We start from the raw sequence: 144,179 nt of genomic DNA on the forward strand, positions 1-144,179 counted from the left end.
AACCCCTTCTCAGCACTCAGAAAAAATTAGTAACCACTTCTAGAGAAGTGGTGAGAACTGGTTGGATCCCACCTCTGCCAGAGGGTAATACCGCCTCTGGTTCTTTTGGTTCATCTTCTTGCAACAATAGAAGCATGTATAAGTGAGTTCCTAATTTACGGAGATCAACAGTGCAATCACAGGCCGAGTTACACCTTTCTAAATCCATTGAAGTCCCTGGAAGGGTGTTGACTGCTTAAGTGTGGATTTCAAGACCTGGTTCACCTATGCGGGACGAGAAGGTGGTAGCAGAATGCTCATTTTAATTGAACAGGCCTCTGACTGTGTGGGCACGACGGGATTTTGGGATGCTCCGCTGTGGAATAATTCCAGCAAAGAGAAAAACTAGCATAGCGGGCAAAAAAAGAGGAGACAGACTCTTTTCCTTTTGTCGTCCTGGTTTTCTGTTAGCTTGGCCTTTTTTATTTTTTAAACCTGAAAGCGCATTCAGAGCTGAAATCTGCAGTGTGATCTACCGACGCATTCTCCTTTCTGACGAAGCTGGCATTCACAGTCCCCTTTATCCCCTGTTGAAAGCCTCCTTCCCGTTTTCCCAAGAGGTTGTGAAAAAATAGCCTCTGGAGCTGAGGCGCCCCAAGGTCGGCGGCAGATAGCAAGAGAGAGCCACCTGGCTTCCTGCCCTACGAGATAACAGATGTAATACAGTTCTCATGGGACAGAGGTACCAGGGGAAGCCTAGTTGTCTACAAAGCATTTGAAGCCATAAAGTAGAGATCAAGGAAAGAATGCATAGATGGCAGTGGGTACATATAGCACAGTGGTTATATATATCTTTCTAGCAGCATCAATTTATTATCTGAAGCAGTTACATTGGTTTGGGAATGTATCCCAATCACCTAGATAGCATCCCCCTGACACCAGTTTATTTTAGAGGGGTAAAATTATAATGCATGGAGAGTGCATGGAAGACCAACATTACCAAAACACTAAGCACTTTTATTTGATGCAATTTATAGTGCATTCTGTGAAGTGCCATAGTTTCTATGTAAAGTACCAAACCGGGCAGCAAAGTTGCATTGTCAGAGTCATTCCTGTGATTTTTATTTATTTTCTGCTACAGGTTTCAAACTGCCCTTTGTAAACTTGCCTTTCAGAATGCCAGATTTCAGAATACAAGAAAGTGCTGAACTCGGAAGTTCTGAGTTTAGTGCAGGTTGTGAATGGCTCGAGAAGTTGCAAAATCCATTTGCTACTGATACAACTTTTCATTTAAAGGTTTGGGATGAAGTGGGGTTTGCACTCGACTAATCTTCCGGGTAAACCCCCTCCCCCCTCCCCAATTGATCCCATTGCAAATATAGGCCCAGATTTTCATTTTGGCTCTGGATTCACTGATTGCTCTTTTTCAACATTTCAGATAGATGATCCTAAGCATGACTCGGACAGCATGATGCCGGAAGCTGAGGTCACAGGCTCAGTGGAAAATCTGGGGGGAAACCAGGCGCTCACTGCCGACTATGTGGATTCCGGCTTCAAGCGAGAACATCTCAACCCCAGCGCTCTCCATAAGGGGGATCACCAGGCAGCTACTTATACGTTGACGAATTCTGTCCCCGTGCCTTCAACCGTCCAGGAAAGCTGGAATTGGGAAGTCAGCAATGTGGTCAGCCGTGGTTTGGCTCCTCACTGTGAAAACGGGAAACACCTCTATCTCCTTTCAGGAGCGGTTCCTTCCTCCGTCAAAGTCAAAGGCAAGGTGTCTGTCCCCGAATTCCTCTGGCTGGCGGTCTGCTGCGACGATGGCTCCAAGGCCTGGTCAATGGCGTTTGAGAAACCGGTGGCTGCTGGGAGCCCCCTGAAAGACCTGACCTTGAAAGAGCTAGAAAAGAAGCTTCCGAAGGGGGCCCAGTTGTTCAAGGACCACTGCAGCCACGACAGGAATGATGAGAAGGCACTGGAGGCGGTACAGCAGTCTGTCAAGGAGATCGAGCACCAGGAGCCGGAAGCGAAAAAATGCCCTTCGCCTCACCAGACCACCGAAAAGAAGGAGGAGCCTGGCTTTCTGAAAAAGATGTTTAATTTCTTCATCATGCCCATCTGGAAGCTGGTGCAATACATCTTCAGCTTTTTCAGTCAGCTGGTCAAGCTGATCTGCAGTCTCTTGTGCCAGGCCGTCCAGAACCTCGTCCAGGCCGTGTGCACTTTCCTCAAAGGAATCGGCGGGGTGCTGGTGAGCGTCTTCGTCAACCTGGTGCAAGCCATCCTCTGCATCCTGAACGCTATCGCAACTAACATTTACAACATCCTGATGCTCGTGTACCGCCTGGTCAGCATCCCGCTCAACCTGATCGTGGATATCGTGTGCTTCCCTTTCTACACCTTGGGGGCGGTCCCCTGTGTCCTCCACGACATCGCCTCGGGCGTCGGCGGGATGTTTTTACTGATCATCGACCTCATCACCAACTTTGCCAAGGGCCTCAGCTACATCGCTTCTTCTTTACTCGGATGCTGCTTGCCTAAAACGTCGTCCTAACTCTAAAACAGCCGCCAAAACTGAATCGCAAAGAACAACAATACCAAAGCAATATGTGTCATTAGTCTTCGGCTGCTCCTGTAGATATTTATTGTGGTAACACTGGACGGTGATGAACCGGTGTTCTGGCAACACGGGTGAGCGACTTGACCCTGGAAAGGAAATTTTATGGAAATTAAAGGTCTACTTATTGTTAAGCACTCAGCTTTCAGTGGATGATATTTTTTTGTGAGATTCCAATGCTTTTGAGAGTTATCTTCCCTAAAACCTACGAAAATGTTGATAGAGGATTCTCAGCAGTAACTGAGCCCCCCCCCCCCCCCCCCCAAAAAAAAAAAACAAAACAAAACTCTGGCCATAATTTTTGGAATAAGGCAGTAATCTTACTTGGAGTGTGGAAGCAAGTTTTCCAAAATTTTTGAAGAAATCCTTATTGAAGAATGAGCCATTGGCTGGAAAATTCCTGTACAAATCTGTATTTATGGGAGGGGCTATCTCAGTAGCTAAAAACATATTCAATTAGCACAGGGGCCTGCAACCTGTGGCTCTCCAGATGTTCATGGACTACAATTCCCATCAGCCCCTGCCACCATGGCCAATTGGGCTGATGGGGATTGTAGCCCATGAACATCTGGAGAGCCGCAGCAGAATCAATCTCCAGCATTTCTATGTAGGCAGCAGATACTATTAAAACAAAATTCAAGCCTGCTGTCACTTTAAGGACTGATGTCCTTTATTCTGGCATGAGCTTCCGTGAGAGAGAGAGCTCCAAGTGAGCTCTGACTCACAAAAGCTCATGCTGGAATAGACGTCGTTTGTCTTCAAGGTGCCACTAGAGTGTGTTGTGGTTTGCTACATTAGACTGACAAGACTACCTCTGTGGAACTAAACAGATGTTAGGAAGGGCTTTCACCTGCCTGAGACCCTGGAGACCTGACAGTGCCAAACTAGATAGATGGATGGATTGATTCAGTATTAGGCATCTTCCTATGGGAATCCTGCATAACTTTTGGACAGGTGGTAGCTCAGCAAATGTGTCCTGCATGTAGATTGTCTGAGGTACCATCCCCAATATCTCTTGTTGCGTTACGAAGGTCTTTGTTGCTGCCAGTGAGTGTAGGCAGACCAACCGTTGTTGTCCGAGTGCAATAAAACAAGCGAATAAATATGCATGGTGGTCTTACATGAAATCAGATCATTGGCCGATCTAACCCAGCTGTCTGCTGTTTTCCTGCTTGTTTCTCCACCCACCATGCGCAGGAGAGCGGAGTTATGAAAAAGCTGTGGCAAAAATTCCACCCCCGCCCCCACCGAGCCGCGCTACACCTTTTATTTCAACCAGTCAAAAACATCACAACATAGCATGTAATCTTCTGAGTTCTCCAGAATTCTTTGTTGCGTGGGAAGATCAGTCAGGAAAAACAAAACAGAGGGGGCGGGGCACGTGAGAGAGGAAATAAGTTTCTTCAGGGTCCCATATTTGCAGCTGGTGTTCGTGACGGAACGCTGCTGCAGCCGACTCGGTTGAATTAGATCAACAGCCCTGAATCTTTATGAGCCTGCAGCAACCTCTCCAATTCTGACCCGGGCACACCGTAAAGTTGCTGCTGGAGGAGGTGGAGCCAACTGCAGAATGACAAGGGTTGAAGTTGTGCATCTCTCTGCTAGTAGGACTTCAGCATTTCAGGTAGATATTCTGTTCAACAGGACGCCTTTTAGAATGAACTAAAGTTTAAAAATATTTTCTTGCACACAATACTATACCTGTTGAGCTACTTAGAAACCCTCATCCACCAGTTTGTCTTCATTTTTCAGGCATCTGACCTGGCTAGCATGGTGCAGTGGTTAAGAGCAGGTGGATTCTAATCTGGAGAACCGGGTTTGATTCCCCACTCCTCTACCTAAGTGGCAGAGGCTTATCTGGTGAACCAGATGTGTTTCCGCATTCCTGCTGGGTGACCTTCGGCTAGTCACAGTTCTTTGGAACTCTCTCAGCCCCACCTACCTCACAAGGTGTCTGTTGTGGGGAGAGGAAGGGAAAGGAGCTTGTAAGCCACCTTGAGTCTCCTTACAGGAGAGAAAGGTGGGGTAGAAATCCAGACTCTTCTTCTTCTATCCCATTTACATGAGCTGGATAAAAGCCACATCCGGCTTTTCCCACTTTCTAAAAGCACTTGGTGGGCCCATGGGCACTATGTTGGGGACCCCATGATTAGATAGTGCTGAGTGAAAAATACCTTTTCAAATTATTCTGAAGACGGCTAGGACAGATGGACAGAGAATGGAGTTCTCCCAGTTGTGAAATTGATATGTTTTATACCAGCACAGTCCCATGGACAGAGGCGTAGCTCCAAGGGGGCGGGGGACATGCTCCTGTGGGGGTGTGGTGAGGGTCTTCTGGGGGCGTGGTGAGGACGGGGGCAGAGGACACACCAATGCTCCGGGCGCCTCTGCTCATGGAGAATGTGAAGCTGAAGATGGAAGGGTTAGGCCCACTTTCCACCAACATAACAGCAGCCTCTCATAAATCTTTCCTGCCACCTTTCATGTATTTTGAGGAAGTCGGTGGGGCCAAGTAGAGCTTTTGCCCAGCAAGGCTTCTGATTGGCTGCTGGAGATTTGTTTGACTGTGCAGCCTTTTTAAGTTAACGCTGCTTTGGCAACAGCTGCCAGCCCTCTGTTACTAAAGTTACATTGTGGCAAACATTTTATTGCTGGCTCCACTTCCTGTGGCAGCCATTTTGTTCCTGTGCTCACCATGCCATGTCAGAATTTCAAATTTCAAAAGGCTCAAAAAGGTCGGGGACCCCTGTGCTAGCCCTTCATTTATGTATTTGGAGTACATAAGGCCAAAGTGGAGAGTTTGTGAGCTCCCCTTTCCCGGCAGACTGAAGTGGCACAGCGTAGATAGAGGTTCATGGCATCCGCTGTTTGTAAGAATAAAGCCTTTAGTGATGCCGGCTAGTTTGAGCCTGAAGTCTGAAGAACCAGAACTTCAAAGTGTCTTATTGGGTACTTGAATTCCTTACCAAATGTATACCCCACCTTTCTGCCCTCCAAGAGATGGTGCATCCATGTTGCTGGCTTTGGCATCCCTTCTGTCCTCAGTGCAGACTCCAGGACCTTTCAAAAGCCCAGCCATGTATGCAATGTTCGGGTCCTCCGTCTGCTAAAATGTGCAGATTTGTTGATTCGAGCTAGAAACTAGTCTGGAAATGGGGACTGAGAGGAATGAAGCGTGCCTCCGGAGCAGTCTAGCATTGTTTCAAATGGTGGTCAACTAGAGAATACAGTAAGCTGGACATTGGTTTGATTCCAGCAAAGCTTCTTTCTCTTCCCCTCACCAGGCATGCTAACACATTAACAAACATATCAGCTACCTGCACAGGCCAGATCAAGTGCTGTCTGCAGAAAGGGACACTCGGATAACCCTGGAACGCTCAGAAGTAGCCAGTTTATATGTGAGACCTGGAAATCCATGAGAGACGAGCTAAGAAAATGGAGCTTAAGACACGGAGGTCAGCTGTGCTGGGTGATGATTTAGGGCGATTCCACACACGAGTAAAATAGGTTCGACCCAGTTCCCTGAGAAGGGTACTAACCTAGGTCGAAGCCATTGTTGTTCCCCACTGCAACCAGCTTGATCCCAGCTCGGAGGGCGGAATCATCCTGTGCCTCTTCGCCGCTCCGTTCCGCTTGGCTACTGTTCTATGGCCATGCTCCTGCCTTCTATCCCCACACATTAATATTATCGCTATTAAAAAAACTGCTATGGAATGGAGTGACGAATTGGCATGGCATTTTTTAATTGGCCAGCTGTACGCATGCCCGAAACACTTTGTAGCTTTCGTGATTGACTGAATGGGGGACTCCTGGCAACAGAGATTCCGCACTTTACTGGAATCGAGCTGAGTTCGAGCGTGGTTCCCTGAAAAAGTAGTAGTTCACTACTGGAATTGGAAATTTGACCGTTACATGGGGCGAAGCTGGTACAAAACCACATCGATCCCAAATGGTCGTGGTAGAGCAATTTAGGCTTCCACGTATTCTAACTTAGGTCGACAACCTAAGTATGAATTGACTCCACGCCTCCTTTTTTTTTGAGGAAAACTAAGCAATGTTGCCTCTGGCTTCCCCAAATCTGCAGCATGAGCTGTCATTCAATATGCACACCCGGTTACGTGGATTGCTGGTCGTCTTCAGCTTGGGCGCTAGTGCTGCTCTTTCAATAGTTTCCATCTTACAACAGCAGCTGGCTGGAAGACAGGCCTTTCCCTTCCTGGGCAGGTCACTGTAATTGCTGTGCTGGATCACAGCATAAGTTCTCCCGGGCTAGCACTCCATCTGAGCAGTTTCTGAGCAGATAAAACGAAAGGCATTACGGAGACAGCCAGCGCCACTCGTTCCCAGGATCTTATTTATTTGTTCGTCATTTGTTTGCTAGGCTGTCCTTCCCCATAGGGGCTCAGGGTGGCTTAAAACAGAACAATTCAACAATCGAAACAATTCATTTCGTAACTCGCAGCACCCCAAGTAGAACTTGTTAAGGATGAAATTAGCAACACTGATGTTGATAAACCATCAACAGCAAAAAAATAAAAGGACTGCAACCAAACAGCTGAAAAAAAGAAAAGGGAAGGCCAGCCAGATTGGATGCCGATGTTGCTGTCAACCAAAGACCTGGTGAAACAGCTCTGTCTTACAGGTCCTGCAGAGCTGTGATAGATCCTGCAGGGCCTGGGTCTCATTTAATAGTGTTCTACCAGGCCAGAGCCGAAAAAGCTCTCTGGTTGACAGCCAGATAGTTTTGGAACCAGAGGATAGTTTGGGGACCAGAGATTATCTGTTATTTGCAGAGTGCAATGCTCTTGGAGGCGGGGTGGGGGGGTGGGGGGCGGCATACACAGAGAGGCGTTCCTGAAGGTATTATGATAAACTGCTACTACACATGGATGCTACCCCAAGTGGCAGGGCTAACTGCCATTGATAGAACTATCTTTCATGAATGTGTCTGTAAAACGTTTAAGAGGGTCTATCGATTAGTGATAGCCCTTGCTGTGCACACAGGCTCTCAGGTTCCATCTTTGGCATCTCCAGTTAAAAGAGGTGACTCAAAAGTCAAAACCCCTACCCGAGAGTTGCTGCTGGTCAGAGTAGGCAGACTATACTGACCCTGATAGATCAATGGTCCAGTTCAATATAACGTTGCTTCATGTACTTGTATATGTTAACTGGTGTCAATCAATTCCAGCAGAAGCCTGGATGGGAAACCAGCATTATCTGAGAGAAACCCACATAACCCTTGATGTATCACAGCACTGAACTGATCATAGTGTATGTGTCCCAAGCAGAACAAAGCAGGCATGGGGCGCGGGGGAGGTGGGGGATCAGGAACAGAAGACGGTAGGGCAGCTGCAAGGCATGTTGTGGAAACATTTCAACAGCCTTTTGTACATTGATCAATGTTTCTGTGGCACCAAGCAAGACTCTGCAAGGGATGTACGTCTAGTGTTCAGAGTCTTTAGATTGCTTCACAAGGGACGCCAGGTTTTGGAGGTAGTCAGGGCACCTGCTGAGTAAACGGAGCTTCAAAAAACCTTTAATGTTATAGTTTCTGAGCACCCATCGCAGATCATTATGTAAACACTGGCTTACGCATGCTGCAGTAACATATCCCTAGATCAAAAACACAGGGAAGGAGTTTTAGCAGTCCAGCGCCCTCTAATGTTCAAATGAGGAAAAGCATTCTGTAATGTTCAACTTTGGTTGGCAAATGCCTTTGGTAGCTACTGCCTCTGAGAGGAATGATCTGCACAGTCCAGCCAAAAGTCATGCCCTGAAATGCCCATCAATTACAGCAGGAAGGGTGCGCTCAATCATAGGTCTGGCCTAATTGTAACAATCTCATCGTAGTGTCAACAACTGCTACTGGGCAGAATAGAAAAGTCGAATAACTGACCGCAGCTGCCTTTTAGGAAAAGAATTCTGTAATCCCAGGTGCCTGGATGACAGTGTGAGAGAGAGGCTCAAGGATAAGAGGAAATATCTCTTGCCTGCCACATAAGGAATATGTGGAATTCACTCCGAAGACGTGTGGTGATGGGTCACTCACACAGTTTTAATCAGACAAATTAGGCATCTCCATGGAAGAAAAGACCTTTGCAGCTGCCATTGTACTTAGGTCAAACAAAACCTCCATGATTAGAGGCACTTTACCTCTATAGGGTGGGGGCAGACAACAATTTTTACATCACCCTGACAACTCTCCATTTTTTTCTAGCCGGTTATTGCTCAAGAGAGAAGGCTGGATGGGATGGAATTAGAAGTGCCCCTTCTATGAGAAATGCTCACCGAACACAAGAAATTAAAAACAAACAAATCACAGGATGGGGTTTTTTGCCAGTTTTATTGAACCAATAACATTCCTACTGATAACAATGAAAGAAATTTCAGCAAGTATAAATGCTATACAGTTTTAACAAACCCCATTGTTCCGTACCTATAAATAGATTTTTTTTCCAAAACCTCATAAAAAGTGCAGATCTTATGAATTGCTGTTAACAGGTTAATATGCACACATAAATTCCTTTATTGAAAAATATTTGTCCCCACCCCACCCCGTCTCAGCTCAATAAAAAGTTCCTTCAGCGTCTGCTCAGATACAATTCAAGTTGAGTAACTAGAGAAGGAGGAGAGAATCACACAAACGGAGCCAGCTAGATTGGCTTATCTCAAAATCCGCCCATGCGAGGGAACTGCTTGTGCTAGTTCAAGTCTCTGTTCTGTCTGCACCAGGGCTCGAGGGCTGATTCTAAAATGGGATGGTGGTTGAGTCAGAAGATCTCACCTCCTGGATTTTGCACTCACCATCTTGTTCAAACATGGCACCTGCTTTGTACAGCCAGATAGCCCAGTTTAAACGAGTCTCTGAGTGTGGCGTGGGAGATCTTCTCTTTTGCCTCAGCCACCATGAAAAGCTAAAGCCTGGCCCAATTCAGACACTAGCAAAAGTGTGAAATGTGTGTGTGTGTGTGTGGCGGGGGAGATTAGAACCTCTAGGATTCACACAAGCACCTAAGGCACACTCCTGTGGCGAAACGCCCTCCTGTGGGTGCAGGAAAATGAGCTTCCTCCACAACAGTTCTCGTGTTGCTCCAGCCTGCATTTGTCCCAATGCGAAAGAGAACAAGTTATCACATTAGACAAGTTCTGCGTGGGCATGTACATTTCTGCCACCTTTCCGCTTTCATAGCGAAGAATACAGTAGACAGAGACAGAGGCAGTAAGCAAGCTGTGAATAAAACCTGCCCTACGAAGGCAGCCTCTCATTGGAGAATTCAGCGTATATGCACCCGGCAGGCAAAACAAAAGAGATTTCGCTTCAGCCTGCTTCCTCGCAGTTCATTCTAGGAAGGAGGGGAGCATGAATACATATAGGATAGGTTGGCCACAAGTTGCTGACACTCGCTTACAGACTCTGGACAGAACGCAGTTCACCAACAAGGAAAGAGGCCACCTCCCTTATGGACCACTGGACTAGACTAGCCAACTTAGTCTTACACCATGATTGTGGTCTTCCTGCAAGTCAGCGGGAACCCACACTTCATTTGCTTTCACACTTGCTTCTGCATCCCCGAAACCCATCTGACCAAGTGGTAGTATTTGTTTCTTGTGGGTTCAAGAGCTACATTTACGCTTCCATGTCAACCTTCCCCCTTCTGAACCCTGGTGTGCTAAAAAAGGCGTTCTTCTCATGTATGGTGAATCCCGTTAGTAGGGATAGTTCTAAGCGGCTATGGATTTATTGAGTCAGTTACTTTACTAAAAACAAAACAAAAATCAACATTTTGAAGCCTATAAACACATCACTTCTCTCGCCCCCCCCCCACTCGATACACGCACACAAACATACAGACCCCTGACATTATAAAGGGGTATGAATCCTAAACTGCATCGTTGATAAGCTTATTCTACTTACAGCCACAATGTAATACGTGCAACAGAGAGTGGGAGATCTTGAAGGATCTAACAGCCCACCTCTGTTTGGGACACAGCCCGAAGCTTCATAAATCTTTTTTTTTTATTTTTCAAGTTACAGTAACAAAGTACAGGACCACAAAGGCCTATCACAGCTTCTAAAAAGTACACTAGATTTGAAAAGGGGGGGGGGGAGTCGACAGAATAGAAGTGACGTCAATACTGATGAATTTTGGAGTAACTGAGGAGACCAGACAGACGTTGACAGCAGGCTACATGTACTGCTTTCGACCCTTGGGATCAATTCACGTGGCCCTTCGGCCTATGCGCAACAGGCCATTTGGGTTTCAGAACGGACTGTGCTGCGAAAGCAAGAGCCTTCTGTATTCTTGAGCGTTATTCTATTCCCCAGGAACTGGCAGAGGGATACAATCACCGAACCCCCTCTTGGGTGGTCAGGCTTTACAATGATGTCATTTCCCCCTAACAGTCAGGGCTATTTCAAATATAGCCCACGTGTGCTTGTGGGGATGGGGGGCACTGAAAAATAAATGGGCTTCCTGAAAGCTCCCGCTCAGCAAGCCAATTAAAAAGCTCTGCTGCCTTTCTTTAATGTACACAAGATAGCATGGGATAATAACACAGGAGCAGCCTTCAGGCTCCTTTTCTTAAATGGTGAGAGGGAGAGCCGGTGAGAAGGAAGAGGGCCAAACAAAAGTGCCCAGCCAGATTTTGGGCTCGTGACCATCTGGGTCACCTCCTTGCCATCTTCACGTGGAGCAGCCTAGGAATGGCTGCGTACCATGATGAGAGACGGTGTGTTATAGTGGGTAGAGTGCTGGCCTAGGTCCAAGCAGACCCAGATGCATAACGCCAGTCTTCTCCAAAGATGGCTGGGTAACCTTGGGGCCAGTCAAAAGCATCCCATCTCTCTCTCTCAGCCTAGCATACCTCAAAGGGCTGTGAGGATAAAACTGGGAGGAAAAGGAAAACCATCTACGCTGTCCTGAGCTCTACGGAGGAAAGGCAGGATAAAAATCCAATAAACCACGTGGAACGGACAACCGAAGGGGAGCACGGGAGGAAACAGACAACCTGCCTGACACATTCAAAATATTTAAAAGGCCACATATGTCTCCTACACAGCTACCTACAACTCACAGATCCCTGGGTTAGAAGTTAAAATTTTTGGCGTTCCTGTATGATGGATGACACGTGACACTGCCAGTTGCTGAGTCAGATCCTTAGCCTGTCAAGGTCAGCGTTGTCTACTTGGACCGGCAGCCGCTCTCTGGGGCCTCAGGCCGAGCTCTTTCACATCACCTCTACCTGATCTTTTCAGCTGGAGACTGAACCTGGGAATTCCCGCACACCAAGCGGATGCTCCATCACCGAGTCAGAGCCAAAACGGAACTGCAGATCTCCCCAACAGCGATCCTCAGCACTCTTCACAAGCTACAACATCCAGGATTCTTTGGGGGAAGCCACAACACTTAAGCTAGAACATAAGACCAACATATGCTTGTAGTGTAGAAATGCTCTGAGAACCAGAGCTTTAGTGAACGAGTGACAATGGTGACTACCTCTAATTGGAAGCGCGTTCCCACTGGTCTACTTAGAAGTCGCAGGAAAAGGGGTCTGAGGTTTGAGACAATAGTATGAAATAAGACACTAGTAAAATTGGGGGTTTCTACTACCCACACAAATCTAAGGTAAATAAACTCCGGCCTCTGTACAAAATATACCTGTTTGTAACTGACTGATACAGCAGGTCATTGTTTAGATAAAACGACAACAAAAAAGGCTGTAATCCATAACTCTGAATAGCCCCTAACATTTCAGCTAGAAGGGAACAGAGACTGCTTGGCTTGTAACTAAAAGGACTGCCTGCCTTGACCTTTTTTTTGTGCCTTGTAGCAAACATTTGTGGTTGGTGGCACCGTACATCCACCTCTCCAGCTGTCTTCTCTTGATGTAAGTCCAGTGGAAAATGGAGAGCCCCCGCTGATCTTCTGAGATGGAAGATCTACTAAGATCCCCACCTGGCAAGCCTGCCTTCACGTGAACCCTCACAGCACAAAATGTATCTGTCTTATGTGCTCCGCCATGTAACACAAAAGCACAGGTGTAAATATACCAGACCCTTTGAGAAGGAAAGTGAAGAGAACATAACCATTTTGCTGTAATCTGTTTGGTGAAGGGGAGAGCGGGTGGCATTCAGCCAGCAAAGAGGCTTTCGTCCAAATTTGCCCGCCACTCTGGGAATGGCTAAGAAGAAGAGGGGCGTGTAAAAAAAGAGAGAGAGATCTCCCCTGCGCCATCAGTCCTGCGACTGCTCTTTCAAACCCACAGTTCCCTTTCCTGCTTTGTACCTGCATCAAGCTCCTTCAGAGACCTCTTTTTAGAAAGCAGTACTTTCTTTTAAAGAAGGTTTTTTTGGGGGGGGGGGGAGTGGATTAAAAATATTGAAAGTTCTACGGCCTGTTTGGAAAAAAAAGTTCAGAATGACCCGGAAGCACAAAGTGTCACTTAACCTGCCCAAACCACACTGGTTGTAAAAGAAACTTAAGAACAGTTTCCAGTGACAGTGGACCAACAAATCTGTCAGATTTGGCTCCTTCCTTAACACTTGAAATCCTGCTCTTTTATGCCTCCAGACGTCCAAGGCTGGAAGAGTCTGGATGGGATGTCTTAACCACTCAAGACTTAACCACTCAAGACATCAATATTTCCTGCAGTAACTACAAATTAAACTTCCCTGGATGGATGGGAAGGCGGTATGGAGACCTGCACGGTTACTGTTAGACCAGAAAATGTTTTCTTTCAAGGTGCAACACAGCAGCTCCAGCAAAGGGTAAGGCTCCACCTAACGAAGAACTATTTGAACTACAAAGCTGGAAGAACACAAGACTTCCACAGCAGGTCATGCTTTATTCCAGTTGCAGGATTTGGGCTTTCAGGATGGACTGGCCAGCTACTTTAAAGAGCTCCAGAAGGCTGGATCCACAAACGTCACTGCAGACCAGAGAGCAACTTCATTCTAAACACCAACAGCAACGAAGGACAGCTGTGATTGGCTGCTCTGGCAGAGGTTCTCTCTGTGCTTCCCCCCTAGTCCTTCCTTTCCTGTATCGATATCCCACTGCACGCCTCTGAAGGGCCCTCAGTGTATCTACAAGTCAAAGTCCTGGACCCACAGATGTCACTAGCCAACAAGTTTCTCTTTTCCCTTGGATGGCAACTGACCACTGAGATGAGACTGAGCCCTGCAGGTCGCTTGCTGCCGACCCATCCTCTAAAACCGCACAAGGAAAGCGAAGAAAATACTCATGCTTACAGAAGAGCGACATGTCTCCAATGGCCCGTAGGCAATAAACGTTGATGCTTCACATTCACACGTGCTATTCTGTTTCCAAAAAACACATTTCTGCACATTTAAAACTTGGCACACTTAAGAGCTGAAAGGGGTACATTGAGCATAAGGTACAATCACATTTGCTTAGATGCCTACTCTGAATGTCAACATTTTCTAATAAAAAAATCACATTCTGCGTACATAAAGCTATATGCTAGATCAAGACAGTGTAGATGCTATACTCTGAATCACATGCCTCCTCACACACACACACAAACGGCTTTGGAACGTTCAAGTTTGCCGCTGTATTTCTAAGGACAACGTGAGCTGGTTCTCTAATGGCAGGTCCCAACCTAGAATGCCACGCGTGGATCTGGCACCATTTGAAATCAAGTTTCTGTTCATGGATTCTTTTTACAGATATATATATATGTCACAAAGAAATAAATATACTACGGTCTTTGAGATTTAAAGTCTAATTGTTCCTCACCAGATGATAACTCAGTTCAAATAAGGAATACAAGGACAACCAAAGGCACTAATGTTTCCACCGTTGGAACACCAACTTCTCTTAGAAAGAAAACCTTTTCAAAGCAAAGTTAAAGCAGTTCACAGTTGACTGACTGCAGCCAGCTAGATAAATAGATGAAGGGAGGCGTTTAGGTGCTTAAGGCCTCTCCTGCTTGCTGCACCCCTGCCCAAGACCCAACATGACCTGGCCGCTTCTCTACCCAGTGTTCAAACACACATCTAGAAGCTGGCTGGGAAAAGGGGTTCAAGGAGAAGGATCAAACACTCGTCTTTGCCCAACAATGACCTTCTCTCCTTCATCTCCTTCTGCCACTTTGCAGAGATGTAATGGGGTCCTGGATTTCTTGATCTGGATGTCTTGTCTTCCTCCCCAAATCCCAACTCCTCTGTAAAGCCACAATCCAGTCAAAGTCCCAGGATTTCCACGCAAGGGTTCCACTGCAACCAATGTGACTTATCAAGTGGCAGAAGGCAGGAGGATCCTAACACAGACAGCCAAACAGTATTGCTCTTTTCTAACTAGAACTTGCACAAATTACTTGTGTGGACAGCAGCTGCACACTGTCTCCCAAATGTGGAGGACGAAAAGGAGGAGGAGGAAGAGGAGGAAGGGCAAATGCATGTGCAGCAGGGTAAATGGAACTGCTACATCCCAAACCATTCTTCAAAGCAGTCAGCTTTGGCTGGATTGTGCGCAAAGCTTCTACAAATTCCACCCCCATTAAGTTAGCAACCATTTATGTTCTGCAAGGACATACTGATAATTCATTCACATGGTTTCTTCTACTGATATTTATTTATTTATTTATTTACTGATATAGCTTCACTGAAGGCTTAAAGTTGCTCTTTCCCTGGGAATTGGAGATTCGTGAGGCTAGGGGTCTCTTAAACAGAGAAAACTCTCAGGGCTCTTCAAGTTACAGTTCCTAGAATTCTTTAGGAGGTGGCCGCGGCTGTCCAACTGGTATAAGCCAACAGCACAGACATATCTTTAGAAGTTTCCATGCAAAAATTTTTACAATTTCAATTGCAGCAGGAAACACTGAACAATGATTTCAACACTTAAAAACAACCATCACACTGTCGCAATTATTAGACAAAAGAAGAGAGTAGTAAAAAGAAATCCAAATTCATCTCCCCAAACCCTTGGCCATAGTTTTAATTCGGAAGGACTTTCTCATAAAACACAACCATTATGGTAAAAAAATTTGCCTTCTGTAGCTCATTGGAACAAGGGTGGGGGGGAACCCCGTTCTATTAATTTCAGACATGTATCAAAGCACTGACCTGGATGATCAAGGCTAGCCTGATCTCAACAGGTCTTGGAAGCTAAGCAGGGTCGGCCCCTGGTTAGTAATTGGATGGGAGACCACCCAAAAAGTTCAGAGTCATTGTGCAGAGGCAGGCAAAGGCTCACTGTTGATCTCTCGCCTTGAAAACCCCGAAGGGGGTTGGTCGCCATAAGTTGGCTGTGACTTGACAGCACTTTACTCACACACACAAAATCAAACTGATGTCAATCTCGGGGGGGAGGGCGGGAACCCCAAACCATTCATTTGGCACAATCCAACAGAAGTTATTTACAACTACGTTTGATTGAAAACTGCATTATTTAGGTTTGGGTTTATGTTTAGAGCGAGTAACAAAAGCCCTTCAGAAAAGAAGGCTAAAATGTCCCCAGCTGGCTATTTCCTCATGCCCTGCTTGTGGGCTTTGGACACGCCGTTATTGGCAGTGTAATGCAGGACTGGAGGGACATTTGGTCCAACCCAGCAGGGCTCTTCTTCTGGATTTCAGAGTTATAACTATACGCAAGGTTTGCTGGGCTGAAGTCATTCTGACCCCAAAGGAATGCAGCTGCCACTACCAAGTCTTGGAGCGAACCTCTCACATAATAGCAGTTACCAAGTCCTAGCAGTTTTTCAGCATCTCTTCAGGCACTTTGCTGAATCATTTTACGCAACATAAAGCTATGAAAACTCTGGCATTTTGTGCTCGGGGTAAGGGGGGGGCGCAGCGTAATCAAGCAACACAAAGCAGTTTAAAAATGTGCCCTGTCGGCAGCTCATTTTCCAGCCCCCTGCCCAAATCCAAAATATCAGTAGTCAACAGGAACAATCTATCTTCCCCTGCAGTTGCACATCGAGTTCAATTTTTATGGAGCTTGCATGGAACTCCTCTACTGGAGGAAATTGAGCATGCGCATACAAGACATTATCTGAGCGGATACTTAAGACAGACTAGCCACGTCAGAAGTGTTCAAAGCAAGATTTAAAAATGGCAGACAAGTCACAGGCAGTAACAACATTTAGGAATAGAAAGCCATTTCTTCGCTGCTGTTTCAAACGGGACCCTTCCACAGTTACTCAGGAAGGGAAAAGCCAGCCTGCTGTTCCTTATTTCACTTCCTTTGCTCACTCACATCAGAGACGCATGATTCACGGCTTTTAGATCATTAACAAACGTTCAGAAGCAGGAGAAAATTGCAGGGAAGAAAACAGCTAAAAGCTTAAATGCCGATGAAATTTATCCTTGAATTAAACTAAAAACAATCACACAAAGAAACCAGTGATCGAGAAAGAAGTGGCCACGATTCAGCGAAAAAGCGCGTGCTTCGTACGGAAAAAAGGTTCCAGTTTCAAACATTTGTCACCTGCAGTTCAGAAGTTCTCAACACGCAGGGTTCCAAAAAATACTTGTTCAAGACCTTGGAGCCATACAGCCAAACCACAGCAGACAGCCCTGGGCAACAGAGATTGATGGTCCAGATTAGTATAAGGTCTTGTATGTTCAATTGACCTCATTGTTTATGTTTCACATGCACAAGGTGCTGGGTTCAGTCTCTGCCACCTCCATTTTCAAGGATCTCAGGCAGCAGGGAGAGAGGAAAGCCTCTGGAGATACCCTCTCAAAGTTAGAATGGATCCCAGTGGACTACATGGAACAATGATCCAACAGTACTGGAACTCTTTAATCTATGATCATGTCTGGTTCATTTTTTGTTTGATCAGTTGACAAGTGTTGAATTTGCAAATGCCACACAACCACCTGTTTTGGGCAGCGGGTTGGACTTTATGACCTTGCAGGCCCCTTTGAGCAATACGTTTCTATAATTCTAATCTCCAAAGCCAGTGAAGTTTGATCTACATTTTCGGGGAAGTTTTTTTAAAGGTTTTCAACAAAAAAGGAAAATATATCCAGGCTAAGCTGGTTTGCAGATGGGGAAGCAAGTTCCCTTCAAAGGTCGTCCAGGAAAACAAAATTCAGGCAAGAGAGAAGGCCACTGCTGAACCAGCGTGTTCAGTTGAAATGGATGCGGTTAAAAAACCTCTCGTACATTCAGACAAGCAAGTATTTGAATGCTGGGTGCCAGCGGCACCTTATGAATTTGCAGCAGACCCTTTCACATTACAAAAGCTGCAGAGGGCAGTGGTGTCCGCTTGCACACAACCTCCGAACGGCAGCAATACAAAGTGTCATAGGAAACTTGAAGAATAAACCAGTTGAAAATAAAGTCCATACCAGATCAGGAAAACTGCATTAAAACAGGCTGAAAAGAATATCATGGGGGAGGGGAAGAGTGCGGCAATTCTTTGCTGGATTCAATTCACATGAAATGAAGATAGTCGGGGATGAGGGAGAAAGATAAACTGCCAAAGAGAATCCAAGGCAAGAGAGGACACTGCATGAATTAAACATTTTTTTTAAAGTATAGGGTTTGTGAGCAATACTCCAGCTGGAAACAACTTAAGAACTGGTGTTCCTCACTATTATCTTTGCTACCATTAGTAATGTTAAGCATCAAGGGGGGAAAAAAAAGAAAGATATAGAATATCATTGCACGTTTACAGCTGCTGGAAACGCAGCTTCAGCTTTGACACTAGAGAATCAAATAACCCGATGCTACACCACAAGTAGCTTTCGCTACGCATCTGTTTGGAAGCTTTATTCACACGCTTGCAACGATGCTTCAGGTCAAGTGACGTGTTATGGCACGGAGAGCATAGAGGAGCTCGGCTTGCATGCGAGCCTCCATGAGAAGCAGGTTGACGTGGACCTGTCGGACAAACAAAGCAAAGGTTAACGTTCTGAGCCACCTATTCACTGCTTGCGGGCATCAGCCATCAAGGGGTGACTTGCCTGCATGGACAGATCTTTGGAGCACTGTGGAGCACAGAAGTTCCGTATTGCCCCCTGTCACTCACATGCAATGGCATTCAGGAACATCTGTCGGCAATCTTTTTTTAAAAAGACCCAGCAGCTCCACATTTTGTGGAAGTGAGATGCAGCAACCCAGAATTTTCTCTCTCAATAGCTCTGTTGTACAGGACTTTAAGACGTTCTATGAATGTCTGCTTTGCTTATGGATATGGAAGCTTTCCTCCACAACAATGGAATTAGGTTGGTTGTTTGCACAGATAAGAGTATGCAGCTGTGCGTCTGATGATCAGACACTTACCTTCTCTGAGTGCTTGAACTGGCGCCAGTAACTGTCATACATGCGCTTGGTAGCTCTTTCTGGGTAGCAGGTCACCGTCTTAATGTAAACCTTCAAGTTCCGTTCCAGTAACTGATTAACTTCTCCATAATCATAGTCATCATACCTAAGCAAAATTAAGACAGCCTCAATCTAATTTTCGGGAGCACACTTGGCCTCAAAGGGATTTTTCTTCACAGCGCAAGCTGTAAGAAGTTGTTGCCTACATAAATCTGAATTACAAATCTCATGAAACAGACACAGGTGTGCTCTATTAAACTTTTTCAATAGAATATCAAACCAGTTTGAAAATTGCTGACTTTCACGTTGCTCTTGGGGTTGAAAATACATGACTGCCAGGGCCCTTGCATCATGGGAGTGAGGGGCGGGAATGAATCCCAGATGCCATGTCCCTTTGAACAGCAGCTCATAGGAGTGCTGAAGAAAATTGTGCAGATGAGCTGGTGAAGAAACACACTGACGTGTTCACTTACATTCAAAAATTGCCTAGGAGTAGGATATTATTCACACTGAAAATACTGTTAAGGTTTTATCGTGGGGTGAGGGGGGTGGGGAGAGTAGTATAGCACTACCCAACTAGCCCTTCTTCTCCACCTGCAAGAAGAGCTACTGGAAATGTTCAGCAGGCATGGAGATCCTATCTGGCATTAAGCCTGGCTCCCAATACCATGATCCCTCGCTCCATTCTCCCATGTTTGGCAAGGCATGAGCACAGGACTCCAAAGTCGCATCCAGACGCTCCTTTAAACATTTAGATTAACATGTGCATGAACCTGGCTTCCGTCAGGGCTGAAGTACAAGCCCGGCTCTTTTCAGCTGGTGCGAAGCACAATGAAGCCCTCGTGCTTTAAGACTAAGGCTCATTCCGCACATGCAGAATAATGCACTTTCAAACTGCTTTCAGTGCTCTTTGAAGCTGTGCAGAATAGCAAAATCCACTTGCAAACAGTTGTGAAAGTGGTTTGAAAATGCATTATTTTGCATGGGCGGAAGGGGCCTCAGTGCAGCTTATCCAAGATACACATACGCAAGCATTCATGTCAACCACAGTTACTCTGTTACCGACCCCCTCCCCGCCCAGCCTGGATTCTTGACCGGGACTGCTTTGGATCCCAATGAGTGGAAAACAGATCAAGTTTGGTTGAGACAGGTGCCTGCATTTGCATGTCACAGATACCTGGAGTTTGTTTTCAGACCACCATTCTACATGGTGTTTTTACATTAATACTCTTCGTTACTCTCCATCGGCCCTTGCTTCAGGTAGTTCATATTAGGAGTATAGGCTACTAGGAGTTGTTAGCAAGTAGCTAATTGTTGTTAATTTTGTACTTGTGAATTAGTCAGTTTCCCCTGTGTAGTTATTCTTTTGTACACTGCTAGGTGTAGAGGTAGGAGTAGTCAAATCCTTTAACTAGGTAGTTTTGTTAGGTTTTTGCAGCAGTATAGTTTAATGTGGGGTAGTCTCAGTTATTGCTAACAATTTCATTACACTGTTTAATATATTGCTTGTTGCTGCATTAGTTGATTGTTATGTATTATTTGTGGAGTTAACGTATTGATGCATTGGAAACATATGGTTGTAAATGTATCAATATATTTTGATTTAATTGTTATACTGTTATTCTGATGTTTTTGATTATTGCTATGTAGTTATGCATTACTGCCAATGTATTGACTTATGATTAATGTCGTGGATATCATGGATTTAGTGGTATACATTAATGTGTTGCAAATTCTGCTGTTACTGAATGTGTTATCGAAGGTGCTGCTGTTATCGAATGTGCTGCAAATGCTGCTGTTACCGAAATTGTTTAGTTCGAAATGTTAAGTCGCCATCTGTAATCTGGTTCTATTTTAGTTCTATGTAATTTATCATTGTTATATTGGTATCATGTATCTGTTTATTATGTTGTTAGCCGCCCTGAGCCCTTCGGGGATAGGGCAGGGTATAAATATAACGTGAAATGAAATGTAAGTGAAATCGTGTTCTGTGTGAGAGAGCAGGGGGGAGAGGAGGGACCAAACACGGGTGAGCAGGTTTTTCATTAATGGTGGTTAAAAGGGGTTGCTTCAGTGCAGCCTAACAGTTAAGCTAAATGTTCAGGAGCAGACCAAGAACCTGTGCTGTTGAACAGCCGGGTACTGTTATACAGTACAGCCGGGTACAGTCAGGTACAGTGTTGTAGTGGTCAAGCAGGGCCCAATATGTGCAACAGACAATCACTCAGCTGAGTTTTGTTTCCCCCTCAAATCCTTTTCTCTGGTATGAGGCAAGAATTGGCATACAGCGCCACCATGCCTAGCTTGGCCCTGAGTCAAGCAGGCTCGCCCAGTCTTACTGGCTCTTCGACCCCTGCTCTGTTCAACATGCAGTCATTTAATTAACCAATGGGGGAGTGGAAATAGTCTGCAAAGTACTCCATCTTGCTGATCTGTGCTGACTTCTGGTTTTAAAATAGACCAAAGATGCTCAATCGTTAACATGGAAATGACATTCACACTAGTTCTCTTACTTCAGGGCTGGATTTCTAATTTTACTGGGTACAGTAAAGTCAAGCTACTCGGGTTATTTTGATGTTGTGTCTCTCTGCCCACTCATACTTCCAATGCTGTGAGAGCAGCTTATTCTGTTCGATATATGCAGCAGGCCAAAAGGGACCCCTAAATACATACATCAGCTAGCTCAGTTTGGTCACGTACCTGATTCCAAACATACAGTGAACATAATTAAATAAAGCTCTTCTCAGCATGGTTGTGTCAACATCTTCATGTGTAGCCATAGTGTTGTAGGTGAGGTTGTAGACCATGCGAAACTTCTCATCCAAGAGATGCCCAATGTCAGAATAAAGTCTGTTCACAAGGGAAAAGCCATGATTTTCCCAGGTATAGTCCTAAAAAAGAAAAGACCATGGGTATGTTTGCCTGGGCATTGTCTGGGCTCTCCTACAGAATGATTTTTGAAGGCATATAACTCAGTTCTGTACTCCTGGGTTCCTACAAGTACTCTGTTTGGTTTCTCCACCTAAGGTCAATGTCAGTAAACATACCTGGGCCCGGAATGTTGGTAGATGTTCTTCTCCCCGCCTGGCAAAGTCTTTGTACCCAAAATTAGGATCTTCAATGTAGCGGGAAACGTCGGCTATGGAAAGTATTTCATCATCAAATGCTAGGAAAGAAAAGTATGTAGGGTACTGAGTGCGTGCTTTTCATTATTAATGGAGGCTATTAAGGGGCTTCATCTGTTTTCAGGTGCTCACATTTCACTTTTCAGTTGCAAACAAAAATATAGCTGAGGGCTCGTCTCTGCTTCTCCCTTCTTTCAAAGGCAGATAGGCCATTCTTGAACTACCATCCTTAGCACTACGGTGGGGAGGTCAAATGCACTAATTAAAAAAATACAGCCATTCCTCATCCTTTAAATTAGAGCCATCTGGATTTCAGCAAGACAAATGAGGGCAAAGAGCCATAATGCAGCCAACAAAACCATTACTAAGCAAAGGCCAACTGCTCTGTTTCCTCACCTCCCACCTGGCTCCCAAAATTATCAGCTAGCTAAACTGCTGTAAAGTTGGCAATAGGTGGCCTCAGAGTTCCATCTTGGCTTGCTTCGAGGTGCCCTGACAAGGGTGGGTTGGGAAACCTGCAATGTCTCTGCCACTAACACCTTTAAAAACCCTCTGCTAATCCAAGAATCACAAGGGATGCTTTTGTCTTTCTTTCTTTTTTGGCTCATTAGCCAATCAAAACACAATTCTGCATGGGAAGAAACCTGCTTGTCAACTGTCTAAACAGGGGTTCACTGCAGTTTTTTTAAAAAATTCAAATTGTTGAGCCTAGACTTGAATCTTAGTTTTTTTTAAATTGATCCCTGTAACCTTTTATGGTTCACTTAGAGGGAGATCAGCGCCAGTGTTTTAAAACAAAACTGGGCTCTGATTCCAGTGCTGAGGGGCGAAATATTTCACTTGAAGCATCTTGGAATCTTTTAACCAAGTTCTGCCACTTAAGGACCCTTTAGTCGTATAGATGCTGGCACTTTTCTTCTTGAAAGTATGTAAAAGTGAGCTATGCGAGGGATGAGGCATGGCCTGCTGCCTTTGGGAGGGCTGCTTTCGAAAAGCATTCCCAATCCCCGTTCAAACCCAGCAGAATGTTGCTGCTTGCTTTTCAAGTTAGCTATTGTGGCCTGGCTCTGCCGCAGCTCATAAGTATTTGTGACTGAGGAGACACCCATAAGAACATAAGAGCATAAGAACAAGCCAACTGGATCAGACCAGAGTCCATCTAGTCCAGCTCTCTGCTACTCGCAGTGGGTCACCAGGTGCCTTTGGGAGCTCACATGCAGGATGTGAAAGCAATGGCCTTCTGCGGCTGTTGCTCCCGAGCACCTGGACTATTAAGGCATTTGCAATCTCAGATCAAAGAGGATCAAGATTGGTAGCCATAAATCGACTTCTCCTCCATAAATCTGTCCAAGCCCCTTTTAAAGCTAAAACAGTTTTAAAACAAAACTGGGCTCTGATTCCAGTGCTGATGGGCGAAATATTTCACTTGAAGCATCTTTGAATCTTTTAACCAAGTTCTGCCACTTAAGGACCCTTTAGTCCTTAAAGGGCAGTTCAGAAATCGATGGTTTAACATGGCTCAATTAATAATTAGAAATCAGTCCAGAGACTGGCTTTCTACTGGACTGCCTTCCTCCTCTGAAACTACTGAAATTAATGGGTTTCACACAACTGACCTTGTATCAAGAATGAATGGGGAATATATGAAAAGGCAACTTTAAAAGAACACAGGACTCTACTGAGGAAATGCTCGAAATCAGGAGTGTCAAATCCAAATCTCCAAATAAAGCAGATGCCTCAAATCCCAACCAACAATATTTTACTCGACAGTCTCCCTGAATTAGATGCTAAATTCTACTGCATACAGCATCATTTGAAATGCCACATTCCACCCGCAACATTTGCTTCACCACCCCCTGAAACCCAGAGGAGTAGACATTCCCACAGTGGAAAAGCCAACTATAAAAACAACTGGATGGCTACTCACCCTACCATGCACCTGCCTTGAAAACAGTTCAGTCACCTGTATCAAATATGGCAGAGATGCCACAGGCCACACTGAAGACACCTGAAAAGGGACTTCTGTTTGGCCGCCCTGCTCCAAGAGCTGATTAACACACCCAATAAATCCCTGGGGGGAGCCTTGTGACTCAGTCACATCAGGCTACAGAAGAACACCTGAATGTTCTCTAATACCCAAACGTGCAGCTTTTAAAAATCCGCACATCACAGAAACCTAGGTGAATCTTTCTCCCTAAGGGTTATCCCCCTGCCTTATGTTTTTTTTTAATTCAGGAGGATATTCAAACAAGCAGGCTCCATCAACAACCTGAAGCAGGACCATCCCAGGAAGGCTGAACCATGGAGATGCCTTACATCTCATCTCTGCAAACAAAGAGCACAGAGGGAGAACTACTTTGTTTTCTTTTAATCCTTTTTCATTCAATTCAGCTCTGGCTCTTGAGAGATGCTTCTGAATGCTGAACAGAAAAGGACCCACAAGAAAACAGACTGGGAGGAGTACCTTCACTGAAGACTAGGAGGCTCTCTGTCTTCTCCTTTTCAAAGCGAGTGTCCATTTCCTCCTGGGAGGCCTCCTCGTCCTCCTTCTCCTCCTGCAGCCTTCTCATCCTATTCATCAGAGCCTCCAGTTCACTTAAAGAATCCGAGATCTGCAACAGAGTGCAAGTTACGAGGAGTGCAATAGGTTGGAAGAGTGAACACTTCTGAAGTTGCTGATTTTGATCAAACTAAAGAAAGCCTTGCTCTTTCTTACATTCCATATGTTGCATATGTATGTCTGTGTGGTGCTACTTTGATTACGAACTTAAAATAATACAGACAAGTGTGGACAAAAGAGGCAGAGAAAGATAGAAACACACCAACAAGAAAGCCTTTCCCTGTTTCCCCAGGGAAAATTCATACCAAAGTTTATGCCATATACCCAGCTCTGGGCTAAAATGTGGAGTTGTTCAAAGAAAAGTCTGCAGCCTGCTTCTTATGCACAATACGATATATTTTTCATTAATTTTCAAAATGGTTTTCCATTTTGTATTTTCCATTTTCATATTATTTGTTCTACTGATGCCAAAGAGGGAAGAAGATCCTGCAGGGGGCAGCAAACTCTAGCTAGACAGGCCTGTAGGGCCTGTATTTTTTTCCCCAAAGGGGCTTCTCTCCTTGTTTGTCTGCAGAATGGTTCTCTTAGGCTTTTTGTCTAGGACAGCCCAGGACTTTCTTTCAGCCGTTCAGGCAGCGTGGTTTATCTCTTCTCTTTCCTGTGCAGTTGTTAGTTCCCAAATACAGTTTTCTGATTCTTTAATGAGTTCAGTGACCCGAGTGCTGCACAGGCATCCTACCAACACGATACACTCGCAGGTTGTTGCTTTTTCTTTTTTTAAAGGAAAGCAAAGATTCTTGGGAGGCAAAGCAGTATTCAGTGTAGAACATATGTGCCTTTGTGTATTTCTCAACAACTGGCTAAACTCACTAACCTGTTGAGATCCCAAATCACATGTTTCTATCACCCTTCCATCATGGAGTTCACACAGTTCTCCCCATGTGAGGATTGGTTGGGCCAAGAAAGCATGGCTGACTCAGTTACCCAGCATGTTTCATGCCCACATGAAGATTTTGAGCCAAAGGTGCCCTTGAGCTTAGACTAATACCCTTGACTAACAGTTGTCCAGTACCACTCTCAAGTTCTGTCCTTACAAGTACAAATTCCTGCAGGCTCCCCCCCCCCCACCCCCGCCATACTGCATGATTTCTAAAGGAATGGACAATTAAAGGCAACAGGGACACATACCCTTCAAATGTGAGTGGTCCCAAATGGGCCTCCGTCAAACAGCATTCCACCCAAAGGCATGTGTTGAAAACTTGCACAAATTTAAGGGTGTACCTTGTGTCTGCTGCAGGATTCCTAGCAACTTCAAAGTTGCCTTTGAAAGAAAGTTACTTCTAGGTTTTTAAAAGAATTCAACTCCTGAGAACTTTTTTGCGGGGAGCGGGACTTTAACAGCACAAATGGGCACGTACGCAAAATGATGTTACCCACCGCAAATCTCTGAAGTTAGAAGAGTTTCTTAAAATTGTTGGCTTTCACGGCCGGGATCAACCAGCTGTTCTGGGTCTTCCAGGATGCATGGCTGTCTCTGGTCATTTTAGTTCGCAACATTTCGTCCCCATCTATAGCTGGCATTTTCAGAGGCATGTCATCTTACCATGACACGCCTCTGAAGATGCCAGCCATAGATGTGGACGAAGCATTAGGAGGCAAACTACCAGACCACGGCCACGCAGCCCAGAAAACTCACAATAGCCAGTTTTTGAAATATTGATAGGATCAGAAAAAACTTCAACAGGGAGCTTCCACCCTGTTCACTGTGCTGAGTCACTCAATATCATGGAGCAAAAGAGAGCTCAGCAAGAAACTCCTACATCCCAGAATGCCCCTGTGCCCAGTGGGCCACCTGAGCAAGCTAGGCTATAAATGCTTCGAGTAGAGTCATTGCCTGGGAAATACACAAAGGCACATATTTTAGGTTGAACTTGCTTGTGCCGCTCCCTATTCTAGTTCCTTATGTATCTGATTTATACACTCCCTCCCTCCCCAGTGGGTGCCCAACATGGCTTACAGCATTTCTCTATCCTCCATTTTGTTTTGGCCACATTGTAGCCCTGCCTCTCCTTCTACAATACCACTGGCTTCTCAGCTTAGTCCCAGTTCTACAACTGATTTGCCTTGGGATGGACTTTTCTTTAGATCTGCCCCAGCACTTCAGAGTTCAATCCCATGACTAATGAACACACTGGAAACTAATATTTGAACTACAAAGAGGATTTTAAAAAAAAAATAGGCCTGAAAACTGTAGTGGACAAGAACAGAAAAAGCAAGCCTGGCTGCACTAACCCCAAAGTTGTTGCTGGTGAGGGACGCATTTTCGATGTTGTTGTCATTGGCAAGATCACAGACACAGAAGCTGTTAACTGATACGAGCCTGTACCCGTTCGAAGTATTGAGATCCCGCTCTGGATTGATGCCGCTACCAAAGACAAAACTTGCCAAGGCGTGATAGTGTGCCAAGAGGACCACAGCGTGCACCAGTTCAGGAAGAGACCAATTATTTTCCCCCGTCTTGACAAGTTTCTGAAACGAAAACAAGAAAAGGCGCACACACACACGTATTTCCACATCAGATGCAAACACTGGAAGGAGAGACTGCTACAGGGGGGGGGGGAGGGGGAGGATGGGGGCCACAGCTGCTGTCTCTTTAGAATTTCTGATAGGGATAGCTGGGAAGATCGGAGCTGAACTGTACTAGGAAGGAAGCGTGATACAGTTTTTGCTGATTAAGTTGTACATTACTGCCCTTTGTTTAAAGACAAAAGCAGAGGGCCTTCATGCTTCCCCCGAGTTTTTCAGAGTTCTTGCCCCAGGAAAATTTGCCTGGCATCATTATTATTTATGTGACAGGCTAAGACCATCACACTCACCCGAGTTTTCACAGAGATTCATGTTTCATGGGTTCTGTATCGCTGACACAAAGAATGTACCCCACACTCCTCTTTCTCTGTAGTCTCCCTAGCTTCCTTTAGCAATATGTCGTCCAGTCACTTCCCCCAACCCCCGTCTGATTTCCTGCTTCTTATTTAAGGGAATTCTAACTATTTTTCTTCATCTTTTAACAGTGCATTCTTCATTCTTTTTTCACCTATCTTAACCCTATTTCCCGGAACCTTGTTCACCTCATTTGGGCAATATTTCTACTTGTTTAAAATAATGGCTGTTACTGGTTTCTCTGGTTTTGCACATTAACCACAAGGGATGGGTCTAAGGGCCTCACTTTGATTCACAGGAGTCAAGGGCAGAACTACACATTACACACAAATGCATATAAGCAGTACCACCCTGTCTCTTTTTTAAAAAAAATGAAAATCTACCTCAAAGAGGATGGCTGGAATCTGTGGAGTGTGGGGTACATCTGAGAGCAACATTCTTGATTCTCCTTGATCTGAGGTTACAAATGCCTTAGCAGACCAGGTGCTCAGGAGCAGCAGCAGCAGCAGAAGGCCACTGCTTTCACATCCTGCACGTGAGCTCCCAAAGGCACCTGGTGGGCCACTGCGAGTAGCAGAGTGCTGGACTAGATGGACTCTGGTCTGATCCAGCAGGCTTGTTCTTATGTTCTCCTCTGACAGCTGCCTTATCTCTGGATTCACCATGAACAGATAGTGACAAAAAGGAGGTATCCAGTCATGAGATCCTTGACTTGAACCCCCCAGTTTAACTCTCCAAAAGCAATGTTTACACATAATCAAGCATTTCAGCTTCGTTTCCAGATACTCCCAATAAAATACCTGGATGTGCTCTTTTGTAACTAGCCAGGGTCGATGTGCAAGAAGCTTGTTGATTTCATTCAGATTCTTCAGTCTTTGGGGAACGTATTCCAAGCCATTCAGCCACTCAGGTATCCCTCCGGTCTTCAAAAACTCATCCACATGCATGTTTATTAGGTAGAAACACTGATGCCGGGCAGCAGCCTGGAGTTGGAAACACAGAAGCAGGTAAGATGTAGGCAGCAAATTTAAAGTCGCACATGTTTCTTGCTATAGAGAAAGTGGGGGTGGGGGCAACAGGCCTAAGGAGTAAGAAGGTGTTGGATCATGCATGCAGACCAAAACATGTCCGGCTGGCCTCCACTAGGGCCAGGGCCTTTACAGTCCTGCCCCCCCTCTGGTGGAACAGGCTCCTTAGAGAGACCAGGGCCCTGCAAAACGGACCTGTTCCACCAGGCCAGTCGGGCTGCAAGTGGTTACATCGTCTTGGCCTCCGGTGAGCTTGGGGTGAGTGTGGGATTTTATCGCCATCCAAACTGTTCTGGATCTTACTCTGGTTTTAGATTATTTCGTTCTGATTTTAATAATAATTATTCTAGGGAACTGACTTATAGTTTTATTATGTTGTAAGCTGCCCTGAGCCCTTTGGGGGAGGGCGGCCAATAAGTCGAAAATATAAACACACACACACACACACACACACACACACACACACACAAGCAAGTCTACAACAATTCTAGTTTTTTTCTTCTCTGACAGGAAGATAAACTGCATACGGACAATTCATGTGCATACAAAATTACAAAAAAAATGGCATTATATAGATTGGCAAGCACAGTACAGAAGCAACAACCGCTGACATAGCATGGATGGCAGCTATGTCACAGAGTGGTGATTAGTCAGTCCCTGCTGCAAATCTCACCTCGATAGTTTTAGGCAAGTCACCATAATCTATTGTTGTATCAACCCCCACCACCCCCCACCTCACCCCACCCCCAAGAGTCTCCACTTGATTTTTACAGTGTGGACAAACCCAATCCTGGAGAGGGATGGATAAGTAACGACCCTTAGTAATGGCCGATGGGAAGGTATTGGATCTGGCCCTTGTGATAATCCATCTCTGTTGGGGTTCAGTTAATAATTCAAGATATTTGGCTATGTGCCCCTGTTGCGGTATTATTCCGACAGAGAGGGGTGAGCATGATTTATTTGCTTGCCCCAACAAGATATGATATTCCTGTTCTAGAAGTCTACTTTTTACGGTTCGGAAAATCTCTCTGGGTGTCAGCATACAGAGATCTTCAAGTAATAAACCTATTGAGTAAATTTTTGATTTGAGAAGTTGATACCATTCGGAGACAAATAGGTCTGGGCGCGCAGTGTATAATAAACTGTGCACATCAGAGTTAAAACATAATTTGATCCAATACTTGAATGTACTCAGCCATGCTCTTGTTTCAAGTAGGTTCTGACCAGTTTCTAAGCATAATACAGCATATGGTACAGAGTGTGGTAATCCGAGTATTTTATAGAGGAAACCAGATTGTATTCTTTCAATGGACTTGTTCCATGCAGTTATCCATAAGGGAACTCCATAGAGAAGTTGCTGAACTACCTTGGAGTTGAAAACCTCCAAGGTATAATCAATTGTGCCAAACACCAGACTCTGGCCTAAGTCCTTTAATAATCTGGACCCAAATCCATTATTTGGCTCTTGCTTGTCTCAAGCCCAGCTGCTGGGATTTCAAAGATACTGCATATTGTCAAAGGCTTTCACTGTTGGAAACAACAGGCTTGTTGTGGGTACTCCAGGCTGTGTGGCTGAGGTCTGGTAGAAAACCCACGACAGCCAGTTCAAAGATCCTCTCTCGGAGAACTAGAGTTCTGGGCCGGCACTTTTTCTTGGCCTCACAGGGGAAGCAAATGAGGTTGGGCTTAATTTGCATTGAAGCACTAGTTAAAAGGGGCACTGGGAAAAACACAAAGGGAAAGAGAGATGGGAAAAGAAACAGCAGAATGCTCCAGGTCGTACCATGATTGCAATGTAGTGTCGGTAGGGCAAAGGAAGAGGCCCATCCATACGCAACATGTAAAACTGACTGCGGAGAAAGGACTCCAGGTACTGGGTGTGTAAACTCATGACCTGGGTGATGTTGTCGAGGCGACCAGATATAGAATATTCTTCCACAAGCAGGTGCATTCGTTCATTCAAACTGTTTGCTTGCATAACCTTCAGGAAATAAAAGCAGGCAAAGAGAAGGAGGTTATTTCTCTATTTGCTTGTATATTTTATTAACCATCTTGCTGTGAGCAGCTCAAGGTGATGCACGTCAATTGATTATTTTCAATTGCAAAGTTCTAAAAGTGTAACAATAATGATACAGATTGCTCAACAAACAGCGAAATAACAAAACATCAGAAGCTATAATGGGAGTGTCCAACACACCCAAGGCCATCTTGAGAACTTCAAAAGGTGAGAGAAAACTAAAAAGCAAGGTAGCCCACTTTTCACAAAGGGTATTCCGCTACTGAGAATGTTCTGCCATGTACCCTCCCTTTTCACAGGACTCAGTAGAGCATCTTTGTTTTTTTGCTACAGACTAACTGTGAAATCCAAAATGGTGGGGGTGGGGGGAGAAGATGCATTCGAAGAGTATGACCCCCGTGCCAGCGCCATTCCTACCAGCGCTACGTAAAGTGGCATGGATGCCAGCATAGAAACACTTACCTCGGTGGTGGGGCACTTTGCCGCTACGCGGTGCCCGAATAAGGAAGTTTGTCCCCATGCCATTGCTTCTGCGTTGTTGGACCTGCAACAGTGTGGAGGAGCTCCCAGTGCAGTTTTGGCTCGGGAATTGTGGCGCCACCAAAAGGGGTAGCCTAAGCCACGCCCAAAATGGGCTTCCCTGGCGGAGGAAAGAGTTTTATCCTTCTCTCCTGACACCCATGCTGCCAATTGCCTCTTTGGAGGCAGCGCTGCATGCTCTATCACCCTACCTATTTGGGTTGGGCTGCAAGTTACCATCAATTCTGGGATTCTCTCCTGAGATATTTAGTTGGAATGTCAACTGCCCAATATAAATCTAGACCAAACTGTCAGGGTTAGATGTCCAGAAAAAACATTTGCCAGATATATCCGACCCTATTTGCATTACATTGTTGCCTTACTTGGGAATATGTGATTTTTAAAAAACAGACTTACTTCTTTCTCTGGTATAAAGGCACTTGGTCCTCTTGTTAAAGGCAGAGAGACTCTGATTTTCTTTTCCTGCAGAAGAAAGATTATAAAAGCTAGAGTTACCGTTCTTTGCTACAATCTTGGGAATCTTTATGTTGGAGAGATGATACAATAGTGCCTTCAAAACATGTCAGCAGTCTCTACAATTCCAGCAAGATATCTTTTTTCATACTTTATCATCTGAATTGAGAAGACAGGGATTAGGAGATTTATATGCCCGCCCACTTAAGGCCACTTCTGTGGTCTTGTATGACATGAGCTGCAGTCTACAAAAAGGGCAACCATACGTCTTCTCCTATAGCTCTAACGCCAGAATGTAGGAATGCCGGCCCAGGTAGAGATCATGGTGTTAAAAGGGAAGAAGCAGTTGGTCTGCTATAGTTAAGGTAATGGAAGTGAGTCCAGCCTACCAATCAGCCCACCCCAACATCATACTCTCCAAGGCAACAAAAACCTACATCTACAATTTCCCATTTTTATACTGCTCTTCTCAAGTGCAGTTCACACAAAGGTAAGGCAACCACAGAACATTAACATCAGACTATAAAAAGAGACAAGATGACCCTGGGAGTTCAGTAACACTGGGATAAGAGCTGGTATAGTGAAATGGCAGTCAGTACACATTAGACAACCACTTATATGTGTAAGAAAATCCACATGGCCTTCTGGGCAAGACAACTTTGGGAGGAGGTCATTATCCATGAGGAATTACCAGGGGACCCTTAACTCTTCCCCTGCTGCTGCTTTCTCTCTAGCTCCCTTCCCTCCAAGTGCTCTGTGCACTGTGAGTTTCCAACTTATCATCCTTTTCTGCCCTTGCCCATTTCCTTTTCCAGTTTTATTATTCTAACCCCTTCCTCTCTTCCTTCCTGCCCTCTATACCTGGAACTCCCAACCCACAATATTTACTGCACATCCAACCTGCATCAGACCCTGCCTCAAAACCCATCTTTCATGCAAAACCTCTGGTTTGAACCCTACAGCCTCCAAATGCAACGAAACCCAGAAGTGAGTAACTGCATGTCTCTGTTCCTCTAATTACTTTGGATTCGGCAATCTCCTCTGCTGTCTGTGAGCAGTGCTTAACTATAAAATAATGTATACGGAAATGGTACCATAGCAACGTTTTGGAAAGGCCCTACAGGCAGGTTGTTTTTTTAAACCACAAACACATGCCTACTTGGCAGGGGCATGACGAAGCAGTACAGCACATCAATATGGAAGATCTTGGGTTCAGTACCTGCAATCTCCAGTTAAAAGCTCTTTGTTAGCAGGACTCGGGGGGGGGGGGGGGGGCCTCCTGGCCTTAGGACCCCAAAGAGACACTGAATAACTCAGATGGTCAATGGTCTGACATTAAGAAAGGCAGCTTCACACTCCCAATTATTCTAAGATAAGCCACCAGAAGCAAGAGCCTCAGGCAAGAGGCACAGCCTATGTGGTTCTATTCACTGCTTTCTTCTTGGTGTGTTGAATTAATGAACTCCAAAATGTCCTGTTGTTAACGACCAAGGCCTTGACTTCCTTGATTCAGCCAATCTATCTCATGTTAGGTTTTCCTCTTTTCCTCCTGCCTTCTACTTTTTCTAGCATTACTTTCTTTTCCAGTGACTCTTGTCTTCTCATAATGTGACCAAAGTATGGTAGCTTCAGTTTAACTTCTAGGGAGAGTTCCTAGCTTCTTTCATTTAGAGGCAGGAGCCTCAAACAGCCATGGACTGATGTCATGTAGTTTCTGTTGCTGCCACCAGTTGACACTAGTTTAAAGGCAACTGCTCTGGACAAGCAGCTAATTCCAATGCTGTTCTTGCATGTTTGTGTGGCCCTTTAGTATCATAGGCTGAAACATTCCGTCTTAAACATTGGGATGTTTTAAGTGGCAAACGAGGCTACAAAAATTGTGCTATGCCCATTAGGCATACACAGTTACATTAATCACTTGTGGCCAAAAAAAAAAAAACAGAGAGAAAAGAAAAGCAGAACTAATGTTCATCAAGCTTCCATGACCGATCACCCAGAAACACACATTCTTACTTGAAGACGATCAGACAAGAGCGCTATTTGCAGGCCTGTTGGAAAAGAAAACGATACTGCAATTGCTAAGTGCTTTGTTAACTGCGGGTGCATGAAAACAAATTGTGCAAGAGCTGTAACACAAACAATGTCACAGTTCTTGGAAGGTTATCAGAAAAATAAGTTGCAGCTAGCTTATCCCTCCCTGCTCCAAAGGAGGTAAAACACTGCCAAGTCAACAAGAAACGTGTGTCAAGCTTGGGAGGACAGGAAAAACAGACACAAAGAACGCCCACAAATTGTTTCCAACTGGTGAAAATGTTGGGTTAGACTTGAAAAATACAGAAAAGTACAACCAAATGCTGGCTCCCTGGCAAATCTGCAAGTTATATGAGGGCCACCCATTTCTCTAGCTTCTTTCATTGGCACTTGGGAACAGGAGGGGCTCCAAAGTTCTCCGGTTTGCTGCTCTCAAGCAAGTCTTATTAAGTTATGAAAAACTAAGAAACCTCTCCTGGCAACAGAATGACAAGACACCATGGCTGTTCAAGGACAGGATCAAGTTGCTGAGTTGAAAACACTTGCTGGGCCTTAATGGTTTCCAAGATCATGGAGAAATCTACTTGCGTTTGCACATGATCGTTTAAATGGGTTAACTAAACACATAACTTTCACATAGCAGCTGAAAACTTGTCTGCGCTACATATTTCCAGCATGCTAAAAGCATATGTAGCAACTGAGAGACCAGCTTCAAGGCAGAGGTGTATGGCCTAAGGGACATGGACCCATGTCCCTGGGAGCACACTTTTTGATCATGTGGGGGGCACCGGGGGCACCACAGCTCAGGAGCAGACCTGCAGGGAGGCGGTGGGTGGGGCTTGGTGGCGTGCGGCTGGGATGCACACCTTTTGGTCATTCCGGGCACCCCAGCCGCACGCCACCAAGCCCTGCCCCCCGAGCGCAGGGGGTGACGTGGGGGTGGCACCTTTACCTCTCCAGGTGCCATTTCCCCCCAATATACCTCTGCTTCAAGGACATGCTGGGCATGTGCAACATCAGATGCGTAAATTCTCCTCAGCCTCTGCATCGTGACTGTATCAGGCATCAGTTGTCTAGGAGTGCCTGGAGTCTGGGTCTGCAAGGGTCCCCCCTCTCCCTTAAATTGTAGACGTGGATACGACCATTAACACTTGGAAGAGAGTACTAGACTCACAATGAGACAGTGAACTTTGGAAAGCTGGGGCTGAGTGGTTCAGCTTCTCCCCAGGTGCATTACCAACTCATAAAGAGCGGCAACTGGGATTTGCAAAAACTTGAGCTCAAAATATCCAACATGATCCTAACTGGAAGGCTGTGGCAGCCTTTCCACCCATGTGCATGCGTTAATGAAAAAAGAGGGAGGTAACGTGAGAGTCAAAAATGGCCCACCTGGGCATGCAAAGAAACAGAGGAGAAGTTTTCAACAACATTGGTTGATTCCGCATGGGCCAAAAACAGCGGTGTGAAAACGGTGTGAAAACAGTATAAACCCTTTTACACCCTTTTAAACTTTTTAACACCATTTTCACACCGTTTTCACACTGCTGTCTTTGGCCTATGCGGAATCAGCCATTGTTTCTTTAAATGCAAGTTGAGGAGCTATCCGTTTCAAAAGAGCAGTGCTCCCACACAAAATCTGTGCATCCTCCACTTGCGTTCACATCTCAAATAACCTTTTTTTGCCCCCAAATGGCAACACCTTCCCCATCATCAGTTTCCAGTTACGTGTAAACAGAAATGGAGCAACAGGCCAGCAGGTTACTTCAGAGGTGGGCACGACCCTCTCAAAGCCCTACCCTCAAAGATGTTTTGCTGCAAGATTAGTCTTTGACCAGGACAATCGCTGTTTTGTAGTTGACTTTCAAAGGAAGGAGGAATTTCTTTTTTAAAAATCACATTTTTATCCCCTGTGCTAATATAGATGGGAGAAGCAATAAAACCATGCCACCTACAAATAAAGTAGGGGCCTCTACTTTCTCAGGAGATTCTCTATGCCACAGGTGTAAAACTTGCGGTCCTCCAGATGTTATGGACTACAGTTCCCATCATCCCCTGCCAGCATCATGCTGGCAGGGGATGATGGGAACTGTAGTCCATAACATCTGGAGGGCCACGAGTTTGAAACCTATGCTCTATGCAGAACAAAATGTGACAATCTCTCCTCCCCTTCAAGGGAAAAAAACCAGGCTGGTAGGTTGAATGCTTCAGAAGAGGGAACAGAGAAATCAGCCTATTCAAGCTTCAGAGGAAAGAATTTTAGAGAGGAAGATTTTGAGGGCTGGGATTTTGTAATAGCCCCACCAGTTGTTCTTTGAAGATGGCCACCTTGTACCCTCTAATGCTGACCCCATGAATAATGAGGTTGGGAACAAGAGAAGTGCCCGGGGTTTGCAGAAAAGGACTGGTGCCCCTTAGCAGCCAAATACTCCCTGAAGGTAACTGCATACGTATGCCAACCCGCTGCATACAAGCAGCCTTATGGATATTACAGTTCCAAACTATCTTCCAGCCTAGAATAGTGTGGTCCAGATAGATGTGGCATCAGAAAGCTCTGAAAAGCAGCAAGAAGTTCCCCGCTTCCTAAGCCTCTCTGAGGCTCAGCATGGAAACAAGTTATTCCACTTTTTTCCATCACCTCACTGCAGTGATTTCTGTCTTGAAGAGAATCTGAAAGCTGCTAAATATACCTCAACATTTCAATGGTTCAGCACAAGGCAGAGAGATTGACCTTCCCTTTCCTGGGCAAAGTCTCTTGAGCTTGAAGGAGGGTGGACCTGTTTTCTTTCCTCTCTTAACATTTTTCTCTTGGCCTCCTTTAAGAAACCCCCTTTGGCTTCCATAATATAGTGATAAAGCATTCAAATTCAAGCCCATTAGCCAGTCTAAAAGATGAGTCAGGACAGGTTAAACCTCCCCCCCCCCCAATTCCTCATCATTTGGGAACAGGATGCTTTTAATCACTACACAGCACAGTGGGGAGAAGGTGGGAAAGAAAACAAACATCAGTCCTTGTCTGACTCCAGCCCTCAAGGCTAAAGGGCCTATCAGGGGCATGGCCTATAAACCGCAATGTTTTGGTGTGGGTCCCCATTTGATTAACTGACAACTAACCCTTCCCTAGCAAGTCTCCCACAGCCGCTGGCTAGGCCCACAACTGCATAGTTTCAGCGATGGAACCTCTGGACCGTTCTCCGGGCCGTTCTCCAGTTGTTAGAGTTCCAGGAAAACCTGAACGGGTGGGCTTCATATGAATAGCATTTTTGTCAGAGGGGAGAATAGCTTTCCTAATGAAATGCAGCCCTTGGAGAGCGGCTCTCACTTAATTATTAAGTTGAATGAAATGCTGGAAGAGCAGTGCATAACTCCAAGCGCTGCAAAAAATCTCCTGCTATGTGAAACACACCTCGCCAAATGGCATGGAAATTGGATGGTAAGCGATTGAAGAAAAGGACGTTTACATCCTTTTCCCTTTTCCCTATCTCCAACAGGACGGAAAAGATTAATTTACCTTTCAGTATGAATAATATATCTAGTCCATTGAGGATGCAATTTACAGTTGGTGTTCCTTATTTTATACTTTATAACGGCAATATGAGGTGAGGCAGCCTATAGTGACAGCAACTACCACTTATCATGGTTTATAAATAGTCACTTGGTCACCTGTCCTGTCCTGCAGAATGCTGAGCAGCATCTCTAGAAATATGAAGGCCCAAGGAGAAAACCCTGAAAACATCCCACTCCCCACCCTCTAAGGGACATTGTTAGCTTTTCCTAGACAATCTGTAAATGTAGTGGGGGACTGAAATATTTTCTATTTTGGATGTTACTCACCAAGAATGTACAATGTGAAAATGCTATGCAAGACAGTCTATAGCACAAGAGAATGTTAACTGCTGTGAATGCTTATATGCATAAGCAATACTTTCAGGGATATCATGCACAACTGTGACTAGAGTTACTGCCCTATCTCAAAATGGACCATTTTTGAGCAAGGTGATTGAGTGAGTGGTGTCGGGCGGCCTCACAGAGTCCCTAGTGAAGACTGTTTGGATCCATTCAAATCTAGCTTCAGGCCCGTTTATGAAAGTGAATTGGCCTCAGTTGCCCTGACGGATGACCTGTGCCTGAAGCAAGATGGAGGAGGTGTGACCCAGTTATTTCTCCTGAACCTCTTGGTGGCTATTGATAACATCAAACGTTATATTCTTCTGGAGTACACTGCAGGGCCAGAACTGGAAAACACGGTTTGCAGTGGTCTCAGTTCAGTCCTATTTCAAAGGCAGGTTTCAGAGTATGGTGCCAAGGAACTACTGCTTGGCCCCTTGCCATTTGGCCGACAGGGACCCACAAGGTTCCATCTTGTCCCCAAACGTTTAAATATCTATGTAAATCTACTGGGAGAGGTCATCTGGAGATATGGGCTGAGCTGCCATCATTATGCACCTGATACTGAGCCTTATCTTGCGCTCCCACAAGATCCCAGGGCAGCTGTGGAAACTGAACAGGTGCCTAGAGGATGGACTGATAAGGACTTGCAAGCTGCAACTTAACCATGACAAAATAGAAGGGGAGGTCTGGTCCTGGTCCATCTCTGTCTTCTGCTCTGGATGGGGTTATACTCCATTAGAAGAGCAGGTTCAATACTTATAGACCAAAGCTTCCTGTTGTACAAACATGTGGTAGCAGTGGCCAGGGGTGCAGATTTGACCAGCTGCAGCTGGTAAACCAAGGGTTCTTGCCATTATGGTGCATGCCCTGATAGCATGTTGATTAGATAACTGAAGTTCACTCTATGTGGGGCTGCTCTTGGAGAACATCTGAAGGCTACAGTTAGTAGAAAATACTGCAGTCACAATTTGGGCTGGTGTCAATTCTGGGACTGTATCAGTCCAGTCTTGTTCTTTCTCCAATGGCCCAAGGTGCCAATATTGACATTTAAAGCCCTATGAGGCTTGATGCCTGCATAACTAAAAGACTATCCTAGTCCCTACGAACCCACCCTTCTACTCCGGTCATCTTTGGGTGCTTCTGTCATCTGAAGGCAACCCAAGAAAGGGCATTCCCAGTCATGGTACCAAAACTTTAAAACTCCCTCACCCATCTCACTCCATAATGAGCGAGCCTATGTTCCCTCATTAAGTCTTATTAGCCTTTGTCCCAACCTGTGTGTGGGCATTTATATTGTGATTTAAGCATCTTCATTTTAAACATGTAGATATATATATATATATATAACTATATTTAAAATGTTTTTAAATGTCTGAAATGTTTTAATATTACAAGGTTTACTGCCTTGGGGACCATGATTTGGGTGGAGGACTAGATAAATGTTTTAAAGAAATACTAGCTACAAAACTTTCAGTTCTAGTCACGCACTTCTTATAAAATGCCTATTTCTTTTCAGCATTTGTTTCCTACATCTCAGATTTTTAAAAAACTAACAGACATGTTCTAAGATAGCAATAGGGTATAGTAGTTTTCAGCTCTTTCTTCATAGTTCGGGATATTTGCAATATTGCTTGTAGAAAAATATCAGCCCAATCTTAAATCATGCCTTAGGATAGCAATTAAGCCCCATGGTAGCATACCACACAAATATGCCAGCAGAAAGGTGTCTAAAGTAGGTGGGGCTGAGAGAGTTCTGAGAGAACCGTGACTGGCCCAAGATTTTATGTGGAGCAATGAAGAAATAAACCCGGTTCAGATTAGAGTCCATCGCTCTTACAAATTCCGGAAAAGAGAAAAGGTTGGATTTCAGGGAGAAACTGGGTAATGGGGAATTAAGATAATTTCTCTTAACAACTCTAATTTCAGGAATTGCTTCACCATCACTTCCAGGCATCTTTAGATAAGAAACAAAACTTCTGGGCCCAGAGGTAGATCAGCTACGAGCAAAACAGCAGAAGAGAACACATTAGATGGCAGCACTGAATAAGTTATGGCTACAGTAACTTTTTCAGCAGTGCATAGACTTGGCAAGTACTTTAAATATGCTGCAAATACACATATTTTTTCACAAGCTACACCCTTCTCTGTTTTATACATATTCACAGCATTGTTTTAATGCTAGGAGTTCCTGACAGGTTATAACCACACAGCGGCAGAGGAGGAGGAGGGCTGTTGCTCTGATCTGGCACGTATCATGCTGGATGCAACTCTGACTCCAACCTTGTCTGCTCTTGGCCAACCTCTTCCACAGACTGCCCAGCCAGTGAGTTATGGGTAAGTTGTATAGCAGGAGAAAAAAATTTTTTCTTAAAGGGCACCACTTCTGTTTGTTCCTGGCTTTTCAGTATTGAGTAAGTGAGATCACAGGAAGCTGCCATCTTGACTCCATTTCCTGAGCGGCACTCAGCACAGGCCAGGCTATGGCGGCTGAGCTTGGGGTTTCCTGATAACAGAGAGGATGGTAGAAGGAAAAGGTGGTCCTTCACAGAGCCTTTATAAAAGAGCCTTTATTGACTGTTCGGAGTATTGCCACCAGAATGCAGCTCTATTAAATTCCCTTCTCTCAAATAATTTCCACTGTGTATGAAGTAGGAACAGAGGTCCATCATAACCAAACAGAACATCAGGAATGCTTCTTTGTTATCTTTCCCAGGAACAGGACAAAATAAATTGCACTTTTAAAAGGGTGCCAGTAGTTAATACAAATATAATGGAATGATGCAGAATGTAATCCATTAAGGGTGATTCACTTGCCCGGGGGGTGGGGGTGTAATTGTAGTGTTTTTCAAAGCAGATCTTTTTAAGAGCAATATTAAAGTACAAGTGAGGGAACCAATGTAAACTTGGGGGAATCTCATTTCCCTATTCCCAGTCTCTGCACAGCTTTCCCAATGGACATTTCATCAGTCAACAAAGACTTGGTCAACAGGCATCAAATAAATGGTTAAAGCACTGGCACCTGGTGGCGAGCTGCATTTCAAGTTGCACCAGTTGAAAGAATCAGATTGATTTCAATTCCTAACAAAAGTCCTGCATACACCAAGAAGTCTTTCAGCTCATCCATCCTCCTGTCATGGAGGTTTCAAGGTCGGAACCACCATCAACCACAAAAACCCAACCATATAAGAGCTCTGCCCACATGGGACATATGCCACGTTGCTCAAAAGAGTCATACAGGAACCACATGTGGCTCTTGAGACACTGAGCATCACTTAGTTCAAGCAGTCATTTAGAACAGAAATAAAAATTGGCTGTTGTGGGTTTTCTAGGCTGTACGGGCACGGTCTGGTAGTTGTTGCTCCTATTGTTTCACCCACATCTACAGCAGGCATTTGCAAAAGCAAATAACAGTGAGATATATGTTTCTGTCCATAGAGAGAAACATATCTCCCTGTGACATACCTCTGAAGATGCCAGCCATCGATGTGGGAGGAATGTTAGGTGCAAAAATGACCAGACCATGGCCACACCGTGGAAAACTCACAACAGCCAGTCGATTCCGTCTGTGAACGCCTTTCACAACACCCAAATAAAATCCACCAACCAAAACCAAATAAAGCCCACCAACGACCTCATGCTAACAAATCTGGTATTTAATGTCATTGCCAAACAGTAATACCAGATCATGTGAGGTGATCCAAGACTCTGCTGGGAGTTGCCTGTAGTTACAGGGGTCTGCAACTTGTGGCTCTCCAGATGTTCATGGACTACAATTCCCATCAGCCCCTGCCAGCATGGCCAATGGCAGGGGCTGATGGGATTTGTAGTCCATGAACATCTGGAGAGCCACAGGTTGCAGACTCCTGTTAGCAGGTGGCCAAGAGGTAAAGCTTTGCTACGTTATAAAGTTTGCTAATGAAATAAAAAGGTAACTTGAATTCCTGCCTTTACAAAGTATTCTAACTGGCTGGTAGGTGACAATATAGGACTAATCAGCTGATGCAACATCCTTATGTACAACCAAACTACATGAAAAGACTTAACCCTACTTTAAAAAAAAACCCTTAAAATTTTGATGCAATTTGATGCCTTTAATTCTGCTAATCTTTGCTACTTGACTCATTTCCTTTCAACATCTACGCAGAAGCAAAGTTTGGGGCATTCTGATTTTCTCTGGTTAAGGGGGAAACTGGTCACAACAGAAAAATGGGGAGCTTTCCTGTCAGGAGAAATTGTCACTGGAACTATGAGACACTTCAGTATTATTTGATACCATAACGCTGGAGAGAAGAAATTCTGAAATGTGACTGCACAGTTTGTCAAAAGAACGGTGTGTCATAAGCTTGGAACAAAGCAATCAGGCAGGAGTATTTTGTTCCAGGAGAATTTGGTACCATAAACTTTCAAGCACTAGCCAATTACTCTAAATTAATATTGCAATCAATAAATTCATACACATTACCAATTATCCCCAGCTTGGTTCTTGTGGAGACGCACACGTTTGCTTTATGTCATTCACCTTTCTAAGAATTCAGTCCAATATTTCCTTAATTTGATGCAATTTGCTTGAACATTTAAGGGATATACTCTAGATATGAAACACTACTGAATCTGGGTTCTGTGCAGTCTGTGTAAACTGTGTAGTCTCTCCTAAAATGTCCTGTGAGACAGAGATCTGTGATTCTTCTATGTCTGCCCTCTTCTTGTGTTACTTTTGTAGCATGGGAACTGCTAAACAGCAGCTACTCCACAAAGTAGTTTAGGTTCTATAAGAAGCCTAAGAGGATATGGCAATTCCCCATGCAGCACTGCCCCAGTTTCTGAGAGGGAAACTGATGAGGTGAAGACTCACAACATAGGCTCCAGCATGGTATAGTGATTATGAGAGGTGAACTCTAATCTAAAGAACCGTGTTTGATTCCCCGCTCCACTGCAGCAGTGACGGACTCTTATCTGGTGAACCAGATTTGTTTTCCCACTCCTCCACATGACGCCTGCGGGGTGATCTTGGACTAGTCACAATTCTCTCTGAACTCTCTCAGCTCCACCTACCTCACAAGGTGCCTGTTTCGGGAGGGGGTGTGTGTGATTGTAAGCTCCTGAGATATTTTATGATAGAGAAAAGCTCCTCTTCTTCCTTCCAAGTGCCTCAGAAAGTCTCACATTTTCCAAGAGGCCTGGGAACATAATGAAGTCTTGCAAAGAGAACATGAAGGAGCCACCAGGGGCTACTCTATGTATTATACAAAGGGAGGTAGACCTCTGAACGTCATCATTCCTGTAGAAAATGGATTGTATTTTTTAAAGCTCATGAACACAGATGAAGATACCTTATGTTGAGGCAGAGCACAGCCCTTGTCAAGGTCAGTCTTATGTACTTCAGGGACACAGTGGCCATTAAATTATTATTATTATTATTTATTACATTTGGTATACTACCCACCCCCAAAGGGCTCGAAGTTCTGGTGGGCTGAACCCCAACTTCCTCTCCCTCCTAGCTTTGGGCAGGGTGAGGTGCTTTTCTCCAGCCATGCTTTCCTCCCACTCTACCCCTGGTCTACTCTGAATTGGAAGAAGCTTGCTAGGGGTCCCAGCCAGAGGTCTTCTATGTAAACTGGTATCATACCCTTTAAGCAGAAGATGCTGAAGACTGACCTGCATGCGTGCAATGCAGTTTCTTTACCACCGAGCCACAAAAAATACATTCACCAGAACAAACAAAAACTCAAATGTGTCTTAAATTTGCTTCCAATAGCATGCTGGATGGAGTGTGTGCGTGACTCTGGCTTCCAACAGGAGCTACTCTTTATTGACTGGTTCTCCATGCTTGCCTATTAAGGCAGAGTATTCTAGGATAGTTAAAATGCTACTCAGTCAACAGAATTTTACAACCTCCTATGGAGCAATTCTTGTTTATCTGCTGTATTTCTAGAATTAGCTTTTTAACCTTTGCCTGGTCTCTGTATTGTTTTCCTGGTGGGGGGAGAACTGATTACGGCACTGCACAGTTCATTGGTGTCTGAACGTATTTTTAATCCTCTGGAAAGGTTTTACATGCCATGGGTATGAGCAAGGAAAATGAACTACAGCTGCCAATTTCCTTGTATATCTGAAAAACTCACCCAAGAAGACTCCCTGGCAGTTGTGGACAATAATAATTGGCATTTATATAGAGTATTCATAGGGCTTTGTTTCTTACAATAATTCTGAAAGGTAATATGTGCATGAGAAGAGGAGGGGACCCTTGCCCTTCACTCTACTTCCTTCATCCCACAAAACTCGCTTCAGTATAGATGACTGGAGTGCCATAGATGAGTGGTGCCATTTGAGCAGGGTACATGCTGAACACACACATTATGGACTCGTGTGGTGTAGTGGTTAGAATGCAGAACTAGGACAGGGGCTGATGGGAATCATAGCACATGAACATCTGTGGAAGGCCACAGTTGGTCACCCCTGGACTTGGACCCGAGATGACTGGGTTCAACTCTTTCATTCAACCATGAAGCAAGCAAGGTGACCTTGGGCCCATCACAATCTCTCAGCCTAGCCTATCCTCACAAGGTCAAAGATGTGAGGATTAAATGGAGGAGTGGGAAACAATGCATCCCTGATCTGTGGGATAAAAGTAAGATAAACATTCTGAAGGGTGCAGAACAGGTAAGAACCTACCCTGAACTGTGCTGGGCATTTAATAGAGAATGGAATATAACCTAGTTTACAACAGACCCTCGAGCATCCGCAGTTTCAAGACGTGCCATTTTGCTTTATTGTGGTCTGCTGTTCAACTGCATGATGCACCTAATCCTGAGCATTCAGCTCCGCCATATGCTGGGAGAGGAGCATGAGCACACTGACCTACCCCTTAATTCTGCAAGCCTGTCGGCTCATCAGCCCTGTGCCTGCACGCAGGGGACGCATGTGCACTGACCATGCCCAGCTGCAGCACTGCCGGGCAGGCACAACAGCCACTGCTGCATAACCTGCTCATGATGCCACAGCCCAACAAAACCCAGCTCACAACTAGCCAAGATCAATCCTCCCTCATGAGGGAGGCAGGTGTAGGCATTTTCCAGGGCTGTTTTGGCTTCTCAGTCCACTCCTGGAACCAGCAGACTTTACCCCTGAGTATTTGCGGATTTTACCATTTGTGGTAATCTCAGGAATGACACAACTGCAAAAGATGAAGGTCTACTTCAAGTGATAAAATTTAACAAGACAGCAGAGTACCTTGATTTGGTACCTCTACTCTGCTACACCTTAGAAAGTCTGCTAGTTTGTTTTTACAAAGCTCTTGGCTTCTTTTGAAATTCCCTGACTCTTTAATACAAGGAACAGTTTTTACATTTCAAATTTCACTCTTGGCAGTTCTACTGGTACTCTCTCAATTTCAATAATCATACTGTTTGGACTCTTAGCTATAGTATTCAGATTTAGCAGCCCAAATACTTTCAATCTTCCACTGGAATCACAGCAAAATTTAAGCAAGATCTTCACATCAGCAAAAGCAAATAGCATTACAAATTGTGTATGATTTATAGCAATGGTTCCTAAAGTGGGTGGTGGGATTACCTTAAGGGAAGATATGATGGAAGGGGGTGGTGCTGGGGGGGGGCGGGGGTTTGACTTTGTTGTTCACTTATTTACGATTGACCAGGCTAAAGGCCACAAGATGGCAACTAGCATTCCAAATTTCTGCCTCTGCATAGTGCTGTAGTTTTTAGTAAGTACGCTACGGAGCTCTATTCTTTCCAGCGCACTGTGTTTTGTGAAGATGTTGTCAATTTTTGTCTCTGTCATTTTTCAAGCTTTTGCTGGTAAGTCCTTAACATGATAGTATTCAGTGTGGTATTTCTTTTCATGTGTTCTCAGTTACTGACCCTGCTGGTTGTGAATTGTAATTTTTAGCTATATGTTATTTTTTTTCACAGTCTGCTCGATATTAAGATTTCTAGGTTATATAAGTGTATTATCCCTGTGGATTTGGCCCTCTACTGGCGTGGGGGGGGGAGTGTTTTGTCCCTGAGAGGGAGCTGTTTGGAGGGAAAAGAGAGGGTTCTAAGGAGAGAAGGAAGGAGCCAGGAGCCATCTGGGCCTGAGGACAGAGAGCGTGAAGGCACCCCAAGAGAGCTGCAGCAACCCGAAAGGCATGAAGAGAAACACCACCACTAACACCACCACCAGCTCCATGAAATGGCTGAAATTATTAAAGGTATGTTGTGCGGCATACTAAGAAAAACAAGTTGCACAACAGCTTGATGAGTCAACTTTGCTTCTCACTTAGGTACACTTTACAAAGGACGAAAGCTTGGCTCAAGAGTTGTTATTTGCAAGGCAACTAAGAACAGATACTAAAAGGGGGGATTAATATACTAAGCTTTTGAGCAGTTTTTCAAAGACAAAGAAAATGCACTCATGTTAGTGGTACTTGTTTGTGCAACTGGTGGTGAGCCATTGATGACTGGTCACCACCGTGGGTGTGCTGCTTACTTGAAAAAAGCAGTGTTGAATGTCCTTACCATTTACTGCGTCATTCATCAACAACATCTGGATGCAGAAACCCTCCTTGATCATCTGTATGTCATTATGCCCTGTTGTTACCTCAGTGAATAAAATTAAAGCCCATGCTCCCAATGATCGACTACTGAGAGAGCTCTGTGTTGAAAACAGTGATGATTTTGAACATTTGCTGCTTTATACTGAAGTTTGTTGGCTATCAAAAGGCCACTGTGTGAGAGCCTTTTACAGCCTTTTTGACATTTGTGGCATTTTTTGAAGGCACAAATGCTTTGACGACGATGAACGCAAAGAGATGAGGCATATGACAGGGCTTCTGCATCAGGACTATTTGCAAAGTTCAATTAAATATATTTGTAGTTGCAAGGAAATGAGGCCAACTTCTAGGTCAAATCGGTCATCTTTGATTTTATTTCAAAGTTAACTTCATTCAAGCTTGTTATAGGCCGCTGCAAGCTGTACCAATTTCCAAGCCTGCCTGAGCTAGAAGGGAAGGATGGGATACCAGAAGATGATCTGCAAGTTTTGCATGGCCATTTGGATATGCTGCGTGGAGATATGTTGGAGCGATTTGAAGATCTTCTTTCAATGGAAATTTCAGAGCGATAAATCCATTTTCAGACACTAATGGAGAAAAATTAAGCTACAAAATGACATTAAGCTGAAGCCAAAGTTTAAGAAATTGTACCCAGAGTTTTGTTACAAAAGGAAATTTCTGATCTCTATTGTACTTTGGACAGTAGTTAAGATGCTTCTTGATGCTTGGAAACTGGTACCACTTCATGAAGCCCATCCATTGCGTTAAGAATTTACTGAATGATGGTTCAGTTACTACATGTGGTATCTGTTGTCAAATGATTATCCAACTTTGAAAAGCTAGTATCACTGGGTCAAACTATTCAATTTTGTTATTAAATTAAGCTTAAAAATTATTTATATTTTGAATAAATGTGCAATTTATTGTTAATGTTTTGAATTTTACTGTTATTACTTCCTAACTGGTTTATGTAAACCACTATTCTGAATAGGGGTCCCATGGCACAAAGTGGTAAGCTGCAGTACTGCAGTCAAAGCTCTGTCCATTATCTGAGTTTGATCCTGATGAAAGTCAGATGGAGGTAGCTGGCTCAAGGTTGACTCAGCCTTTCATCATTCCAAGGATGGTAACATGAGTATCTAGCTTGTTACAGGTAAAGTGTAGATGACTGGAGAAGGCAATGGCAAACCACACAATAAACACACTCTGCATCAGTAATGACTCCCTGCTTGCAAAGTTGGGAACCACTGGTTCATATCAGTATATACTTCACTTCTGTATATTGCCTCATTCTTCACACACACTAAAGTCTTTGTCTAGCAGCTATACAGGGGTCTGCAACCTGCGGCTCTCCAGATGTTCATGGACTACAATTCCCATCAGCCCCTGCCAGCATTGGCCATGCTGGCAGGGGCTGATGGGAATTGTAATACATGAACATCTGGACAGCTGCAGGTTGCAGACCCCTGGTCTAGCAGCTAGAGCTGCACTGCTAGACAGACAACAGATGCAGCGCCCTCGTCAGAGCCAAGTGAAATGAACTGGAAGAACTTGGGGTATAGGGCTCCTAGAACCTATCATTTCAAACTGAAAGGAGAGGGATGCATACTTGAATTATTCGCCATTTAAGGAGTCTTCTATGCATGACACACTAACAGGCTACAGCAGGGGTCTGCAACCTGCAGCCCTCCAGAAGTTCATGGACTACAATTGGGGCTGATGGGATTTGTAGGCCATGAACATCTGGAGAGCCGCAGGTTGCAGACCCCTGGGCTAGAGGAAAGGTTTTAGCATAACCTCTCCCAATATGCTAGCTTTCCAGGTGCAGAGAAACTCTTGCTTGGTGGTTCAGTCACACAGTCCTCCACAAATAGTGACGAGGGTTATGCTCCTTAGAAGATCACACATGTATTTGCTCTCCATGATTTCAACTGCCTTTGGGCAATGTGGGACAGAAGTAAAATTGCATTCAGGGCTTATTATGCTGAAGCCATTTTTTTTCGAGCATGCCCAGCTCCTCCACCTTGCAATATTCCTTGCGCCAATTCTTCCTTAATTCCCTGTTCTGCTTTTCTCAATGTTAAGATGTTTAATCACACTTTTATTTGGGGTGGGGGGGAATATAAGTTTACAAGGAGTTCTTCTCCATTTGTGTATTCAAACGTTTTGGAAAGTAGTTCTGTCTGTCTGTGTCTGAATTTGGCAGGAGTCCAATGGGTGTGGGAGATAATAGTCAGCACAGGGTGGGCGGGAAGGGAAAGAGGAGAGAAACTCAGCAGGGAGAGATCACTTGTTCATTTAACTGCTGAACCAGAAAGCCGAACTGTAACTCATACCATACATTCATGGATGCATTGTACATTTCTGAAGGAATCAGCGTTTTTTGATTGCGGAAAGCAGCCTGAACGGCATCCAACTCGTTCTGAGTCAAAACCTCTTTAAATTCCCTCGCAATAACATATAGGAAACTGCTAGGTTTTTGCCAGCCATGAAATAGAGCTTTGTAAATGAAAAAGGAACAAAGTGATTGGTTACTCTTAATTTCTAAATCATTTTGCTTTTCAATCAGGCTCATAATTGCATTAAACGCTAGGGGGCCCAGCCACGCGTTGCTGTGGCTTATTGTGGTGAAATGGGAAAGGAACAGTAGCAGCGAATCAACTGCAGAGGCCAGCAGTATGTGCTCATGGAAAAGCGCACGATGATACTGTGTGATGTCATTGATGTGTGTGACCGCATCCTCCCTCACTTCTCTTCCCTTGCATGGCACCCCTCCCCCTCCCTCCCTCCCCTTTTCCTTTGCTAGAGTGGGTGGGTCATATCCAGATGCTGGGTGCCCTTCCTCCCCTCCCTTGCATGCCACCCCTCACTCTCTCCACTCCCTAACTTCTGTTCCCTTGCATGCCTCCCTTCCCACTCCCACCCTCTGTTCCCTTGCATGCCACCCCTCCCCCCTCCCTCCCTTCTGACTCCCTCTGCTAGGGTGGGTGGGGTATATCCAGACACTGGGCCGCTCCCTCCCCTCCCTTGCATGCCACCCCTCACTCTCTGTCCCCTCCCTCACTTCTCTTCGCTTGCATGCCTCCCCCTCTGTCCCTTCCCTCTCCCTCCGCTGAATGTGTATGAGAGTAGGTGTGTTGTGTGGTAGTAGTGGGTGAGGCACAGCGAGTTAAAGGTACCTGCGGTGGGGGGGGGAACCCCACCTGACGTCTCACACGGCAACGTGTGTATGTGTTTCACATCCACTGAGCCCTTCAGGGGTAGGGCGGTCTAATAAATCGAATTAATAATAATAATAACAATAATAATAGCCTATGTACTGTTTTCACTGCTCATATGTGGCCATCTGAGTGAACATTCTAAGGGCACGAGCATTCTAAGGGTGACAGTTACACACAGGCAGCTTCAGGGCCTGGTGCACCAGGAAAATGATGTTTTACCTGGCTCAGGTGTGTTGTCTGACAGCGGGAGGTATGTAAGAACACAGTCGGGGGAATGAGTAAGTGTCTGTGAAATTTTCAGAGCGTTTGGGCCAGCAGCTGCAGGGTTATTCTCGAACAACAAATGCATGGTTCCATTTATATATATATAGATTTATTCTTTACCAGTTGCATAGCTTTAACTGGCACCTCAAACTGAGATACCAAGAGGAGTTCTAGCAATCTTCACAAAAAGATCATCTTGCTTCACTAAATTCTAATATGAACGAACCTCAACAGAACAAGAACAATTGTTCCTTTATTTTATTATCACTTCTATTGTGATATCACAATAGAAAAAGCAAAGTTCCAACTTAACCAAGTAGATCAATTCCAGTCCTAAAACTGAGTGGGCAAGTCCCTCCCTCCCCCACAAACGCAAGACTTTTATTTTGTTGCTGCTTATGTTATCCTTCCTGCCAAACCAGGTTCTGAACGCTGTTCAAAAACAATTTGTGGTTCCATAAGAGAAGAAGAGGTTTTTTCATACATGTAAAGAGGTGGAGGAGCTTCAGAAAACAACTCACGATGACAAGTTCACGGTTTTATACATAGGCAAAGACTGTATCAGATCACAGAAAAATTCCCTGTAACATAAGAGATGCCAGCAAATCATAAGAGAGTGTTGCTGGGTCTGCAGGCAACCAACAGCAACACAAATATACTGTACAATGCCACTTCCAGATTAGAAGGCATAAATGGGCCTTAAAACAAAACCTTGTGTGTGCATTCAAGTAAAGATTTAAGCAAATGTTGCCTCAAAGGATGTTTATAATCTAAATAAAATGCCCCAGAGAATGGTCTAAAGGCACAAATCCCAGTTCTCCTGCTAAAGCTAGGCAGGTCTGACATTATAAATTGCCTAGATAGGAGGCTGGCTAGAAGCCAGAAGTAATCCCCTTTGAGATTTTCAGAGCAAGACTAGGGTGTCTACAGTCTTTATTCCAATGTGATTATTTTTCATCTTGCCAATCTTCTGGTATATAGAAAAATAACTTTGGTTAAAAGATTATTGAGAGGCATAATATTGGGGGGGGGGGGGAGTCACCACAGTGGCTTCAGAAACTCTGCTCTGCTCACTATGAAGCATTTCACACTTGTCTGACATTTTTTGCAGAATCCAGTGCCTGGCATCAGACAATACATGTGGCCCCACAACAGACACACTACCCTGGCACAGAAAATCACCAGGCCACCATTCCCTCCTAATCCTAATCATTTATAAATGTGGTAAGATCTCACACTGCTCTCTCAACAAGTTCAAAACCAAGGGTTAAAGGAGACCCCGTCATCAAGTAACTGTGGTATCCCTAAGTTTGGATTTCTACTTCTATTGGCACCATGAGGAACAGGACGAAATCTGAGAGCCCAAGAACCACTCCTGACCTCACTGCGCTGGGAAGGGAGTGTGAGCCTCCTCAAGTCACAGCTGACTTATGGTGACCTCACTGGATTTTCAAGGCAAGAGACGTCAGGAAGTGGGGAGCTGAAAGAGTTCTGGGAGAACTGTGATTGGCTCAGGGTCACCTAGCGGGCTTCATGTGCAGGAGAGGAAAAACAAAACCAATGTATTGTCGAAGGCTTTCACGGCTGGAATCACGGCTGGAATGGAGATTCCTCTGAAGATGCCAGCCACAGATGCAGGCGAAACGTCAGGAGATAATGCTGCTGGAACACGGCCATACAGCCCGGAAACCACACAGCACTCCAAAACAAAACCAGTTTACCAGATTAGAGTCCATCGCTCTTAACCACTATACCACGTTGGCTGTGGGAGGGGAGTAACGACCTTCAGCAGTCTTGCAGAATGGCACACACTGGCTTCTGCACCACACTCTCCAGTGTTACGTAAGGCAAAACTCTTCAGCTCTTGCAACCAAAGAAATGGCCAGCAAATTATGACCATTTAATATTAGCTACAAAGAGATTCCCTTTCCCACTACAGTGATCTCTCACTAGATCAATTCAACAACAAAGCAAGTTGTGGCTGGTGTTGCCCCATGTCTTCCACCCTGCTTGGCCTGGCATCTGCCCAGGTAAATAAAGAGGATCTAGCAACAGAGATGCATGTTATCTTCCTAGCTTTTTAAATTAACTGCATCAAGAAATGTGATAGGCATTTTTTTTGAGATCTCAAGAATCTATACAGAAGAGTTAGCCACTCAAAATTCAGTACTTCTCTCAGCATGTGTTCTATACTGCACAGGCTGACTTCCAAGTCAAGCGGTAGGAGGCTGCTAAAGGACAGCCAACTTGGATCATTTTTATACATTTCAGAGTTTGGAATTCTGTTTTTGTAACAGGTTCCAGTAGACTGAATTAACATCTCAATATCATGCCAGACTCACTCGCTCGACAAGCTATTAAAAACTGAAACCCAGTTCAATATGGAATAGCAGCCCACCTAGCACTGCAAGATGTCTTTTCATCTGCTACACATCTGAGAATATACAAAGTTTCTCAGTAACAGGGCTTATTTTGCCTAGCACCTCAAAGCATTTCGATTTAGTCTCTGGCCTGGTGCACTCTATAAAAGGTAAAGCTCCTTACAAACAGACAGTGAGTACAGAACATAGAAAACTCCAGTGGCTTTCTACATGCAAGTATTTGTGCAAGCACAAATGAGGCATTCCAAAATTACAGCCCCCTCCTCCATCGGAAGTGATAACTCATTCGACAATCTCAGGATTCTACCATTCTTTCTACAATCTCCGTTCTACAATTGCAGGAATTCATAACCTTCATTCCCTGTTTATTTTGTTATAGGCAGAATAGCAGGAATTCACAACCTTCATTCCCGGTTTATTTTGTTATGGGCAGAATGAATTACAAAACCCAGAAGGTACTGCTCGTGTAAATTAATAGGGAAAGTGGCAGTTTAGGATTAACAACTTCACAATAATTTATGTATTGGTAGGATATTACCTCTACTTAAAGTGTCGCTGTGAAGAGCACAACTCTACACCACGTGGCTTTTTGCTCCTTTTGGATATGCATTATTTAAGATGTTTTTAAAAAGTATTATAAGAGTTAGAAATATTAGAAGTGATAAAATCACTTCAGTGCTTTAGTATCCAGATTCTTGTGCCAACTGCCTGTGAATGTTTTAAAATCCTGTTTACTTATAATACCCCAACTGACACCACGTTATAAAACAAGGGCCATGTGGCAGGGATTGATGGGAATTGTAGTCCATGAACATCTGGAGAGCCACAGGTCGCAGACCCCTGTCCTAAAACTTTGAGGACTCGTATAACTCAGTTTTGAAACATAAATACCTCTTATCAGAACTGCAGTGTAGTAAGCTGCAAAAGGCACAATTCATCAAAGAATTTTGAAGTAAGGTAGTATGCAACTAGACAGCAACTATGCACTCCACTGTTCTTGCCATCATCAACATACTCCAGGTTCAGATTCCTTCACTAAACCCTTTTTAGGATAAAGATGGCAGGAGATTTGTGAATTCATTCGCCATGTCTTGGACCGTCTTTGTTCTAGAATCCTCCACTTGGGTCCCAGTTCCTACCTAGTTCTGTCCTTATGGCACCAGGACCCAAGCGGAGCATTCTAGAACAAAGACGGTCCAGGAAATGGTGGATGAATTCACAAATCTCCTGTCATCTTTACCCTAAAAAGGGTATAATTATGGCCACAATTATCATATTTATTTATACAGTCCAATACAAATAAATAAAATTAATTAAGGCCACAATTACAGATTAAGGGCATATCTCCATAAAGTTTTAAACAAATGTAACAGGAGTTCCTTCTTCAAGGAAACCTTTAAAAGTAAAATGTTTTTTTCATAGGTACTTGCGATACCAATGAAACGCTAGCACTGTCAAGGCAGAATTTCACTGCATGAATCTCACAGTTATGAGCTTCTGGATCAACTCAGAAGAGTCATTATTATAAAGCTGCCTCAGCAGCTATCTGCAACAGGGCACAGCAGGCTTACACAGTCCTTTGTAGAAACCAAATCCTGAAGTTTGAGGAACACAGATTGGTATCTCCAGATTTAATTTTACAAGACATTCCCCAAATTTATGCAGACCACAAAACAGTTAATGGACTTGGGAGACACTGTGTTTTCTCCCTCTTGGACTGCAGAAACCCAGAGCAATGGACACAACTCTGCAATCCAAAGAGGCTTTCTTGGAAGGAAGCCCAAATGAAATTAATGGAATTAAAACTGGGAAGAAAAATCCACAACCCTCAAACAAGATGCACCAGTCCTTTTAGTGGGAAAACACGCTGCCATGTTTGACTTTGACATACCACAGTAGACCAGATGCAGGAAATACATGGTTAGGATCTCCTGCGGAGTTCAACATCAGAGCAACTGGGGTGGCACAAATCCATTCAGGACTATGATTTGCAAGGAAGCAAACTAAACCATCTCACCCTCACTTTTTCTCATTTAAATTCCCCACTCTTAGTCTGAGGGGAAAATTTTACAGGTTCCTGTTTTCAAGGAAATTCGGATCAGGAAAATAGCAGGAAGGAAATAGTTACGTCCCCTTCTTCTGCAGTACTACAGCCCCAGTTTCCCACTCCCACACTGATTTAGTTAATGTCCAATTAAGCCCTAGGATCCTACCAGCTCTTCATTTGATTGTGCCTGATCCCCCTCCTCACTGCAGCCCTTATTCCTTATAATTGTTGTCCACACAAGACCCAGTGCAGTTTTTTTCAGGTTATCAAAAGAAACTGTCCCACCTCCTTGAATGAGAGGGAAAGTTGGTACAGTGGAACCTCGGTTTTCGTTGTCGTCAGTTTTCTTTGGTTTCAGTTTTTGTCAATTCTTTCCCTGAAAAATGTGTCTTGGTTTTCGTCAATGCGCACACAGTAAATTTGGGGCAATAAACGGCGACCCATGCATTTTCATTGCTTGCCAGTGTTTGCCTTGGTTTTCGTCAGTTTCGGATTTTGCCGAGCTTTCCCAGATGGATTACCGATGAAAACCGATGCAAAAGAGAAAATTGGAGAATACCATTTTTCAGAAGGCCAACTAAGAATCTGGTCCCTCCCATTAGAAATATACACCTAAAATATCTGCCTAAAGATAGCTTCCGCAAACACTGAGTTATTTTTGTATAATACTTTTCACAAAAGTCTGATGCTTCTGAATAGGAGTTGGTTTTATATAGCAACGGGCAAATGGGAAAGATCTTACCGTCAGGTTTGGTAGCAGCAGTCTATTACCTGACAGTATTTATGCACTCAATATTAGCTGGCTGTGGGTCTGTGGTTATGATACACTGGTTTTCGTTGGTGTAGGGAATATTGGCCAGCAGCCAGGGCTTGGGCAGATTTAAATATGGCTGCAACATACGTTGCACTGGCTGGGAAGCAAGAAGATCCTTATCTTCAGTGGCATGTAGTATAATTTTGATAGAAAGTCAAGCATCAGGTTCTAGGAGCCAGCTTTCAAGACGGTTTCAAACACTGGAGGAGGTTTAAGAGTGGCTTCATCAGGGGTCTGCAGTCAGTCATGACTCCTAAAACAATGTTCCTGTGTGATCATACTCAGGTTCACAAATATGTATTTTTTCTTCAACAAGGAAAGCATACTTCTTGCTAGTAAGACAAATAGAACCACAAGGAGCCAACTTATACCAAAAAATTAACCAAAAGATGGTATAAACTCGTATCATCTGATGCCATGGTTCCAACCAAAATCTGACCGCTACTTCCAGAGATATAAAGATAGATGAAATACATCATAGACTCTCCAGTGGTAAACCTAACTTTCTTGCTGCGTACTGCATAAAATCACTCCAAGATCTGGATTTTAAAAACACTGCATTTATTTTATTCATATCCCACTTTTCTCCCTAACCAGGATCTGAAGCAGGTGCTTACATCATTTCCCCCTGCTCTGCTTAATCGTTACAACCACCACCTTGTGAGGTAAGTTAGGCTGAGAGATTGTGATGGGTCCAAGGTCACCTAGTCAGTTTCTGTGGTGACTGAGGAATTTGAACCCAGTCATGCCAGCTCCTACTCCAACACTCTAACCACTGTGCCACATTATGAATATACATTTAACCAGGTGGATTTTTTAAAGCCCTACAAGGGATTACAAATAAAAATTTAAAAAACACAACAAGTTCCACATGAAAACCAACAAACATGGTCAACGTAAAAAGCAGCCATTACATTCATATGGTTTAATAGTTGTTCAGCTCCAGCAGTTTAGTTGCACTGCCTGTTTCTCGCGCTGAAAGGACGGATTTCAAAATCCAGAGGGAACTGGCCAAGGATTTTGCAGCAGACCCCAATGACATTCACAGTTTCTTAAATCATGCAGGGCGTTTATGGGATCTTTCACACTTTACAGAACAAACAGTTCAAGTTAGCTATCAAGTCTACACACAACGGGAGCTGCAGCTAATCCCAGCTAGCTGATGAATGGCCTTTATGATAACATGTTTTCCAACACCTAGCTGTTCCAGTCACACTTCACAGTTTGTAGGTGTGCAGATACAAAAGGCCTTCACACACTGAACTGAATCTCATGCCCAAAACAGCAGGGCCACTTTCCTCTTGTAACTCTTTTCTGCTGGCCAGAAAAGTCCCTCACAATGACTGCTGCTCATTATTTTCCTTTGCTCGATTAAATGTACAGCCTGGTTGAAGGACTCTAGAATGAGAATGCCTGCGACTTCCAGCCCCTCAGCTTGAGAGGCAAGATGAAACCTAAAATGCTCCTGAACCTGCCATTTTCAACATTTTAATTAAATTGGTATTAGACAGTGGAACACAACACTTAACTGCTCGAGGGGGGAAAAAACTCTACAGTGAAGCTTTATGGCACAAGTACATCAGGAAGGAGGACTGCTGCTTTGTAATTCATTCAAGACCAACAGAGATACAAAATTGGGAACATTTAGTATGAAAAATGAAATCCAAGAACCACTTTTTAAAAAAAGGGATCAAACAGAAAAGACTACATCCCAATCAGCTGCCCAGGAGTCTATCTATGGAAAATAGCACCTAAGGCAGTGGTTCTCAACCTTCCTAATACCACGATCCTTTAATACAGTTCCTCATGTTGTGGTGACCCCCAACCCTAACATTCATTCATTTTACTGATGGAGAACACTGATGCAGAGAGTCTTAGGCGACCCCTGTGAAAGGGTCGTTCGACCCCCAAAGGGGTCGCGACCCACAGGTTGAGAACCGCTGACCTAGGGCAAGAACTGAAAACCTCTCTTCCTCAAAAAAATTTTTTATTGTATATAGTATAATTATGTAACAGATACATGCTATACTTTTAATCAGACTATAAATCTCTGAAATCTTGGTGTTGATAGCCTAAAAAGTGCGCCCCCTGCAGGCCAAAAACCACTAAAAATACAACACACACACAAATAAACCTGATTTTTTTTGCGACCTCCACGGGGGGGGGGGGGGGGGGGGGGGGGGCGCCCAGGGACATGGGATATGCCACCGGGCCCAAGCTGCATTAGTTCCAGATAGCTGCAAGGTGCAGCATTCTAGTTCAGCTGCTCATTTCTTGAATCAGCAGCAGAATACACAGCTGGTTTGTTATTGTTTCGGCTTATGCCACGAACTGTGAAAATCAGCCACACAAACACTTCAGGTGGGAGGGTGGTGAGAAAACGGTTCAGGGTGGGCCCGTCCTCCCCGGCATTTCTTCTCTCCTTCTGCTGGAGCAGCCATCTTACCTAGACAACACTACTTCCATTTTAAAAGTATCAACTTCCCCCTCTCGCAACACTCATTTTTTAAATACAGAATTCGTTCACTGCTCATATGGATTCAATTGCCACAATTAAGAGAATCAGCTGTTTTGAGGATTCTTAGGAGGATGAAAAGGAGAGTGAGATGGGCAGATAAAGCAGGCTCGTTCATCGTTCTTCCTTTCCTCCTCCCAGGCAGAAGAGAGTTTTAAAAATTGGATGAGTTTCTTGGGAGTTCTATCACTTACTCATGTATCTGAATCACAACTTTAAAATAGCCCAGGCTTCTTTGTCATCCATTCAGTCTTCCATAAAATTTCAAGCAGGGCTTTAGAAAGTACCTGGACTACAACAACAACAACAACAGCAACAGCAGCAGCAGCAGCAGCAGCAGCGGAGGAGGAGGAGGAGGAGGAGGGGTTTGGATTTATATCCCCCCTTTCTCTCCTGTAGGAGACTCAAAGGGGCTTACAATCTCCTTTCCTTTCCCCCCTCACAACAAACATCCTGTGAGGTGGGTGGGGCTGAGAGAGCTCAGCCCAAGGTCACCCAGCTGGTGTGTGTGGGAGTGCACAGGCTAATCTGAATTCCCCAGATAAGCCTCCACAGCTCAAGCGGCAGAGTGGGGAATCAAGCCCGGTTCCTTCGGATTAGAATGCACCTGCTCTTAACCACTACGCTACTGCTGCTCTCAATAGATATTCCATTACCCTGAATAGATCTTAAGAAATTGGAGCATACATACCACACACACGAGTAGAAAGGGATTTCTACAGAAATTAAAGAGCACTGGGGAGAGGGAGGCAAAGGCTTGGTTACTTGGTACTAACCCTAACATTAAACCCAATTTAAGAAAAGGGCACAGGCCTTTTCAGTGGTCGCTCTCAGTAAAGCCTGAATACCAGAATCTATTGGGGAACAGGGGCCAGCAGAGACTTTAGAGCAATTTTCAATGGACTGATCTGCAAAGCTTTTGGGAGAGCTCTCGTGGGGGCGGGGAGGAGAATAAAAGAAGAACTGACCTGTTTTCAGAGGTGACCACATATTTTTTTATTTTTAAAAGCTTCTGCCGCAACTGAAGTCAGGGAGAGGCCCCAGCTCAGTGTCAAAGCTTTGATTGCAGAAGTTTTTGTTGTCAATTTTAAGCACCACCAGTTAAAAGGATCACGTAGGATGTGATGTGAAAGACATCTCCCTGAGATCTTGCAGAACCACTGCCAGGCTGAGCAGACAGTAATGGCCTCAGTAGATGGTAACTCTGTGCTCAGGTGCTACAACAAGGAATACTCCAACACAGCAAGAAAAATATTATGAATACATTATTTTTAAACAAGTACGCAAAATAGCATAGGGGGAGGGAAAGTACTGCACTGCTGATTAGCTATGTCCCTAGCAGTAGCCAATAGGTGCTTGACAGTCACAGTGGTGTACTGGTTAGAGTGATACTAGGATATGGGATACCCATGTTCAAATTCCCATTCTGCCATGGAAGCTTACTGGGTGATTTCAAGCCAGTCACATGCAAAAACTTACTTCACAGGGTTGTTGTGAGGATAATATGGAAGCAGAGAAAGAATGTAAGCTGTTTTGGATTTCCCCATAGAGGAGAACAGTGGGATATAAATACATACTGTAACATTTGTGCAGACACGTTCATCCAGCACTTCCTAAGACATCTGATTTACTTAGTCTCACAAACACAGCTATGGCAAACTTGTATTCTTACAGCACGCAGATATCCTAACCTGGGAAACAGATGTTTGGACAGTAGTTACATATTGCATCAAACCACTTGGAAACAAGTCCTGCTACAAAACAATTTCCAGCTACAAAGTACAGAGGCTCTGTTTTGTTAAGATAAAAAAACGGAATGCGGTAATGGCTCAAGGGACAAAACTGGAGGCTGGTATTGCACAGAAAGACCTGTAATTGTTTAAAGAGATAAAATGTAATAGCCTTGGTCCAAAGCTCTCATCTTTAGCTATGGCTGTTTTAGGGCCGACAGCCTTACAAATAGTTTCACTTCCGCTATTTGGTGGTGGTTGGATGCAAAGAAAGTCCAAATGTAGATATAACCATGGTTAAGGAACCAGGAATTAAACATGACGGTCAGTAGCATGAATGCTTTCACTGAGGCCCCTTCCGCACACGCGAAATAATGCATTTTCAAACCACTTTCACAACTGTTTGCAAGTGGATTTTGCTATTCCGCACAGCTTCAAAGAGCACTGAAAGCAGTTTGAAAGTGCATTATTCTGCATGTGTGGAATGAGCCTGAGTTTTTTAAAAAACCTCATATAGATGTTTATTATTCATCTTCACATCCTCCCTGAAAAGTGCTTAACGTGGCTCACAATCAGCCCATACTGCAAAGGATATAAATAAAACCATAGTATCAAACACTTAAGACACTGCTAAGCAACAACTTGTCTAATCCATAAAATGCAATTCCAGTCATTGAAGTTGGAACAACTTCTAGTCTAAACAGAACAAGAGGCTTCCCTGAAGACAGGCAGCAAGAATATTGGAAGGAGCGGAAGGAGACCACAGTCTGTGTTGGAAACTCAGGGAGGAAACAGGCAGAGACACTTACCTTGTTTCATTCCTGCAGGTCATTTTTCTTATCAAAATTGACCCTGTGCTTGAACCTTTTTCCTCATGATGCAAAAAGAAGTTCAGGAGGGCAATTCTGATAACATAGAAGGTCCGCAGAAAAAGAGATAATATACTACTACTCCTCAAGAGCATTCCAATTCAGAATGTATCTTGCAACAGCTACTTTAGATTAAAAGGGAACATTCACAATTGAGCTTCATGTGTACTTTAATCTTGGGAGCATACATATGCCTACCACCCCTCCATTTCCTCCTCTTCCCTGTAAGTCACAGGTGTCAAACTCGCGGCCCTCCAAATGTTATGGACTACAGTCCCCATCATCCCCTGCCAGCATGGTGCTGGCAGGGGATGATGGGAACTGTAGTCCATAACATCTGGAGGGCCATGAGTTTGACAGCTATGCTGTAGGTAGACGAAAGTTTCCTTTTAATGCAGGATCTGAAAACAGCTGATAAACTGGCAGCATTTTGCCTGCACCAGTACATAAAGCAAGGCTGCTACCTGCTTCTAGTGCCATTCTGCATATCAGTTTGAGCTCTATGCCCTGTCAAACTCTGGGAAGCGAAGCCCAGCTCCAGGAATTCACAATGTCGTTGTCCTTGGTTAGGATCATTTTGACTGGAAGGGTTTTACCACAGTAGGCCAGCACTAGCCCAAGGTCCCCCAGCAGGCTTCAAGTGTAGGACCAGGGAAGCAACTCCAGTTCACCAGATAAGAGTTCGCACTCACATGGAGGACTGTGGAAGCAAACCAAATTTCCCAGATTAGAGTACGCTTAATCACTACACCACACTGGGGACTGTACAGACGCCCATTAAAAAAACTTCTCTACATAGACAAGTAAGTTTGTCAAGGAGGAAAGCAGACAGAACCCATTTCCCTTATTATTTTTTTACACTATGAGGTAGCATGATTCTGCTGACTGAAAGGAGAGACGATTTACAACCATAGGTAGCCAGATCTCAAGCTTCCAGATGTGGGATTGTTCTATCATCCCCGCCAGCATGATGGACATGGAACTGTAGTCCACAACATCTGGAGGACCGTAAGTTTGACACCTATGATTTACACAAAGGCCCTTGACAGAGTCCCCCACTTACTGACAGACTGCATCTCGTTTATGCTACTCGGCATACTGGGTGTTTGTACACTTTACCAATTAACATACAGGCCCTTTTCTCCCATCACCACCTCCACACTGAACTCAGCACGTATCACAATAACATTTTTTTAAAAAACTAGATACACCTTCGAAGGGGTAGATTCTGTGTACAAAGACAGAAATCTCTCCAATCAGCTACTGCGAGTGTAAGAAAATATCTACTTGAAAGGAACTGGACTGGTAAGAAATGAAACAGCAAAGCAGTAAAATCACCATAGAAACAGAGTTGAACAATTACACAATGAACAGAAAGTGTGCTGACTTCTTTCAATGAACTTATATGTTTGGTATTTGTGATCTAAAAGCATCGGAAAATGCATCGGAAATGCACATCCTAACAGCAACTACCAGCAATAAAAAAACTGCCAGGTAGACAAACTGCCATGTTATTCAACAGGATGTAGGCAGAGGGTAACAAAAAGGAGACAAGAGATCTAAAATTACTGTTATTTGCCCTGACCTTTGAAAGAGAACAATAAAAATAATAACTGAGTTGGGAAAAAAACCCAAGATCAGTCAAAGGTAAGCCAGCTGTCCAACTGATTTCAACAATAACAACACACAAGTCAGCTACTCTGACACAAGGTCCTTCATGGCCGTTTTTATTATTGTTGTTGTTGTTGTTATTAAGATTTATTCCTCATCCTTTACAACAGCCAAGAAACTCTCACGTTTCTCATGTACATCGAAGTACTATTCCAAATTCCATTCTGGCCACTGAGACTGAATGGAACGCCCCCCTGCCCCCCAAAGCCCATCCTGTACTTTGGCATTCCATAATCTCAAAAGCTGGAGGAAGGTGAGCTCCTGTTTGCAGAACTTAAGGTGGATTGTGAAATATTGTTTCTGAAGTTTGTACCACTTTTCCTCTGAAGTTTGTATTTTCTTACCTTTGTACTACTTTGTGGCAGTTTAGACTATATTGCTTTGGATCTCACAGAAAAGGGATTTTTGCTAGCAGAACGAACCGTCTTCACCACTCCTGCTACAACCCCAAAAGCTTCCCAGAGTGCTGCTTTGGAAATCCCCCGCAATAACAGCATGAGGAGGGAGACATTGGTCTGCAGAGTGAAAACTGCCTCCCGCCAATTCTGTTCCCAGATATTTTCCACAAAGCCCAATCAATTATGTTTTTTGATACGCTTTCATTGTCATTGTACTTTTCAACCACCTTGAGGACCCCATCATTATAGGGTTGCCAACTTCCAGGTGGGGCCTAGAGATCCCCTAGAATTACAATTGACCTCCAGACCACGGAGATCAATCCCCATGGAGAAAAAGGTTGCTGGGAGCTCTATGTATTACGTCCTGCTGAGGTTTCTCCTCTTCCCAAACTTCCCCCCGTCCTATTTCCCTTCCAAAAAACCTCCAAAAAACCCTATCCTTGAGTCGGAACCCCAAGCGGGTCAAAGAGGAAGTTGATTTTTTTTAAAGATAAAATTATATTAAACTCAAACACACACAAAACCAGACAGAGAATGAGCTGCTAAGCTCTGCTGCAGGGAAAAGACACACACGCCGTGGCAGCCATATTTCAGAGAGGGCTTGGTTAGGAGAATTCAAGTAGCTTCCATTCAACATCTCATTTCTGGCTTTGAGCATGGGATGGAAGAAAAGAGAATGCCAACATTGCGAGCTGTTGTGCTCTGCTTGGCAGGCTTCCAGGAGAGACATGTTGACCCACCCACTCAAAGCCAGATTTTCAGACCAGCAAGTTGAACCACAGAGGCCCTTCAGTTGTTTACTCCTATCCCTGGTAGAAATTGGAAGCAGAAGCCAGAGCGCCTCCCCTCTCCCCTCTCCCCCCCCCCCCATTGTTTGGATAAAGAAATCAAAGACTGCATGCACCCTTTCTTTGCCTCCTTGCAGCTAGATAGGAAAAACGGAAGGCATCAGAACAAAACAGCACACCAAAGATGCATGAAGCACAAAATACCAGCAGCTCTCTGATTGTAGACAAACCTGTGCTTGCTTCTCTGAAAAGTGTGAAAGGTACTTTCATTGTAAGTTCCAAATAACTTGCTGGGATAAAGCCAGGCTTGCACTCATTCTTGCATAAGCATGAACGTTTTGATATTTGCTTCTCAAAAATTACAAAGGGCCATCAGAACACTGGGTGCTATATATGTGACTCTGCCAATTGCACAGGGCACCTGACAGCGTTAGGCATCTAGAGCATAGGTGTCAAACTTGCGGCCCTCCAGGGATGATGGAATCTGTAGTCCATAACATCTGGAGGGCCATGAGTTTGACACCTGTGATCTAGAGGCCTAAGAAACCAATCTCGCCAGGGCACACCCAGAAAGCATGAACTGCTTCCTAAACAACAGCAATGGATAAGGAACTGCTGGGTTTCTCTCAGGAACATAGAAGCAATCAATTCAGCCTTGTCCAAAACTCTGATGCAGACTAAAGTCTGGGGATCTCCCCATGTTTTGCTTGGCTTCTTCTTGTATGTAAGATGGCCTCTATCAGGGCCTTGGATCAATGCAATTACACACAATGCACTGCAGGCCTCTGAGCATGCATGATGAAGCCTTGTGTTGCAGGGAAGACAACGGAGAGTCTTTCCAGATGTTTTTACACAGTGTTTCCATTTGCGAGGGGTTATGTCTGAAAAGGATGTTGAAAATCCAGCGCAGGACTCTGCATCAGCCCTAATCTCACTCAATTTAGCTGTGAGCTTACAGACAGAGGTTGCCTAGTGATGACAACAAGGCTATTCCACCATCTTCTGAGGCTAAAAAACTAGCTGGGCAAGCAAGATGGCAGCAGAAACAAGCAGAGGACGGGAAGAGGTATGGCGCACTGCCCACACATAGGTCTGCCCCTGTAGATTACTGCTGCCAGCACTGGCATCCGAGTTTAGTAACACCAGAGAAACAACATAAAAGAGGGCAGGGTGTGACAAAGGAGTGGCAAAGACTGGGGCAGAACGGCATTGTTGTTCTTGTAATGTTCACTTACCAACCAGTTGCTATGAGCTTGATTAACTTTTATAATTAAAAAACAAAGCACAGTTCAGAAGTAAAGCTGCAACAAATTGGAGCGGCTCCATTTCCAGTCTTGCACGGCTGCCATAGCCTGATCAGAAAGGCTACTTGGTGTGATAAAGTGTTGCCCTTTTGGGGATTGGTACCTGTCAGTTTTCCCATGCTGACACTGCAAGAATCTAAGAGGCAGGCATTTGAAATCTGAAACCACTGTTGACTTGTGCACTCAAAATCAGACATGCAGCCCATGGGTCAAGCCAGAGGGTATTTTCCTCACAGCCCAGCTTCAACTTCTAGATTAACCCCGTGTGGATTGTATGTGTGCTCCTTTGAGCCCTGGGAAAGAAGGCCGAAAAAGGAGGATATTTCATGGTCTTGGAATGAATTATTGTGCAAACATCTCTCTTTAACACCACATAAGAAAACCAACGAGAAAACAAACTGATTTCCAGGACTAATGATTTTTCTAGATACCATGGAGCACAGAGCACTAAATTCAGAATATCAAATGGCTCCAGATTATGCCTTTTCATGTGATCGCAGCATCAAAAAAGGGCACTGTGCAATTTCCCAAACCTTTCCAGAAACAAGAAATTTCAGAAGAGTTTTCTGCTCAGCTGCGCGAGATAGAGTCTCACCAAAGGCCTGATTTAAGCCATAAATCTATTTATATAACTTTGGGTTGAGATGCCGGTCAATTGACCGCCTATTAACTTGGCTGCAGTCAGATGTTCCATGAAGTCAAGAATGCCCTTGTGTAACAGGCAGCCTGCTTCACGGCAGCCTAGGATCAACCAGGAGAGAGGATTCCTCACTCTCCAGGCCTGCAGGAGTGAGGGTCACATGCCAAATTGTGGAGGAACTCTCTGCAACCCTCTCCTTTTCCAGCTGAGCTACAAGGATCGAACTCTCCTATTCAGGTGCTATAAATGCAGGCAATCTTGCACAAAAAAGGAACTTGAAAGGTTTATAAAGCAACATGTACCCAAGCAGTCATCATCACGGGACAGTTCACAAGACAAGCGGTCGTTCTAAGTTGAAGTGATTGTTCACCCTCCCAAGACCTTGGCTTTAATACAGGTAGGACAAAAACAACCCAATTCTCTGATGCTCTTCCTTGGCATCCAGCAGCCCAGGTTCATAAAAACACACTGAGCATTTTAAAGCGAAGCCTTTTGAGGCTTGCATCACTGAGCATGACCACATCTCAGAGAGCACTCCACAAGTTAGAAACAAGAACGTACTGTATTGTTTAAACTAGAAGTGCATCCATTTCACTGGAATGCTACCACCTAATGTAATGCTGGTGTAAAAAGATTAAACAGAGGTGTCAGTAGATACAGGTCTATTTTAGTAGCTTTTAAAGAAACATTTTGGATGTTTCAATAAAGAACTCTCTAGCAAAGAAGCTGTAAAAACAATGGAGCCATGAAGTGTTTCGACACAGATGAAGGACTTGAAAACCACCAATAAATTAGTGGTGAGCACAAAAGCATTTAAGCTTCCTTTAGATTTCAGCTGTTCTTTGATTACTGAAAACACCTTTAAAAACCAGATATATTATACAACCCTTGATGACACAGATGGTGGTCAACGCTAACATATTTGGCAGTGTTCTTCCTCTTGGAATAGTCAAACTGAATCAGCTAATCCTGATGAAAATTCTTATCTTACTTGATCAACTGTTCGAAATACTTTATTGAAAGTACATAGATTGCAGTTTATCTACCTAACATATCTAGCTGAGCAGTTATTTATAATTTCTGGTTCAGGATGATTACAAATAATCTAGATAATTTCCATTGAGAGAGAGAGAGAGACAGAGACAGAGAGAGAGACAGAGAGACAGAGAGAGAGAGAGACAGAGAGAGAGAGAGAGGTGTGTGTGTGTGTGTGTGTGTGTGTGTGTGTGTGTGTGTGTGTGTGTGTGTGTGTGTGTGTGTGTGTGTCAATTATACGAGACTAGGTTCCAACCAACCTGCCTCCATTGTGAACATTACAAAAAGGCTGTTTTCTCCAGACAGTGAACAAAATATAGATGAATCAATGAAGCATGTTGTTGAGACGTTTAACCAGCTGAAGCGACACAAAGCTTGAGGAAAGGTGGCAGGCCTCTAGATTGTTGAAGGGAAAAGGAGGCAGAGAATTAGACCAACCCACCCACAGTAAACAGAGCTGCACCCTGCTAGTACTGCAACAAAGTCAACAGAAGCCCCTCTCTCTTGAAATGAGATTCAACAGATTTCTTCTCTCCCCTCATCAAGCTTTTCAGTTGTACAGCAAAGTTTTATATTTGCATCTACAAAAGTGAAATCAGAACACAACAGATGAGTGCATGAAAAGATACCTACACTGATGAGGAAGCCAGGATTGGCCAACATTCCCGGTTGAGTGTACAGGCAGAGCAAACCTTGTCTGTAACATGGGGAAAAAAATCTTCCCTGCCTCTAGAAGAGCTACAGATTATTTGCATATTAATACCGCGGGCACCTGGATACCAATTCAGCATAGCTGTACATAATTAGCCCAAGATTTCCATGTTGTTTCACCTGGAATGTAGCAATCACACATATATCGAACTTTCAATGCACGATTTGCATGAAAGGAATAATGTGCATGGTGATCCATACCCATTCACTGAACATTCAGTGGCTCTTCTGAAATAGAACTAAACTGTCACAGAAATTATATTAGACGCAACCACTACTAAACACTGATGTAGTCTTAGTGGTGTGCCAAGTGCTAGATGAATGCAAAAGCGCTTTCCTTTTGTCCAGACACTAACATCAGAACTTGTCTGTCACCTCGTGTCTGCCCCACTCTCCATAATGTATTTTACTGAATGAGCAAGCACGTCTTGCTAATTAGTTTTACAGCCTGTTTTAGCCCCAAGGTGCTGCACAGATACTGACATATCATCATCTTCTTTACACTCACAATAACCCTGTGAGGCAGAAGCAATTATTCTGTAGCTGCGAACACAAGAGACTTATTCAAGATTTCCAAGCGGGTCAATAGTTCAGTCTCAGGCCCCAGCTCAACAAGTCATTTACACATTATATTGACTCAGTTACCCAATCTGAGACTTACAGCCCAACCCTAACTAGGCTTGCTCAAAAGAAAGAGCCAGTGGTTTCAGTTGGACTGTATTCCAAGCCTTTAATACATTAATCTTATTTCTCATTACATTTATATACTACTTTTCTTCTACGATAGAATTGAAGGTAAGGTTCCCAGGCAGTCTCCACCGAGACTGACGAGTCCCTGCCCTGTTTAGCTCCACCAAACTTGCCGATTTATGTATCTTCAGACCATACCTGAAGTTACAATCTCACCTCCTTCATGGGTATCCCTTGAACAGCGTTTTGCAAATAACTGGCACATTTTAATAGGTAACCCACCCTTCCACATGGCTAATTATTGCTAGTTCTTATGAACAAGTGTGATAAAGATAACAATTCTAAACTCCAGTAGTCACCCTTATAATCAATGTACCAAATAAACATACACCAAGTAATAAACAAGCTACAGTTATGGCTCAATTTAATTGTGAGGTAGGCCAAATAGCTTACCTGCTGCAGTAGAGATGGATTTAGATATTTGTTTTTCCTGTAGGTCTAGTTTACCAAACAGCTACAACAATTAAAAGCCATCAACAGCCATATCCATATGGTGCTGGATCAGGATCCGGGAAAGCATAGTTAAAATCCCTGCTTTGCCTTGGATGCTTGCTCTGTGACCTTGGGCCAGTCATATAATCCTACCTCACTGGGCTCTTGTCAAGATAACACCAAGGACAGGAGGATGATTTAAGCTACTTTAGAGACTCTGATGGACAGAAAGTCAGGTATAAATGAAGTAAACAGTAAAAACAATGTCACTGCAAAAAAAACAAAGTCCATTAAATTGTACAAATAAGAAAGAAAAAAATAGGAAAAGGCAGTACTCATAGGAAGGAAATACATCGAAAGCTCAAGAGAATAAATACTATTTTCATGCAGCATCTAAAATGTGACAAAATTGGCACCAGCCACATGCATCTCAGAACGATATTCTTCAAGAGGGGACTTATCACCAAGGAGGCCCTATCCTTGGGTTATTACCATCTTACTTTTGAAGGTGGGGTCCTCCCTGTTAGGAGCTCCAGTGTGGATCCTAAAATACAGGCAGGCACCAATGAGAGCACAACCCTTCAGATACTGAGGTTCCAGGAAATCCAGAGTTTTACAAGTTAAAATAAGCACTTGGAGAGAAGTGCTATGGCCTCCAAAGTAAAAGCTGGATGTTATAGCATCTTGCAAACTTGATCCACAAGGAGATTAAGGTGTCGGTACTATTTGCATGTCACTGTTGTTTGTAGCACCTGCTCCTGCCCTTTTCCTGAAGATATTTTTTCATATCTCTTCCATGTATCACAAAATTTTGTGGAGGGTGAGAGTGAAACATGGCACAGGTGCAATGTTAATGAAATGGGAAAATGGGCCTTGGCTAGTATGTCCATATGGACACTGCAACCCCCACACAGGCTGTGGACCTGGTGTCTTCCATGGCAATGCTAAGAGACTCTCCATTTGTATCAGTAGGCCATACACTAGATTTGATCTTTGGCATGGGGTGGACATTTGTCCAATTTCAGTAGATTCAGTGCCGTGGTCAGATTATTTTGCTCTGAAAGCCCTCCTGGGTACCACTCCCTGTGCTGCTGGAGAACAGATCTATGCTCTCACAGAGACTTATGGGTCCAGCTGGTTTTCAGAATGTTCTGCATGATCCAGTGCCTCCCAACAACTCATTTGACAAACTGATAACAGGACTAGCAAAGCCATCTCACTGATGCTACTGTAGGGATCATGTCCCACCATCCTCTTCATTTCCACTCCAAACTGGCTTGCTAGTACACCCTGAAGCTACGGAGAAAGATGTGGGAACTCAGACAACTACAGTGAGTTTGGTGGAAGTTTTATGATGAAGTGGCAAGAACATCTTTCAGGACATTTATGAGATGTTATAGGGTGGTGGTGAAGGCCATTAAGAAGGATTTCCATTTGGCCTCAACTGCATCTGCAAGCTCTCACCCAACACAACCGTTTAGGGTAATTAGGTCAATGGCTACCTTCACAGAGGGATCAATCGATTGTAGGAATTCAGACATCCGCTGTGAGGCATTTATGAGCTTTTTCATGGATCAAATCTTGTCACTCCAACAGATCTTTCCTGCCAACATTGATACAGTTAGTGAACTAGAGGTCCCTTGGTCACCTTCAGATCCAATATTGGACTGCTTCAGTCGACCCTCTCAGGCTGATGTCAACATGATATGAGTGGCTATGAAGCCTACAATGTGCCTCTTGGACCCATGCCTGTCATGGCTGATGAAAGGCAACAGTAATCATGTACGGACCGCATTTGAGAGATATTAAAAAGCTGTCCCTGAATTCAGGGGTCTTTCCAGAGAGAATTAAAGAGGCATGGGTATGGCTGCTCTTGAAAAAAAATCATTGGCTATTTTGGATCCAGTCAACTATCGCTCAGTTTCACATTTGCTGTTTCTGGATAAGGCAGTTGAGAAAGGGGCAGCTAAACAGCTTCAAGCATCAGTGTTGGACCCATTCCAATACGGCTTCCGACTGTGCCACAGGGTGAACATGGCTTTGGTCGCTCTCATGGATGATCTCTGGAAACAACTGGACCAAGGTGGGTCAGTGTTGCAGGGGCTTCTTGACCTCCCAGCAATGTCTAAATTGACAACAATGAGCATTTGGCTTACCATCTTGCCAATGCTGGTATATGAGGGGCAGCCTTACAATGGCTGACTTCTTTCTTCCAGGTTTGGGGACAGAGGATAGTATTAGGGGAGAGGACATCAGCATGCGTTAATTGGTGTGCAATCCTCTCTCCAATCCCATTTAAGATCGATTTGCACCCTCTTGCACAATTGGTCTGGAGATTTCGGCTGGGGTCTCACCAATATGCTGATAAAATCCAGTTGCCTTTGTTGATGAGTCACCAGCCAAGTGCCACCCTGGACATACGGCTGCCTGGAGGCTATGGCAGGATGGATGAAGCGGAGTCAGTTGAAATTAATTCAAATGAAGATGAACTGCTGAGCTGCTAAGAGGTGGGACTGGGCCATTATTTCCCGGCCCTTGACAAGATGCAATTGACACCCAAGCCCTCCTTCAGGACATGGGCGTGAGCTGTGTGATCCTCGACGCCTCTCACTCTATTGCGGCCCAGGTCAGAGAAGGCAACTAACTGGCATTTTTTCATCTTTGCCAGGTTAGATAACAGGTTAGATCTCGCCCTGACCTAGCCACAGCACTTCATCCAATAGTCACCTCTAAGCTAGACTTCTGCAACTCACTCTAGGCAAAGTGACCCTTGAGGCTGCTCCAGAAACTTCAGCAGGTGCAAAATGCAGCTGCCTGGGTCCTAGTTAGGATGCCACTGAGAACCCAAATCCATCCTGTGCTCTGTCAGCTGCACTGGCTCCAGGTGTACCAAATCAGGTTCAAGGTTTTGGTAATAACCTTAAAAGCGCTAAACAGCCTGCGATTGTTCTCCCTGTGAGACCATTACACCCTCATAAAATCATGAGTTCAACTAGTTCATCCCATTCTCTCTGGATTTTATATTATTTAAAGGTGCCAGAATTGATCATTTTATGTATGCTATTATATGGTATTTTATTATACTATGAGAACTTATGTCGTAAACCGTCTGGGCGTGTGTAAATGAAGGGGGGAGTGGATGGGAAGGGACTATCTATTAAATAAATATCTTTTAAAATGGCCAACACTCAATGTCAAAAGGAACACATTGACAAGACCTAATTGGTCCAAAGGCTACCGGGTTGGGGGGGGGGGGGGATGGGACAAGAAAGGTCTTTAAAAGCTGGAAAGGATGTGCAACTATGAAGCTTAGCTGATGGAAACTACGAATGCAGATGACAGTACATAAATGTCAGAAGTAGGATCACCACATCTATGTTTCAAACCTTCAACCAATGTCATTGCCATGATTTCCCTCGTAGATCCATAGGAATAAAGATCTTGAGAAGGTGCGAAATATTTTGTGTAAACAGAGCCTTCACCTTTCTTCCACAAACAATCACACATTTAAGGATGCATGACACTGAAAGAGGAATGTAGCTGGTTCACATCTACAGTACAGGCATTCCCAGAGAGACAGAAATCTAGACACTAGATTTCTGTATTCACATTACTTAGAAATAATCTTTTACAATGAGATTCAAGGCAGGTTACACAATATAAATCAGTACAATCAACAGGATAAACCATCTTTGTACGCCATCCTGAGCCCAACCTCACTCAGAGAGGGTGGGATATAAATTTAATAAAAAATTTAAAATAAAAATCTACTAAGCAATGTGATAGGACTAGGGATTGGGTATATTTGAAACAGAGCTGTTATCTGGACAACACACATTATGGAATGGAGAACATAGCATGACATCAATAGAAACACAGCATTTTCTTGGCCCAATTTGTTATGATGCCACCTTACTGACTACATACCCCACCACCTCTTGGTAAAACTTATACAGTGGTTTGGAATGTCTGAAAGGTTTCCATAGCTGTTATCAGTGTAATCCTTGCCAACCACCTTGAAAAGCAGATCAATATCATCCTAGATTGCAAGGGGGCTGCTAAATGGCTACTAATGTCTAAGGCAAGATCTGAAATATGGTCCTTCTGTCTTACAGTTTATTTCTGATCTTTGTGGTAAAGATGTGCAAGATGGTCACCTAATATCAAAAATGTCATCAAAAAAGCACAACAAAGAATGTTCTTTCTGCGCCAACTCAGGAAGCTCAAACTGCCCAAGGAGCTGCTGATACAGTTCTACAGAGGAATCATTGAGTCTGTCATCTGCACCTCTATAACTGTGTGGTTTGGTTCTGCAACCCAACAAAGATTCGACACAGACTCTCTCTAGAGAATAACTCAGGAACTGCAGAAAAAAAACAAATTGCTGCTAACCTGCCTTCCATTGAGGACCTGTATACTGCACGGGTCAAAAAAAGGGCTGTGAAAATATTTACTGACCCCTCGCATCCTGGACATAAACTGTTTCAACTCTTACCCTCTAAACGTCGCTACAGAGCACTGCACACCAAGACAACTAGACATAAGAACAGTTTTTTCCCGAATGCCATCACTCTGTAAAACAAATAATTCCCTCGATAATGTCAAACGAACCATTTATTATATAATTACTAGCACTACTTTTTTTCATCATTCCTACAATTACCCATCTCCTCCCACTTCTATGTGACTGTATGACTATAGCCCATGCTGACATTTTATTTTTATTTCCTAAGATTTTACATTTTATGTTTTCATTACTTCATTGATTGTTTCCCTGATTGCTTTACTAGACCTATATGAAAATCATTAAGTGCTGTACCTTATGATTCTTGACAAATGTATTTTTCTTTTATGTACACTGAGAGCATATGCACCGGAGACAAATTCCTTGTGTGTCCAATCACACTTGGCCAATAAAGATTCTATTCTATTCTATTCTATGTGTGTACAGGAGTGGGGTGGGGGTTGTATAATATTTTAAAGCTTGCCCCAAATAGGAATTTTTGCTCACACAAACACTCAGACCAGCCACCTAAGAGTTAACATTTTATTGTACTGCTTTGCACTTCCTAAATCTATTACAGTGCTCACAAGTTTTCTCTCCACTTTGTAACATCAAATATGATGTGTAATATGATCCAAAAGTTGGAGGGGGGGGGGAGAGAGAAGGAAGCAGGAAATAAGTGCACATACCAAACATACACATTTGTAAGCACAAAGCAGAATTTTAAACGTATACATTACTCTTTGCCAAGGTGTAAATGAGCATCTATCCCCCCTCCCCTCCTTAAAAGCCAAACCCTTAGGAAAAAAAGGGTTCTACAGTTTCACTACATGGCTTCAAAAACAACTTTGACTGGCACTTGGCTTGACCCACAGAAGGAGGGGGGAAACAGCTTTGGGACAAAGAATGCAAATATTTGATTTGAGCTCTCTGCCTTACTTGTTTTCTTCGTATTTACAAGCAAAACCTTGGTGCAAAGATATAATTAGAAAGAGGCTGCCAAAATGAGCAACAGAGTGGCGCTGCGTTCACTTGGGTTGCTCCAAGCTGATGCATTTGCCCAGCTCAGCGGTTTTAATTCATTTGCACTTGGACAAACAAGAGGTAGCTCAACGAATCTGCTCAGTAAAATCAGATGCATGGAGAAGCAGTGAACTGGTGAGGAATATTCCTAAAGGTGGGGGGAAGAGAATCCCATTTTGGTCACAGTACTATCGGCTGATCTCTTTAAATTTTGGTTTCTAAGGCTAGAACGACACTCTGCCAAGAATACTGGGGGGCTGTGAAATGCACACTGTGTTTATCAGAGTCAAGGTGATGATAGTGGTTATAATGTTGGACTAGAATCTGGAGGACTCCGATTTAAATCCCCATTCTGCCATGGAAGCTTGCTGGATGACCCTGCACCAGTCATATAGTTTAACCTACCTTGCAGGGTCTAGCCTACCATGCAGAGTCATTGTGAGGATAAAATGGAGGAGAGGCAGCCTGCACCATGGCGCGCGCGTGTGCGCGCACACGCACACACACCACACACACACACACACACACACACACACACACACACACACGGCCTCCCTGCAGGCCAGCTTCTGTCCTACCCAGGTCCCTGAGCCGCTCCCAAGCCCCGCCCCCCTACCGGCTGCAGTAAGTGGGGTGCGCGGGGGTGTGGGGAATCGGGGAAAGTGGCGAAGGGAGCCTCTACTTTGAATCCCCCACTGGAGAGAAAGGCAGGATATGAATGAAATAATAAATAAATCTGAACATGGGATAAACAAACATACCAAAAAACAGGGATACTTTTCCAGTGGCAGCTCTGTCTTAGATGCAACATTCAGCCTTGCCTTGAAAAAGAAATGTCCTAAACCCAATCTAAACCCCTAAAAGTCCTGCTCCTAGGCTGTTTCAGGAAGCATCTCTTTCTATACTGAACCTCTACCTAAGACTAGACCAGGGGTCGGCAACCTGCGGTTCTCCAGATGTTCATGAACTGCAATTCCCATCAGCCCCTGTCACAATGGCCAGTTGGTCATGCTGGCAGGGGCTGATGGGAATTGTAGTTCATGAACATCTGGAGAGCCGCAGGTTGCAGACCCCTGGACTAGACTATCTGCTGCAAGGAGGACCTTTTCGTTATGGCCCCTCCTGTGTGGCATGCTGCTCCCCATTAAGTAAATTCAACCATATATATAAGTTCTACTCTGAAAGCTGAGAAAAAAACATCCATACAAAAATGCTACTCTTTCGAATGTTAATTTTGATTATCTTTAAGTTTGTATGAGTTTGGAGGACTCCTTCATTGGAATAAAGTAGACTAATGAGTCAAATATATAGTTTCAATTGTAGGAGATGCCTACATTAACTCTGATATCTGTTACCCTCATATAATCTGGAACACTAGATGTGTGCATTTCACCTCCAAAGATCAAACTCTGAACTGCTCTCACCTAGTGTAACTGGAGACCTCTCTATACAGGAACAGCCATCAATAGAAAGGTCACTACTTAAAACTGTCCATATAGAACTGTTCAAAGAACTGTAATTTATAATTTACATCAACTTGTTGCCAAACAATGAAATGTAACCAATTGTCATTAGCATAGGGATCCAATCAGCTGGTCATTAAAGCAGCTATTTTGATGTTCTAATAGCACTTATTTATATTTATTTATTGTTTAGATTTTTATACCGCCCTATCCCCAAGGGGCTCTGGGCGGTGTACAACATAAAATCTCAGTACAATCAAGCCAACACACTTTTAAATATAATTGCAAAAATATTGTTAAAAAATATGTGACTAAAGTTTTGTGGGCTTTCTGGTCTGTCAAACCCTAACCCTACTCTTCTGATGCTATAAGATGAGCATTATGCAGAGCAACATGAATTTTAAAATGTATTTTAATTATTTAGAGAGGCACTATGGTGTAGCGGTTAAGAGCGGTGGACTGTAATCAGGAGAACCGGGTTTGATTCCCCACTGCTACACTTGACAGAAAGAGGGGTATAAATCCAAACTTTTCTTCTACTACTTTACAGTCTGCCTTACTCACTGAGACTCAGTGGATTACAATTAAAAACAGTTAAATTAAATGGCAGTAGATTATAGAACTGGTAGATTATAGAACTGGTTGAAAGCACAGATGTGAGGTAGATCCTCCCCCCACCCCTCGAGAAAGGAGAAACAAGAAAGACTTCTGTGTGGAAAGATGCAGCGTCCCAGGGAAAGAGAAGATCTTACAACAGGAAGTACCGAACTCACTTTTCTCAGTAACTGCAATTTAAATCTCGGGGGGGGGGGGGGGGCTTCTAGTCAACCTAGATTCTCCTCTTCCAGCCTCCTTTCCTGACTGGCTGGATTTAGGAGAAGCTGTGGTGCCCACTGTAGTCCTCTTCTCATACCATTGCTAGATTAAAGCATCAACCCACAGACCCTTAGTAACATAATACAGTTGTGTGAGAGAATATTCTATCAAGATATATTCCACAGATACAAGCTGCTGGTGAAAAGCCAGAAGGAAAACCTTACATGGGAGCCCAAGTTAAAAAAGTATTTGGGAAAGGCTGCGTAAAAATAGCCTTGACTTCCTTCTGTGATTGCTTATTACAGGTAAGATCATTAGCAGTGGACAAGCTGTTTTTCAGAGAAGACTGCCCACCATTACTCATCTCACTGAGGAACCTTTTGTTAGCTTCCCTTGAAACCCAGCATTCTTCTGAACACAATATGAAAGCCATTGAAACATATAATTAAACAACTGGAGGTTATTATATATATATATATTTTCCACCCAATAGCATAAATACAGGGAAGGAGGGGTTTTTTTTGGGGGGGGGGGAGGATCGAGTGTTTTGAGTGGGCCAAAAGGGCACACATTCCAAAATCAAGTGAAATATGAATGGCAGTGTACAGAAGAGAGCCATAAGACAGAGGATAGGTGAGAAAGCAACGTGACAGGTTAATGTGGGAAAAAGCCTCCCTACCATGACACAGTTAAGAAGGTAACTTTGTATGTACCCATATCTCTTTCATCCTTAGCAACGCCTTCCCCCTAAATCAGGACTATGGAGACCAGATTGCAGAAATGAGTAGATGCATTCATGCAGGACAGCTTACACCAGTGGTGGCGAACCTTTGGCACTCCAGATGTTATGGACTACAATTCCCATCAGCCCCTGCCAGCATGGCCAATTGGCTGATGGGAATTGTAGTCCATAACATCTAGAGTGCCAAAGGTTTGCCACCATGGGCTTACACCAAAGCATGGGGGAGAATTCTGAGTGAGCAGGATTACTAAGCATTGATGCTGGTTCAAACTGTGCTCAATGGCTAATCTGCCCACCCCACCCCCTAAGAAAAGCAAGACTCTGAACCAATTAAGATGTTTACTTGAGTAAAGATCCTGTTCTTGTGGGGACAAGGGTAAGCAGGCAAACACTCAGCCACCATTAGAGTAGCTGGCTCTCTGTATGAATGCTTGCATTTGGGGCCAAATCACACAGTTCTGGTTTTTCTTGCACCTGCAACTGCCTATGAGAAAAAAGTTGGAGTTCAATGGCACTTTTAAGTCCAACAAAGCTTTATTCTTGGTATAGCTTTTGGGGGAACATAGTATGGTAGGAAGGCATATGATAAAGCAACCTTGCAGAAACTAAGCCACTATGGGTCTGGTCAATATTAGGATGTGACGCTCCCCCTAGGAATTTTACTGTGTGCAAGAAGAGTGGGCAATTTAGTTTGTTGCAGCAAAATTAAAGAGATCCTTAAAGATTGACAACCTGTCAGAGCTGACTTCCTCTGTTAGAACTATGTCACAGCTGACTTCCTCAAATCCATTGTCTGATACCACCTCAAGTCCCATGACAGAAAAAAATGGGTTAACTATAAATCATCCACAAATATAACATTATTATGAATTGATTTTTCTTTAAAAGTGGGGGTTTATACCCTTTTCCACTGAAAGATCTAAGTAGAATGGTAAATCCATCTACCACTTCTTCCTGGACCTTATCTGTAGTAGAATGCTCTGCGGGGGCCTTGTTCTATCTCCACACCACCAAGGGGATAGTATCTATGTGATGGAGATGCATTCCTGAATCAATGTAACTATTTAAAACAACAAACCAATGCTGCTAAAAGATGTATGTAACCATTGCCATTTGGGGCATTCGTTCCTTGATCTTATGGCTTCACATGCTTTGTAGATAACTAGGCTTCCTCTGGTCCCACGAGAGAAAGAACTGCATCTGTTATCTCATGCGGCAGGAAGCCAGGTGGCTCTGTCTTACTGTTTGCCACCAACCCTGGAGTGCCTCAGCTTTTACAACTTCTTGGGAAAATGGGAAGGGGGCTGTACAGTGGGGAATAAAGTGGATTGCAAAAGCCAGGTTTGTCAGAACTCGCTTTGCCAAGTTTGGGTGCTTTGTTACCTCAACCATAAACACTACTGATCTCAGAGTCTGTGCGTTGGATTAAAGTTCCGAGACCGAACACCCCCAATTTCAAAATAAAAAATTGCCCATACCACTTTGTAGGAGATTGAGGATTAGGCCCGGGAGAGCCACACAAAAGTTCCGTTTCAATTGTCCCGCTTCCCTGCCACCCTAGAGCTTTTCCTTTCCTTTCTTTTTTTTTTTGAGCCCATCACGTTTTGTCAGCTTCAGGAACCTCTGTGCTGCTGCTGTCATTTGCAGACACAAATGTTCCCAGGAGTGAATAAAAACATGATGTTTTGTTTGTTTGGAATGAGAAATCTTCATAACTTCAACAATACCATTTGAGAATCACAGCCATTTAGAGAGCAGGTCTGCCTCACACTAAGAAACAGTGGTTAGGCCTGGCCTTCGTAGAGGCCAAAGTAACAAGACCTGGCCTTTGAGGAGGCTAGGTCTACCCATTGCTTCTTAATGGGAGGCAAATCTGCCTTCCAAACAGCTGCAATTCTCAAATGGTGTCATCAAAGTTATGAAGATTTCTTATGTAAAACCAGCAAGACGACAAAAACAACATGATTTTATTCACAACAGAAACAGGTTTATTAACAGAATATTCATTCATTTATTAACAAAAAAGACATGTATTTACTCATAAACATCTGCGATTTATTTTGAAATAACAGAGGAGAGTTCTTTGCAAAGTTTGAAAAGCCTGCTCCTGCTCCATCGGCCGTTTTTTCAGTAGAAAGGAATGTCTCCGTTTGAAAAAGGAAAGTTTTGTTGATAGTCATTCAAAGCAACATAAATGCTCTTTTATCAAACTACCATGTTTAACAGTGCACAGAACAATGGTTTTGACGAAGGCTGCATTTAAAAATGATTCTTTAATGCTCACAGACATTTGGGACTATTTTCACCCTCGGAAACATGCTACTTTTACCACACCACAACTGACCTCACTTAGATTTTTTGGTGGAAAAGGGTACAGTAACTTCTAGACACTATGCAAGTGTCATTTTAATGTCTTGTTTTCGGGTAGCCAGGGAATAATGTGTTAGTGGGAGGCTTCGGTTCTCTCTCCATGAGCGTTTTGTTTTCAAACATGCTAGCCAGTCCAAGCCTTTGATTTAGGATGCACACATTAAACAAGACAACAGTGTTATCCATCCCTTGATACTGGCTCTGACTCCTTTGAGGCTCTCTTGCTTCCAAGGACATGATAGCTATTAAAAATTCAAATACACAGGCATGTGATGGATTGACACAGAAAGCAGAGACAAGGAAAAATTTGAAAAGTTTTATGCATAACCATACATTTTGAACATAATTCAGCCAAAACCAAGGGCCATTGATTTCAAATCTTAAAAGTGCTTAACTGTGGCCTGATAAGATAGGTGCAACAAAAATCTATGCATGCACACTGCAACAAGTGCCAGCAAGCAGTTCCATGAGCTTTGCCATCAACAGTAAAATTAAGAGGACTAGCATTTGGGGCCATAAACCCTATGTATGCAGGGTTCCATTTACACCCATGACTTGGTCAACATTCTTTACGTGATGGAATCCATGGACAGCCTTTGGGTACTGACTAAGGGTGCTCAGACTTCAAGATTGTCTGGTATATGTTGGAATTTTCTGACGTTTATATTTTGGCAGCTGAAGAAAAAGTGGAATTGCCAGCCAACATCAACCTTCATCAAGACCATAATCCCACACACACATATCTCAACATAAACCCTAATAAGCAAAATGGCATTTTCTTTTGAGCAGATGTAACTAAAAATTGCACAGCAACGCTTACTGCAGTGTCATGTGTGTATAATCATAGGGATTACAAACGAACAGCAGCATTGTGGCTGTTTGAAGACTAACAGATTTATTAATGCACAAACTGATGAAAGTGGGCTCTATTCCCCAAAACCTCTCACCATAATAATCCTGTTAACTTTTGAAGCGCAGCAAGATTTCCTTTTGGACTTTCCTGCAACAGTACAAACATATATCCCTCTGGGCTCTGGCATGATTGCACATATCTCTGTTTATGCATTCACATTATGCGTACATACGCTGAGCCTTCTATTTTTTTGCAAGTGGATACAGACCCACATATATAAATACATCATATTTCTTCAATACATGTGCATACGCATACATTACACTTCCTGTTATGTATGCAGCAGACACATAAACAGGCAAATACGTTAACCTTTCTAACCTGTATTTGGACACCTATATACAAACCCACACAAATAGTTTGCTGTGTATGTGAGCACGTTATATATGCATATAAAGTTAACATGTCCATATTTCATAAGAACCGTACCTTTGCATCCCTTACAATACCTCTTCCATCTTTTGACTAGGTTAAAAGGACTCAGATTTCCATTTCTACGCTCATGTCTGATGTAAGAAGCTCTGACCCTCCAAAGTCTTGCTGGTCTCTAAGGTGCTACTGGATTCGAATCCAACACATATTTCAGAAACAGATATAGAAGTGTGGTGCAGCTGTTGGGACCTGTACCCAGAATACCTGGCTTTGGACCCCCTATTCCAAGAAGACCATCAGGTGACCTTGAGACTGTTCACCATTTTTCTCAGTTTACCTCCCAACGTTGTTGACTGAGAAGAGAACGGTCCAAACTGAGTTCCAGGATGGAGGAAGCACAGGCTACACATGCGAAATCTCAAACACAGGAGCTCCATTCACACAGTATAGCCACCGCACATACTTTTTGCCTTTGTTAGCATACCTCCCTTCATAAGAACCAGAGCACATTCATTTGAGCGCACTCCAATCTGTGAACTGGGCTCGATTCCCCACTCCTCCATGTGAAGCCTGTTGGGTGACCTTGGGCCAGTTCTCTCAGAACTCTCTCAGTCCCAACCTGCCCCACAAGTTGTCTGCAGTCCGGCAAGGAAGGGGAGGAGTTTCTAAGCAGCTTTCGGACGCCTGACAGTTGAGAAAAGCGGGGTATAAATCCAAACTCTTCTTCGTGACAAAACGAAAACAGAGATCAACATCGCGTTCAAATCACACGTTCCGCTGTGTCTGACCAAGACAGTTTCGGCTCTCCAAAGCTCACACCCCAGAAATCGCGTCTCTTAAGGCGCTCCTACACTGGAGTCTAAACGTTCAGCTGGACACGGATCGATCGTAACGTGAGAGCGACTCAATTCACGTGTAAAGGGGGGAAAGCGCTGTACACGGGATGCGCCCCCATTCATCGATACGTGTGAACAGAGCTACGGGGGGGGGGGGCAGCCAACAGGTCCTTGGCAGTTCGCCCCCCTCCCCCATCCAGGGCTGCCCGAAGGGGCGTGGCCAGCGCGAGCGAGCCCAACGGTCGGAGGTCCCCTTCCCCTCCCAACGGTCCGCTGCCCCTGAGTTCTATGGTGGGGGGGTCGCCCCTTACCCACCTGCCTCAGGACTTTCCGACAGTTGCTGCAGACCCGGCGGCGCTCGCTGTGCCCGAGGCTGTCCTGGCCGTCGGCGGGGAGTGACGGAGGGCAAGACGCGGCGCTGCTGCCCCGGTTCATGGTGCCGGCGGGAGGAAGCCGAGCGGGAGCGACGAGACGGCCGCCTCTCTTCAGAGCCCCGCAGCGCCTCCGGCCGCCGCCCCCACCAGCTTCCCCCCTCCCCCCCACCAGCGCCGCTCGACTTGAGCGGCTCGCGAGCAGCCGCTGCCATCCCCTCGCGCACACCCCTCGGCGGCCGCCAATCGCCGCGCTCCGACCACGCCCCCTCGGCCGCGTGGAGGCCAATCGCGGGCGCGGAAGGCGGCCGGCCAATCGGCGAAGCGTCCCGCCGTCCCCATCTCCGGGCAGTCTCCGAGTCAGAGGCGGAGCCGAACGGGCGAAGTGGGAGGAGCGCAGGGAGGGAAAAACCCCGAGCTCGACTCTTTCCATCAGCTGTGAGAGCTCGGAGGGGCGGGGCTGCAGGGAAGAAGGCGGGGCGTCCTGCGGCCAATGAGGAGCCGCGTGGGCAGGAGGACTCGCACCCACGCGGTGGTTACGCCCCCCTGAATCCTAGTTGCTGAGGGCCGCTGCTTTGCAAGAGAGAGCTTTGCACGGAGGAGGACAGGCAGAGAGAGAGAGAGAGAGAGAGAGAGAGAGAGAGAGGACATATGCGAAAGCATCAGGTACAAAACCTGCCAAAAGCAAGGAAATTTATTTCTTGCATTATTCCTCTAGAAAATCAGCAATAAAACATGTCACCCACGATCAACCTACCATGCAGGAACGGTACCCACAAAAACGTTTAGCACAAGCAACAACAACTTCAAAAGGCATTTTCAAATCAGATGCGAGAGTTGTTGCTTCCCTTCCCCCCGCCAGTGGTTGCAATAAAAATATAAAGCCTAGAAGGTCACATTCGGTTTGGGCACTGTAGTCTTCTGTCCTCCTCTCAATTTGCATTCACACGTGCATACAGGTAAGCTCAGAGTTCACACTAGTGCCTTGTCTGAAAGCGACTTTGTGCAGCAGAAACAATGTCGCACAAGAGAACTGAGTAAGGTTCCATGACCCCGAACTCACACATTTTGTCTCTTTCTTTACATCTGCAACAGAAATAGTCAGGAAATGGTGTGGACGCCTAGGTGCTATATGTGGATGGAATCTGCATTCAACTCTGCTGGTCCTGACAAGCAAACAAAGCACAAAGTAGGTCATGGGGGAGTCACAGGTGGAGCCTTGAGTCATTTTTTGTGGTTCCGCTGGTCAATCTTTTGTGCTGATCCCCAACCCCCCTCCCCCGCATCTCTCTCATCCAAAAATGCATCCAGCATTGATATCATGGTTGAATAAGTACATTAGATTGCAAAGGCGTAAAAGGCCCTCGCTGACAAAAGATTTTCTGGAGGTGAAGGAAAAGCACCAAAGTCACAGGTCAAACCTCTAATGCTCTGCGAACGTTACTTAAACCTGCCATTCCACTTTGGAACACATTGGAGGGGGGCATGTCTGAATACTCTCCACCATGCAAACTCCCCCCCCCCCCGGAAATCTAGGATATCAGAGAGAAACAGGCGCCAGGCCTTGTGGGGCTTCACAGAAATAGACCATGTTGCGTTCCTTACGTTGCAATCCTAAGGTCGCTTTCCAGGGCCCATTAAGTAGATTAAGTGGTATCATGCTGTTGTCATTGCATTGTTTTTCTACCGATGAAATACCAGAGGGGCCATGGCTCAGCTGTGCAGGGGCTGTGACTAAGTATTTGCTTGGTGTGCGGACATTCCCAGGTTCAGTCCTCGGCACCTCCAGTTAAAAGGACCAAGCAGTAGATGATGTGAAGGAGCTGCATTTGAGACACTGGAGAACAGCTGCCAGTTTAAGTAGACAATATTGACCTCGATGGCCTGATTCGGTATAAGGCAGTGGGGGGATTCAGCAGGTTCGCACCACTTCGGCAGAACTGGCTGTTTAAATGGTGCTTGTATGCAATCAGTTATTAAATTATTTGAATCCCACCACCAGAACCGGTTGTCAAAGTATTTGAATCCCACCACTGGTATAAGGTAGCTTCATGTGTTCATTTTTTCCTGCATTGTATGTACATTCTGTATCATGTTCCCATATCCTATACTTATTTTTATTTATTTATTTATATTTATCTTATTTTTCCATTTATATCCTGCCTTCCCCAACAGGGCTCAGGGTGGCGAACAATAAAACAGTCATTAAAACAGTTCAGATAAATAAAAGCCAATAAAAAACAAGCTCAGATGGCAACTTCCCTCCCCGCCCCCCTCCCCCTGTGCCCATGGAAGGCCAATGAGAGTAGCTATCAAGTCAGGCCAGCTGGTCAGATGGAAATGCCTGGCGGAAAAGCTCCCTCTTACAGACCCTGCAGAAACAATTTAGGTCCCACGGCACCCTGATCTCACCTGGGAGCGTATTCCCCCAGGTAGGGGCCAGGCCTTTATTCAGTTTTACGTAATCCTAGTCCTAGTACATCTTGAATGTCTCCTCATATTGATTGTATTTGAAGCTCAGTAGGAAAGGTGACCTGTAAGTATACTAAATAAAGTATCAGTAGGAACCTTACTAGACCTACTTAGGTTGCAGTGATACTGTTTCTTGATGCCTGACCATCATCTCTATCTCCATGTGCAAAGGACAATTTACTTGTGAAGTGGGAAGAAAAGCAGATACAGGGGCTTTTTAAAGACATTTTTTTTTTCAAATTGCCGTGATGATCATCCTGCTACCTGTCCAGGGACAGCCTTTGGCAAGAAGGGGGGGGGGAAAAAGAAAAATTAATTAATAACCTCCATCATCGGACAGTTTGCTTGCACCTGTAGAAACAAGTCTGCCCCGGCTGCAGAGGAGGACGAGATTAGATATTTGCTGTAGGGGAAGTTGAGAATGTTTGGAGAGTATGCGCGAGAGGTCTGTTTGCCTCAGGTCACAGGGATGGTGAAAATGATGAGTCAGGGTTATTGGTCTCAGTGCTAACGCACAGCGAGACAGAGTATATAATTAGCACAGCGCTGGAGCAGAAGTCCACAGAGCTAGATAGAACTATTTCTGTATATTGTTTGAAGTATTTTCAGCATCTCCTGTAACTAGGCTTTATGTAAGCCATCGCGTCTGTTGGCTTCCAACCAACGATGCCCACTGATTTAATGGGTTGAGCCCAGTGGTGGGATTCAGCAGGTTCGCACCACTTGGGCAGAACCGGTTGTTAAAATGGTGCTTGTAAACAGCCAGTTGTTCAATTATTTCAATCACACCACTGGTTGAGCCCCTGTAGGGGAATGATAGAGAAGGGGTATTATCCATCCTAAAATGGTTTGGGAGTTAGGGCCCCTTCTGCACATGCAGTATAATGCACATTCAGTCCACTTTCACAATTGTTTGAAAGTGGATCTTGCTGTTCTGCACAGTAAAATCCAGCTTCAGAGTGCGATGAAAGTGGATTGAAAGTGCATTATTCTGCATGTGCAGAAGGGGCCTAAGAGAACCTTGTGCTATCCTAGCTGGAGCTACAGCCTTCAAAGCTCACTGGGGTTAGCGAGGTGGAACTTGACTTAGGATAGCCTTGCAATTTTGGAAGGATTACATACTTATCCTTTAAACCTTCATTCCTCATTTTGCTTTCCCATGTATTCGTTTTCCAACTACAAACTCCCTGGGGTAGGAAACCTATTTGTGTGCCAGATACATTGATGGTAACTTTAATCATTGTCACCCAGTTCTGGGGCTCACAACCTGAGGATAAAATGGGATGAACACAGGAGCTGCCTTGTGCTGTCAGACTGTTGGTCTCTCAACATCAGTATTGTCTGCTCCATCTAGCAGTAGTCATCCAGTGTCTCAGATACCATTTTGCACATTATCTACATGATCCTTTTAACTGGAGACTGAACCCCAGTCTGTCTGCATGCCAAACAGATATTCTGCCTCTCAGGCATGGCTCTTGGTTTTCATTTTGTAGTCATGTTGGTCAGCAGCAGAAGAGCAAGACACGTGTCCAGAAGCACCTTAGATACTTACAAGATTTCCAGGGTAGGCACTTTTGAGAGTCAAAGCTGTCTGAAAGCTTTTTCCCTTGATACCTTAGAATCGTAGAAACTTAGAGTTGGAAGGGAGTCTCAGGGTCCCTTCCAGCCCTCCAGATGCTATGGACTACAGTTCCCATCATCCTCTGCCAGCATCATGCTGACAGGGGATGATGGGAACTGTAGTCCACAACATCTGGAGGGCCGCGAGTTTGACACCTATGTGTCTAGTCCATCCCTCCGCACAATGCAGGAAATTCATAGAATCATAGAGTTGTAAGAGGCCCTAAGGGCCATTCTAACGTTTAGCTGACATATCTCCTGATTTTGTTCGTCTTTAAAGTTGTTATTGTACATTAAACTAATCCTGATCAGTTGTCTTGAGCTCCTTCAAGGAAGGGTAGAGATGGACTGACAGAGATGGAGAACTGTGAAGGTACTGCTACTAGCCGGGCTCAAGGTAAAGAACCTGTTTGATTTTTTTCTGGTCAGCAGAACTGTTACTTCACCACTCCTGCATTTATTCATCGGGTTTTTTTTATTTAATTCAATTTAATAGGCTGCCCCTCCCCTTCTGGGCTTACAACACGATTTAATGCAATAAATAAATATCGATACCCATTAAACCAGTCAACATTAAAACATCGTAATCAAAACAACCTACAGATTCAACAGTTCCAGTAGATTCAAGCAGCAATGCTGAACATCGTTGGGTGTAATAGATCCCCATTAGGGCAGAAGGAATGGAAAAACAGGAAAAAGAAAGTGAAAAGGAGAAGGGGAGGAGGAGGAGGAGGAGGGGCGGGGCAGCTGGTATCATGGCTGCTTCAACCATAAACCTGGTGGAACAACTCTGTCTTACAGGCCCTGCGAAATTGCACAAGACCCCACAGAGCCCTGGTCTCACTAGACCATGGGTCGGCAACCTTTTCAAACCAAAGAGCCAGTTTTCTATGGACCGGTTTTCTATGGCCCCGAAGGTCTACTGAGCCGGAGAGGCAGCTCTGCACGAAACCGCCTCCGGTTCGGCCCCTCCACTCACCTTTCCTTCCAGCGCTGGGAGGCAGTGGCGCCGGGCAGGGAAACCCGCTTTGCCCGATGGAGCAGGCAGCCCCCTGCTCTGTGGGGCAGAGGGGGGATGGCAACAGCAGCCTGCCAAGTGCTGCTGCCTCTTGCACTGGAGGAGGCAGCAGCACCGGGCAGGGAAACCCCCTCTTCCTGATTGAGCAGGCAGCCGCCTGCTCCGTGGGGCAGAGGGGGGATGGCGGCTGTGTAGATGGCATAGGGGGGATGGTGGCTGCTCTGGAGGGACATGCCCACACTACCCTCTGACCTCCAGGGGGCGTGTCCCTCCAGAGCAGCGCTGGAAGGAGAGGTGAGTGGAGGGGACATGAAAAGCGGCGCCCTCACACACTGAGCCGCCTCCAATTCGACCCCTCCACTCAACTTTCCTTCCAGCGCTGCTCTGAAGGGCTGGAGGGACACGCCCATGGTACCCTCCAACCTCCAGGCCATGTGGAGCCGCAGTATAAGGCTGAAAGAGCCGCATGCGGCTCCGGAGCCGCAGGTTGCAGACCCCTGCACTAGACAGTGTTCCACCAGGCTGGGCCAGGGTTGAAAAAGCCCTGGCGCTAGTTGAGGCTAACCATACTTCTCTGCAACCAGGAACCACCAGTAAGTTGTTATTACCCGATCTCAAGGCTCCGTCGTCTGTTCCTACAATATCTAGGAAGACCATGGGTTGCAAAAACCTACCTGAGGGCTGGATTTCAGTATACTTGCCCACAGCTCAGGTCTGACCTTGATGGTTATGCATAGGCCCAAGTCATCTGATGCATAGCTAGGGCAAGAACCTTTATTTTACTCCTGTCTAGGTGAGAGAAAACTCAGTGGGATCAATGGATGTCCACAGAAGTCCTCTCAGGCAACAGCCAGCCGGCCACTCCTTGTGAACAATGCAAAGAACAGAGTCGCGATCAGGATACTAAGCACATTCTCTTGCTCCAAATCCTACGACTCGCACGTATCAAAGGAAAGTAGGGCTGGGGTGGTTTTTGGCCTAGAATTGGCTGAGTTAGCCAAAGCTGGAATGTGTTTAGCTGGCTCTTCTGTTGGATACGCAAAGCCCGCTAGCCGTGCACTTCTGTTTCATTCTCTTTTGTGAAGCCAGGCAATGCTTTCTCTTGTGTTGAAAAGAAAGATGAAAACAGACTGGGGTAGCACAGTCTGGCATGACAATGCAGAAGAAAATGCAGACCAGCCTCTAGCTGTTCTTAGACTTAATGCCAGAAAAGCCCTTTTTCCCCCTGTCTCTTTTGGTCCAAACCTTTCACGCGTAGAAAGGCGCTGCAATCAATTATTATACCCGTGCTGCTCTGGATTTCTGTTTCTTCTACAGCAGGGGTTCCCAACGTGGTGCCTATGTGCGCCGTGGCGGTCATCGACGCCTCTCCTGATGCCCACCAGGTGTTATTAGAAAGTGAGAGGGGCCAGGTGGGACTTTTGCCCCGCAACACTTCTCATTGGCGCCTGGAGAACTGATAGGCTGTGCAGATTTTTTTTAAAAAAAATTGCTTTGGCAGAAGCTGCGACCAACAACACAAGAATCATCACTGTGTGCCTAACTGTGTAGGCAAGAAAACGTTTTGAATCAGTAAGTTCATTTTAAAAGGCGCCCATTGCCTGGCCTGAAATGCAGAAAAGTTACTCTTAGGCCCCTTCCGCACACGCAAAATAATGCGTTTTCAAACCACTTTCACAACTGTTTGCAAGTGGATTTTGCTATTCTGCACAGCTTCAAAGAGCACTGAAAGCAGTTTGAAAGTGCATTATTCTGCATGTGCGGAATGACCCTTCGAGTCCCTGATCTGTGTGGTTGGCTCCACCTTTTGTGGCAGCCATCTTGTGGTTGGGCCCAGCACCTTGTGTCAGAAAGTGCACCTAGACTGAAAAAGACAAGAACAATGAGCAACATATTTTAGTATTTTATTTCTTAACAGATTTATACCCCAGCTTTCTGCTGCAGAAAGCACCCCAAGCAGCTTTTAGTCAAATAGGTTAGCATTAACATTAAAGTATCAGCTGAGCCAGTGTAATTATTAGCATACTGGATTAGGATCTAGGTGAGACTCGGGTTCATATCCCTGCTCTGCCATGAAGCTCGCTGAGTGCCCTTGAGCCAGTGACAAACAAACTCTCGGGTAGACCTACCTCACAGTGTTGTTGTGAGGACAAAATGGAAAAGGGGAGAACAAAATATGTCATCCTGAGCTCCTTAGGGAAAAGTACTAATTAAAAAATAATAAAAGCATGTAAAATGCTGTGTAAAATAAATACCAGCAAGTAGTAATAATAAAATCTAGAATCACAGACACGGGGGGCGGGGACAACAAAATCATTATTGTGTTGACAGTACAACGTCACTTCCGCTGTGAACACAGAAGTGACAAGACCACATTGAGGCAAAGCTCCAGGATTCACCCGAAACTCTACGGTACAGCCATGCCAGGAATTATCTTGCTGCATTAGCCCCAGGGGCGTAGCTACAAGGGGACAGGTGGGTGCGCCTTGGGGGGCGGAAAAATCACCCTTGGCCTGCCCACTTTCCTTTAATGTGCATCTGGGTGGGGCGGGGGAGATGCCCGGGTGCCATTTTCTCCCCCTACATCCCCTGATTAGCGCTGCACAGGTTTTCCTCCCAATTTTGCTCTCGCTGCTCCATTGAGAAGCAGCAGGGACAGCTGGCCATTCTAGATGCACCCCTGCACAAAACAGACTATTATTTATGCAGCATCACCAGGTTATGTGGTACTTTCAAGCAAAATACAGCAAGTCATGCCGTTGAGTTGCAACTGACTCATGGTGAGCCCTCATGGGGTTTTCCAGGCAAGAGATGGGTGGAGGTGGTTTGCCATTGCCTGCTTCTGCATAGCAGCCCATCTTCCTTGACAGCTTACGAAAGAGGAACTGGAAGACCACAGGGGGATTAAAGAGAGGAATTTGTCCAGAATTCTTGGGGGATGGTATGACATGGGCATCCACCTACAGTGACTGCATGTTCCCCCTGCAAGGCAAATCACAGGAAAAATGGCTCCAGAAAAGGGGAATTTTTTTCCCTTACACTTCTCCTTCTGCTGTTTCTTCTTCTGAAAAGGGCTCTCTGAACTCTCTGACATGAAATCATTGTTGGAGATGTTATATCAAGTATTTACTTTCAAATACAGAGAAATAGATTTGACTTAGCCTTGTTTATTTTTGAGACCTCCTTGAACCAGCATAGACACATTGAAAAAGTGAGTCAATCAGTGGGGAACTGTGGATTTTAAAAAAAAATTAACAGAGGACAGGTAAATACCCAATCATGCATGATATGGCTATCTGGCAAACTTTGAGGCCCCTTCCGCACACGCAGAATAATGCACTTTCAATCCATTTTTACAATTGTTTGCAAGTGGACTTTGCTGTTCTGCACAGTAAAATCCAGCTGCAAAGTGCATTGAAAGTGGATTGAAAGTGCATTTTTCTGCATGTGCGGAAGGGGCCTGAGTAAACCTCTTCCTTTGGCAAATTCCCAATTTTATTCAGTGTTAAAAAGACCAGAACTAGAACAGGTTGCCCATTAATTTCACATTAGGTTATATACTGATGATGTTTTGATTAACAAATGCTCATTCTGTCGCTAGAACTTTGCAGGTTACAGATTAGCTTGTCAGGTTATAAACATACTTTAAAAAAAAGTACCACAATGTGTAAATATTGAACACCCTACAAAAAAACTAATATTAAGAAATCTAAGAGTCCATACACAAACAGAGATATTTGGATTTTTCTTCTTACATCTGATGTAGAACGGTTTATGAAATTAGTTAGAAATCCGTGATGGCATCAGGAGACGATAATCTTGAAAGATAATTGTCTTTGCATATTTCCTAAAAGGGCTGAGAGGCCATTCAGAAAGTACACTCTGAGGTTACTGTTTTCTTGTATAATGTTCCAATATACAGCCTCGGGGTTTTGACGGAAAAAGAGAGAGAAGCAGCTAGATCAGCGGTGGCGACCTATGGCACGGGTGCCAGATGTGGCACTCAGACCCCTTTCTGTGGGCACGCCCCCCCCACACATACATCTAGGCTGGCCTAGGCACGATGCTTTACCTGGGAGTAAGCTTGGTTGCTGGTAATGGGGCTTGCTTCTGAGTAAACCCTCCTAGGGTCATGATTCACCCATTCGAAGCGTTACATGGTTGCTTCACCAAGCTTACTCCTGAGTAACGCAGGCCCCGGAGCCAACCGTTTTTTCTAAACTGAAACCTCAGTATTCAGGTTAAATTGCCGTGTTGGCACTTTGCGATAAATAAGTGGGTTCTGGGTTGCAATTTGGACACTCAGTCTTGAAAAGGTTCACCATCACTGAGCTAGATAGACCAGTGTGCTTGGCAGTGCTGATGCAGCAGTTTCTGGGGTGGAATTTACTGTTGTAAACATTTCTAGTTCCTGCTGTTCAGAGATCTTCGATACTTCAGGCTGCCCTGATGCTTCATTAGTTAAACTGGATTGGGCTGCAGGGTCACTGAGAGGAGAGGGCTGAGGGGGCAAAATTTCAGGGGCCCTGATTCTCCAGTACCGTGGTGGCAAACCTATGGCACTCCAGATGTTCATGGACTACAATTCCCATCAGCCCCTGCCAGTATGGCAAATTGGCCATGCTGGCAGGGGTTGATGGGAATTGTAGTCCATGAACATCTGGAGTGCCATAGGTTCGTCACCACTGCTCCAGTAGATCATGGAAAACCCAATGTGTTATTGTTGGCCTGGGCAAGCTGAACTTGAATCCGCACTTCTGCCCCATGGAAGCTGACTGGATGATGTTTGGTCCATTACAAACCCTCAGCCTGGCATACCTCACAGGGCTGTTGTCAGATAATGGGGGAAGGGGAGAATGATGTTCTAAAAGCTGCTTTGAGTTAAAACTTGGTAGAAAAGTGGGATATAAATAAGATAAATAAATGCAGTGCATGCATATCCAGGGGATCCAGGCAAACTGAGCAAGGCACTGTTGGTGCGTGGCTATAAATGTCATGGCCTTCCTCCATAAGAGGTTAGTTTGGCCCATTTAACTCCCAGCCTACTCTACCTCACAGGACTGTTGTTAAGATAAATGGGCAAGGGGCATCAGGCGCATACGCTTGAGTTTCTTAGAGGAATGGTGGGATGTAAATATAAGGAACTGAACCGGAGCGCAGAGAGGCAACCATCCGTGCGAATTGCCAGTCATGTAATATGTCTTTCATGTGATGTTCGGATTGTGGTATGAGGGGGTACAGAAGAAATCTTTGCCTGGGGGTCGGCAGAGGCTCTCAGTTGCCTTTGCTGGGCTGCAAAATCTATATGGCCAGTTTCCTGCATCTAGTAAACCTCCCGATCAGCTTCGTGCGAACTGAATCGCTACCTCCCCTCCGGAAGATATTTTGGATTCCTTTCAAGTAAGATAGGCACTTACGTGATATTAGACAAACAAGGCAGCCAGAAGCCCTGAAGTCAGAGTGGTGTTGAAATTGACTGGGACTCTGGCATCACTTAGACAGGCTATTCCTGCAAGTGAACATGCTCGCAGATGTCGAATTCTTTTCGGAAGCCAGAATTCATCTTGAGTGCCACCAAGATAAAGCCAAATATGATGCCTGTATACATTTTATTTAAAAAATAACCACAGTTAGGTGTTTGCATAATGCATCCTATTATCCTCCTCACTGCTTGCTACCACCTCCTTGGCATCTGTACCAGGCTTCCCCCTCCTAGCTAGATGCTACCTGACCATTTGCATTCTTCTTATGGCTGCTGCCTGGTTGCCATCACCCTTAGCAACTCAAAAATGCTACCTGAACTCCTGGTGGCTTGCTTTTTGGGTCTTATTTCTTTTTACATAAAGGGATTGACCCACTATTAACATTTTTTAAAAATACCTCAATGTTTTCTTACAGATCTGAGCATTTTTAAGGGTTTGAGGAACACTATGTAGCTGGGGCTGACCCTATAGCACAGATTTAGCCATCTGCACAAGAGCCAGCCCTTGCCTATTAGATACAGTGATTGTTATCTCCATATTACGGAGATGTAAAGGTAACGAGAATAATAAGTTTATCCATCAAATTCACAGCGGAAGGGAAATTTGCAGTGGGAGCTTCAGGACACAGAACTCATTATACAAGTGGAATGTTTTTTGCCATCTGAGTCCAGTTAACCCTAGATGCGGTGGCCATCCCAGTCCCTGCAAGACCACAACCAAATTTCAATGAACCAGTGTGGTATTTATTTGTTTAGAATATTTCTATGTAGCCTCATCAAAGTCCTGTCAAGGTGGCTTACAATTAATAACATGTCACAAATATAAAAACAAGCTGTTAAAAGACATTGCAAATGAACAAAGTAAAAACCATCCAAAAAAACAGAAGCAGACCATTTAAAGCAGACTGGTGAGATAAATAGAAGTTCTTTGGCTAGGGTCACTCACTCTGAATTGGGAAATTCCTGGGGGGGTTGGGGGTAAACACTGGGAAAAGCAGAGTTGGGGGGGGGGCCTCAACAGGGTCGTGATTCCATAGAGCGCGTTCTCTGAAGCAGCCGTTTTCTCCGGGGACAATGATCACTGTAACCTGGCAACAAGATGCAGTTCACAAGGCACTCCTGGTTCCTTCTGGAGTTTGGTGACCCTAGTTTTGGCCTGGCTGCTAAAAAAAAAGTAAGGGAGGTAGCAGGTGAACCTCAAAGGGAAGGGCATTCTAAAGAGAGGCGCCAACACAAAAAATACACTGTCTCTAGTAAATGCCCCGTCTCACCTCTAAAAGCAGGGGCCCAGAGACCACCGTTTGAGAAGCAGATTTCTATAATGGTTTCAGTGTCACCAGGAGGCCTGCTTCAGTTTCCCTGCTCTGCCACAAAGCTTAGTTGGATCACTCGCTCTCTCCCACCCTAACCTACCTCGTAAGACTGCTGTGAGGTTCAAACGGAGGTACACAGAACCATATACGCCGCCCAGGCCTGCTTGTAGGATGGGTCGGATAAAAGTACGCTAAACAGATAATAGACATTCTGAATTCTATGAACGTCCTCATTGTCTAACTAGAATGTACGGTACATGCTGTGATAGTTTCATGTGTGACTCATTAGACTTTCTTCATTGTTTCTATGCACAATTCAAAGCGCCAGTTCTTACCTTTGATGCCGTAAAGAACCTGGGAAAACAGTCTTTGAAGGACTTCCTCCCTCATACTGTCCAGCTTGACAGTCCTGCCGTCTGCGCTCTCACTCGCAGAGGTGAGAATGGAGAGCAACTAGAGGCAGGATTTTGTCAGTGGTGGCACCCAATACCTAATTGGCTGTCTTTCACACGGGCTTTTAACTGAAGAGTTCCCTCATTCCGAATTGTGTGTTATCCTAATATCATTCTTATGCTTAACAGGCTCTCGGCTTGATTTATGCCAGTTTTAATGTTGATAATTTTAATTCTGTTGTTTTTTATTCATTTATTCTTCTATTGTTTTTTTTTAACTTCATGAGACACCTTGAACAGGTCGCCCATACATTTTTTACTCAAACGCACACAGAAGCAAGGTAGATGCATCAATGGTCCGTTTTAGTATAAAGCAGCTCCACAGTTCAGCACAGTGATGGGATATGTTGCACAGTCCTCTGTGGATTTCTGGGCATTGTGGAATCAAATAGTTCCAGGTTCCACAAAACCTTTCTGCAATGGCACCCGACATTTTAACTCCTCCTTATCTTCCAGGACCAGGGGGCATACATTGAAAATGCTGGGGGGAAGAATTAGGACTAATAAAAGGAAACACTTCTTCACGCAACGTGTGATTGGTGTTTGGAATATGCTGCCACAGGAGGAGGTGATGGCCACTAACCTGGATAGCTTTAAAAGGGGCTTGGACAGATTTATGGAGGAGAAGTCGATTTATGGCTACCAATCTTGATCCTCTTTGATCTGAGATTGCAAATGCCTTAGCAGACCAGGTGCTCAGGAGCAGCAGCAGCAGAAGGCCCTTGCTTTCACATCCTGCACGTGAGCTCCCAAAGGCACCTGGTGGGCCACTGCGAGTAGCAGAGAGCTGGACTAGATGGACTCTGGTCTGATCCAGCTGGCTTGTTCTTATGTTCTTATGTTCTATTCCTCTTACTGTAGCATGGATTCTTGTGGCATCAGCATGGCTATTTCGTTTATTTAAGGCATTTGAACAATATTATCTAAAGCTCAAAGCAGTCTTTCTCAAGCACAAAACAACATTTCAAATTATACAGAAGCATGCAAATACAATTATGAATAACAGTCCAGAAGTTTGCTGCCTACCAATACAGGAGTTAGTTTTTATCCCCCGCTTTTCTCTACCTTCAAGGAGTCTCAAAAGCGGGTTACCAGCGAGCATCTTGAATTGAGTCGAGAAGCTCACAAGCAGCTGCACAACAGGGGTAAATGCATTCCTGTATCCTTATATTCATAAGGGGCAAGCCTGCTCTGTCCTTTTGTACTCAGGGCAACCTCTTGAATCTTCTCCAAGGGCAGGCCCAGGTAGAACACAAACGTGTTGAGCCTTGTCGTTCCAGAAACATGCATTAGAATGGTGAGATCTCCCTTCTCAAAAAGAAACAGGGCTTGTACACCACGTTTCGTAGCACACCACATTGTATATGTCCTTTACAGGCAGGAATAGTGCAATGGCAAGGGGGCCTTTGTACACACAACTCTTCAACGGGACGTGGGAGGAAAACCCTCAGAAGCAGCGCGGTGTAGAAAGCTGGCAAGATAATAGACCCAAGCCTCCCCAGCAGACTTCTTTAGAAATCGCCATGACATTTTAGCCGGACTTGCCAAGAACACAGAACGGAGCCTGGCAAGTTTCGCTTCCCCACATCTCTAATCAGAAATGAAGGACAGGAAGTGAAAGCCGGCTCAGTGGAGCATAGACCTAACACTTCTCCTTTTTGAAGAGGTCACAGAGGCACAGCTGTCCCGCAGATTCAAGACCTCATCCTCTGCAGTCAGGCTTCCCCCATCAAAGTGTATCCCATAAATACACACATCTCATTGTTGTGTTCAACTATATATTGAGAAAGGACCAGTGGTAGAGGAATGCAGTTGAAGTGTTCTTTGCAGGACTGTGTGGAAGCTTCCTTACAGTAACTGATGAGAGTTTATTTACCAACTTACATATATAAATTAATCCCAGTGGTGGGATCCAAAAATTTTAGTAACAGGTTCCCTTGGTGGTGGGATTCAAACAATGGCATAGTGCCAATGGGGCGGGGCCAGGGGCGTGGTCGGACATTCCGGGGTGGAATAATAATTAATAATTTCTCTGTTACTGTAAAAAAACTCTTACTGTAAAAAAAAGTTCCTAATTTCCAGCTGGTATCTTTCTGTCCATAATATAAACTCATTATAGCAAGTCCTATCATCTACTGCCAACAGAAACCACTACTTCTCCTCTAATTGACTGCCTGTCAAATACTTAATACTTTCAAATACTTAATTTTGTTTCTAGAAATCAAAAGGATACTTTCCTTAAACAAGGAACTTTACCATATTTCTAAAACATGTTTTTAAAACAGCCCAACAGGGAGAATTATCCCGTTTTCTACCTTTGCTAACCAGCCACATGGGAAACAAGAGGACTTTATGATTTTTGGACCTAATGGAATTTCTAACGGAAAAGCAGACCCAATTAGTAACCCCCTCTCGGCACACACAAATAATTAGTAACCCACTCTCGGGAACTGGTGAGAACCTGCTGGATCCCACCTCTGGGTTAAGGTGTCTGGCTAGGATCTGGGAAACACAGGTTCAAATCTCTACGCTACCACAGAAACTTGCTGGGTGACCTTGGGCCAGTCATACATTCTCAGTCTTTGGATGGGAGATCTCCAAGGAATACCAGGAATGCGACACAGAGGCAGGCAATGGCAAGCCACTTTGAACATCTCTTGCCTTGAAAAACCTACGGGGTCACCATAAGTCATCTGTGACTTGACATCACTTTCCACCACCAAGGTGTTACTGGACTCGAGGCTAGTTCTGCTGCCAACCCACACAGCCACTCTCTAAAACTGAATAAGTATGCATGAAAACATCACAGAATGTGCACTTTGTTTAAAAGGTTATATCTTCGGATCCGAGCTCCAAAAAGCTTAACGATCAGTTCAGATAAAACATCGACAAAGCTGTCGTGTAGATCCTAGCAAACAAGGCAAGCTTCTTCAATGTCTGCAAGGATGAAGTCCTCCTATGCAATGGTAGAAGGCCCCTTCCACAAGGAGAGTGCTGTTGTAATAGAAAAATCACAACAGTTCTGGTTCTAAGAAGGGAAAGAGCAAGTTCATATGTGGACAGATCAAGTGGGTTCTTCAAGAAGTCACTGCAGACACATGAAGTTGTCTTAAACTGTGTCTGACCACTGGCCTGTCATGTTCACTATCCTCTCCTTCATTCTCTCCTTTGACTGGCCAACACATTCCAGATTTTTTTACCATCCCCACTATCTGATCATTTTAACAGAAAATGCTGGGGATTGAACCCAGGACCTTCCGTATGCAAGGGTGAGACTCTACCACTGAGCCATAGCTTCCCCTCCCCCTCCAATAACTACCTTCGAACATAATATGTTTGTGCAAGTTAGCTGTTGCTAACAAACAGGATGCCACATTCTAATAACAAAAGTCCACCATAACGTACAGCTGATACTGATATTAGGGCGGCAGCATCAACGGCGATGGCTTCCCTTTCTCTTCAATAACAAGCAAGCTAACGAACAAAAAGATGGCTACCAGACTTCTTTGTTATGTCACGGTCACAATATACAGAAACTGTCAGAGCTCAATGTTCTAGCGACAGAACATTTCTCCATCTATCCTTTGTGAATCTGCTTTTAAGGCTCCAAAGATAGACTGGAAAATCTGTGGACAAAGCTAAGATCTCACAAGGGAGCTACATGACAAGATTTCCAAGTGCAGGCTTTGCCCCCTTCTGATAGGAATTATATATTATATGTTTGTGTTTCTTTCCTGCTGACCTTTGTCTTGGATATAACGCAGACTATGGCTGGGAGGGGAGGTTGAGATTTCAAAGATAAGGCTGGTGCAGAAGGAGAGAAGCTAATTCACCCTTTCCTCTCATGCTAGCCTGCCAAAAATCAGGCCTCTCTACTTGTGTCCCCTTAGGGGAAACTTCCAGATATTGTGTAGGTACGCCTGTGTTTCTCCCAGCAGGGGTAAACCATCCTGGGAGTGGAAATGCTCACTGAAAAACAAAAGGATGAATTTAACAGCCCTTAAGCCCAAACTCATCAGAGCTGGGAATCTAAGTAGGGTAAGCCACAGTTACTGCACGGGTGGGCTTGCTGTGCAGATGAAGGCAATGGGAGAACTCGCTCTGATTGTCCCTTTCCTGCAACACCCCATGGTTTTCGTGTTGGGGAAACTTTTGCATACCCCATGGGCCTCCAGCTTCTTTGAGCCTGTGTTCACCTTTGGAGTGCTGACACAAGGTGGTGGGCAGAACGACAAAATGGATTCCGTAGGAGGTGCAGCCAACCGCAAAATATCAAGAGAGGAGGTCATGCATGAATCTAGTAGTCACGTTCACATTTCAGGCAAAAGCGGTGTTCAATAGGACTCCCTTTAAAATGAAACTATTGTTTTAAAATATTTTCTCATGTGCTTGTACAGCCTGGCTTCAGTCATGCAGTGAGACCCTTGTGCTATCTTGACGGCTAGTGTAGAAACAACATTTTGTGGAATCTGCACAGCCAATCGGATCTCCAGCGGCCAATTGTAATCCCTGCAGGGCAAAAGCCCCACCTGGCCTCTTCTAAAAATGCTTGGTGGGCACAAAGTATTTTGGTGTTGGTGGATCCCACTGGGGCCACAGGCATTGTGTTGGGGACACCTGGTGTACTCCCATCAGTTTCCCCAAGCTGCAGTGAACTCAGTGGGGCTATCTGCCCCACAGGGAGCTCCATATGGACTGTGTGAAAGGTATAAACTCCCTCTCCACATGCACTGTGGATCCGATCCAACTCAAGACCCCATGCTTCCAGGGATTCAGTTCCCAGCAGGGAAGTCAGAATGCATGTCTGATTGAAAGTCCTCTTTGTGGACCTGAGGAGTTTGTCATCAGTGGCGTAGCGCCAAGGGATAGGGGTGCGTGACGCACTGGGTGCGCGCCCCTGCAGGATCATGGTGAGGGTGGGGATGTGGTGGGGGCGTTCCAGGGCGGGTGGGGCATGGCAGGGGTGCAGGGTGCATTCTTGCCCTGGACGCAGTTCCCCCTCGTTCTGCCCCTGTTTGTCAGGCATAGCTATGAATAGCTCCGGTGCTTTCCCTTCCAGAGGGAACCCAAACCAGCTAACTCTGGTTTGTACTCTGGAAACTTCTCACCGTTCCTGAATTGGAATATAACAGTATATTGGTGGAGAGGGACCAATTCCCCTCCTGGAAGTTCACAATCTCACACTGAGCTGCACAGTAGGAAAGGTGAAGGGCGGGTTTTCAAAGAGGAAAGAATATACTGGAGTAGATTGCCTGGATTTTTGTGCCCTTGGTAATGGTGGTAATAATTATGGTTCAGTGCACTTTAAATGCACAGTCTGTACAGTTGCACCACTATACCTATCACAATGAAAGCCAGTTCCCAGCTCTAGCTGGTGACATGCAATATAAAAACTAATGAAGCATGTAGATCATTATCCTGGTTTAACAGGTACTATAATTAAAGGCGACAAGAGCTTGCTGACGGCAAAGTAGGTCAGTGGCACAGCAGACAACTAGATCCAAGTCTGTGGGCTTTGTCTTCCAGAAGATTGTTTCATCTTCTGGGGCCAGCATCCAGTCGTGTAGGGACTAGAGGTTGTTTGAAGGCACCTTCTGAGCCAAGCCCTGGACTCTAGTCTCAGGAGACCATCAGAAGGTTATAGATTGCAAGATACTGTAATGGATACTGTGATCTCTCTCTCACGTTGTCTGAACCTGCCTACAATGCTACCTCCAAGAAATGGGCTTCTCCATTGTGGCAGAACCATTGAAACTGCATATCAGGGATCCATGGTGACCCTCAGAAGGTTATCATGGTTTCTTATCAAGAAGATCCATAACAATCCTTACCTGAAAGACAGGTTGCCCTATCACTGGTCATCTTTCCCTGCAACGTATAGCCACAGGGTGATTCTAGGCCGCAGGGGTGGCCAACCTATGGTCAATTGGCCATGCTGGCAGGGGCTGATGGGAATTGTAGTCCATGAACATCTGGAGTGCCATAGGTTCGCCACCACTGATCTAGGGCATACTGTTGATTCGTGCAGGTCAACAACACCGTTCAAAAAGGTTGTCCTGTTCACAGGGCAATTTGTCCCTGAATACAATCCAGAATCCTCTGCAGTACACAGGGGCTCCAGAGCAGATGTTGGGTTCCACAGCGGATCAGTTGATGTGAAAAAAATTCCTGTGGGGAAGAACAATACTCTGTTGGGAGGAACAAAACAAGATAAGACTATTTGGAGTGTCAGGTTGTTGTTGTCGTTGTACGTATGTGTGTCCTGCCTGTAGGACACAGAGAAGTGGATTTCTGTTTCCCAGTCTTGTCTCACTTTACATCCATGTGTCTGTATCAAATGACCATTTGCCTCATCCGATAAAATGGCTCTAGTCCATTAAATAACTCTGTTTGCCTTTACAGTCTCACAAGGCTCCGTTTGTTTGTGCCGTAGCAGACTAAAATGGCTACCCCTCCAGAATTCTGTTCCACAGGGATCAACTTTGATACTCACTCACTGGTGATGTCAACAGTGTAAAATATTATAGTTAGCCAACTCCTGATGTTGTCTTTGTTTATGAGGGTCGCCTGCCATCAATATTTTACTGGTTCAACCGATAAAGCGGTGCTCTATCAGATAATTAATACAGGACTCTGTAAAACTTATCAACAGTAATATTTTGCCGCTTCCTGACAATGGATTCTTCAAAGTTTCACCTGGATTTCTAGGTTTTGATCTTGCTCTGCCTCCATCCTGAAAACCAATACTTTTAATATAAAAATGTGGCAACGGAACTGTGTATTATGAATAATGGTTCTCTGTGTAGGCTCAGATTCCACCTAAGAAAGGACTGAGAAGTATTGGATAGGAAGGAGCACTTTGCTGAGAGCTGGTTTGCGACAGCTAATAACTTCCTATAAAATCCTTTTTGTTGATGTTTAATTTGCTGGTGGGAATTAGATTTGATAGTTGCAGTTTATCAGAGGCTCTGATCATCAGTTTGTCCTGCCTAGCAAACAGTTATGGACAACATTTGCACCTTGGCACAAAGGAGGGGCCAACTACATATGTAGGGTGTGCAGGTAGGTCAGAAACATGCCAACTAGATCAGGGTCCATCCTCTAAGGTGGCATTTATGTGACTTTCCCTCTCTGAGACAGTTTCACAGGGTAGCCAAGTTGGTCTGCAGTGGAAGAGCTAGAGTGGAATCCATTAGCACCTTAAGGACCAGCAGGATTTTCGGGGTATGGACTTTTGAAAGTCAAAGCTCTCAGTTAACTGACAAAGGGATCTTTGGCCCGCACACTCAAAATAATGCGTTTTCAAACCACTTTCACAACTGTTTGCAAGTGGATTTTGCCATTCCGCACAGCTTCAAAGAGCATTGAAAGCAGTTTGAAAGTGCATTATTCTGCATGTGCGGAATGAGCCTTTGAGTCTTGAAGGTTTATACCCTGACAGCAGGGGCGTACCGCCCAGGGGGACATATGGGATGAAATGTCCCCGGGATGTGGCCATTTAGTTACATGGGGTGTGTGGAAAATTGCCCTCCACTCCCCTCCTTCTTCCCCCCCCCCCCAGGTCTATATACTGACTTCAAGACCTGGTGCAAAAAAAGTTGCTTGGTCATGGTGGGGGAGGGCGACTGCCCATAAGTGTGTGTGGGGGGGGAGGGGGGACTCAGATTTTGCACTGGGCTACATTTTGCCTAGATATGCCTCGGCCTGACGGTGTTGTCCATCTCTGGGGTGCTACTGGACTTGTATTATATAATTATGTTGTGAGCTGCTCTGAGCTTGCTTTGGCAGGAGAGAGCTGTATTAAATCAAATAAATGAATATAACAACAACAACCGCCCAAACGGAAGAGCAAATAACTAAGATCAGATGCCAGTAACCTGAAAAGTATGAAGGAACAAAGATAAAAGAATGGCAAGATCATGAAAGAAGTAATTAGAAGGTACTGGCTAGACACTAGAAAAATGGAAGAAGCATTGGAGATCACCAAACAACAAATAACTGCCGCAGCAAGAAAAATGGAAAGATATGAAGCAAGAATCATCCAGTACAGGCAAAATCAGCAATTTCAATCAGACAAGCCAAAGCCTCAACACAAATAACAATGTTGAGAGCAAAAAAAAAAAAAACCCAGAGAAAAATGCAACACTTCAGTTTTGGAAATATCTGTGGGAAAACAAGAAGGATTACAACAAGAAGGCACAGTGGATAAAAGATTTCGTGAAGGTATTGGCAAAAAATAAATGCAAAAACTGGAAATAACTGATACGATAAAAATCAAGTCAAGAAAGTGAAAAACTGGACATCACCTGGACACGATCAACTGCATGGCTTCTGGCTCAGATAGCTGACCAGTTTACATCTGACCATGGGCAAGCAGTTCAGTGAAACCATGCGCTGCCATTGCCTGGTTCTGCTATGGATTTCCTCAGTGGTCTCCCATCCAAGAACTAACCAAGGTCAGCCCTGCTTAGTTCTTGAGATCTGATTAGATTAGGCTAGCCTGGGCCATCCAGGTTAGGGTGTGTGTGATGATGAACCCTGAAAAACTCATTTTGTGCATTCTGATGTTCTCTTCTTCCCCTATATCAGTGATGGCGAACCTTTTCGAGACCGAGTGTCCAAATTGCAACCCAAAACCCACTTATTTATCGCAAAGTGCCAACAAGGCAATTTAACCTGAATGCTGAGGTTTTCGTTTAGAAAAAATGGTTGGCTCCGAGGTGCGTGTTACTTGGTGAAGCAACCATGCAACATTTCAAATGGGTGAATCACGACCCTAGGAGAGTTTACTCAGAAGCAAGCCCCATTGCCAGCAACCGAGCTTACTCCCAGGTAAAGGATTGTGCCCAGGCCAGCCTAGATGTGTGTGTGTGTGTGGGGGGGGTGATTTCCCGCCCCGCCCACATGATGAACTCTGGGCACACATGCCCACAGAGAGGGCTCTGAGTGCCACCTCTGGCACCCGTGCCATAGGTTCGCCACCACTGCCCTATATAATTAACATGCAAAGTATATGAACCCTCAACCAATGGGCGTACAGGGTCTACAAACCCTTAGTACACATATAGCAACTGTTCAGTCTTTGAACCATGGCGCCAACCTCCTGAAAACTGCTCTGACTTCAGTGCGGTATAGTGTTAAGAGTGCCAGACTATCAACTGGAAGACCAAGGTTTACATTTCTACTTTGCCATGAGAAGCCTGCTGTGTGGCCTTGGGCCTACCTCTCAGCCTAATGCACCTCACAGGATTGCTGTAAGGATAAAACACAGTAAGGTGACAGCAATGTTGTAAATAGGTTTATTCCCTGCTGAGGAGAAAAGCAAGGTATAAATATCTAAATAAATGGAAGTCGGTGTGGTGTAGCGGCTAACAGCAGCAGACTCTAATCTGGAGAACCGGGTTTGATTCCCTGCTCCTCCACATGAGTGGTGGACTCTAATCTGGTGACCCAGGTTTGTTTCCCCACTCCTCCACGTGACGCCTGCTGGGTACTCTCTGGCCAGTCACAGTTCTCTCAGAACTCTCTCAGCCCCACCTGCCTCACAAGGAGCCTGTTGTGGAGAGAGGAAGGAATTGTAATCATAAACCACTCTGAGATTCCTTACGGTTGAGAAAAGAGGGGCATAAAAACCAACTCTCCTTCTAAAGGAAAGAATCCGGGGACTGTATTGTGGTACAAGCAGTTGTGATGCCGTCTGAATTTACCACACGCTCAAAAGCTTGTTTTGGAGCAAGGGAATTAGGCCTAAAGGGATTATTGCTGTTCCTTGAACGAGTGGCGCCTGGATAGTGCTTTTTGGATTATGAATTCCTTTCCTTTCCTTGCTGAATGCGTAAAGAACAACAAAAAGTTGAGTTCAGAGGGCTGTTATTCCACAATGAATTGCCTCTGAAGGCATTTCTCCTATGGAGACAAAGCTGCAGCCGATTTATTGCGTTTTCTAAATTGCACTGCCGAAAGTACAAATGGGCAGGGAATTTCCCAAGCGGTTTATCAGCTGGCAGCCTGATTAGAACTGTGAAAACAATCAGCTAAACGGGCTCTTCTTCCCATCCCAACCGGCTGGCTGAAGACCTATCAAGAGCTGGACTTTTTTTTTTTTTTTTTGCCTGGTAACAGGATGATGTCAGCGGTAAAGGAAAGGGACCAATCAGCAGGGAGAATGAATCAGATACGGCTGGGATTTTGCTCAAGCTGTTTCCTAGCAAAGTTAGAGCAGCTTGCAGAGTTGGGGGTGGGGGGGTAGGACGACACACTCTGAATCTTTGCACTTCCTTTGCACTTGCTGAGCGGACAGGATGTCTGCAGCCTTTGATAGCATTTGCGCTGAGTCAAACCCACAAGCTGCCTGTGTATGCATGCACAGGAGACGAGTGTGGACAGTTTCCTCACAAAATCCAGGTTCGCAAGAGCGCAGGGGTAAACAAGTCACGGACACGAGCCTTGAGCCTTTAAACAGTTTCTTCCATGTGTGTCTTACTGGTTTGTCGCAGACTTGGCAACCACATGGTGCGACTCTCGGCACATTGTTTCCGCAGAGCTGAACGTGTCAATTTGCTAGTTGCTCTGTGACGTGTGCAGGGCCAGAGGGGGCTGGAGGGGCAGGCGCCCCAGGCAGCAGGCAGAGAGGGCAACGTGGCAAGAGGTGGAGGAAGCGCAACTGCCCAGAAGAGATAGCTCGGTCTGCAGTGCATCAGTGGCGTATCTACCTAGGGACAAGGATACCCCTTGTCCCTGGGCGCCACTCTTCTGGTCACCTGGGGGGCGCAGAATCGGCCCCCCACGTGACCAGGAAGTCCTGCTGCCTCGTCATTTTCGTCATTTTCGTGCGCTTCGACCCCTTCCCTGCCAGTCGAGGCACGCAAAAATGAGGCAGCAGGACTTCCTGCTGCCTCCAAGTGCTCTCAACCCCACCCTGGACACCCTGGGAGCCCAGCCGGCAGAGGGAGTCTGGAGGGGGAGGTGGGCACCCTCGACCTTGCCCATGTCCATGGTGACATGGGCGGGGTTGAGGGCAGTGGGGGATGTAGCCTGGGGCATCAGGGGTGGAGCTGGGGTGGTGGTGGGGGCAGAGCCTGGGGGCATCCTGGAGACAATTTGTCTCCGGGCGCCGTTTACCCCCGGTACGCCTCTGCAGTGCATATATCCTGTTCCCACAATTAGGCTGCTGCTAGGAGTTGGGGAAGGCTCAGTTGCCCAACACTGATAGCTTGTTCTGCTGTAGGCCAACACCACCGCTCGAGGTTATTGTGATGTTTGAAAACCTTTCCTGGAGCACATGAAGCGCTGCAGAGGGTGGAGAAAGGCTCACTCAGGCAAGCAAACATCTTTACCGACCCTCCCAACAGCCAGCAGTGAACACCTGTGCTGAAGCCGCAGGCAACCGAATGCAATCTCTGAGACTGCTCCCCCCCCCGCCCTGCGAACAACCTTCTCCAGATGACTAATGAAAACCTCACACTTTGAGTGCTGTACTTTAGGAGGGAGCTGTGGCTCAGTAGGAGAGCATCTGCTGAGCACGTGGCCAGTCTCGGGTTCAGTCCCCAACACTTCAGCAGTGGCGTAGTGGCTAAGAGCAGTGGCTAAGAGCAGGTGCACTCTGATCTGGAGGAACCGGGTTTGATTCCCAGCTCTGCCGCTTGAGTTGTGGAGGCTTATCTGGGGAATTCAGATTAGCCTGTGCACTCCCACACACGCCAGCTGGGTGACCTTGGGCTAGTCACAGCTTCTCGGAGCTCTCTCAGCCCCACCCACCTCACAGGGTGCTTGTTGTGAGGGGGGGAAGGGCAAGGAGATTGTAAGCCCCTTTGAGTCTCCTACAGGAAAGGGGGGATATAAATCCAAACTCCTCCTCCTCCTCCTCCTCCTCCAAATCCAAACTGCAACCCAAACCCCACTTATATATCACAAAGTGCCAGCACGGCAATTTAACCTGAATACTGAGGTTTTAGTTTAGGAAAAACGGTTGGCTCCAAGGCATTACTTGGGAGTAAGCTTGGTGGTAGTCGGTGGCTTTGCTTTGAAGCAACCGTGCAACGCTTTGAATGGGTGAATCACGACCCTAGGAGTGTTTAGAAGCAAGCCCCATTGCCAGCAACCGAGCTTACTCCCAGGTAAAGGATTGCGCTTTAGTTCTTCCCATGAAAATCAGTGGGGTTTAACAGCACTTAACAGGGTTACCTACACGTCGTGCCCAGTGGCCCAGGCCAGCCTAGATGTGTGGGGGGGGGGGCAGTGGTGGGATTCAAAAATTTTAGTAACAGGTTCCGATGGTGGTGGGATTCAAACAGTGGCGGAGTGCCAATGGGGCTGGGTGGGGCCCGACAGGGGCGTGGCCAGGCATTCTGGGGGTGGGGCATTCCTGGGCGGGGCTGTGGCAAGGACGCAGGGCGCGCGCGCCCCCGATGCAGTTCCCCTTCACCCTGCCTCTAGATTCAAATAATGACTGTTTAAAGTATTAAAAAAGCAATATACCAAAAGGTGGTGTATTATTTCTTTTTTATATAATTATATTGATTGATTTTAAATAATAACATAAGTAAGGAGAGAAACCAAAAACTGTTTACAATTGTTTACATATTACAAACATATCTAATTGTCTATCTCTCTCAACCCCCCCCCACTAAAACATCCTATATCACCTCCCTCCTTCTCATATTTCCCTCCCTCCCCACTTTCTACTTCCCCTTCAGATTCCTATAACTACTTTATCTATTCCACTTGAAAGAAAACTAACAGAGGGAGAGATCCAAAATCCTTAATCTAAAAGAGTAGTTTAAACTCCTCTCTTTCCAATATAAATTTCAAGGGGAATAAAGAAAATGAAAAATCTTTACCTATAACACTTTCCCAACTTTTATACCAATGAACAAAAAAAAAAATAGAATTACTATATATTGTATTATTTCATACAGTTCATACACACTAATATAGGTTCACGGGGACCAAGAGGGAACAACATGGGGCGATTTTGGCATCCCCTAGTTTTGACGAAGATTTGTTAAAATCTAGGGACAGAGATTACCCCCTTGTCCCTAGTGGAGTTAATCATTAATAACCGGTTCTCTGAATTGAGAAAATTTTAGTAACCGGTTCTACCGAATAGGTGCGAATAGACTGCATCCTACCTCTGAAAATGGGGAATTTTCCACCCTTCCCCACACATGATGAACTCTGTACATACGTGCCCAAAGAGAGGGCTCTGAGTGCCACCTCTGACACCTGTGCCATAGGTTCGCCACCACTGCCATAGTCTGCCAAAGTGACAAATCAGTGGGTTCTAGATCAAATCAAGCCTGAACTGTTCTTAGAAGCTAAAATGACTTAACAGAGGCTGTTGTACTTTGGTTGCATTATGAGAAGACAAGAGGCATCAGGAAAAGAGGAAGACCCAACATGAGATGGATTGACTCTATAAAAGAAGCCATGGCTGTCAGTTTACAAGACCTTTTGGAGGCCATTGATTCACCAGGTTGTCAGAAGTCAGGGGTGGTGTGATGGAAGTCAGGGGTGGTGTGATGGATTAACACACATACACACATGCGGAGTAGATGATGTGAAAGACTTCCAACAGAGACCCAGGAGAACCACTGCGAGTGGGAACATACATTGCTGAGCAATGCTCTGAGTCAGTATAAAGAAGCTGCTCATTATTCAGGAGAGGAGCTGTGGTGGAGCAGCTGTTTCACATGCAAGAAGGCCCCAGGTTCAATCCCTGGCATTTCCAGTTAAAAAGGATCACATAGTAGAGGATGTGAGGACCTGAGACCCTGTTCAGCTTAGGGGTAAAGCATCAGCTTCCAAAGCCTGTGTGGCGTAGCAGTTAGAGTAGCAGATCCAGTTTTGAATCCCCACTCTGCCACGGGAGCTTGGGCGACTCACGAACTCTTAGCCTAACCTACTTTACAAGGCTGTTGTGAGGATTAAAATGCAGAAAGGGAGAATGCTGCAAGACCCGTTGGGTTCCCACTGGGGAGAAAAGCAAATGAAGTCAATAAATGTAAGTCAATAAGCAAATAATAAGTAAATAAATGTAAATAAAGTAAATGAAGGTATCAATGAAATAATTTTTTTAAAAAGCTTGGGAAACGGATGGTTCAGCCAGCGTTCAGTTCACTGGTATGAAACAGGCTTTTATCATTGCAGTTGTAAAGTGGGAGGCAGCTGAACTCAGACTGCAAGAATTCACTTTGTGTAGGCATGTGTGTGTGTGTGGGGTGTGTGTGCCTAACAATATACCCATAATGGGATGAGATGAATTCGGATCAAAGAGAGGTCGCTCCATACGTTGACTCTAGGCTGTCAGAGAGAGGCGACAAAGTCTGGTTAGCCAACGGGTAGCAACAATGCCCCAGTGGCTAATGTTTCTTTAACGTGTTTGTTCTGTGGTACCGGTGATGTTTTTTAATTCCAGGCTGCCCTGAAAAGTGCAGTGAAATATATATTAAAGACATGTGCTAAGCTGCGCCGTTGAACTTTGCTTTCTTGGAGTAAGCGGCAACCATTCTTTTACGCGGAAGAAGATAAACGGGTCCACTGTCCACTTGAGGCCTCCACTGAAACACGGGAGCTAAGCCTCCTCCAGCTATGCTCTTTTCTGCATAACCTCTTCCTGGATTCTCTTTCTTGGTCATAACAGAGAGAATGGTGGGAGTTGGCTTTTCTATTTATTTAAAAGTCCTGCAGAATAATGCTTAACATTATATGATGCTCTGTCAAGTTGAGACAGGGCCCTGTAAAACTTGTCTCAGTTCCACAGGGCCTGTAAGATGGAGCTGTACCATCAGGCCTGGACGGCAACGGGTTATGGTTCTGTCGTTGCTGGCCTCCCTTTTCCCTTTCCCTCCCCCCACTTTTTTTTAAAAAATCCCTCCTTTCTGTTCTTTTGTGGGTTTGGGGACATCCAGAATTTCCATCAGGATTTAATTATGCACCCTGTATGCAGGTTTTAGAGCATATCATATTTTATGATGCATTTTGTGATGTAAACCGCTCTGAGCCAACTACAGCAGGGAGAGTGGAGTGTTAGATAGACAGACAGATAAAAATAATGAAGTTAAGCCTCTCAGATCAAAATCGCCAAGACAAAGTACATGGCGACACCGAAGTATTTGTTTCATGGAGCGCTCTGGAGCCTGGCCCCCCCCCCCCCCAAAAAAAAAAAAAAAAGAACAGACATCCACAATGTACTGCTGTATTGTAACTTTTAGGACTAGAATTCTATCTTCGAAGGGGAACTGAGTAACCCCCAAATCAGTACAGATGGTCATCCCTGAACATCACAGCATGGCAAAGGAGACATCAGATGATTGTTTGGTTTCATAGCAAGCAGGGCTGGACAATTCCCAAGCAGCAGGTTCCTGAATATTTAGAAATGGGATGTCATTGCATCGCCCAACCGTACAACCCACCGCAATTACATTCCTTCAAAGCCCTTTGTATTTAGGACAGCATAATGCTGTTTAGGATTGTACCGTAAAATATTTTCCGGTTCCTAATAGATGGATCCGTTTTTAATATTTGAGGTGATTGGAGGTGTGTGTGTGTGTGTGTGTGTGTGTGTGTGTGTGTGTGTGTGTGTGTGTGTCCTTTTCAAAAATGCATCATTGAAATAACATGAAGGAATAACATATACATTATATGATCTAGATTTTTGAGTGATATATTACTGATCTACTGAAAACATCTAGCCATGGAATATAATAAGTAGTCAGTTGCAGGTAAGCCCCCCTCAAGGGAAATTTTATCAAGAGTGGAAGTCAGGACCCCGTAGCAAGCTATATGTCATATGAAACCATAATACATTGTGCATATGGTGGAAATATAAGACTGGATTTTTAGTGGACACTAGTCGTATGACTTTCATACAGGAAAAAGACATACTGCTTCTGTAAAATGTTATGTGTGTTCGAGTTCATGTATACGTAGGAATAGATCAGTGGTGGCGAACCTATGGCACAGGTGCCAGAGGTGGCACTCAGAGGCCTTTCTGTGGGCACTATAACAGAGTCGCCCCCCCTTCCACACATAATAATATCTGTGGCTGGCGTGCGCCTCTGGGCAATCGGCGACAGCATTAAGTCCCACATCTAGGTAGTCAGGGAAGCTATGTAGGTAACCCTGTTAAGCACCGCTAAATCCCACCGATTGGTTGGCGCAATAACTAAAGCGCCGCATCCTTTACTTGGCAGTAAGCTCGATTGCATATAATGGGGTAAACCCTCTTTAGGGTCATGATTCACCAGCTAAAGAGTTGCATGGTTGCTTCAAAGCAAAGCCACTGACTACCACCAAGCTTACTCCCGAGTAATGCACACCTCGGAGCCAACCGTTTTTCTAAACTAAAATCTTAGTATCGGTGGGTTAAATTCACATATGTTGCACTTTGCGATAAATAAGTGGGTTTTGGGTTGCCATTTGGGCACTCGGTCTCGAAAAGGTTCGCCATCACTGGAATAGATGTTCTGATCTGTACACACAGAAATGAACTGATCTGTACACACAAAAATGCATCATTGAAATAACATGAAGGAATAGCATAAATTATACGATCTAGATTTTTGAATAATATATTACTGATCATTAGGCATTGGGGTATAGTATGGTTTCTTTTTGGTGTTTATTTGGTCTGATGGTAACTATACTGATCCCGCTAAAGCAGTCTTTCCTTCTGAGAAAATAATCTCAAAGGCTGGAGATCAATTATAATTTGGGGAGATTTCCAGTCCACACCTGGAGGATGGCAACCGTACTCCCAGTCCACCTTCCACTTCGTAGAATGACAGTTCTTTGCAGAATGTGTCAAACAAGTATCATGATAGATTATACTATCAACTTCCAGAGAGCCTGGCACGATTGTGATTTCTCCCCAGGGCACAATCTGTCAGTCACCTACGGGAACTTCAAACTCTGATCTGCAAAGTAAACTGGAGGTTTTCCTGCTCACCGCTTAGTGGGCCATGCAAGCTCTGTGGTCAAGGCAAGGACCAGAATGCTAAAGCTTTCAGTTTAGGGCCGATCCAACGTCAACCACACCAGAACACAAGCACACCTCTCAGAAGAGAGCCGCACTCATATCGTTGGAACATGTCAAATTACACAGGAAGCCACTTCGCACAAATTGCTTCCCACTTCAAGTGGTACCTGCAAGTGATACCATTTTCCAGTAGCTACCACACCACAATTCATTAATTTGATTTATTAACATTGCCTGGGAAAGGGAACAATCTTTTTCCCTCATGTCCCTCTGTAAAACACCATGTATTAATACAATCAATGCATCTTTAACAGGAGTGATAACATTTTGAATACTCTTTTAAAACATATGGTAAGATTTGGCAGGGTAACTGTTCCAATCTTGATCGGTTCATATCTCCACAAAACTGCGACCTGGTTTTCACAAGCAGCAAGTAAGGTGGTGGAGAGGCAGCATGGTATAGTGGTTAAGGGGTTAGACCTAGGAAAAAAAGAATTCAAAGCCCCTATTCAAGCCATGAATGATTGCTGGGTGATGTTGGGCTAGTCACACTCTCAGCCCTGACTAGTAGTTGGATGTGAGACATCCAAGGAACACCAGTGTGATGCAGAGGCAGGCTCTGGGTGTCTCTGGCCTTGAAAACCCTACAGCACAGGTGTCAAACTCATGGCCCTCCAGATGTTATGGACTACAATTCCCATCATCCCCTGCCAGCATCATGCTGGCAGGGGATGATGGGAACTGTAGTCCATAACATCTGGAGGGCCGTGTGTTTGACGCCTATGCCCTACAGGATCGCCATATGTCAGCTGTGACTTGATGGCAAAAAAAGGATAGGGTGGTATACCTATATTTGAAATCTCCTGAATCTGCTGAAATTCTGTAGTTTTATAAACAGGGAATTATTGTGCGTGGAGGAACATTTAACCATGACAATCCCAATTGGATGTCTGAAACGAAACGCATACAGATGAGTTTCTTGCAAGATGTCTTCTGATAAGTCTTGCAGCATGTGATTCCATTTGGGTGTCCCGGGCGGTGCCCGTTTGGTCATGGAAGCCAGAGGTGGGATCCAGCAGGTTCTCACAGGTTCCCGAGAGTAGGTTACTAATTATTTGTGTGTGCCGAGAGGAGGTTACTAATTGGTGATTTTGCCACATGATTTTTGCTTTAGTTACGCCCCTCCTCTCAGCAGTAGCACGCAGAACTTGAAGAAGTCTAGCAGGAGGTGCAATTCAGGTGTGCAAGGGCTCATGCTCTGCATGCACTGCTCTCTCGCTTCAAGTGACTTCAGCGGCCAAGTCCTGCCACAGCCCTGCCCAGGAATGCCCCGCCCCCGGAATGCCCGGCCACGCCCTCATCGTGCCCCGCCATGCCCCATTGGTGCTACACCAAAGTTTGAATCCCACCACCATGGGAACCTGTTACTAAAATTTTTGGATCCCACCACTGATGGAAGCCCATTTGGCTACATGTTCGGTTACAGCAATCTCTCACATTTTGATCCCACTCTTCAACAGCCTTGGGATAATGTACATGTTTCCCCTTGTTCATTTTTTCCTCATCAAAAACCAGAGAGGTCGATTAGGCGGAGAGAGGAGACTCTTAAGTACAGCAGAGTGGGGATTTGGGCCAATGACCACCGGTAAGTGTTTCCAGCAAAGCAGTGCACTTTTGGGGGGTATATTGGGAGAGTTGATCCCGTAGATACAATGGCCCCAAACCATTTAGGGCACAGGTGTCAAACTCGCGGCCCTCCAGATGTTATGGGCTACAGTTCCCATCATCCCCTGCCAGCATGTCCATAACATCTGGAGGGCACGAGTTTGACACCTGTGATTTTAGGGCTGTAAAGGTTAAAACCAAAACCTTGAACCTGATTCAATATTCCATCTGGAGCCAGTGCAGCTGGCAGAGCACTGGTTGAATACAAGCAATCTGGAGTTCCCGTAAGGATGCACGCTTCCACATTTTGGACCAGTTGGAGTTTCTTAAGTAGCTTCAAGGGTAGCCCTGCTTAGAGTGAATTGCAGTAATCTAGTGTGGAGGTGACTGTTGGATGGATCACAGTGGCAAGGTCAGAGTGAGGTAGGATGGGGACCAGTTGCTGAACCTGGCAAAAGTGATACAGACTCTCTGTCTCAGAAGATGCCATTGTCCCCTCCCATGAGGGAGGAAAGAGAGAGAGGCTTCAGGTGTGTGTGTGTGTGGGGGGGGAATGTTCAACCAGATACCTTCACTGCATCCTGTGTACGGTCTAAAAGCTGAGGAGAGATCCAGTCCTCTCCCTCTCTCCTTCTTCTGCCTTTTCACTGAGTAGACTAACCGTACTCCAAATTTTTAATCCATTTCTACACAAAACTGTAACAAGCCCTTTGGTACTACTACTGAGGCCCAGATGAGTCAGCCAATTGCAAGACAAGAAAACAAGTTACATAACTCCGAATAAATACATACTAAAGAGTCCATGACAAATCCTCAAGCAACATCCATATGCCAGTGACAGACACATCCTCGAGGATCCGTAAAGCGAGGGAATTGAGCACTTTGATTTTGAAGCGCTTCTACTTCAGAGTTCACTGTGAATGCATGGCTCAACAGTAATGCCAGAAACTGGCTGCGTGTCATACCCAGGGGCCTCCTGTATTCTAAACGCTATACATCTTTGTTTCCTGGCAATAGGGATGAAACGGAAGATGTCTACAGGCATAAACAGGAACACACTTTGAAAATAAAAGCATATTCTCCACCCCAGCAAAGAAAAGCAAGGATATTGTCATGACCCCAGAACATTGCCTTAGGATTTGAAGATAATGTTTTTTAAAATTTTTGTTTCAGGCTATAGAACACATTCTCTCTTTTCATCACTACAGTGAATTATTATTTTTTCCACTGTAAAGTTACAATCAACTAAGGATGACTCCATAGGGTTTTCAAAGCAAGAGATGTTCAGAGGTGGTTTTACCATTGCCTGCCTCTCTGTATTCACCTTGGAATCATAGAGTTGGAAGAGACCACAAGCGCCATCAAGCCCAACCCCCTGCCTTGCAGGAACACACAATCAAAGCACTCCCGACACATGTTCACCCAGCTTCTGTTTAAAAACCTCCAAAGAAGGAGACTCCCACCACTCTCCGAGGCAGTGAATTCCACTGTCCAACAGCCCTGACCGTCAGAAAGTTCTTCCTAATGTTTGGGTGGAATCTCTTTTCCTGCACCTTGAATCCATTACTCCGTGTCCTAGTCTCTGAGGCAGCAGAAAACAAGCTTGCTCCCTCTTCGACATGGCATCCCTTCAAATATTTAAACATAGCTATCCTGTCCCCCCTAAACCTTCGCTGCCTGGACTTCCTTGGCAGTGGAGTATTTGCCTAGGGACAAGGGATACCCCTTGCCCCCGGGAGCCACTCTCCTGGTCATGTGGGGGGCGCAAAATTGCCTCCCCCTTGACCAGGAAGACGGCAGTGGGAGTGTCGAGCTGGGCACCACTGACCCCACCTATGTCGATGACACATGGGCGGGGTCGAGGGCCCTCGAAGATGACGAGGCAGCAGGACTTCCTCCTGCTGTTGTCTCCGAGCACCCTCAACCCGCCCATGTCGTCATCAACATGGACATGTGCCGGGTCGAGGGTGCCTGGCTCCACCCCCCAAGGGGGAGCACCCGGAGACAATGTGTCTCTGGGCGCCATTTACCCCTGGTACGCCTCTGTTCCTTGGTGATCTTTATCCAGGGCTAACCATGCTTAGCTTCCAAGATCTTATGAGATCTGGCTAGCCTGGGCTATGTGGGGTATGGCAATACCTTCTGTTAACCTGAAAAGCGAACACATTTTAAAAGAGCAAACAGCCTTTTATTATTGCATCACAGCTAATATCTATGGAGCCTAATTAAGGAAGGCTACTTGCCTTCTTTAACTAGGCTAGTTACCCAGATTTCAGGGCTGGGCTGAAGGAAGTGGCTTGGACAGCACATTCTGAAGATACCTCTGCCTCCACCCCTGCCTTTGCAAGAGGGGGCAAAACCAGACTATTATTTTCAGATAGACAGATGCCATCTGATTGCAGAATGCTTATCTGGTTAATCATACCTTTAAACTGATGAATGGCGCTTGCATATGTTTTTTTACTTCCTTTGGTTTTAGAGGGCGCCTCCAGTGGTTGCCACAGAAGATGCATGAGCTGCTGTGTGAGAGAAAAGAAGAGAATGCCTCTTCTAAGAGGGGGTTTGTGATCTACTGTTTTTGCAAACGGTTATGCTAGAAGGGGCAGACAGTGGAATCCAATCATCCTTCCCCGCTCATGGCATTCCACAGGTAGGAATTCCCTACTAATAACCCCTCTTACTTGCAGTCTGCACACACTTAACAGCAGGTGTAGAACATAGGGTGGCCAACTTCCAGGTGGGGCCTGGAGATCTCCCCAGGATTACAACTGATCTCCAGACTACATAAATCAGTTTCCTTGGAGAAAATGGCTGCTTAGAAACTTGGCATCTGAGACTATGGTACAGTGCTGGTCATAAATGTAAAGTAAGAATTATATCCCCCTGAAGTCTTTCCCCTCCCTAAACTTTTCCTGGCATACTTGGGGGAGTGGGTGCTTATTCACAGGTATCCTTGCCCATGTGCCAGCCTAAAGGGTGATGCTGGCGTTGCGGAGATGGGAAGCCCATTCTCTGGCAATAGCCAGGTCTACCTACAAGGAACTTCCAGGAATTTTTTTCTCTTTCTGTTCTCATTCTCTCAGCTTGCTTGCCACAACAGCACATTTTCAGCTCCACAGCCAAAGAAGAATGAGTCCTCAACACGATACAGCAGCCCTGCTGAATGGATACTCATTTCCAGCCACAAGAGGACCCCTGATGACATTGCCTCCCCTGAATATCTTAACCCAGATACTCCCTTCTGTAACTAACTTCTCCTGACCACCTTACAATGGACTCTGTTGTTTCTCAAACAATCCATCCGGACACTTCCCGGAGGTTATCCTAGCACCTCCCAAAGGTCATTCTTCACCCTATAAATATCCTACCCTCCAAAGGGTCAATCGTCCAGTGCTATGGACACTTTTACATCTTTGTCACGGTGCCCAACGCGTTGCCTCCAGGAACCAGACCCTGGCTGTTTGGTTCTGAAACCTTGATCTTGTTTACATCGTGATCAGGTCGTATTACCCACACACACCCACACACACACACACACCCACACCCACCCACACACACACACACACACACACACACACACACACACACACACACACAAAGAGGATGGTATATATATATACCATACCATACCATACCATACCATACCATACCATACCATACCATACACACACACACACACACACACACACACACACACACACACACACACACACACACACACACACACACACACACACACACACACACACACACACACACACCGAGACCGAGACCGAGACCGAGACCGAGACCATACCATATGTATATATCCCATCCTCTTTCTGTTCCAAACCTATTTTCAAACCTATTTATTTCTTAGGAACTCTGTGTGTGTTTACTGTACTGAATCAAGTGCTTGTGAACCTCTTATCCCTACAATAAAGACTGCCAAATTTGCATTATGTTCCTCTCTGTGGATTTTCTTCCAAGAGCTAATCTTCGTACACATTGGTATTAAAGACTCCCTACCCAGCCTCTTGCAATATTCATAAGCAGTTTGCTCTGAGCTAATTTTTCCCACATTATTGAGAGACTGCGTCTCCATCCTGGGTCACAAAACCCCTTCTTCCCCAGGTTTCACCCACAAATCTCCACGAATTCCACATCTCAGAGTTGGCAACCCTATGTAGAGGAAAAACTGAATTCTATCATGAGGCCTCCATCCATATAACTTATCTGGTCTTCTATTTCTTCCCATTTATTTCACAAATCTTTTAGTTAATATGCAAAATTATAGCACTAAGTTAATTTTGTTTTTTAAAAGGTCACTTCTGAATTAAGGAAGGATCTCTTTGTAATCAATCGGAAGAGTTTTAATGGATCAGCGGAACAGATTAACCACTTAAGCATCCATAATTTGCAAATGTTCGGTTCCCCAATGACTTGCATTGAACTTATGCTAAAAATAGTATCAGCTGAAAGGCAACAGAAATAGGTCAGAACTCACACTGGCTTAAAACCAGCCAGGTGGCAATTCTACAGAGGACTTAGTAATTATTATCACTGTCAGCCCATGCTGTGCATTTGCTTGGCTGTATCACAAAACAAGTTGTGTACTCAGAGTTCTGTGACTACTGTTAAGATGCAGCTGTGTGCATAAAGTCCTGGTGTGAGACAGAAAACGTTGCATAAGTGATGTGAGAGGATGTGGAATGCCAGTGAATTGAACCACTGAAAAGTTTAATAGAATATTTCAGAGTTAAGTTTCTATGTACATAAATATATTTTATGTATGTTTAAGTGTCTTGGAAAACTTCTTTCTTTGTGGGTAAGGTTTTTGCAGAAGAGCTACGTCCAAGATGCTACTAACTGCAAAAGAGATACGAAAACAAAACCGTAATAGGTATGTGCACGAAGCGCATGATACAAAAGCTCTACATAATCTCAAGGCTTGCATTTGACTATTTCCAGTGATGGAAGGGCCCATTTGTCATCTACAGGGGTGGGATGTTGGCTGGTTTCCCCATTTTGCTCCGTGTGCTGTTCATAACAGAATTTCAGAGGATTTAATTGGCTGCAGGAAGGGAAGTTAAGAAAGCCCTAATTCACAAGCTCTGTTCGTCTAGGATCTCATGGGACCATTGATTTAGATTCTAAATTGTTGTTCTATTGCAGACCTGGGCATTATACGGCCCGTGGGCCACATCTGGCCCGCCGGATGACCCTGACTGGCCCCCCTGCCGTGCTGGGGAGCGAGGTGCCTTTGAAAGCCCCGCAGAAGCCGGTTGCCTTGGCTGCCGGCTTCTGCGGGGCTTTCAAAAGCGCCTCGCCCCCCCTGCCTTTTGGCCCGGCCCTCCACAATATTTTCTGTTTCTTATGCGGCCCCATGGAAAAAATAATTGCCCACCCCTGTTCTATTGGCATAGCAGCAAAATAACTGGCTGAACAGCATTTCAGGAGATGCAGGCTATATAAATGTGGGGAGCTGACAGAGCCATAGTGAGGGGCAACTGCTCCTGGGGCACGTGTGTGCCCTGCACCCTGCCATGCCCCTACCTGCCCCAGAACACCCATGCCCTGCCCACACCGCACCCCCACCATGCCACTGCACCGGCGCACGCCCGGTGCAAGACTCTCCCCCCACCCCCCTGAGCGCTACAACACTGGGAGCTGGTTCTAGCAAGACACCCCAATCATATACTTTGCAAAGTAGAACAGAAGAGACAGATTCTCAGTTGCTTTTAATATATAAATTTACTAACTATAAGGGAGGGTTACACGGAGATAAAATAATAAATCCTTTCTTTCCTGTTACTTGTCTACGTTACTATGTCTTTGGTCGCACCTTGCTAACTATGCGCTGTCCTGCCGTCTCAGCACGTGGCTTCACATTTCTCACATGCCTTCGTTCTGCTCCAACAAAGAAACCAAGTTAAGCTCGGTTTCAGCGGGACGTGCTCACTAACATGTAAGCAATGACTGTCTGATTGACCAATAGCTAATCAATAGATCAATAAACAATGACTTCAGCAACTTGTTTACATACAAAAGCCACTTTGAGGTTGCGTAAGCTTGCAGTGTACTGCGGAGTTGTGACAGACGCTTGCAAAATCCCAACAGGAGAGAAGACAATTTTTGCCAGTTTCAGCCTCTCACTGTACATGTTTAGGTTACCCCCCTCAGCCACCACCCCCGATCCAATGATCAGTGGAAGAATTTGCGGGAGGCAAAGCAGGCAGTTGCGGGGGGGGGGGGGGATATGTTGCCATTCTATACCCCAGCTCTGTTCTTATTGCTTAGGATCCAAGCTGTTATCAATTCTATTGTTACATTTATGGTATGTTGTACTGATGTTTACTTATTTTGCTAGCCACCTGGGGTTTTTGTTTGTGCCCAGAGTCAGGATCGAAGTGTTTCAGTAAAATAAATAACACTTTAAGATGTTCTCCTCGGGGGAATGTGAGGGTGGGATGCAAACTGAAACTTATCTCTACAAACAATGGAGCGATTTTTACATGACAGATAGCTTACACATTCCAAACGAATAACCTTGATGTCAAAGCGCAAAACAACTATATTAATGATTACATGCTGCACTCAAATTAAACATTGGGCCTTTGAAATACCAAAGACTTTCATTATACGTCTAACTCTCATGATGAGACCACCATGAGGGATAAAATTCCAGAGGTATAAGAGATTCTTCTGAAAATCTGCCAACTTAAAAAGAGTGCTAGTAGTTAGAACGTCAGACTTGTTTTCAGGAGAACCAGGATGGAATTCCCATCCAGCTACAGAAACTTACTGGGTGATCTTGGGCTAGTCCAGTGGTTCTCAACCTGTGGGTCGGGACCCCTTTGGAGGTCGAACAACCCTTTGCCAGGGGTCGCCTAATACTCTCTGCATCAGTGTTCTTGATGGGATTTGGCAAGTGCCAGTAACACAATCCAGTAATGAAGGAGTTAATTGTTGCATGCTAATTAGTGAGGTCAGAAGTCAGTGACCAGGTAATTGATACCTATTGGTTGGGTGGGCTACATGCAGGTCTGCACGTAGGCTTTAGATATATCTTCTTTGTGTTGCACTCTGCACGTGTTCAGTTCTGTTCAGTTCAGTTCAGTCTATCCATAGCTTAGTAGCCATGTAATAGTCTAAGCAGCAAGCTGGCTGTTGGTGCTGGCTAAAAGTATATGACACAATCACAGATGTTAGGAAGTATTGTTTTTTTCTTCCAAGTTTCCACTTCCTGTAAGTAAGTGGGGAACTTGGATTGTTCAGTAAAGCAACTGGTCTCTGCCTCATTATTGCATTAACTCTGCTAATTAAGTACTTGTCCACACGTCAGTTCTCCATCTGTAAAATGGATAAATGTTAGGGTTGGGGGTCACCACAACATGAGGAACTGTGTTAAAGGGTCGCGGCATTAGGAAGGTTGAGAACCACTGGGCTAGTCAGTCTTTCCTCGCGTCAGGTAGGGTTTCCCGGGAGATTTGGGGGTGGTGTCTGAGGTAGAGAAAGTTTGGATGAGGGCAGAAGGAGCTCTGCAGGACTGTAATGTCATAGAGACTCTGCCATTTTCCCCAGGGGTCTACAGATCAGTTGTAATTACAGGAGAACTCCAGGCCCTACATAGAGGTTGGCAATGCTAGTTGCAGGGTTGTTAAAATGGAAGAGGGGAAATAAGCTGCTTAGGGACCCCACTGGGGAGAAAAGCGAGGTATATTAGAGATCCTTAAAAAAATGCAACTCTGCTCTTATAAGACAACATTACAGGATGTAGGCAGCCATTTTGAGGAGATGTCTGAGGGGGGATATGATTGAAGTCTATACAATTATGCATGGGGTAGAAAATGTGGACAGAGAGACATTTTTCTCTCTTTCTCACAATACTAGAACCAGGGGGCATTCATTGAAAATGCTGGGGGGAAGAATTAGGACTAATAAAAGGAAACACTTCTTCACACAACGTGTGATTGGTGTTGGCCACTAACCTGGATAGCTTTAAAATGTATGGAGGAGACAGATTTATGGAGGAGAAGTCGATCTATGCCTACCAATCTTGATCCTCCTTGATCTCAGATTGCAAATGCCTTAGCAGACCAGGTGCTCAGGAGCAGCAAGAGCAGCAGGCCATTGCTTTCACCTCCTGCACGTCAGCTCCCAAAGGCACCTGGTGGGCCACTGCGAGTAGCAGAGTGCTGGACTAGATGGACTCTGGTCTGATCCAGCAGACTAGTTCTTATGTTCTTATGTTTAAGCTGAGGCCCCAAGCCTTTGATACAGTGTACTGCGGAATTCAGTGCGGTGAACTGATCTCTGCTACAAGGAGTTTGTAATAGCAGGAGATTTCCAGCCACCATCTAAAGACTGCCGATCTTACAAGTCTCCTGTTGGCCAGATTCTGTTTATGAAGGAACCTTTTTGTGGGGGAAGGGTATGTGCTCCCCTCTGCGTTTCTTGCATTCCTTCCAAAACAGCTATGTCGTAAGGAGCCAGCGGGCGTGCAAAAGAAAAGCGAACGAAGAAATCAACGACAGTTTTGCAGTTCTCATTGGAGAATACTGAAGAGGAAGCCCAGGCTTAGACAGCTATCGATGACTGTTTTTCAGCTGTACAACCAGCAGGAAACACTTTTCAATCCAATCAGAGGTCCTCTTAGAAAATAGCAGAAAGACGAGCAAGGATGTGGATGACTGAAAGCTGTCGAGGCTGGGGGGAAATGGGGGTGGGAGGAGAGCAGAGGTGGGATCCGACCAGTTCTCACCACTTCTCTAGAAGTGGTTACTAATTTTTTCTGAGTGCCAAGAAGGGGTTACTAAAGCAACCTCCCTGCCCAATAGGGACTGGAGGTGCGTGTGTGCGGTGGCACCACTGTTTGAATCCCACCACCATCGGAACCTGTGATTAAAATGTTTGGATCCCACCACTGGCAGGAGAGCAATCCATATTTCAGCATTCCTTCTTCTTGTCTGCTTGCCCTGTGATGCCACCAGTTTCTTCAGCTGCTCACATGAGGAATGGTTTAGTTAAAATATATCGCATAATATTCAGCTTATCTGCAATATCCACAAGCTCATATAGCCAGGGGTTTCACAGAAGGAGCCATTATTTCTAACAGCTGATGAAGGTACCAGCTGGTTATTACAGGAAAAACATTTCAATGTGAGAATAGTTATGCAGGGGAATTGACCGGCTACGGAAGGGGTGGGCTGTCCTTCACCGGCAGTCTTCACATAGCGGCTGGACAAATACTTGTCAGGGATGATTTAGGCTGATCCTGCATTGAGCAGAGGGCTGGACTAGATGGCCTGTATGGCCCCATCCAACTCGATGATTCTATAAAGCTTGGTTTCTTCGTGGCCAGTTCCACAGAGGCAGAGTTAATGTCAGACCTTCCACACATCAAGTAGATGCCATACCACTGAGCCACGGCCCCTCCTCTATGGAGGAGATACTATGAACTAATGAGATTGGGCTGACCTGGACCATCCAGGTTGGGAAATTTCCATGCACTTCTACTCATACGTAAGTCCTTTGCTCAATATTTGGGAGTGCCTTGCTGAGCCTTTAAGACAGTGCCTCAAACCTCTGCCCCGAAGCGCAGCCCTAACAGCACCACCATTTAGACCTCTTGGTTTGCCTCCTCATAATTGAGCTGGAATTTCTCATCTCTCTCTCTCTCTCTCTCTCTCTCACACACACACACACACACACACGCGACAGATCAGTATCTCTAAAGCAGCTAGGAAATTTCACAGCAGGGACAGATTGAGTCAGGGATGACACTAGGGATCAGAGTTATATCTAGGGAAAATGTAGCCTAGTGCAAAATCTGAGTTTTTCTTCTCCCCACCCCCTGAATGGGTGGCCGCCCTCCTCCACCACAACCAAACAACATTTTTCTATGGACCCGGGGGGAAGGAGGAGGGGTGTGGAGGCGATTCCCCCCCCCCATGTGATTAAATGTCTGCAGCCCAGGGACATTTAACCCCATATGTCCCCCTGGGCAGTACGCTCCTGCTAGGGATGTCTGTTGTCTTTGCATGTGCGAATGCATGTATGGGCTTTATCACAGAAAGTAGTTTGGAGAACGGGAAGCCAAATTATAAGCCAAGAATAAAAACAGGCACACTTGGCTGCCCTGTTGATGACCTCTGGTTTATTTTGATCCCTGTACTGATCGAACCAATTAAAAACTCACAGCCCTAGAGATTTTTCCGCGTAAAGCAACCATGCGCACACATCCTTCTGATGCCGTTGCTGAAGTTTTTTAACAGTCACATTATTCCCAGTCTTTGTTTCTGACTACCAGTCTCTATCCGAAGCGCTGCCAAACTGGCACTCTTCGGCGTATGCATGCAAGCTGGGTCACATTTCACAAGTTGTCATCTTCCCAAGGATTCTGTTTTCTCCGCCTTGTCCTGACAATCTGCCACCATCTGCTCTTCCCATCCACACGCCAAATGCAAAATCTGCCGTTCTGGTACAGTGCCACGCTTGCTTTTGTGTATGTGAGCATACAGCAAATGTGTGCATGCAGCCTTTGCATCCAAAAAAAACACCATCAGATGCTAGATCTTATATAATGCAATGTGAAACTTCTCAGAGCACCTCAAAACCGAACTTCAGATTATATATACCGTTTCAGTGGCAGGTTAAATGGAAGATGTGAGGGAGATGTCCATCAAGTGGTGGGGAAATTGAGCCCTAAAGATGTAGTAGGGGCAATTGGATGGGCGAATTCCTGACCCAATCGTCTCTTTCCTCTGGTCCCTTCCCACTCACTGTATACTTCACCTCTGCCTATCTTAGATACCTTCTTCCTTTGGATGATGTCTGTTAAGCATTGCAGTTTTTCTTGAAGGTTTTCATGGCCAGAATCAATGGGCTGTTGTGGGTTTTCTGGGCTATGCGGTCCTGTAGTAGCTTTTGCTCCTAACACTGCCTGCTGGCATCTTCAGAGATACATCACGGTAAGATGTGCCACAGAAACACATCTTCCTCAGGCGCCACTCTCAAAATCTCTATTTTCCCTCCCAACTGGCAATCGTAGTTATCTCTCTCTCCCTCCTCCCAGTGGTGGTGTACTTGAGGGCGGAACAGAAGGAACTAACACCCCAGCTTGGATTGTTACATGGGCGGGCACATTTGGCTGCCCCTTTCCTCCCAAGAGGGCTGTGTGCCCCCACCCACCAGCCCCCACCTGCCTGCTGGATAGGTAACCGGCCGTCTACCTCCTGCCTGCAGAGAGGTAGCCCACCTCCTGCCTGCCTGCCCGGCTTCCACTGGAGAAGTAGCCACCCACCGGCTGGAGAGGTGGCCGGCCACTGCTTGCCTGCCCACTGCCCACCTGCCACTTGCCCGCTGGAGGCAAGAGCCTGAGGTGCTCTTCCCCTTCACCCCTTCCCAGGGATGCAATTTTGGCGCAATTTTGGGAAGAGGATGCAATTTCATACTTGTCCCTAGCACCATTTTCTGCAGGTACGCCACTGCTCCCCCCCCCCCCACACACTTAGGTGGTACCTCTGTTGTTCGGGCTGATAAAGATATTGCAGAAGATGCTCAGTTGCCTGATGGTGACCCTCACTCAAGGGTCTGATGCTTCAATAGCAAGACCTGACACATTATTCAGACAGAACTGCCTTGTGCTTTGACCTCTGTATTCAGAAGTCAGTGGGCACACAACTGAGCTCCCAATTGACAGTCAACATTTTGTCTCTTTAAAAGATTGGGGTGTATCTTGGGAAGAAATCTTGTTCAGCAGTGGTGTAGTGGCTAAGAGCAGTGGCTAAGAGCTGATACACTCTGATGTGGAGGAACCGCCCGAGCTGTGGAGGCTTATCTGGGGAATTCAGATTAGCCTGTACACTCCCACACACGCCAGCTGGGTGACCTTGGGCTAGTCACAGCTTCTCGGAGCTCTCTCAGCCCCACCACCTCACAGGGTGTTTGTTGTGAGGGGGGAAGGGCAAGGAGATTGTAAGCCCCTTTGAGTCTCCTGCAGGAGAGAAAGGGGGGATATAAATCCAAACTCCTCCTCCTCCTCCTCCTCCTCTTCTTCTTAATCATCATCATCATCATCATCCAGTTTGGCAGGAATTAGAGAAGAGTGGGGGAAGACTGTGAGACTTCAACAAGGGAGGTCTAGTGAACCAAGCAGGGCATTTCTTTAAAAATAAGTGAGATACATTTTCTTTCTGTGAGAAAATTCAACAGTGAATGTTTTCATGTCTAGGAGATGCCCTTAGTTCCGGCCATAATAGGCTTGGGTTTATAGACCTTAGGGCTTGTTCATAAGTGCATGTACACTGTCTTGGACTAAAGCATAAAGTCTTGTGTGAATCATTGGTCACTGGTCAGTCACCACAGGTAGGACTTTGATGACACCCATCATGTCAATTCAAACAACATATTTTCCAATGAAGTCTAGTTCAGCGTGGCTGAAAGTCGTGAAATGAAGAGACACCAAGCAATAAGCAGGCATGTATGGATTTGCTCTCAGTGATAAGAAGGCGTATCCTATTCTCTACCATTTTTTTCTTTCCTTTTTAAATTCTCTACCATTTTTCTTTCCTTTCCTTTATTATTCTCGACTATTTTTCTTTCCTTTCCTTTTCTTTCCATCTCCCTTCACAGAGGGGTCAAAACTGTGCTTAATTTCTGTTCTGCTGGACAAGTCACATTCACAGACAAGTCATTGGATGCAGAATTAAAAGCAAGGAAAGCAAGGACATACAATTGATCTGTAGCAGCAGTGGCGTAGGAGGTTAAGAGCTCGTGTATCTAATCTGGAGGAACCGGGTTTGATTCCCAGCTCTGCCGCCTGAGCTGTGGAGGCTTATCTGGGGAATTCAGATTAGCCTGTACACTCCCACACACGCCAGCTGGGTGACCTTGGGCTAGTCACAGTTGCGCCGGAGCTCTCTCAGCCCCACCTACCTCACAAGGTGTTTGTTGTGAGGGGGGAAGGGCAAGGAGATTGTAAGCCCCTTTGAGTCTCCTGCAGGAGAGAAAGGGGGGATATAAATCCAAACTCTTCTTCTTCTTCTTCTTCTATAACACTGATTTTTTTTTTTTTAGCAATACTCTGTTCCCCTGGAGCCCGTCATCTCGGACGCTTCTTCCTTGGCTTCTTTTGACTCTTGCTGAACCCCAGCAATACACTTCCAGAGAACTGAACAGTAGCCCTTAACCCTTTCTGCTGCATAGCTGTAAGTAACTGAGGATACTTTGGGTGCATATAGGGGATTCAGATGGTTTCCTCTAATTCATCATTCAGGTGCCCATGTAAGTTTTCCTAGGATACAGACTTCTGCTTCTTCTTTGAAAATTACATTGGGGCAAGGGGAGGTATGACATAAAGAGCATGCCCAAATTTGGGAGAAGGTAAAAGTAAGCAAAATTGGGGGGGGGGGGATGTTAAAAGCAGCCCAACCAATGGATAATGTTGAAAGAGTTGCTTGGGAGGGTTTAATGTGAAAAGTATAAGTAATGTTTGCAAACAATAGAAGAAGAGAAGAAGAGTTTGGATTTATATCCCCCCCCCTTTCTCTCCTGCAGGAGACTCAAAGGGGCTTACAATCTCCTTGCCCTTCCCTCCTCACAACAAACACCCTGTGAGGTGGGTGGGGCTGAGAGAGCTCCAAGAAGCTGTGACTAGCCCAAGGTCACCCAGCTGGCATGTGTGGGAGTGTACAGGCTAATCTGAATTCCCCAGGTAAGCCTCCACAGCTCAGGCGGCAGAGCTGGGAATCAAACCCAGTTCCTCCAGATTAGATACACGAGCTCCTAACCTCCTATGCCACTGCTGCTCTGAGACTCCTCCCTGAAGCTCACAGGAGATCTCCTGAAACTGCAGTTTTGAACGAATAAAACTTTGAAACAGAGGAATCTTTTGGAACTGGTTTATTTAACCTGACAGAGCTCTGGTCTGTGGCAGAGCTTGCTCTGTGTCTATCAAGAACACCCCTGGAACGTCTCGGAACGCTCCCTCCACGGCCCAGCCACGCCTCCACCACGGCTCCATGGGCGCGACGCCACTGCTGCACATCACATGAAGTTTTGACTGGCTCTGGACTATCGATGTAAAGAGGCCTTCTTATTGGTGCTGCTAAACTCCCCACATTTCTGTCTTAGGCCAGTGTTAAGCAGTCGTGCACGAATGCAGCTGCTCAGAATACCTGCAGTCCTGGGTAGATTTGACCTTGTGCATATTTCATCAGCCAAGATTCCCTGGTGTTTCAGGGACTGTAAGTATAGATTAAATACACCCTGCCAATTAGAAACACATGTATGCTTATTCACTGTCGTTCCTTTTGCACTAACGCTTTGCCTGCCTGTCAGGACAAAAAGATAGAGTGTCGTATGGACGTAGAATCAAGATACTCATCTCCTTTCGCAACTTGGAAGCCCAACTGGAATCTCATCTTGTTTTGTTACTCGTCGAGTAGCCGTTGGAATCATACTCTGGTTTAACAAGAATTTAATAGCAGCATCCAGCAATCTCAAAGGGTTATCAAAAGGACTAGGAACGAGCACCCGGCTCTTTGAAGCTCAGGTCAAACGTTAATTAATTCCCTGGGAAGGGAATTTCTCTGTGTAGTTACTGACAGACCTGCTATGCTCCGCGCACACAATAATGCAAATTTGGCACTTAGGGAAGGAAAATAAGGTTAAAACATTTGCAAAAGGGGACCTAATTTATTGCAGTTGCAATTTATCCCACCGCTGAAACTCAAAGGGCTTTGTTGGCTGCCTGGTCTGGTCACAAAGGCATTGAAACAAGCAAGCGTTTTCCATCGCATAACACAGGAGAGTTTTGATTCTAGCACAGCATAACCTAATTGTTGATGGGAGAATCAAAATTGCAAAATTACAGACACACTTTTCCCCCTGGAGGATATTCAGATTTTCTGCTGTTGGGTGAGATCCACCACCTAAAGCAGGGATTTTCTTCAGGGGAATTGATCTATGTTGGCTGGAGATCAGATGTAATCCTGGGAGATCTCCAGGACCCCCTTGGAACTTGGCAACCCTACATCTTTCACATCACTCACTACCGCATCCTTTTAACTAGAGCTGCTAGGGACTGAACCTGGGACGCTCTGGAAAAGCAGATGCTCTGCCTCTGAACAGCTACCCAGGGCCTCAGGTAAAGGCCTACCATAGCAGGTTCCCTGGAGAGCCAGCACAGTGTAGTGGTTAAGAGCAGGTGAATTCTAATCTGGAGAACTGGATTTGTTTCCTCACTCCTCCACCTGAGTGGCAGAGTCTTATCTGGTGAACCAGATGTGTTTCTGCACTCCTACACTCCTGCTGGGTGACCTTGGGCTAGTCACAGTTCTTCTGAACGCTCTCAGCCCCACCTACCTCACAAGGGGTCTGTTGTGGGAGAGGAAGGGAAAGGAATTTGTAAGCCACCTTGAGTCTCCTTACAGGAGAGAAAGTTGGGGTATAGATCCAAAATCATCATCCTCTTCCTCCTTCTCCTCTTCTTCCTCTTGCTACACACCTCTGCATCTTTAATAGATGTAGCAGGGGCCTCTTAAAAATATCTACGTCATATTCTCAGACGCTAGGCTTTTCCCTTCATGCTAAGCTCATGAATTTTCCTGTGCTATTAGGCTAGCTAGCCACTCTTAGAGACAGAATGTTAGACTAGATATGTCTCTGGGACCCAACCCCACAAATCTGTTTATTGTGAAATACATATTTTATCGCCATTTATTATGTTCTGTCTGCACCGTTTCCCTCCAAGTGGCATGTTTGTAATACGAATGTTAATTTTTTCCCCCCACACACAACCTGCAATATTTTGGACCTGGGAAAAGGCAGTCCTGTGCCTTGGATAATTGGACTTATTTGCATGATTTATGTGCAGTATAAATATACCCTTGCAGTAGCGATTGCAGTGTGGAATGCTCTTGCACAAACACTACAGTCACTTCTTGAATATTATTTGTGATGGCATTTATGTGATATAACTGGCACATGGATTGAGCTGTGCTCAAAACCACAAAAAAAAATTTCTGGGTTAGCTTTATAGTTTTACAGCTTTAGAAAGCAGTCACGCAGGCAAGACCACCTGCTCAGCTGTTCCTTGTAGAAATACCCTGCTGTTATTTTGCAAAATCTTAGGGTTATTAATGGGCCTGGCAAAAAATGTTCTGCCCTGTCCCTTTAACAGAGGCATAATATTTGGAAATGGCAGTGGCGTACCGGGGGGGGGGGGGACAGAGGGGACCTATGCCCCAGGCATCACTTGCGAGGGTCATGTGGGGGCTGCATAAGCATAAGCATTTTATTGTCATTGTGCACGCAAAATGAAATTTACAGCAGCATTCCTCGATGCACACAATTTCAGACTCATACCCCATCCTCACTTTCCCCTTCCTCCACCCATCCCTACACAGCCCCAAACACATCAACACGAAGCCGCAGAGTTTAGCATAGAGTTTAGCATTCAACCGCCACGTCCTCCCTGCACCCCTACCTACCAGTCCCCATCCACTCACCACTCCCTGCCCACCCGCAGCTCATGGCCCGGCGGCTGATCACCACTCACTTGCCGCTTGCCCACCAGAGAGATAGTCAAGGGTGCCCTTTCCCTCCACCCATCCCTGGAGATGCAATTTGGGGGGAAGCGTGCAATTTGGGGCGTGGGGCACAATTTCAGAACCTGCCCTGGGCCATTTTTTTGCAGGTATGCAATGTGAAATGGGCAGCTGAAGCCTTTCATGGCATGGAGGGAAATAACATCATCTGGTAAATAACATCCCAGAAAGCCTCTATTAAAGGGGCAGGACCAGAGGTGGGATCCAGCAGGTTCTCACAGGTTCCCGAGAGTAGGTTACTAATTATTTGTGTGTGCCGAGAGGGGGTTACTAATTGGTGATTTTGCCACGTGATTTTTGCCTCAGATACGCCCCTCCTCTCAGCAGTAGCGCGCAGAACTTGAAGCAGTCTAGCAGGAGGTACACCGGCGTGCGTGGCAGCCTGCGCCTGCGTGCATTCGTTTCCTGTCCAAGTATCGGCGCAGCGGCTGTGTCCTTGCCATAGCCCCGCCCAGGAATGCCCCCCCCCGGAATGCCCTGCCCCCGGAATGCCCAGCCACACCCCTGTCGTTCCCCGCCCAGCCCCATTGGCGCTATGCCACAGTTTGAATCCCACCACCGTGGGAACCTGTTACTAAAATTTTTGGATCCCACCACTGGGCAGGACACCTTCCCCCCAGCAGCTGGCAACTCACCTGCAGAATGATTTTGTGTTATTATTTGTTCTTTGTGTTATAATTTGCACACATATATGGACACTTGCAGTGGAGGACACATTTAAACAGACCCCTTTTAATAGAGTGAAGACTAATAACAGCAAGAAGAATATGGACTACTTCTGAGTAGACCTGATTAAGTTTGCAAGCACCGTATACTGGTTAAGAGCATCAGACTCTAATCCGGATAACCGGGTTTGATTCCCCTCTCCTCCACATGAGTGGCAGACTCCAATCTGCTGCACCAGGTTTGCTTCCTCACTCCTCCATATGAAGCCTTCTGGGTGACCTTCTGGGTGACCATGGTTCTCTCTGGATTCTCTCAGCCCCACCTACCTCATAAGGTATCTATTGGGGGGTGGGGAAAGGAAGGTGATTGTTAAGTTGCCTTGAGACTTCTTACAGTTGAGGAAAGTGAGGTATAAATCCAAACTCTGCTTCTTCTCTTTCCCTGAAGTCCTAGTTTTCTACAGGGAGGAGGTTTTGCCATCATAGAAATGGATGATGTGGCTGCCACACTTGATGCTTCGCAGGGCACAATCCAGTCAAAGCCATTTTACATGACGGTTCTGCAGCCTATGTGAACTTAAGAGTAGACTTACCCTTAAATCTGGAGAACAGTTCTTTGTGGAGGTGGAGATGGAATCTGATGAGACAACAGAAGCAGATTTTGTCTGTGCTGACTGGTCTGATGATAAGTGGAGGCGCAGCTGAAAGAGAGGGTGGAGGAGAATTCAGAAGAAGAGAACCAGAATGGTGTAGAGGTTAAGAAGAGCAGACTCTAACCTGGGACCTTTCCCCACTTACGTTAAGCCCCGCGCTACTCTCCTCAAGTAGCGCAGGGTCCCACTGCACTCCCCACGACAGGGGCGGCGGCAGTGCAGCCGCCCCGACGCTGCCACTGTCGCGCCCCCTCAGCGTGCGGCATCCCTGGTGCTGGAGAAAACGGCGCCTTTTGATGACCCCGCGCAGAGCAGCGCGCAGCGACAGCGGCAGAGGGAAAAGTGGGGAAAGGCCCCTGGAGAACTGGGTTTGATTCTCCATTCTTCCACATGAGTGGCAAACTCTAATCTAGAAAACCAGGTTTGTTTCCCCACTCTTCCACACGAAACTTGCTGGCGACCCTAGGCTTCTCGCGGTTCTCTCAGAGCTCGTTCAGCCCCTCTTACCTCACAAAGTGTCTGTTGTGGGGAGGGGAAGGGAAGGCTATTGTAAGTCGCTTTGAGACTCCTAAAGGTAGAGAAAAAGCAGGGTATACAAACCAGCTCTTCTATTCAGCGGGGCTTACAAGAAAGTGTTCTTAAGACTGAGGCCCTCGCCTGTCAGATCATGATGTGGATGAAAAATTGCACAACTGCTACTCGGAAGGAGGACATTATGCAAAACTGAAAGCATCACTGAATGTGCTTAATGGTAGAGAAAAGCTGTTCAGTCTTACTCAGAGTGGCAGCTTTTGGGTTTCAGTTGCCCACAGACCAGTAGAAAAATGTCCTGTCTGTTTCACAGAGTCTTAATGGAATGTTATTTCCCAGGTGATACTATTTGCCTCCATGTCATGAAAAACGTCACTTGTCTGTTCCCACACATTATCCCTCCATTAAAAGGGCAGAACATTTCTCTTCAGGCCTGTTGGCCATCTTAATTTCCAACGAGAAAGCAGTTTGGCGTTTCTGGGAGAGTTGGTATAGCTGGAAAGATACCGCTTTCGAAATTCTGCTACTAGCACTCCGTGCAACTGCTGCGTTCTTCTCCAAAACATGCATTTGATCTGTACATTTAGAAATTCAAAACTGTGGATTTAAAAAAAAAAAATTCCACAAGCCTCCATAGCTTTCTCCCAAAGAAAATGACACAGGGAAAAGAAAAGGATGTTCCAGATATTCAACCACTTGGGGAAAAGCAAAATATTTTGTGCAGTATGTAGCCAAAGTAAACTTTTCTTGAATGAGTGGGAGTCTCTGAAGGGCAGAAACCCAGGTTTTTACAATCTCAGCCAAAGAAAAGGCAACTTGGCCCTCGGTTTTAAGGGATTGCTTGAGATTAAAAGTATGCATTGATTGCACAAACGCTGGAAACACAACCTCTTTGTTGAGTAGTTACGGGAAACTTGTTTTTCATGGTTAGCAAAACAGGGACAGGCTATACTGATTGGGCTTCTGATAATAGCTGAGCAGCAACCAGCCGGACACAGAGCTAAAAATACAAAGATCTCTGAGACAGAACTGCCTATAGGGCAACGAATAAATAAATAAGACTCTGCTCGTAGCATGAGCTGCCCTCCTTGAGTTTAGCCAGATGGGAAATGTCAGTGGAAAAACTGTCCTTGACTTTTAACATGCTCTGGATCACATTTAGAACATTACTGACAACAAGTCTGCCTAAAATACTATCCATCTGAAAGCGTGAGCACAGATCCAGTGACCCCTTTCTGCCAGGAGGAAGATGAGGCAGCCTTGCTCTGTTCCACTAAGAGGAAGGGAGTTAACTGGGCCCATCATACTGTACAAAGCAACAAGAAAGTTAGGGCTGCCAACCTCCAGGTGGTGCCTGGAGATCTCCCGGTACTGACCTTCTGACAACCAATATCAGTTCTCCTGGAGAAAATGGCTGTTTTGGGGGGTAGACTCTATAGTATTATCTCCCATTGAGATGTCCACCTCCCCAAATCACACCCCCGCAAACTCCACCTCCATATGTGGTCTGAAAGGATGTTATACGTCTTTCGCCACCTGGATAAGACTTCCATTTTCACCCAGGTGTGCCATCTACCTGCAGACCACTGGATTTTTTGGAATCTGTGCTCCACCTGCACCTGGGGGTTTAGGAAGGGGGTGGGGTTTGGGGCATTGGTTTTCACTGCTTTCAGGTATGTTTTTAGGAGATACTTTATATGTTTGTGATGATGTTTTCATTGTAATGTTTTAGATGCATTTCTATATTATGTAAGCCGCCCTGGGATGTATTTGAAGGGCGGGATAGAAATTTACTAAATAAATAAATAGATGAATACCTCTCCTCCCTAAACTGTGCCCTCCCAAGGTTCCACCCCCACAAGGTCCAGATATTGCCCAACACATTGCTGGCAACCCTAACTGGAAAGTTCTGTCTGTGATTTTTATAGACTGTTTACCTGATGTTGCCAAACAGCTCTCAGACAGCCTGGAATTCCATTTGCAGGGAATCACAGAAGATACAGAGCTAAAGTCGCCACCGGGCCAAGATAAAAACACTCTACCCCTTTAACAGAAGATTAATGTGTAGAAATGTGAGGTTGAAGCTTTGCACTCCATGGAGCCAATAATACCATCCTCTGGTATTTGCAGCACAGCAAACTGATATTAAAGGGGCAGCAAGAGGGAGAGCTTCAAAGATGGCAGTGCTTTCAACAGGCCTGTTACAGAAGCAGGGCCCAACCATGTATTGGTTGTCAGGGAGGAGAGAAGGAGTTGCTGGCACCAGACTGGGAAACTGCTGGATATTTGGGGGTGGCACTTGGGGAGGACAGAGTCCACAGTGGGGTACAGTGCCAAAGGGTCCACTCTCCAAAACATCCATTTTCTCCAGGGGTAGTCTGTAGTCTGGGGATGAGCTGTAATTGTTGGGAATTCCCAAGCTCCACCTGGAGGCTGGCATTCCTACAGGGACATGTGGTGACAAATGTCCCCAGGCTGAGGCCATTTTATCATGTGAGGGAGGGCGGAAAACTTCCCCCACTCACCCCCCTCATTGCCCCCAGCCCGGGTCCATAACTCAAAGCACCTCCACACTGACAGGGATGAAAGGCGCATCTCATTCTCGGCGGGCTGACTGGTGCTGGAGCTCTGGACGCAGCTGCCAGAGCCGAGCAGTTGTACCGAGATGGTCCGCCCCAGCTGGACACCCCGCCAGCACCACCTCTGCCCCGCAGCCCCTGCTGCCACCTGGACTTGCCCTCTCGCTCCTCCTGGCCACCGCCACCACCCTCCTCCCCACAGGTAGGACCCTCCCGCTGCCACCACCCTGGGACACTCCTGCAGCCAAGTGCCTGCTCTTTCCCTGACCTACAGCTCCCACCTCCCCAACCTAAGACCCCTATCCACTGCCCCACCTGCACTGGAGGGGGGCAGGGATGGTGGAGGCAGAGACGGGCCCCCCCAAAACTCACATTTTGCCCCGGGTTCCATTTCCCCTTCAATACACCTCTGCATTGCTATGTTTGTTTGTTTGTTTGTTTATTATATTTATATACTGCCCTCCCCGAAGGCGGTTACAGTGGCGAGAGGGAATTACCGGACTTTAGGAGGGTCTATGTGAGGGGGCGGAACTTAGTTTTTCTTTCATAATTCAATGAGACTAGATGGGATGGGATTTGTGTGCTACACGTTCTTAATGGGCCAGAGAAATACTCCTGGGGTCTCAGGAAGAAACCTAATTTTAACTGAAGTGGTTCAGTTGTGGCCGGCTGCTCCACTTTGGGGTGCAAGAAAGCAGACCAGATTCTTGCTGTGCAGTTCTGAAGGCTAGCTAGAGCACCTTCAGCAAAACGTGACATCACTTCCGGTTACATAACTGGAAGTAGTAAGGGATCAATTAATGCCAACTGACGTTCAGCCCAATCCCTAGATACTCCCATGATACACTGGGCTTTCATAAAGTCCTCCAGTGGGAAAACAAGACAGTATTTCTATACTCTCTCTCTCTCTCTCTCTCTCTCTCTGTGTGTGTGTGTGTGTGTGTAAGCACCATTTTTGGGGAGGGGGGAAATTCTGCCACTTGCCTCAGGCTTATTGTATCAGTAAGAACTAGATCCAAAGCAACTTGCTTATTAGGCCTCGCCTGACATTTAATCGTGACATTTTTTTTGTTTTCCTTTTGTTATCCAAGTCACTTTCGGCATATGTCTGTGAAAGATGCCACCTCTCAGCTGTCTCAAACCTGGCTCTCGTTCCACATTCACAGACATCTAACAGCTTAGACCATATGCAAGACTTCATCACTCAGATTTCTTGTTTTCAGGGATAATCTGTTATTTTGCAATATGTGCTAGAAGCCGGGTCTCTGCCACAACGCTTCTTTTGTTGCTTAATTTTCGATTGGGGGAAAATGCCATTCTTTTCTGGAACAAATTGACATTCCATCTCATCAGGTGTTTTCAAAAGAAGATTGTAATAATTTTTTTTCATGATTCCTGCCAAAGTAAATTGCCATGATAAAACTTCTCAGCCCAGTTACAAGGATGCTTATTTACAATTTCATAACACAGATTAATCACCTTCTAACAGCCTCACTGGTTGAAAAATGGATAAAAACATGTTTTGTTTGATTTTATTTAAAGAGCGTGAAAACAGAAGAGCTCTCTGTCTAGCCCAGCATTATGTTTCCCACAGCAACCAAGCAGATGTCCCTGGAAGGCCCACATCAAGGGCCATGAAGCCAAAGACTTTCTCTATTTGTGCCCCTCACCAATATATTCAGAGGGCCGCTTCTCCTGTCCACAGCTATCAATGGACCTCTCTTCCTTAAAACTGTGTAATCCCTTTTGAAAAAGTAACTGAACATCTCTGCTGTTGCAACGTAGGGTTGGCAACTTTGGGATGGGAAAATCTTGGAGATTTGGGAAGGGGAGGGATCCCAATGGGATTAAATACTGTAGAGTAGACCCATCAAAGCAGCTGTTTCCTCTCCAGGAGAACTGACCTCTAGGGATCAGTTTGGAGATCAGTTGTAATTCTGATATAATTCCAGCTCCCAACAGGAAAATGGCATTGGTAACTGAGTCAGCATGGTGGAGTGGTTAGGAGCAGGTGCACTCTAATCTGGAGAACCGGGTTTGATTCCCCGTTCTGCCACTTGAGCTGTGGAGGCTTATCTGGTTCACCATTTTAGCTTGTGCGCTCCAACACATGCCAGGTGGGTGACCTTGGGCTAGTCACAGTTCTTCACAGCTCTCTCAGTCCCACCCACCTCATAAGATGTTTGTTGTGGGGGGGAGGGGTGTAGAAAGGAGATTGTAAGTCCTTTGAGTCTCTTTACAGAAGGGAAAGGGGGGATATAAATCCAAACACCACTTCTTCTTCGATGTGAATTAAGTCAAAGGTCAGGAGCAAAAGGCAGTAATAATTGCAAATTAATTAACCCAGAGATGAATATCTACTGTGTATTTGGCAAACCTGATGTCCAACAATAATTCTGTTTGTTATATAGTTTATGGTACCTCGTTGCATATGTGGGTCTTTATCAGAAAACTAATTATTTCAGTTTATGTTAATCACCATGTCTAATAACGTGTCTAAACCCTTGGTCCTGGAAATACCATGAGTCAGTTGCTCCTTGACGGCACATAGTTATTATTAATCCTGTTGACTTAAACGAACTTAGAAGGGTGTAACTCTCTTTAGGATAGCTTTAGAAGATAGCCATGTTGACCTGCAATAGAAAAGCTAGATTCGAGTCCAGTAGCAGCTTAGAGACCAACACAATTTTTGGGGTACATGCTTTTGAATGTCAAAGCTCTGGTGAAGGTGGTTTGACTCTCAAAAACTTATATGCTGAGGATCTTGGTCTCTAAGCAGCTACTGGATTAAAATCTAGTTCTGTCTAGGATCGCACTGTCAATTTGGTCCCGTGTCCTCTCGATAGATTTAGATATTTCTGGAAAGAAGCAGTTCCTAGTTAGACACAGAGTTGTCTCTTGTTGATTCTCCTGCTTCCATAACACCGCAATAACCAAACAGCATGAGCTGAAAAATGTTTGACATATTGATAGACAGCAACAGTGATAGTCACAAAGTCTGGAAGTTTAGTCCGTTTAAAACAAGCAGTGCAGGAACACTTTTAGATCTTACACGTGTTGGCACATTTCATCTCTAGACAGCTAGATTCTGAACCGTTTGATGCTCTGGCAGCTGAGTTGATTTCCCGCCCGAATAAAGTGAATGGGATTATGCCACAGGAAGTGATTGGAGAATGACACCAGCTGGGATAAATGGGAGTTCTTTTGTTAGCATGGCGTACCATAAGCACATGGAGGCAAATTTATTCACAACTGTGAATAAATGTATTGTCTGTGATACACCTCTGAAGATGCCAGCCACAGATGCAGGTGAAATGTTAAGAACAAGATCTACCAGACCAGAGCCACACAGCCCAGAAAATCCACAACAACCATTTGAATCTGGCCGTGAAAGCCTTCGACAATACATTATTCACAACTGTTATTTATGAAGTTCATTGGTGCATGGTGGTATCCAGCATATTTTTAGAGTTTATAAATGCTTGGATCAATGTATTGTCGAAGGCTTTCATGGCCGGAATCACTGGGGTGCTGTGTGGTTTCCGGGCTGTATGGCCGTGTTCTAGCAGCATTCTCTCCTGACGTTTCGCCTGCATCTGTGGCTGGCATCTATCTCTGAAGATGCCAGCCACAGATGCAGGCAAAATGTCAGGAGAGAATGCTGCTAGAACACGGCCATACAGCCCGGAAACCACACGGCACCCCAATGCTTGGATCAGTTTATAAGTATAAATGTACCATTAAATACTGGATAATAGATTGCAGAAGGTTTCTTTTCCCCCTTTTTCTAAAAAAAACAATGTCCTGTGTATGCTTCAGAGAACTGCACTGTCAGCAGAACATAAACTGGGCACGCATCCATGTTTTCCTTATTTTTAACAGAGTCATTGACCTTACAAAAGCCTGTATCGAAACGCTAAGAATAAAAACTGGACCAGACGCTGCAGTATTTGGTGGAACATCTTTCATTGTATAGAAAAAAACAGGGCTCTATGTCTCTCTGCAGTCATCAGAATACGGATTGTTTATTTTATGAATGTTCAGCAATCAACTTTAATTAAAAAGTGCCGGAGAAAGAATAAAGTAGCCAAGCAGACCGCGGCAAGAGCAGCGTGAATATCAGGAGACCCCCCCTCCAACCTCAGAAGAACAAACTGCAAATATCCCACCCTATCTTCCCCACTCTATACATACACACTCAAGTATCATTGTGTGATAACTTGGTTATGACCGTGTTTTCCTCCAGGGCTGGGTAGTAGTCATGTCAGGTGAAGATAAGCATAGCATTCCAAGAATGGTGGAGATGGTTTGATAGCGCTTTATTGCCTTCCAAACACACCTAATATTTTTTTTTCAGTCCTCAGGCAAGGTCTGGAAAATGAAACCCATTCTTCAAACTTTTATCATGGATTTCATGTTGGGTGCCCGCTGGCAGAGTTCAGTGCATCCATTTTTAGAATTTGGCATCTTTCTTCACTAGGGTTGCTAGCTGTAGGTTGGAGATTTTGGGGCCTGGAGATTTTGGGGGTGGAATCTGGGGAGGACAGAGGGCGTTTCCCCACTCACAAGGATCCCCCCTATGCCGCGCGCTGCTCTCAGCGCGCAGCATCCCTGGCACGCGCCCAGGCATCCCCACGACCCCATGGTCATCAAAAGGCGCCATTTTCTCCAGCGCCAGGGATGCCGCACACTGAGGGAGCGCAACCGCGGCAGCGTCAGGGCGGCTTCGCTGTCGCCGACCCTGTTGTGGGGAGTGCAGGGGGACCCCGCGCTACGTGCGGAGAGTAGCGTGGGGCTTAAGGTAAGTGGGGAAAGGCCCAGAGTTTGGGAGGGGCAGGACCTCAGCACAACATAATACCACAAAATCCACCTTCCAAAGTAGTCATTTTTCCAGGCAAACTGATCTTTTTTTTTTTTTTTTGTCTAGAGACCCACAGTAATAGCGGGAGATCTTCAGGTGTTATCTGGAGGTTTGCAACTCTAGTCTTTACCTTCAGGAATGGACCAGAAAAGAGCAAACAAACAGATAGCTAGCTGAGTGCTGTGATGAACATAATTATATGGTACCGCTTCTGCCGAACTGTACCATCTCAGAGACTTCAGGGTGGAGAATCATGTTTGAATGCTTCCCTATATTAAGCAGTTGCAGCATACAAGCGTTACCTTGTTAGCAAGTCTGGTTGTAGCCTAATTTTGCCCCTCAGTTTTTCAGTCTACAGATATGTAATTGTCCCATCTGTAATCTAGCATGGTATTGTCCAGATTTTAGTTACCGGTATATCTATTTTATGACTTTGTTCATCATGTAGCTTTGCTCACTGGGGATTGGCACTGGTGGATTGTGCCCCATGGAAAAGTTCTCCCTGTTTTTTTTCTGACTCTGCTGCCCTCAATAGCACCTCCTAGGAGCTTCAGGGACAGGGACATAGGAAGCTGAGTCATCATCTGTGTCATGACATCATTTTGGGGAGAATCTGGAAAGAACAGTGGTAACTCTAGGAATTGCCAGAAACTCTATGGTAAACTGTAGAGTTCCTGGGGATTTTTGAGCTACCTAGAAGTGACATCACATTACAGACACTGCTGGCATTTTATAATTTATTTTCTCCTGCCACTGCTTGGAGCAGCTGAGGGCAGAGCAAGAGGCCTCCCGCCATAGCCCTCAAAATCCTCCATTGCTCCTTTCTCCATGCTAGGGCCGCATCTGATAGTGAACTGGCTGAAGTGGTTGTGAAGATGAAAACCGAGACTGACAAGACCCTTGCAAAGTCCTTTAAACAAAAATTCAGCAAAGGAACAGGTGTGGCTTTCTGTGCTCAGGCGATGAGAGACGGTTTAATTTCCCTCCCCTCCTTCCAATGGAAACTCCGTTCCCAATTATCTACATCCCCCTCGTTGAGGCTGCCTCTTATTAACAAGCTGAACAGATTGTAGTTTGTTGACGTTTTTGCATGACGTTTTTGCATTCATGTTGGAAAAAAAATGACCTTGTTTATTTTGAAGAGAGAAACAATAAAGTTGACTGTCGAGGCTGGTTCTCCACCCAGGGGCTGTGAGTCACTGGGATTAGGAAAGACGCAGCATTTTGTCATGGCTCTCGATCATAACCGATGATGAGCTTGAACTGCTGGGCCTTTTCAGTACAAATGCCGCAGAGTTCATAGTTTGCCATGCTCATAATTTGCCCAGCCTCCAGTGGGCCCAACTGGAATGAAGGTTCTTTTCTGTTTGACAAGCATCACTTGTAGCCAGTGGTGGGATCCAAAAATTTTAGTAACAGGTTCCCATGGTGGTGGGATTCAAACTGTGGCGTAGCACCAGTGGGGATGGGCGGGGCACGACGGGGGCGTGGTCAGGCATTCCGGGGCAGGGCATTCCTGGGCGGGGCTGTGGCAAGGACGCAGGTCCTTGGGCAGGAAATGAATGCACGCAGGCGCAGGCTGCCACGCACGCCGGTGCACCTCCTGCTAGACTGCTTCAAGTTCTGCTCGCTACTGCTGAGAGGAGGGGCGTAACTAAGGCAAAAATCACGTGGCAAAATCACCAATGAGTAACCCCCTCTCGGCACACACAAATAATTAGTAACCTACACTCGGGAACCTGTGAGAACCTGCTGGATCCCACCTCTGCTTGTAGCCCGGATGAGTTAGAATCAGTATCCCCATGTTCGGACCCCATATTTCAAGGAGTCCATGTTGTTGCAATCCTGTGACTTATTCGTTCCAAAGCCAATGGTGGGAGCATACCTCACATTGCAGTGATCTAAGATCAGGAGGAAGGTTAGACTAAAGGTTTTTATAGGCTGATTCTGTTCTCTGCTAGATTGTGGAATTACACTATGGCAGAAAGAGGAGGCCTTATCCCTTTATAACCGCTCGGGAGGAAGGAGGCCCAAGACTGAGGATATAGTAGACCCAAGATGCTGTAGGGTGGCCAGCTGTGTTAGGAAATATCTGGAGATTTTTGAGGTAGGGCAGTGGTGGCGAACCTTTGGCACTCCAGATGTTATGGACCAATTGGCCATGCTGGAAGGGGCTGATGGGAATTGTAGTCCATAACATTTGGAGTGCCAAAGGTTCGCCACCACGGGGGTAGGGTATGGGGAGGGGAGCCACCTCAGCAGGGCATAATGCCGTAGAGTCTACCCTCCAAAGCAGTCATTTTCTCCAGGAGAACTGATCTCTATTGTCTAGACATCACTTATAACAATGGAAGATCTCCAGACCCAACTGGGATGCTGATTAAGGATCGCCACTTCCACATGGAATATAATTGGCTACTGGGTCTGTGGGTGGGGCCTAGGGAGCTGGCATAAGCGTTCCCAGTCTGCAACTGGGGTTGCCAGCTCCAGGTTGGGAAATACCTGGAGATTTGGGAGGTGGAGCTTGAGGGGGATGAGTTGAGGAAGTGAGGGACTTCAATGGGGTATAATACCATCATAGGGTATCATACCATATTAAAGGGTATTAGGGTATTATACCATAGGTATTGTGGCGTCCCCCCCCCTCACCCGGGCCCTTTGGGCGGTGTGTCCTTCCCTCCTCTCTAACCTGGGGGTTGGTCTCCCCAGACCATGACTTTCCCAATTGGCCCAAGGGCCAAGAAACCACCGCGCCCACAAAGCACTGGTGTACGGGGCCACCCTCCTCCCAGTAGGTCTCCTTGCCTCCCTTCCCCTGTCTGGCTTGAGAGTTCACACCCTCCCTCTCTCTCCCTTGCTGCTTCACAGGGAGAGGAGTTCCAGGGCCTTGTCTCTCCCCTGTGGCCTCACAGGGGAGAGGTAGTGTTACAGCTTGTGCCAGGAACGCACTCCCCTGTTACTGCACAGGGTGGGGACCAGCTTGAACCGGGGTCTAGGTTCTCAAAGGAGGTCTGGGCTTCAGGGTCCTCTTCCCTCCTTCCCACTTCCCACCATTGAGCTGCTGTCCCTTTCCCTTGTCTCTCTCTTCACACCACCACTCCACATTCCCCTGCTGCCATGCTGCAGCCTCCAGACTCAGCCTTCCTTTCCTAATACCTTCCTCCTTATATCCCTTCTGGCCTCCTCCTTATCATTCCTCTTTCCTCGCCCCTCCAGCTGCTTCTCCAGCACATCTTCTACAGCCTCCTCAGCTGTGGGCGGGCGGGCCCTGCCTGGTCTGAGCTGCTTCTTCAGCCCATCTTCTACAGCCGCCTCAGCTGTGGGCTTGCTGGGCCTAAGCCTCCTCTCTTCCCTGCCTTCCCCTTTGAACAAGGCTTCCCTGGAGGCTCCTAAGGCCTTCATCCTCCCTGCTGCAAGAGGCTCCCCTCTGCAGCCTTCCCATCTCCTGCAGTGCCAGCTGGTGCGGGACTCAGTGGGGTAAGTCCGGGCGCTGCAGCCGAGCCCAGACAGGTATAATACCATTATACCATAGGGCACAGGTGTCACACCCGCGGCCCTCCAGATGTTATGGACTACAGTTCCCATCATCCCCTGCCAGCATCATGCTGGCAGGGGATGATGGAACTGTAGTCCACAACATCTGGAGGGCCGCGAGTTTGACACCTATGCCATAGGGTATTATACCATGGGGTATAATACCATAGAGTTCACCTTCCAAAGCTGCCTGTTGCCTGGAGATCAGTTGTGATAGCAGGTGATCTTCTCCCACCACCTGGAGATTTAAATAAATAAACCGAGTAAGTTCTTCCTCCTTCACACAAGAATTGTATCTCAATCTAAATCTTGCTGCCATAAACTCAATAAACGGGGTAGAAAAGAGGCTATAGAATTTAACATATTTGCAAATTGTAAATTAAACTGAAATAGCCACTATCCTGGGACTCTTCTTTTTGATCTCTGTTCCTCAGATCTCTTTTTCGCCAGAAGACTATGGCATCACTTCCAAGGAAAACCTGGAAGTGACAGTGAGTAACCCTAGGAAAAGCTGGAAACACAATGGTTAAACTGTATGAGTTTCTGACAATTCCCAGGGCTATCTGTGTCACTTCCAGGTTTTTCCTGGAAGAGACATCATAATGCATGCAACACTGTACAGTTCTTCTGGAGGAAATAGATTCTGAAGTAGATGCCCCACCAATGTTTTTGAAAGATATTTTTCATGGCCCAAGTTCCAGTCACCACTGGCCATGAACCCCACTGAGTAATTTTGGGCCTATCATTTTCTCTCACCCCCGCTCCATTTTGCCAGATAAAATGGAGGAGGGAACAACCACATTTGCTGTCTTGGGTTCCTTAGGATGAGTAGGAAAAACATAAAATAAATAAAAACAAGCTGTTGCTGATGAGACACCATTTTCTCCACCATTTTCTCCACCTGTAGGCTAACAAATAAGTGCTTAGACAGGAGGGTCAGGATTTGGCCTGGAGGTGTCCATTTTCTCACTCCCTCTCACAGCTATGGAATCAATTCCTGTTGTTTTGTCACAGAAACAAATAAAGTTGCAGCGAATTACCAAGACAAATTCATTTTTATTGTTCTTTGGATCCCGTGAAGAGCCAAAAAATTGAAATGGTCTTTATTTTCACTCTCAGAAGTAGGTATGTGTGACCCTTCGCTTCTAGCCCTTCTTTGCTGTTTTTGGTTCAATGAGGCAGGGTCATTCCAACAAGCTAATACACAAAACCAGCTGTGTTCCCTTGAAGATGTGCAAACCAATTTTCATTTATTAATGCTTGCTAAGTAACGATCTGTGAAAACTGGAAAACTATTGTCCAAAAATATTTTCTTTATGAAGCAGAGAAGTGTTTTTTACAGATGTGCTAAACAAATGACAGTTAATTCGCAACTGCAGCTGTTTGTTCCCTGAGAAGACCTAACTTTTCAAATGTCCCTATTTACTGGGCAGAGTCTTTGTTTTCTACTAACTGTCCCTGCTAAAGCATTGTTCTTAATTCTGTTTTCTGGAAATAATGTGGGGTCTCTAGAAGAGAAGTCTTTGAGTGGTACAGCTCTAGTACAGATCTAAGTAAATGTTCACACACAGACAAAAAAATGACCTCTCTTCTGCTCTCTTCGATGACCATCCAGGTGATGTCGAATTTCATACAAATTATGTCATGAGATCCATCTTGTGAGATTAAAAACGCTTAATTTTTTTTGTTAAGGATATTGTAACTTAAAGCAAAAATGGAAAAGTTCTTCAACTGCAAGGTTCCCATAATACAACCACCTGCTCAGTACAGGATATCCAAAACTAGAATGGCAACAGTCTGCTTCAAAGATCTCCAGTGGAGGAGAGCCAGCAACTTCCCTAGAGGCAATGTGGTATAGTGGTTTAAGTGTCAGACTAGGATCTTTAAGATCCAAGTTTGGATCTGTACTCTGCCTTGAAATCTTGATGAGAGATAATGGGCCAGTTCTCTCTGTCTAACTTACCTTGTAGGGATGCTGCAGTGAGTATAAATTGAGGAAAGGGAAATAATATAAATTGCTTTGGGTCCCCATTGGCAGGGACGTAGGTTTGGGGAGGGGGGTTCTAGGGTTCAAACCCCTCCCATTGCACGTCCAGCTTGCTTGAAACAATGCATGGAATGTATCATGAAACCCAGCCTGGGAGAGCCAAGCTTGTTTCAGTAAAATCTGGGTCCTTTCTCCAATAACTCCAACCAGCTGAGTTCTCAAAGGTTTATTGAAAAACAGAAATCAAAGAAATCAAACATAAATGCAATTACAGAGATTGCTCAGCTGAATACATTCTTAGGTCTTGTTGGGAACTCCAGCCAAGAGATGCCTCTCTTAGCTTAGCCCATGATAGTGTGACCCTGGTCTTTGTCCTTTACTTTTCAAGAAAACTTCCCTGCTGGCCATGCAGTCCCCAAAACCTTTGAAGTGCCTTATTTGGGCATCTTCCTGTCCTAGGTACATTTCCATGGCCTTTTGGTTTGCCCATCCGGCTGATCAAAGTCCATTTTATCAAAGACCATTTTAACATGTAGATGTGATTCTGTTAGTTTTATAGTACTATTTCATCACAGAATGGAACAGCCAGAAAGCCCTCAGTCACTGAACACACCCCATAAAAAATCTATACCTACGTATATACCCATTGGAGAAAAAAAGCAGAGTGTAAATATCTAAATAAATAAATAGGTAATTGGTTCCATCGTTAAACTGCTCTCACTATGCGGATTTTCTCTTCGTATTCAACTGTAACTTAAGGCCGTTAG

The 144,179-nt window shown here is 45.2% G+C and overlaps 2 protein-coding genes across 2 annotated transcripts; one reads left to right on the forward strand and one right to left on the reverse strand.

Moving 5' to 3' along the window:
• The first annotated feature begins 1,267 nt into the window (after positions 1–1,267).
• ENDOD1 (endonuclease domain containing 1) lies at positions 1,268–3,716 on the forward strand. The gene has a single exon (XM_048495395.1). The coding sequence runs from the start codon at positions 1,283–1,285 to the stop codon at positions 2,531–2,533; it is 1,251 nt and encodes a 416-aa protein (XP_048351352.1). The 5' UTR covers positions 1,268–1,282; the 3' UTR covers positions 2,534–3,716.
• A 5,204-nt stretch (positions 3,717–8,920) lies between these two features.
• SESN3 (sestrin 3) lies at positions 8,921–81,229 on the reverse strand. Its single transcript, XM_048492374.1, has 10 exons — positions 80,955–81,229; positions 31,501–31,566; positions 30,331–30,528; positions 28,320–28,502; positions 26,872–27,108; positions 24,484–24,631; positions 21,942–22,060; positions 21,595–21,785; positions 18,856–19,000; positions 8,921–18,453 (listed from the first exon to the last, which is right to left on the reverse strand). The coding sequence occupies exons 1-10, from the start codon at positions 81,072–81,074 to the stop codon at positions 18,367–18,369; spliced, it is 1,494 nt and encodes a 497-aa protein (XP_048348331.1). The 5' UTR covers positions 81,075–81,229; the 3' UTR covers positions 8,921–18,366.
• Between the last annotated feature and the right edge of the window lie 62,950 nt (positions 81,230–144,179).

Source organism: Sphaerodactylus townsendi, linkage group LG04, assembly GCF_021028975.2.
Source record: "Sphaerodactylus townsendi isolate TG3544 linkage group LG04, MPM_Stown_v2.3, whole genome shotgun sequence".
NCBI classification, from domain to species: Eukaryota; Metazoa; Chordata; class Lepidosauria; order Squamata; family Sphaerodactylidae; genus Sphaerodactylus; species Sphaerodactylus townsendi.

Excerpts from the sequence above, each read along its gene's own strand:
- ENDOD1 (XM_048495395.1), top strand. The coding sequence starts at position 1,283 with ATGAAGTGGGGTTTGCACTCGACTAATCTTCCGGGTAAACCCCCTCCC.
- SESN3 (XM_048492374.1), bottom strand. The coding sequence starts at position 81,074 with ATGAACCGGGGCAGCAGCGCCGCGTCTTGCCCTCCGTCACTCCCCGCC. Across the intron at positions 30,529-31,500 it reads CCTTTATACCAGAGAAAGAA|GTTATGCAAGCAAACAGTTT; the intron begins GTAAGTCTGTTT and ends TATTTCCTGAAG. Across the intron at positions 22,061-24,483 it reads CCTCCTAGTCTTCAGTGAAG|CATTTGATGATGAAATACTT; the intron begins GTACTCCTCCCA and ends TTTCTTTCCTAG.